The sequence below is a fragment of the Nannobrachium achirus genome (assembly GCF_963921795.1).
Source record: "Nannobrachium achirus genome assembly, chromosome: 22".
Classification (NCBI taxonomy): domain Eukaryota; kingdom Metazoa; phylum Chordata; class Actinopteri; order Myctophiformes; family Myctophidae; genus Nannobrachium; species Nannobrachium achirus.
This window is the reverse complement of record NC_137829.1, coordinates 656,726-800,904: the sequence shown is the minus strand read 5'-3', so window position 1 is coordinate 800,904 and position 144,179 is coordinate 656,726. Positions and strand designations below refer to the sequence as shown.

The 144,179-nt window shown below is 42.7% G+C and overlaps 3 protein-coding genes across 10 annotated transcripts in view; all 3 read right to left on the bottom strand.

The window, feature by feature from the left end:
• The window catches only part of myo1b (myosin IB), a 171,322-nt gene extending 113,586 nt beyond the window's left edge, over nucleotides 1-57,736 (bottom strand). Inside the window, exons 1-3 of the mRNA XM_080753508.1 lie at nucleotides 57,480-57,736; nucleotides 27,637-27,783; nucleotides 17,296-17,411 (exon numbers count right to left, since the gene is read on the bottom strand). Coding sequence (XP_080609634.1) covers nucleotides 17,296-17,411; nucleotides 27,637-27,762 — 242 coding nt within the window. The 5' untranslated portion in view covers nucleotides 27,763-27,783; nucleotides 57,480-57,736. The remainder of the gene's footprint in view (nucleotides 1-17,295; nucleotides 17,412-27,636; nucleotides 27,784-57,479) is intronic.
• Nucleotides 57,737-62,465: 4,729 nt separating this feature from the next.
• Nucleotides 62,466-93,524, bottom strand: LOC308307801 (uncharacterized protein). 8 transcript variants are annotated; one of them, XM_080753093.1, is made up of 10 exons: nucleotides 93,487-93,524; nucleotides 92,907-93,455; nucleotides 92,643-92,843; nucleotides 92,477-92,566; nucleotides 89,972-90,051; nucleotides 89,432-89,547; nucleotides 81,512-81,609; nucleotides 80,599-80,667; nucleotides 80,005-80,063; nucleotides 62,466-63,133 (listed from the first exon to the last, which is right to left on the bottom strand). In XM_080753093.1, the coding sequence occupies exons 1-10, from the start codon at nucleotides 93,505-93,507 to the stop codon at nucleotides 63,013-63,015; spliced, it is 1,404 nt and encodes a 467-aa protein (XP_080609219.1). In that variant the 5' UTR covers nucleotides 93,508-93,524; the 3' UTR covers nucleotides 62,466-63,012. The 8 variants fall into 8 exon arrangements, with proteins under 8 accessions (XP_080609219.1, XP_080609222.1, XP_080609220.1 ...); XM_080753096.1 differs by having other exon boundaries at nucleotides 92,997-93,455; XM_080753094.1 differs by having other exon boundaries at nucleotides 92,643-92,876; nucleotides 93,027-93,455.
• Nucleotides 93,525-98,073: 4,549 nt separating this feature from the next.
• sympk (symplekin) lies at nucleotides 98,074-133,493 on the bottom strand. The gene is made up of 27 exons (XM_080753071.1): nucleotides 133,355-133,493; nucleotides 130,931-131,033; nucleotides 129,440-129,505; nucleotides 129,298-129,351; nucleotides 128,147-128,220; nucleotides 127,471-127,597; nucleotides 126,511-126,760; nucleotides 124,906-125,076; nucleotides 123,901-124,140; nucleotides 123,335-123,486; nucleotides 122,077-122,227; nucleotides 120,780-120,984; nucleotides 118,191-118,341; nucleotides 113,959-114,194; nucleotides 112,482-112,563; nucleotides 111,982-112,095; nucleotides 110,744-110,891; nucleotides 109,565-109,725; nucleotides 108,894-109,002; nucleotides 108,055-108,155; nucleotides 107,554-107,644; nucleotides 106,419-106,520; nucleotides 103,838-104,025; nucleotides 102,401-102,577; nucleotides 101,044-101,277; nucleotides 100,489-100,674; nucleotides 98,074-98,413 (listed from the first exon to the last, which is right to left on the bottom strand). Exons 2-27 carry the CDS (start codon nucleotides 130,997-130,999, stop codon nucleotides 98,255-98,257), a joined length of 3,798 nt encoding a protein of 1,265 aa, XP_080609197.1. The 5' UTR covers nucleotides 131,000-131,033; nucleotides 133,355-133,493; the 3' UTR covers nucleotides 98,074-98,254.
• Between the last annotated feature and the right edge of the window lie 10,686 nt (nucleotides 133,494-144,179).

Here is a 144,179-nt window from a genome sequence, read left to right as displayed (position 1 = left end):
AATAATCTTGGGACTATCGGGCCTGGCATGCAATGAGTTAAGATAACGACTAAAATGCTCGACTTTTATTCGACTAAATGAAAACAGAATGAAATGTGATAAAAACTAACAACGCCGATTGAAGACTGACATTAAATTAAAACAATGGCTCATAAAATGAACATTAGTAAACTCCATAGGCATACAAAACAGAAAAAAAGTACAGAACTAAGGCACCACCTCTTTGAAGATGTGTTGTAAATTAGATTCTAATGTACTAACTGAACAGAGATGATGCTGCCAAGACATTTATGGGAAAATCCAAACCAGACTGTAGTAGATCATACAACACAATGGATGGAATTCTTTAATTTACCCACCGTTCATCTAGTTTCGATTTTTAAACTAATTTGCACTCTTTACACACGAGGCGTTGTGAGCAGGTAGATCTGCTATTTTCACAATTTCTGCCTCTAATATTTGACAATTTGGCCAAGTTTAATTGATCATTTTAGAGGTATTAATTAAAAAGTCCTTAAATTGTCACTTTAGAAATGTGCAGATACCCTCTATACACTTAAACTTTATGTTGGTTTGTTTACTGTTGAGTGAGAAAACAATGTGTTACATTAAGTTAATGGTCTGGGGACCCCCCGAAATAATTTGGCGACCCCCCTAGGGGTCCCGATCCACAGGTTGAGAACCACTGCCCCAATAGACCAGGAAATGTGGGGGTGAAAAAAAACAACCGATCCTTCCTGTCGGGAAAAAAACTCTAATCTCCATATTCATGTTTGAGATAAGATAACATGTCCTTTCAAAAATGAATGCCCTACTTATGTTTTAATTACTACAGTGTCACACAAAAGCATCAGACGCAGTTGTGAGCTCGAAACTTGGCAAAAAGAACATTTGTGTCAGATCCTGTGTCTAGGCGAGACATGACCTTTGACACGATCTAAAAAGGTCTCAATAGGCCAGTTGTGGGTCTGATTCCAATCTTTAGCTATTATTTACCCAAAATAACACTAGTCTCATGATTTATCTGTCGGCATCAAGTGAAAATAACGAGTCTCATTCTTTCAAGAACAAGTTATAAGCACAGAAAAAGGTCTGATCCTCAGAGTAACTAAGGGGTCAAAGGTTGCGGGGTCGGAGAAACTAAAATCAATCTTATCAACGTGCCTCCGTTTGTTTGTGCTGGTCACGTGTGCTTATGTAAGCTGCACTGCACCAGATAAAAGGTACCACACTATTGTTAGGACTATGAATGGCGACATTTCACAAGAAAGTGCTCAGTCATAGTCATATCTACAAAAGGAAACTGTACTGTATGGTGGCGCCAGCTGGTCACGGCCAATTATGTTTAATGAGCCTTTCATTTATCCACAGATACAAGCAATATATCTGGCCAACAATGGCGCTATTGGTGTCTATTCTATTGATGATAACCAATATCTTCGTCGTCAACTTCTTTTGAAGTTATTACCAGATTTATTATTTATTTATTGGGGCTGGTGCCAGCAAAAAGCACCTTTGCGATGTTATAGCAAATTATCTATTGATTATTTTCAAACTAATTCTTTATAGAATGGACGCTCATATGTGTACTCTTTACTCTAGCCACAGAGGGCAGCCTTATGCAAAGGATTAATGTGAATTGGGCCTCTCCGCTTGCCATCCATTTAGAGCATAGACATGCATTTTCTAGATCAGATCCACAGAAAACAGCCAGGAAGTGATTTGGGACTCCATTATTGCTAACGTGCGGTGGATTTTTGAGAGCAGCGTTACGGGAGATGTTTTTACTGTACACGGCGGCGCGACCCCTCATCAGCTTACAGTCATCAGACAAGGTAAAAAGAACAAGCCGTATTGGCAACGAGCTGGGTTCAAAATTGTGGCGAACAGGAACGTCCGAAGCAGTAAAAGAGTTAAGTGAAGGAACTTGTTTTACGGCCGGGTAAAGCGTGTACAATGCAGACAGCCTGAAAGTTGTACAAAAATAAATGAATCAATAAATAAAACATTATGTGGAAGTGGATTTACCACGATGCCTTGTGTTCATCGACGACAATACGAGTTGAAAATGACAGAGAGGAAGACAGACAGAGTGAAGCAGAGTTCTATATTGTAAAAAAAAAATCTATCAATTATTAAAAAGGTTACCACTGGCAAATAATGTTTTACACCAGGGTTTTTCAAAGTGGGTGCCGCGAGATAATTTGATAATATTTGGAATTTATTTGGACACTTGAAAAAATATTTTCTGTTGCACAAAACTAGTGAAAACAGTCAGCTTGTAGATCTGCTGTTTTCACTAGTTTAGTACATTTTGTAGATGATAAATACAAAACGGTTTTGGACATACACGCTTTCCACCCGACAACGACGATATGCTATAAATATAAGGTGCTGGGAGTGAAAATTATAATGTGGGGGTGCCTCGGATTAAAACAAATATTTATGGGGTGCCCTGAGACAAAAAAGTTTGGGAACCCCTGGTTTACACTTTCCATTCTTTCAGGCGAGTACAGGTGAGGTGCACACACACACACCCCCACACACACGCTTCATCCCTCTCTATATTCACCATCACACACGTGCTGGAATGGACCCTCTCCACCCACTCCGGTCAAAACCTCCACAAGAGCCCACTCTTAGCTGCCTCCATACCTCCAATACAACAACACATGAGCAGCTGTTGTACTCGCAGGCACATGAAGCCTGTCCTCCACATCAAAACACTCCATGTTTATGTAATACTGAATGCACGTGTGTCCGGGTAGCTCAGTCGGTAGAGCTCCTGCCTTTGGACCACAAGGTCAAGGGTACAATCCCGGGCACCACCAACTCAGCGTATGAGTGGCACGGCTTCGTTGTGGCAAGTCGTGCGGCAAGTACTGGGAGCTGATGGTAGGTAGGTAGACCCTTACATTGTAACGGGGACAGACTCCCATGTGTTACCGGCTGATACCAACAATAAGCCACTCCCGACCTACTGGTACTTGAATGCAGATGACACGTGGACCCTGGCCTGATACCCGACGTGCAAGTCTAGTATACATGATTATGGGTTCCCAAATTGCACTGCGAGGCGTTATGAGGAGAGTCATTGTGAGCTTGTAGATCGGCTATGTTCACAATGTTTGCCTCTTTCTTACATAATATATATGAGAAAAAAGAAAAAAAAGATCAATAATAATAACTAGTAAGACGCCTCAGGGAGAGGTCACGCCAATTCTTTGCCATCTGGCCTGTGATGTATATCGGACCAGTTACTCATATATGGAGATCAATGTACTGTATATGGAGATATGCTGTGAAAGCCCAAACATGCTTACTCAGTTATTCGTTATATGCCCATACATGGAGATCCCTGTCTGTAGAACCAGCCACACATATGGGCTGTCTTGGCCATCTGTCTTGGCCATATTATGGATTCTGTTAGTGTGGTATGTGGCCGATGTGGCCTCCATATATGGGTATTCCCATATGAAGTCCTGTTAGATATGGGCTTAATATAGATCAGGGAACTCCATATATGGGCATAATAAAAGGGATTCTGTTAGTGTGCCATCATCAGTGAAGCCAGAGGGTGAAGTCAGAGCAGCAAACCCAGAGTGGTTCCCCTGATATCACAGTGATGTCAGAGCATGAGGTCAGAGCCAGATCTACAAGCTTGTAGATCGGCTATTTTTTGGCAAAGACATTTGATAGAGAGTGAAAAAAGGCTGTATGGAAGTACGCATATTATAAGTACCTTTTAGAATTATAGCAGGTTTAAGTGGTACCGGATATGGAGCTCGGCAAATAAAAGGTGAATTGATCCCAGTGCATGACGGAGGACGATATCACGATAAAGTAAATATCCACGATATGATTATCGTGAGTGTTTTTTTATCACGATAAACGATACCATCGCTTATCGTCCCATCCCTAAAACAGAGACGTGAGGGGATGGGGGGGTGGGGGTGGAGTCGGCCTATGGCTTTTTTATGTTTACCGTTGCACCTGCCAGTAGAAGATATGCACAAAGCCTCTAATTGTTCTCCCCAACGCATCAAACATTTTACTGGATCAAATGTCAATAACATTAAACAAGAGCTATAATACTGTAAGGCACCACTATAGCGACCACATTGCCTCATTGCCTTTTGAACGTGCCGATCCAACTGCACACAAAAGACAGAATGCAAACAAAAGGCGCAGCAGGGTGCAACCAATGGGTTTAAAGTCCACAGCGGTGCCCCTGCGCGACAGAGGGCTTTGTTGCAAATCAAATAAACAACAGACGTCGTGTAAAAGGACACCGGATGAAACCGTAGCGCAGAGAGGAGCGCATCCTGCACCAGGGGCGTTAAGCCCGTATCATAGTCGGGTCCGCGGTGGAAGGCTTTACACCACGGTGTAGTCTTTTCGAGTCTTTTTGAGTCATGAAACTACAACGTTACATCATTCCTCACAGTGGAGAGCTTTCCACCGTGAGTCCCAACACATCTCTCTGTTTTTACTATCAGACAGACAGGCTCTACACCCCGTTCACTGATTGGTCAATCTAGACTAGTCAGTCACGGTGAATAGGACTCCACCGTGGCGTACTATGATGGCCTGCACTTATTTTCTGACTTGAGGTGGAAAGCTTTCCACCTCAAATTTGCGGTGGATAGCTCTCCACCGTACACTCTGATACGGGCTTTACAAGGGGGGGGGGGGACCGAGTTACCAGGACCCAAGGTGGAGGGGGGCCCAAATTATTTTATACTTTAGCTATTGAAAAATAGCTCACAGGCTCACAGCGCGGCACCGAGTGCCGTGCTGCGAGCTTGAATATATATATATATATATTTTTTTTTTAAGTGAACGTTTGTAACTCAAATTTTGCTTCTGGGTGGTCCCTGGAACTAAATATTTTGAGATGGGGGCCCGTGGCCAAATACATATCATTTTGTGGGTCCCTCACATGAAAAAGTTTGAGAACCACTGACATAGTAGTCTCTCAAGAACAGACTAACTGAGCTCCAGTTAAGTGAAAAGGACCTTTTCTTTGACAATGGCCGGCCAGATTGCTGACATAGAAACATAGGTTTTTCCAAAAACCTTAGAAGGATTCAAAAGACACTTATATAATCGGGTCAAAATTCTAATTTTCACGATTTTTCTAAAATAGAAGATCTACAAGCTCGCAGCGCGGCACTCGGTGCTGCGCTGTGAGCTTGTATATCTGCTATTTTTCAATAGTTAAAGCATAAAATAATGATAAACAATAATGTGTACACGTTCTAAACAGAGTATTTCTAGCATCGAGGACCCATCATTGTGACATCATGGTTTGCAGTAAGATGCTGCGATCTTGGCCACACACACACACACACACACACACACACACACACACACACACACACACACACACACACACACACACACACACACACACACACACACACACACACACACACACACACACACACACACACACACACACACACACACACACACACACACACACACACACACACGAGAGATCTGGCACCGTCAGGCTAAGATAAACACCCAGACTATAACAGCAAACACTGACGTACTGTAGACACACACGCAACGATGAGCTTCTCAGTCTACTGTAGGAGCATACTGTAAACCAGCATGGTAAGAATGCGGTGCTACTGTATGTATGTGTGACAGCCTTTTGTTAACAGAGGCTTTTGTTAGATCTGCTATTTTTGAAACATCTTTGTATTATATTATATTTTGTCTTCTGAATCCTTCTAAGGTTTTTGTGAAAAAGATATGTTTCTATGTTGGCGGTGGTCAAACTTTTTCATGTGAAGGACCCCCAAAATGATATGTAATTGGACATGGACCCCAATCTCAAAATATTGTATCAGGGACCCCCCCCCCATATTCAAAGATGTGCACACGATTCCCGATCCGGACGACTTTTGCCACATGTCATTCCCCATCTCTCTCCCATTTCCTGTCAGTCTACTGTCCTATCAAATAAAGGAATAAACAGTCCAAAAACAAATCTAAAAAAGAAAAGAAACAGGAACCAAATGGAACCCCCTAATTATGGGTCTGTAACTCGGAGGCTAATTTTGAACTGGTTCTGAGAGAAAATGAATGTGTTCTGAATAGGCCTGTCACAATTATTACATAATTGTCTAATCGTTTCCATGTTGAAAATGTTTAATATATTTTCAAAAATAGTGGAATTAGCAGATCTACAAGCTCACAACATGCGACGCGTTGTGAATTATTTGAGTGACAATTAATCATCATGTAAAATGTCATAATCGTGAGTCGTGACAGCCCTAGTTTCCGGGCAAGAGTGTGTGTAAAATGTGGTTCACTGACACTATCAGGGTCTTTTATTTTTCAGTTTGGATTGGGGGGGGTCCAAGGGATTTAAACAAGCTTTGCTTGTATCCTACAGTGGTGACCCACGCTCCACTCCCACACAGCGGCCTTCCACCTACAGTAAACCCACACGGTGCCCGTGGACACTTTGCGGTCTGTTTCACAGTCAGACCGGTGATGGCCAGTGCATTCACCCTCCTCACCCATGCAGCTATAAAACCCCCGCCCCACCAGACATGTCCCAGGTGCCCTAAACTCTCTGGCTTAATGAAGCGTGTTCCCCAGCAGGCCCTTCAGCCAGGCAGCGATCACACTACCCTTTGGAAGGGCAGCTGAACCCCCCACCCCTCCCCTCCCCCAAAACGTATGCCATGGTACTGCCGGTCCCCCTCACTCCACCAGCCAGCCGTGACGTTGACCTCTGAGTGGTGTGTGTGCTCAGAGTGGGGAGCGGCGCCGGCGCGGGGGCCTCACTACCTCATTACACAGGAGAGGGAAACACCATCCCCCTCTCGAGGGAGGCACGGTTGCGCACACACACACACACACACACACACACACACACACACACACACACACACACACACACACACACACACACACACACACACACACACACACACACACACACACACACACACACACACACACACACACACACACACACACACACACACACACACACACACACACACACACACACACACAGAGAGAGGTCTGGCCACTTGAGGGACAGACAGAAGTGACTCCTGGCCACCATCTGTGAGGTCTCTGTACACAGTGAAGGGCCACTGATTTGTGTCAACGCGATGGCACACATCAGAGCACTGTGGTGTGCAGCAGGGGGAGGCGGGACACACACATGCAGTGCCGTGTTCTACCTGTAATGCACGTATGCGCTGTCTGCTGTCGAAAAAAATATATATATGAATAGCGTCTGCCCTCGTGAACCTTTCAAAGTAGCGTATTTGATAGGCATTATGCACTGGCGTATGCCCTGGCCACATGAATAGCCACGGATCATATGTTATAGTATGCCCACAAAAAAAGTCTAGAACACAACACTGGACACGTGCCCACTACTGTATTTATATGCCGGGCATATAATTCATTAATAATTCTTCCAGGGTTTTTCAGTGTTTTTTACCGTAGTTTCGAGGCTCCATGAACGTACCACCGTGTCCCGATTACGACCCGGGAACGGACAATGATTCGTCCTTTCTTTCACCCCTGGTAAAGAAAAGATTATAACCGCGGCCATCCACACTGTTGTCATGGTCAATTGAGAAGGGCCTGTTATAAATAAGAACGCAATCTGCCGATGATTACGAGATACATTCACGCAGAGGTTTTCATTTCCGGATGACTACATCTACCAAAGGATTATGGGAATTTGAGTTTTTGCATCAGTGCCGGGTGCTGCATACCGCACGCTACGGTTTACAATTGGAAAAGTTATACCCCGACTCAAGTCGGGTTTAAAATCCCGACTTTAGTCAGTTACTGTGTTAATAGGAGTTAAGGGCTGTCCACACCAAGCACTGTAATCTATAGATGTCATATTATCCTACCACAGCATCACTCAAATCTATACTATAATTTTGCGAATGTCTGTCTGAGTGAGTGAGTGAGTGAGTGTCTGTCTGTCTGTATGAAACAGCGTTTCTCCTCGGTGGCTGGAGCAATTGATCTGAAATCGCATCACCATCAGCATTTGAACACACCTGACATAACTGTGAAGCCCGTTTGTCACTTTCACAAATCGTATGCTGTATAATAGCATTTTTATGGTGTATCTATATCTATTTAGCCTACAGTACCTTTTGTGACCACACATGTTAAGGGAGGGGCGCTGTTGTTCAGGCCATGCACAATCACACACAAACCCACACACACACACACACACACACACACACACACACACACACACACACGGGGGGGGGGGGGGGGGGGGGGGGGGGGAGTGTGTGTGTGTGCAGGCGGGCAGGCGGGCGGGCGGGCGGGGGGGGGGGGGGGCTTAGCCATTAAACGAAACGGGTATTTCTTACATTGATGCTCCTACATATTATCATGCAAGCACCAGTTAAAGTTACTTTCCATCCCTCATATACTGTATGCACAGTGCACATCCCATAACCCACACACTGCACATCATTTTGGAGCTCATATCTTTGAACGGGTAAGGGCTAGTGTATCAAAAGTATCAGATCTACAAGCTCCAAATGCAGCGCGAAGCCACGCGTCTTGTTTCGATTTTGATTTGAGATTTGAGTAACAGAAATGATATGCACCTTTAAAAATGGTTCTAAATCAAGTGGACAGCGGCACAGTCCACTGTAGGCTACATACACGGACGCATACAGACAGACATACATACATACCCACGGCCACGTATAGGAGCGTTGTGACCACCGCTCAAAAGAGATGACAGTTCTTATGTTGTTCCTATGTTTTTGTTCACAAAGCCAACGAGGCAAACATGTTATTTACATGTTCCAATGTTCAATGCCATAAACAACACAATTAAACTGCAAATCACACATTATGTTTGTGACAATTAATGGCCAACTAAAATGTCATGACGGTGACAGGCTATCTCTCATTAACAGGCCTTTTCCTGTCATTCAGTCAACGACCTTTAACCTTTAGCGGCAGAAATACTCACCTTATCTTTACCCAGGATGTTTAACAACTTCCCATATTCTGCATGCACCGCACACACACACACACACACACACACACACACACACACACACACACACACACACACACACACACACACACACACACACACACACACACACACACACACACACACACACACACACACACACACACACACACACACACACACACACACACACACACACACAGAGCTGTGCGCTGTTAAGAACCGAGAGGAGCAGTGATTATTGTTTAGAGGGACACTAAAGCACTGTGTTTCCAAGGTGTCCAAATTATACATAATAAAGCTGGTAGCTAATGGACAGTTTGGACACTGTGGTGTTGTGAACACTGTGTGGGGTGTGTTAGTGGTCTTTAGAGCGTGTCCAGTCATCCGTTACCCTGCTGTTCGTTCTCTGCGATGACAAAACAAGAGTACATTTCCTTCTCCACCTTCCCCTTTCTCTCAATCGTGAACAAGACCCCAAGATACTTAAACTCTTTCACCTGGGGTAAAGTCTCATACTCTCACTCCCTACTTGGACTGCACAATCCATCGGTTTCCTGCTGAGAACCATGGCCTCAGATTTAGAGATGCTGATCCTCATTCCAGCCCCCGCACACTCTACTGCGCACACTGTGTTTTCCCCCCTTTTCTCCCCAAAACATGCTCTGCAGACAGGCTCCGCCCCCCTAGCCCGTAGGAACACGGGCCAAAGCCGGATGCACCACAGTGGATTCGAACCCACAACCTCCGTGGTGGTGGGCAGGTACTTTACCTGAGCGCTTATGAAGTTGATTGATTGATTCATTCATTCATACACACAATGAGATGTTTGAGAAGTAATCATCAGTGATGTCTATTAAGTAAGACGCCCCAAGGTCGAGAAGCGACCGCCAAAAAATGAAATTAATTTAAATGATGTGTGTAAACCTGGTTGTTCATAAAAAGAGGGTGTGTGCTGTGACAGTGGTGCTGGGTAAAGTGGACTAACTGAAGCTCAATGTTACGATGACACATTTAAGCTTGTGATTTATTGTGCTATTCTGTTTAACCTCATACAAGAGATGATAGATATGATATCACCAGCAATCAAAAAGTCCAGCCCAGCAGACAAGCGGCATGGCTAATCTCATGATAAAACAATACTAATAAATGCAGCATCAAAGTGGCAAGGCTTCAAGCAAAGACAGACTGTTAGTTGAAAGAGAAGTATGCCTGGTTTTCAGGCGGGTGGTGACCCAGCTGAAGTTAGCCACACCCACAGTGTTGTTGAATGGTAAAAAGGGGAGGGGATGAACGGATGATATTGTCATGTCATTATATCAGTGTATTTCAATTTAGCCTTTTGACTCAGAGGTTTTAAGCTTTCAGGAAGTAACCAAAAATAAACGGGGAAGACACATTTGCACATTATAACCACACCTGGGGGTCTATTAGAGTAATGTTAACCCCGTAGACACATACAAAACAGAAAAAGTGCAAAACTATGTTAGCACCTCTTTAACAACAGCTTAATTACAACATGGCCAGCGTCCCTGGTGATGCCTGGGACCAACTGTCATTGATTTATTTTTTAACACAAATGTGCTCCAGGCTGCCCCCCCATGCACGTGTCTGGAACTGAAGACGACCTCCCCCCGTCTATAAACCTCCTCCCCCTGGGAAGACGACCTCCCCCGTCTATAAAGCTCCTCCCCCTGGGAAGCCCACCAGGGCTGATCATAAAGCAGCCCGAGGTGTGAGTACTTCTCCAGGGGTGGTCTCTCCCGCCTGCCAGGGCAGGGCAGGGCAGGCCCACCCCAGGCCCACCCCAGGCCCACCCCAGGCCCACCCCAGGCCCACCCCGGTCATCAAGGGCTGCTATCAGAGATCCACGCCCTCCCACGGCCCTACCGGTGGTGGGGGAAAAAAGTACTCTCGTTGTTTTACTTAAGTACAAATATCAATACTGCAACGTAGAAATATACTATGTTACACGTAAAAGTCCAGCATTCAAAATTGTAAAAGGAAATGTACAAAAATATTGGTCTCAAAATAAATGCAAGTACCAAAAACAGAAAGTACTCATTGGGCTATATTTTTGTCCATGCCTTACCCCTTATCCCTAAAATCTTGTTTATTTTGAAAAACATTTTTTTTATATTTCAAATAGCTGATCTACAAGCTCACATTGTGTCGATGTAGATCGGCTATTTGAAGTATTTTAAAAGGTTTTTAAAAATACAAAAAAAAGGGAAATATAGCCGATTGTGTGCAAAATGTTGAATTTCACAAGTTCAAAATGTGTAAAACTGACACATCACACTGATCGGTCAGAGGCAAAAGAAACCGACCGCTCATAAGATGCAATGTAAAAGTGGTTACCAGCCTCGTGTGTAAAAATGCATCCCATTAAACTTTCAGATGTTGTTTTTCTCCCAGTGTGGAGGAAGAATGCTTTGGATTTTTACTGTGATTTTTCGCTCTTGAAATATATAATCCATGGTTTCTGTTGTGTGTAAACAATAATAGCAATTCAAAGCAGTTGCCCTCAAAACCACCCCTACAGTTGCTAGTGCAACTGGAGCCCATCAAGCCTAATTTATGCTCCATCCCGCGACGGTGTCTCGCGCAGAGAACGGCTGCAGACCTCCAAGCTCACAACAGTCGCATATGCGACGCGGTTGTGAGCTTGTATGTCAGCTGTTCGGCTCGGCGCGGAATATCATTGCGGGATGAAGTATATGTCTCGCTAGGTGCGTCTCACCAGCCAACACAGAAGAGGAGGTTGAATGAACATGAAACCAGCGCTCCCCAAAACAACAGGTTTGGGGATCTGTTGGGAATTGATTATATGAAACAGTCACCTGCGCGTGCAGTCTCAATGTTGGTAAACAATAAATCTGTCTATAGGGCTGAAGTGGTTAATGCATGTTTTGTAATAATCAAAATGTACAAAGTAGCCCAACTAGTAACGTTTTCAGATATTTTTTTAGTGGAGTAAAAGAACAATATTTGCCTCAAATGCAGTGGAGTAGAAGTACATAAATTGTCATACTAAAAAGGAAAGAAAAATCTAAAGTACAGTACTTGAGTAAATGTACTCAGTTACTACACACCGTTGTGGCAGCAGGCACAAGCCCAGCTCCAAGTTGCCTCAAAGTGCCTTTCAACCAACACAGCTGTGAGTTCTCCTAACTCATGTGGTGGATATTTCTAAAAGGCTGACGAATAAGTTCCTCTTCATTAGCTTTCAGGAGCTGTGGCTTCACAAGCCGCCCTCGTCCGCTCCAAACCTCACATCCATTTAACCCATTAAGACCCAGTCTACAAACGCCTTCTAATTCAGTAGTTCTACACACTTTTCTTATGCCAAATAAAGGACCCCCCTAAAATGATAACGTAGTTTAACCCCTAATTGCTCCCTGAGTGCCGTAGAATGGCTGCGTCACTGCTCCTAGTTGTTATAGGATGGGTGAACAACATCACTGCTCCTAGTTGTTATAGGATGGGTAAACGACCTCACTGCTCCTAGTTGTTATAGGATGGGTGAACGACATCACTGCTCCTAGTTGTTATAGGATGGGTAAATGACATCACTGCTCCTAGTTGTTATAGGATGGGTAAATGACTTCACTGCTCCTAGTTGTTATAGGATGGGTAAATTACATCACCGTTTTTTTTTTACATCACAAGTTTACACTTTTCAATAACACATTGATATGCATATTTGTTTAGACTATTGGTTGTGGGCTGTGTGTGTGTGTGTGTGTGTGTGTGTGTGTGTGTGTGTGTGTGTGTGTGTCCTCCATTTTTCCTCTGCAGTACGCGTTATATTATGGGCACAACAATCGCTTAGCTTAGGAGAGCATAGATCTGGCTGAGCCAGCGTCAATGTTTGTCTTCCATTTAATCTACTTGTTTTATTGCACAAGTGACCTTTGATAGGCACAGTCTACAGGGAAACGGCAAATTCTCTTTGTTTCTAGCTTTTGAAAAGAGCTCTTCACTGCTATGTCCCCAAATGCTGCTCTTCTGATTTTACATCCCTTTTCTACTGAGTGTCTCAAAACTAATTTGGATGAATAACCCGACTGGGTTGGATTTTTGCCATGAATTGCCGTGGTAAATTGTTGTGGAGAAAATTACTTTCTCTACTCAAGCAAAAAAAGAAAATAACTTATACAAAAAAAAGTAAAACAAGAAACATAATTATTTATCCGTATTCAAAGCCAACACAAAACATATAATTGCCTTGGCTTGCAGTCAAGCTCATTTACCACTCTGAATTTGAATACCAGTAAGTTAAACATATGCAAATGGCTCTCTATCCAAATGGGCTTCCAAGCCACAAATGATTACTTCCAGCTGTACAGGAGCAGGGATGACGTGACCTTGTGCCTTGTGGAATATGTAGTGAGAGAAGCCCGTGTTTTTGAAGGCATTAAACTGGAGCCAATGTTTGACTTTAATATACATTCAAAGACACACAAATCAGAGCGTTTGGTTAAGCGGTGTCATGTGGTCTTGTATCAAGATGGTTAGAGGTTCAGTCCCCCCTGGGGTCACCAATAATAGAAGGTCTTGTATCAAGATGGTTAGAGGTTCAGTCCCCCCTGGGGTCACCAATAATAGAATCTAATAGAATCCATGAAACTCATCTTCATAGGCCCTTTAAGATGACAGGACTGAGGTGGGTTAGGGTTAGGGTTAGGGTTAGGGTTAGGGTTAACCCTAACCCTAACCCGGTGGTGCAGTCGGTAGCGCTGTCACCTCACAGCTAAAAGGTCCTGGGTTACTTAGCTGTGGGCGTGTTCTCTCCTCAACGTCATCAGCACCCTCGGTGGGGTTGGCGATAGGGCCTTTCTGTGTGGAGTTTGCATGTTCTCCCCATGTCTCCTAGGGTAGGTACCCTCACAAAAAACATGCATCAATCCTGCCTCCCCCTGGCCAGCCAGGGTGCCTGATGGAGGGGAAAGGAACTGGTTGGAATAACGTGTTCCTTCCACGGGCTACTGTACGTCAAACCGGGGAAACTCTGCCCTGTCAGGTGAAAAGAAGCGACTCGGACTGCTCATACATAGAAGGAAGCATGAGGTCAGTCTGTTGTCTCCACAGGTTGGCAAGGGAATGTAGCGCCCAGAATTACATTAGATAATTGACACAGGGTGAAAAATGGGTGGGGTAAAAATTTAAGATGAAAAAAAAAAAAGAAAAAAAAAACAGATGACAGGACTAATGGCTTTTACTGAACCAAGGGGGATCCACTTACAGACCAATGAGAGGGGATGTTCCAGATGGTCTGGCAGGAGGATCAATGAGTGTTTGGAAACAATGCGACTTTGGCCGGTGACGTCCAATTAAAGGCGGCTTAATCTCCTTTAGCTAGAGAGCCCTTGGTCTTGGTCTATTCCACAGTCTTGTCCAGATGATCCAGGCACGTGCACACAACATCAAAGGGGGCCGTCTGTAAAAAGTGCCCTCTCCAGACCATGAATGCAGTTTTTACTGTGGTGAAAGAAATTCAAATGCCCCCCCCCCCCCCTCTCCATGCCATACCTGAAGAAAGCATTCAAGAAAATTGCCTTGTCCAAACTCTCCTGAACTTGAACTTATGTTGAAAGAATTGCCCACTCTGTGTAGAAACCCATGCCGTTACGCCACATCTCCAGTATTCACTTGATTATGCTTAGTTCAGTGTGGCATCACTCACCCAAAATAGCCAACCTCCAAGCTAAACAGCGTGTCGCAGCGCAACACATTGTGAGCTTGGATGTCTGCAATTTTCTGCCATTTCTGAAAGATTGTTTCTCAAAATGTTCACCCAATGACATGATGCCCAATGGGTCGAAAGTGGTTACGTTTGTCTGTGGGTTTTACAAATATTTAACAAATGAAACATTATCAGGAGCTTTTGACTAAATAATGATTACATTGTATTCATTAGAAAACTTTCTTTTTTTTTCTTTTTTCAATTCCTGAAAAGTAACTGTTTTGACTTTTGAACATACATGTGTTAACATTGTTAAAACGCAGAGCAGAAGGGCGATCAAGAACAGGGGATGTATTTCATGATGGGGGGGATTAGTGCTTTAACAAAAGGAACGTCATGTCCATTACCCTCCCCTCACGTTCGACCCCGTCGGCCCCCGGGGTCAAAGCTGCCACGGATAACCATCTTAACCGCTCTAATTTGACAGGCATCCTGCAACTTGGCCCCAGAGGATTTAGTGAAGGGCTTAGACAGGTTGCTGACTTGTAGTCGTAACGCTACCATAGTCAGACCTGACAGACCCTAACCCTAACCCTGACAGACATGGATGAGAATTATGAGGAGCTCACATTAAATCCTATAAGACTTTGACGTTGCTGAACAGAAACATTAAGTCACTGTCAAGCCAACTGTCTAACCGGGAAAAAAAAGCTTTCTAGCACACCTGTTGCCGTCTTTTAAACGTTCCTGTGCGCGGATCGGAGCGACGCAGAATAGTCAGCGATTTTTCAAAAAGTTGGTGAAACACGCTTAGCCAAAGTATGAAATAATTAGTGGTTGCAATCACCGCAATGCTATATTAATTAACTCATTTTTGCTGGGGACCCCTGGAACCGCTGGCGGTCCCCGGACCCCACTGTGAGAACACTGTTCTAGACAGCCAGAGTACTCATTATGAAGTACTCAAGTATTCAAATGTATACAAATCATTTGAAAATAGCAGATCTACAAGCTCACAACGCGCCACATTGTGAGCTTGTAGATCGTCTATTTTCAAATGGCCAAAAACGTAAATAGGGCTGAAGTGGTTAATGTGGGTTTCAAAACGTATGTTGCCAATACCAGTGGTCCTCAATCATCTTCATGTCAAGGACCCCCAAAAGATTTTAGTTAAAAATGTTCACTCTAAATGCGGTTCTTGCCAAATGTATACACACCAGCTGGACACATCTGTCACTGTCCACACACACACACACACACACACACACACACACACACACACACACACACACACACACACACACACACACACACACACACACACACACACACACACACACACACACACACACACACACACACACACACACACACACACACACACACACACACACACACACACACACACACACACACACACACAGCAGGACTGTGCCAAGAGACTGTGCTGTAACCCGGGGTGACGGTGAGCTAATTGACGAGTAGCGGCAGCCCTTTTGTTTCGTCCTGGCACCAGAAACAACAACAACAACGGTGTCCGTCCGTCCGGCCGGCGGTGCTGGCGCCCCTGTTCAGACGGACAGATGGACGCCCTGCCGTGGAGCACAGCGGACCAGACAGGACCCCACAATTTAGGCATTTAGCTCTTAACAACTTGGGTGCCAAACTCGTTCAGTAACGAGTTAAGGCCACTAGGGGTCACCTTGCCAAAAGGAGTTGTCTCGTTCCTGAACGAGACAACGAAGGGTTAACTGTACGTGCAGCTGCCTGCCCTCTGAATGACCCGAGTCCATATGTCACCCCGTAGCAGAGAGAGAGAGAGAGAGAGAGAGAGAGAGAGAGAGAGAGAGAGAGAGAGAAAATGGCACAAGCTGGTTGCATTGATTTCCATTCTACTCTGAAACATAAAAAGGGCTTTATCTATGAATGAGGTGAAAAGAACGCCAGGGAAGCAGAGATCTGATTGTTTTCACGGCGACACTTTACCGCGATGGTCGGCCGCGGTTTGGATTTTAGTTTCGTGAGCGTTTGTCAACAAATGGATTATCTTCCTCAATCGTCAGCGGACACCCAGGTGCACACGCACAAAGCTTCCGAGGCTCTTCAAAATAAAGCGTGAGTGAACGGCGGCAGCAGCAACAGCTAGAAATGTTATAAACCTGAGCATCCCATGTGTTAATCCAGAGAGATTTACAATAAGCGAGGCAATACATTAATTCATCAACATCAAGTGCATAGAAATAGTAATCTAAGAAAAAACCTAGTTAGACCAAGCAACTGTTCAGTAAACACTATAAAGATCAAATCATACTAGAAATACAGCTTGGTAGGCTGCAAACCTGCAACCAACACACCAACATAGCCAGCACAAAACGTATGCTTATCAACAACAGATACATATCGTCTACTGCCATCGGTTAATGTCAGCGTTATGTGCTGATACCGATACTGACCGATAACGGCAAATATCATCAGATACCGATGTGTGGCCGATAAATCGGAGCATCCTTAATCTCGAATAGATGGTTCTATTAGGGATGGGCGTTGAGGGAGTTGGAGGGTGGAAATAGCAAACAGGGTCTCTGTAGTGTAGACTCACATGTGTGGACTGAGCTCATAGAAGTTCCTGTTCCGGTACTCCTCCACTTTGTCTGGCGTGAAGATGGGCAGATGTCTGTACGGGTTGATAGAGATCACCACACTGCCAATGTACGTCTGGACACAGATGAGAGAGAGAGAGATAGAGAGAGGAGGGAGAGAGAGCAACAGACACAATGAGACGGATAGGAAGAGCCAGTAGACACTGCAAGGCGTTGTAGCTTGTAGATCGGCTATTTTTGGCTAATAGGTTTGGTGTAGAGGTAAAAAAAGAAGATCAGACCAAATACAGAGTGAAAGGTCCAATTTACTAAGTATCAACGTGTTAAATGTCTGGGGAAAAAAAACATTAACATGAACATACTGATGACAGTGCTGTCAAACAAGTTGATGAAAATCTGCAACACAATTTTACACAATATATAGTGGGGGGGTCCCTGCTTTATCTCCCTCTCAGCTAAGGGGTCCTTGGCCTGAAAACGTTCAAGACCCCTGCATGTATTATACTTATACAACAACAGCAGCTATTAGCTTCAGCCTTGCCTCCTTTCCCTCCTCCCATTGGTCCATTTGGATGCTGATCGTAACCTGAGGTGAGAGACATTATGCTTCCCTCAGCTAGAACCAACAGTTCCTGATGCACTGTTCAGGCACGCCGGCCCGAGGCCTGAAGCCCGGCTGGAGCGACCCGAAAACAAAGGAAAAATGTGTGGAATCCTGGGAGCCCTCGGCACGCGGATCGACATCACAGGGGTGAAAACGAGAGTCAGGGAGGGAAGGAGGGAGGTGTGAAATGAGAGGCTCTGGCTCTGACGCTGGAGTGACAACGACGCCTCCTCACTCTTTAGGGCTCGAACGGACTGTACGATATTGCGTGGTCGGCGAGTCATCAGATCATTAAGAGTATTTCACGCTGCACAAGTGACTTTCTTGAAATCGGCTCGTTGTGGTTTTCGACAAGGGGTCACACACTGCCAGATATTTCACCAGGATGCATCCCCAATACATTTGTTTTTATTCTATTTGTGCATGAGAGCGGGCGCTAATGGTTTTCCTCTCTCACACATGGCACACAGCGCACCTGTTCCATGTTTTCATAATAACACCAGCCAGGCTGCTGTGTGGTTTTATCAACATATTGTGAGATGCTTTGGTTTTATATTGCTATGAAACAGCATCTATATTATTATGATGAAAGTCATGAAACAGAATATTATTTAACAGCAATATCACTACCCATAGGACACCTGAATTTACCCTCTGAATAAAGGTCTATATTAGCCTATTCATGATATATCCATCTATACACAGACAGACAGACAGACAGACAGACAGACAGACAGACAGACAGACAGACAGACAGACAGACAGACAGACAGACAGACAGACAGACAGACAGACAGACAGACAGTCGTTCTGTCTGTGATCACATTGTGCTCTCATTTAACACAGATCTTCTCAGGGTGTGCAACCTCTTTCATACTGGATGATGTCCAGTTTGCGACAGAGACAAATATCAATTGCTAGATATCTAGCGACAGCTAGATATCGGCGACAGCACACTCGTCTCAAAAGTAGGGCAGTGTGTTCGAGCCCTTATTGAGAGTAGAGACATCCTAATAAAATAACTCCCGATAGGATGATTAATGGCCCTGAAAGTCTGAAGACCAGCATGGCAAGAAGTATCCTGATTAGTTATTACACAGCTGCTTAATAAATACATTTATAAATTGACTCAAAAGTAACAACAAAACATAGCTCTCCTTTGCTTACGGTAATGAAAAGTATTCCACAAGTATTGCGCTGGCCGCTCGCCCGCACAACACAGTTTCCTCAGAAAACAAGTATGTGCTGAATCAAATACAATCTAATTTTGGGTTACTGCAGCATCCATTTCTCACTTTAAATGTTTAAAAAAAAAACGTTCCTGAGAGCAACGTTTAGTTGTAAATGACATTGTGTGTTTGTTATACATGGCTGTCACATTGGATACAGCATTAACATCACACAGTGCAGCCAGGTGCTCTGAACCTTTGATTAGACAGATTGATTGATTTGACAGATTGATATGAGCCAATCGGGTACTCTTGAGCCTTTGATTTGACAGATTGATATGAGCCAATCGGGTACTCTTGAGCCTTTGATTTGACAGATTGATATGAGCCAATCGGTTGCTCTGAGCCTTTGATTGGACAGATTGATATGAGCCAATCGGTTGCTCTGAGCCTTTGATTGGACAGATTGATATGAGCCAATCAGGTGCTCAGGAGTCTTTCATTGGACAGAGTGGTTATTATCCACAAATAACACACCGCTGATTTCAAGCGATTGACCAATCAGAATCAAGCATTCATAACAAGTACATGTTGATAGTTTGGCCACTTACAAGAAAACAGCCGATCAACGAGCTCGGACGCATTGAGAGCTTGTAGCTCGGCCGTTTTCGCTGCGCAACAGAAGACGCGCTGGCTTGGAATCCAAATGACCGACAGGCTTCAAACGATGCGTGATGCAACATCCACGCAGGTCGTGACTTTGCGAAGTGGAGGACAACAATAGCAGTCGTTTAAAGATAAGTGCTTCTGAAAGCACATGTTGCCACCACTGTCTTCTTCATCATCATCATCCTCCTCCTCCTCCTCACTCAACAACAGAGAACCCTGGCAGCACTTTAACCCATTTAGAACGGGTACACATTATTGTATATCATTAATTTATGCTTTAACTATTGAAAAATAGTTAAAGCTCACAGCGCAGCACCGAGTGCCGCGCTGCGAGCTTGTAGATCTGCTATTTTTGAAAAATCGTGAAAATTATAATTTTGACCCTGTCTTGAATCCTTATAAGATTTTTTGAAAAACCCTATATTTCTATGTCAGCAATCTGGCCAGCCATCGTCAAAGAAAAGGTCCTTTTCACTTAAATGGAGCTCAGTTAGTCTGTCCTTGAGAGAATATTATGTCAGAGGTTCTCAAACCTTTTCATGTGAAGGACCCCCAAACTGATATGTATTTGGCCACGGACCCCCATCTCAAAATATTTAGCTCCAGGGACCCCACAGAAGCAAAATTTGAGTTACAAACGTTAAAAATACATATATTCAAAGATTTGCACACATTTTCCGACTTTTTCAAAAATAGCAGATCTACAAGCTCGCAGTCTGCTATTTTTCAATAGTTAAAGCATTCAATAATTCTAGGCCTAAATGGGTTTTAAGCCATCAATCGAAACTGTCCTCACTCTCCCGCTCTCCCTCTCTCGTGATAATGGGTGTTGCATAACGCTCTCCAACAGGCCTCTTCCCATGGCAACGCCGCCACCGCCCACGGACCCATTGTTGAAGAGTACGCAGGGCGGCGGAACGGGACCTTTTTGAGGTGCCCAGCAGAACAGAGGTGTTTGAGCCGTGATGTAAACGCGCACGTGTTCCAGTGAAGAACAGGTGTGTGTGTGTGTGAGCAGTGATGTAAACGCGCACGTGTTCCAGTGAGGAACAGAGGTGCAGGGAATGACATTAAGGCTTGTCCATGTACATCTTACATCTTCAACCAGAAGTTCATTAAAAAGTTACTTGTCCGTTGGACAAGTGGCTCTTGGTTTCACGTTTTTTTCTGTGACGCTCCTAGCAGCTTTGTGCTGCATGCAGACTATGGACTGTGGAGTGGACAGGACTTTGTGCTGTATGCAGACTATGGACTGTGGAGTGGACAGGGGCCAAGGGGAGTCTTATGTATTGTCAAATAAAACAAACTGAAAAAAAAAAAAAAAAAAAAAAAAAAGGAAAAGTCAAATTTAAGTGACTTTTGTGCCTGGACAAGTGAATGGGAAATGTGTCCATAGGACAAGTGCCTCAAAAAGTTAATGTCAAGCCCTGCGGTGTGTGAGCCATAATGTAAACACACGTGGTGGATTGGGAGTGCCTTATAGCTCCTGACGGCGGTTAGACAATACATGCAAAAATACAAAAATAGGCACCATAAAAAAAAAAGCAACAACTCACCATGGCAACAAATGTGATGCACAAATAAAAGACCCTTCTGCCAGAATGACTCCTGTACACATTGCTGCCCAGGGTTTGGAAGGGCCTACGGTCAAGATTGTTATCTGTGTGGCGTGGCAATACGGCGATACTCAGGGCAGACATCATTGTTGTCATCAAATGAGGCAGGGGTCATTATATGGTGCTGCTATTGCATATGATCTCATCTTTATAATGGGACTGAAGTATGATGGATGATAATAAAAAAAAATATTCTGTTAAAAGGTTAAAGCACAATGTTCTGATAGTAGTAAACATTGCTATAGAGTGTTTGTTCAGTAACAGGGGTCTCCATGTCTCTCCGACTCTTCAACAAACCCAAAATACATTTTCAGGTTGGTGACAACTGTGACAATATGTCAGCCAATCAGGAGAGGGTAACCATTGAGCTTCGTTCATAGTGATCCAGTTCCATGTTGTCTGCTCACTTATTGGTGTCATCACTTCCAATTGCACTGTTGTTTAATCTGTATCCTGATTGAGTTCTCTATCCTGATTGAGTAAAATTGGTATCCCAACCTGAACAAGCATTCATTTTCTGTTTAAAGACGGACTGCAACATAAGTTCTTCACTTGCTCCACTTCCTTATGGTGACAAATTTCCTATTGAAACGGTCCAGAAAGGAGGGAAAAAGCGCTAGGGGGGATTTGATATGACGGTCAAAAAGTAGGAGGGTCGGGGCGCCCGCTGGCCTGGTGGTCAAGGCCCATACCACATACTAGGCTATGGATGCCTGCTGGCGTCGCCGGTTTGATTCCCGATCCGGACGACCTTTGCCACATGTCATTCCCCATCTCTCTCCACATTTCCTGTCAGTCTACTGTCCTATCAATAAAGGCATAAAAAGCCCAAAAACAAATCTTAAAAAAAAAAAAAAAGAAGTAGGAGGGTCATAACGCATTGAAGAAATTAATATGTAAAGACGGGCGGCGCTGACGCCGGTGAGTGTCACAGCTTTTCACATAGACTGTAACAAGGCAGCGGCTACGGAAACAACTGCGTTCACAGGACGAGACGAGACGTCGGCCACGGCTTGTGATTGGCTGAGGCCAGCGCTCCACTGTGTGGAGAGGACGGGCGGGGGAGGCGGGGGAAGGGGGAGCCATTAAACCAGCGCAGTGAACACTGGCTCGCGGGGAGTTGTTGAAGTTGATTGTCACAGGCACCTGTCAATCATTCTGTCCTCATGTATTATTAAGTGGAGTTAACGTATGTCATCACGCATTACTTTTTTGTTTGATAGGATACATTAGGGCTGTACTTTTGATATTAAAATGCAAACGCATGATTTTTTCACTTTTGTTGGCGCTGCAACGCTGGAAAAACAGTGTCGTATCGGTGCGGCAGGCGAGGCGGCAGACCCGCGCCTGCACGCGTCTGACGCCGCCAGTGTGGGTTTTAGTTCATTCAGTGTGGGTTAGTTCATTGTTCAGTGTGGGTTTTAGTTCATTGAAAATAATGGGGGCGTATGTTTTGACGCGCCACGTCCGTCGTCCGGTGTGTGTTCTCCTTAAGTCGCATCTGCCCATCAAAGATTGCGGTAAATGTTGGTAATGGGCTTGTGTCTAAAAAGACATATTTAGCCACTTGTAGCCACTTGTATGAATGACCCCAACCAATAACGATGGAAAGCAGTAAATGAAAACATTTTAACGCTCATCTTTTCTTTTCTCTAATTGCAATCTAAAATATGAACCCTTGTTGTAAAAAACAAAACCAAAAAAGCTGTCCTTTAACCATCATCATACTTTGAAAATGCCGTTAACATTGTTTGTACAGTATACAGAGGAACGAAGTGAAAAACTGATGAGTAAATTACAGAGAGAGAGAAGGGGGGGCAAATCTGCCTGCAGGAGTGTGAAATTACAAGCTAGCATGGAAAAGAAGAACAGGGACTTCCTGGTGGCTAAACTCTCCTTCCAGACATGATGCTTATGGTGGATGGCAGCAGGGGGGTCGCACCAACTTCTGGGCCCTGGGTACAAAGATTCACTGCGGGCCCCCCCCCCCCTCCACCCTGGGTACAAAGATTCACTGCGGGCCCCCCCCCTCCACCCTGGGTACAAAGATTCACTGCGGGCCCCGCATGAATGCTTTAACTATTGAAAAATAGCAGATATACAAGCTCACAGTGCCGCGCTGCGAGCTTGTAGATCTGCTATTTTTGAAAAATCTTGAAAAATGTGCGCAAGTCTTTGAATATTTCAAATCCTTCTAAGGTTTTTTGAATAACCTATGTTTCTATGTCAGTGGTGCTCAAACATTTTCATGTGACGGACCCCCAAAATGATATGTATTTGGCCACGGACCCCCATCTCAAAATATTTAGTTCCAGGGACCCCCCAGAAGCAAGATTTGAGTTACAAATGTTTGCTTAAAAAATACATATATTGAAAGATTTGCATACATTTTCACGACTTTTCAAAAATGAGCAGATCTACAAGCTCGCAGCGCGGCACTCGGTGCCGCGCTGTGAGCTTGTATATCTGCTATTTTTCAATACCAAAAGTATAAAATAATTAAGGCCCCTCCAACTTGGGCCCTAGTAACTCAGTCCCACTCCCCCCCCGCCCTTGTGACACCCCTGATGGCAGACTGGGTGGATCTGGCTTCCACACACCCAGCGCTTGAGGGGAGACGGGGAGTCAGTGAGCTCTCCGGGAACATTCAACATCGTGCCATGACAGGAACCGACATCTGATCCCACCGTATTTTCGCTGGCTCATCAAAACTAGGTGAAGTCAGACGGTAAGAAGTGGTGCAGCAGATGCCAAGGAGAGCCCAATTGTGTTTAAGTTTCCGTGGTGTTTTATTTGACAGACAATATACGCTCACTGAGTGTGGAACCCTCAGCAAAACAAAGCCATGCATCTAGTTGGGCCTGTTATATGACACACCAGGGGGCAATAAATACATCAAAAAATAAATAATCATGTGTCACTGAGGTACAAAACACTCGTGCACGCAGGGATTTATGCGTCAGATTTAGTGGATAAATATAGGCTTCTGTATTGTTATAAAAATGTTCACGTGGTCACCATTTTGAGGTTTCAGCTTGTGCCATCCAAATGCCATGTCATTATTATACGCATGGCTCGAATTATTGATTGACCGGCTTCCGTTTGCACAGTTCTACCATTCAGTAAATCAGAACAGCCAAGTGTGCATGCATATAGTGCTGATGCTGCATTACTTTAAAAGGAGTAGTTCACCCCCAACATGACTTTTTTTTCTATTGATTACTCACACCATGGAGACTTGAGTTCAATAATATTTTCGTTTTTTGTGGCATTCCTAAGACAATACTTTGAGGAGACTTTGTAGACCCACTGATTCCTGATGGAGAACCAAATGCATTTGGGTCTCCATCCGCAATCAATAGGGGTACATTTATTATAATCAAATTATAGGCTTAGGAATACGACAAAAACTAAAAAATATATATTATTTAACTCAAGTCCTCATGGGGTGAGTAATTGAGTAATTTTCATTTTGGGGGTGAACTACTCCTTTAATGGCAACATCAAACAATAAAAGGATGTCGCCCAACAAGTTAAATGTACCAAAACGGCATAATGGAAAGAGTCTGGGAACAGACCCACGCTTTAAACATGCATCATTTCCTGGATCTTTAGTTCCACAGCGTACCGGCCAAGGCAGGAGTCTGCGATGGACGCAATACAAGGGCAACTCCGAACATGTCAAAAACACTGCCACACATTCCCATTCCTCAGCAGGAAGTGGCTATACGGGCTCAGGGCAGCACACAGCGCCGCTGGCCGAGGCCAATCATAGCTCCGTGCGGTGGTGATGTCATCCACTGAGCTCCGTGGGCCAAGACGAGGACAACCAGAGCGAGAGCTGTAATCATCTGATGTCTGGTTCAGTGAGAGTGTTCCATTTGAGGCTGATGTCCAGGGACGTGCTGGCCATTGGGAAAAGCAGGACAACTCCCGAACGGCCAGTCCAGGCCGGCCATTAGGAAAAAAAAAAAAAGAAATACAATGTCGGCCTTTGTTCCATCTTGGGGGCTGGCCGGACAACAAAGTAAATCGTCACTGTCGGGCAGAAACCTTGTATCTCCAAGTTTCAAATGTGTACATTTTTTCGCAAAGCAAAGCCCTGCTTCATCATACAAGGCCGTCGCACAAAAGTAGTGAAAACAGCAGATCTACAAGCACACAACGCCTCGCGGTGCGAGGCGTTGTGTGCTTGTAGATCGGCTGTTTTCACTAGTTTAAATCATTTTTAAAATGATAAATACAAAACAAACGGTTTTGGACGTACAAGGTTTCCACCCGACAACGACAAAATATAACTCATGTAATTGGCCCGTCACTTTGTCACAAATCTTTGAGTAGCAGCAGCGCTATAGAGAGAGATCTCTCTCTCTAGCGCGCAATGAGGGCCTCTCCAACTCTTTTTCCCAGGCTGAATCAGGGGCCCAGCACGTCCCTGCTGATGGCTGTTCGGTGAGAGTGTTCCATCTGAGGCTGATGTCTATTTAGCAGAGTTAGGGATGGAACAATACGAGACTTTCATGTCACGATTATTGTGACCAAAGAAATTGTGATTTCAAATATAGATAATCCAAAATATCCCCAACATCCATTATCATGGGGCGGAACATGTGCCAAGAAATTGCAGATCTACAGGCTCACAACGTGTCGTAATGCGGCACATTGTGAGCTTGTAGATCTGCAATTTTGGCAGAGATTTGGTAGAGAGTGAAAAAAAAGACTATCAAGTACGTTATTTCAAGGTCCGTTTTACCAATTATAGAGGGTTTAAATGGTACCAAATATGCAGCTCGGCAAATAAAGGGTGAATTGATCCCAGTTCATGGCGGGGGATCATTTCGCGATAAATTCAAACCTCCACAAAACGATTATTGTGAGTGTTTTTTAACCACGATAAACGATAATAACGATTATCGTCCCATCCCTAGGGAGAGTGTTCCCTAGCCCAGAGCCAAGCGCTCTGATCCAGGGATCTCTCTGCTCAACCAGCCTGGCCCTCTTGCCCCCCCCCCCCCCCCCCCCCCCCCAGCCCCCCCAGCCCCCAGAGAGCCAGTCAGCCGCAGTGAATCTCATCATCCCTGAGCTCTGGATGTTCTGCCTCATTTGAGGACATCATCTGCATTCCTCAGCGATGTGATTTATTGACTGGTTGGGTGACTGCGGTGGAGGGTGGGGGTGGACGCTACATTTGGGCCACTGTATTCTATGGACCGGGTCTTGAATGAACGGAGGAACAATAGAGCTATATGTAAAGTGTCTGCACGCACCGCTCCGCGGGGACGTTGTCATCTCTCTTGACAACATGGGAATAAACAAAAGCAGGGCGGGGGAAGGACAGTGATGACAGGCTCAGTCAAGAGAACTACAGAAGTCAGCGGAGCATTTTTAACTGGGTCGGCAGAGAGAGGGTAGCCTCGCAACAGCCAGACTCTCCCAGGGGAGAGTCTGGGAGTTCTCCATAGACAACGCATTACGCGATGACGTAGTTACTCACTTTGACTGACAGGTCCTGTCAGTAGTCATCAGCGCATCAAAACATCGTCTGGAGAACATCAAATACGTCTTTTCCATACAGAAATTCCAAAGGTGCAAACTGTTGTTCGTTTTTATGAGATGCCGTTGATTCCAGATAAAACTTCGCTTAATGCAGCTTTTATTTGCGATTTGTGAACTCACGTCGGACATGGTTTGTTTACAAAATGCGAGAGCTGTAGCAGCCGCTCGACCAATCAGGAGCGGTGTGAGGCGGGTTCCGAGAAAGGAAGCACATTGGTGATGACGTAGCTTGGGTTGGCTTGCGAGGCTAGAGAGAGGGTGGCTCAGGTCCTGGGTTCCAATCCATTGTTAGGAGCCCAGTGCCACTGTTAGGGACCTGTAGATCAACTGCTCCCAATACTTTATTATAAATGCAATGAGGAAAACATTTCCCCTAGTAAAAAAAATAATTAATTAATAAAAAAAAAGTGTTTACCTCAAATATAGTCACACAGAACACGGTTTCCCAACAAACAGTGTGTCAGGACCCATGTTTGTGTCACGGCAGAAGTATTTCATAAATAAATGCAAAGAATTATAATAAAAGAAAAAAGTTTAAGAAGTAAATCTAAATAGAAGATCCTCAAGGTCTCAGTGAGCTTGTAGATCTGCCATTTTAACTAGCTTGGGTCTTGTCTCTGCAGATGACTCAGATTTCTCTTTTGGGTCCTGAGCTAAAAAAAAACAAAAAAACACATACTTTTGGATATGCCAACCTAACAGAGCAGAGTCTATAGCAGGACTTACGTAGATCTCGTTGTGGTCGAAGCGGTTCCGCAGGTTCTCGATGAAGGAGTCTTCAGACAGGGGCTCCAAGAGCACCATGTCCCCCACACCGATCATGTTGTCCAGAAGGGACGTTTTCACCTCCATCTCGGCTGCTACCGTCCACCCCTGGACAAGAACATCACAAATATCAGACATAATGTCCACCCCTGGACAAGAGGAACATCACAAATATCAGACATAGGGCTCTATTATGATCCAGGTCTTATGCCTTATGCCTTAACTTATTTGCCTTTTTTTTACTATATAGACATATTTATTTTAATATTTCAAATAGCTGATCTGCAAGCTCACAACGTGCAGATGTAGATCAGCATTTGAAGTATTTAAAAATGTTTTTCAAAATATAAAAAAAGGCAAAGAAGTTAAGGCATAAGGCATAAGACCTGGATCATAATAGAGCCCATAATGTCCACCCCTGGACAAGAACAACATCACAAACATTGCATATTTATGTGTCATATCTGCCATGTGCAACTTCAAAGCCTAGAAGCCAAACAGAAATGCAATTGTCAACAACAATTAATCACAATTATTTGAGTGACAATTAATCGCCATGTAAGATGTCATAATCGTGACAGCCCTACACACACATCAGACATACTGTCCAACTCTGGACAAGAAGCACATCACACACATCAGACATACGGTCGAACATTGACGGATTAAAGAAAAAAATACAAATAAAATCCCATGACTGAAAGTTTAAGGTATCGTTCTAAACCCATGTTGCTGCTATTCCACAGCTCAGCTTCGGCCTACAGACATATTGATGACCCCTACCCCTACGCAACTCCATGTACATTTCTTGTTTTTTTGTTGTTGTTGTTTTTTTAAGATATGTCTACACATTATAATGTTATTTTATGTTATTTTGATCATATAAGACCCAATTACTGAACGTCAAGTTCCACCACAAGGCCCAGCAGTCGAAGAAATCCCATATTTGAAGCGAAACACCTTTGCTTTTATTACATTTCTCTGCAATGCACGTTCATGGAAGAAGCTTCCAAACGTGCACTATATTGCGAATAACCGGAAATAGACGGTCTACAGATCTACAAGCTTGTGAGCTTGTAGATCTTAAGCTTGTGAGCTTGTAGATCTGCTATGGCTGGCTTCTATCCAAATGACTGAAATCAGTCGACTGAGAATCCATGTACTATTGATGCATGGGGGGTAGCTTTTTTTTTTGGCCTGGAGGAATGTGGGGTAAAGTAAATAAATAAATCACAAGTGCCCCTCATTGTGTACTTTTACCCCTTATTAATTGTGACGGGGACAAATTCTCTAGAGACCGTCCTCTGATCAGCCAATAACAAACAGAGCTAAACTTAGCCGACGCTAAAACAAACTGCGGGGAGGAACCATGTTTGTTCAGCAGCGGTTTGAGTCCCTGCCGGGGGAGAAGAAGAGAAGAGTTATTTGGGACCGTCTGATTGGCTCTCTCTCTACTCTGCCTCGCTCAGCTGTGGTGGGCCTTGCAGAATCCTCTGGGGCATTACATAAGAGGGGGGGGGGGGGGGGGACTTTGCACTTGACCTCTGGATGTCCACTCTGCTCGAGGGGATCGAAGAAACACCCGGAACACCCTTGGATTCCCGGTTGCTTCAATGTGTAGTCAGTGTGATATCGTTTGCGTTTGGCAGAAACGTATGCCCCCTTTTCGTCATACAGGAGTGTCGCGCAAAAGAAAGATCTAAAAACACACTATACGTTTGTGGATCTGCTACTTTTGTTACTTTTTTCAAGACTATCTATCACACAAAGATTTGGGGTCTGCTCCATAGTAAGAACGTGACACTAAATAAGTGCGTATAGGAGCGGTATGGATCTGGGTCAGGGGGCAGAGGGCACACGGACAAAGACCCTGCTGGGGGCGGCAGTTTTGCGTCCAGTCGGTGTTCTCTGCCGTCTCCTGTGGGTGTGGCTGGGTAATCCTGGAGCCATAGTGCTGCAGATAAAAGAGAGGCCCGGAGCACATTGAGCGGCTTGATACCGGGGGCTTTGCTGTACCACAAACCCTGCTCCGCTGTTCAAACAAGAGGGGCCGCAGCTCAGCCACCATGCGCTCATCCACCATTATTCACCTCTCTCTCTCTCTGTGTGTCTGTCTCTCTCTCTCTCTCTCTCTCTCTCTCTCTCGCTCTCTGTGTGTCTGTCTCTCTCTCTCTCTCTCTCTCTCTGTGTCTGTCTCTCTCCCCCTCTCTGTACTGACCTGCCGGTTTTAGCTCAGCAAAAAAATTAAGAAAAAAATGCCACTTGCACAGAGTAAAAAAATAAATAAAGGCTGCAGTAAAGGCTTTGGATATGGATTTCAATAAACACAAGTTGTGACTCTGTCATCTTATATACAAGTTGCAATAAGATGACAGAGCAGAGCGGTAGACGAATCACACACAAGCATTATGTCTGATCACTTTGCAAGTGCCAGCTGCAAATGAATGCCAGTTGAATTAAATCATAACCCTATAGGGCCTATAATAATAAAAAAATATACAGAGAGAGAGTGTGTGTGTGTGTGTGTGTGTGTGTGTGTGTGTGTGTGTGTGTGTGTGTGTGTGTGTGTGTGTGTTTGAGTGAGTGAGTGAGTGAAGTGTATCATGTTTGTGACACACACACACACACACACAAATCCCACCCCTAGCTGCTCCCGATGAGCAGGTTGGTGCCTTGCATGGCTTTCACCACCATCAGTATGTGATTTGGTGAATGCACAATCTACAGTGTGTGAAGTGCCTTGGATAAATCCTAAATGTGTTCACATTTGAAACCGTCTCTGGAACCATACACACCATCACCATATCCACTTGGACATGCACAACATCATCTCTATTTTACTGTTCCCCAAAGAATGTCTTCTGGACGCAAGTCATTCCACTACAAAGCTCCATCTGACTGGAACAATCTCCCTCTTTCACTCAGATGTGTTACCTCTCTTGGCCGCTTCAGGACTTCCCAGCATGTATTCAAGCTTGTATGAAGTAGGGGTGCCTCGGATTAAAACAATATGTATGGGGTGACCTGAGACAAAAATGTTTGGGAACCCCTGGACTACATGTGCCGTTTAAAAAAAAGAAAAGAAAAGCTTGAAAGAACTACCGGCTTAGAAGGCATTTGTGGAATCAGCCTCAGCTCTGGAAGAGCACTGATGTCTCTGATGCCTCTGAAGAGCACTGATGTCTCTGATGTCTCTGAAGAGCACTGATGTCTCTGATGTCTCTGAAGAGCACTGATGTCTCTGATGCCAATGGAGACCTGAATCTACCTGGTAGATTACCTACATTACATGGTAGATCTGGTAGAAGAGCACTGATGTCTCTGATGCCAATGGAGACCAAGCCTCGCAAGCCATCCCGAGCTACGTCATCACCAATGTGCTTCCTTTCTCAGTCTGGTGGTCCTCCCATCGAGTGTCTTTATTAGACTTTGGTTCTCAATTTCCAATAAAAAGGCTGCATTTCGAGCGAACCCGCATCACATCGCTCCTGATTGGTCGAGCGGCTGCTACAGCTCTCGCATTTTGTAAACAAAGATGGCGGACCCCATGTCCGACGCGAGTTCACAAATCGCAAATAAAAGCTGCATTAAGCGAAGTTTTATCTGAAATCAACGGCATCTCATAACTTAAAAACTAACAACAGTTTGCACCTTTGGAATTTCTGTATGGAAAATACGTATTTGATGTTCTCCAGACGATGTTTTGATGCGCTGATGACTACTGACAGGACCTGTCAGTCAAAGTGAGTAACTACGTCATCGCGTAATGCGTTGTCTATGGAGAACTCCCAGACTGACTCTCCCCTGGGAGAGTCTGGCTGTTGCGAGGCTAATGGAGACCCACCTGAAACCTGTGAATAGGGTTGCTCTGAAGACAGATGGATCAGCCTACACGTCTGTCCATAAAATGGATGCAGAGAAAGAGGAGGGCCTTTCCAGAGCCCCTCGGTAATCAGTTCGCTCAAAGCCTGGCTTTTTTATGAGGTGCTGTTGGCACAGTCGGGGCAGAGCTTCTCCAAGTTGGGAGCTTGGAATGTTTAAAAGCAACGAGAGGGCTTGATTCATTGTGATAGCCATCTATGAAGTAACGAGAAACAACTGGCATCAACGTTATAGCACTGGGGAGTGGGGAGGAAAAAAGTAAAAAAAAAACATTTTGTTCCCAACTGCTCATGGCCCAGGATGGCAGTTCTAGTGTGGTTTAATTCTCTGCTATGGCTCTCGTCTCCCTCATGGAGCAGCGTTTCAGTCTGTCCTTTCCCAGTCTCCATGCTCCCGCGGGGCACAACGTTACAGGCCCCCGAAATGAAGTCGTCCCGCGCTTATCGGTGGGAGGCAAGACTCAAGTTCCACTTTACTCTGACATTCAGCATAAAGGAATATTTCCCTTTCACATGTATTTATTTTTTTGCCTGAGTTTGTCTACTAAGGCTTTGGGGAAAACTTGAGTTGCTTGATTCAGTATTTATTTGATATTCATTTCATCAGACACTCCCCTCTTACCATATAAACCCACTAACTTAAAAAAAAAAAAAAATCAAACCTTGGTTCGAAGTGAAGCGGTAAATCTTTATTCTATGTGTTCTAGAGCTATGAAATCTGTGTTCTAGATCTATACTTTCTGTGTTCTAGATCTATACTTTCTATGTGCTTTAGTTCTATGCTTTTAGATTCTATTCTATGTGTTCTGAATGAATGAATGATTTTGTCTGGAGAGCCAAATTGTCATGTGAAGCTTGACCAATCATCAATTCTTAATTCTGGACTGGACTTGCACGGGACACGGGACAGACAAAGCTATACCTTGGAAGCAGTTTTCACGGCTTCAATAAATGAAAAAAAGTTAACGAAAAACACGGCCTGTTCAAGTATTAGGAAGGCAGTATGAGTCACCAGAATAAAAGAATGGGTGTTTTAATTGAATTCATCATGGTTAATATGGAGTTTGAAGTTACAATGACCCGTTTGTATAGGAAGGGGGCGTGTCTGATCAAGAGACCGAGTACCCACCGACAAAAGTTACATTTAGATGTTAAAAGAAAACAAACTTGACTTAAAGTGTAGATGGCTGCAATAAAACCACTGTACTAAGGCTACACTGCCTGGGGGAGAAAAATAAAATAATAAAATAAAATAAACAGGAAGTTGACCAGCATGCAATGAGAACACGTCGTGATGTGATTGTTTACTTAGTGTGTTCACAGTGGATGGAAAGCCCACAGTCAGAGTACAGGACTGTGCTGAAGCCAGGTGCTGAGGGAGGATGCAGTAACCAAGGGCAGGAAACCGGGATAACAGGAAATGCTTTTAACTGGCGGCCCTCGCACCTGGCGAGGGCCACGGATGCCCTCCAGCAGAATGGACTGGACCCGGAGGCTAGACTAGCAGTAGATGTTCCACACAAACATGGGTTTCTTCTACCTGACACACCTCAGGGGTTGAGATCCAGAACCGGATCCGACGTCGGAGGAACCGGAATCTGTTCCGTCACATTCGGAACCATTTTCTGCTACTGAGTGGCTTCCCACAGATTACACACACCCAAAGTGAAAACATGACAAAAAACTACTACTATAAAACTTACTGGGAGAAATACAACAATGTGCGAACACAGCAGCAAGATTTGTGGACGATAAAGGAAGGCTAGAGAATGGAATACCAGCACCCTTAAAGGCCTCTCCATACTTCGACCGAAACCGCCGTTTTCGGTCAAAAGGTCCTTTTCTACCATAAAATTATATCCCTCGGGACTTCTGAAAAGCATTGGACCGAACGAGAGTTCGGAAATTTGCACGTCGGAAAACACAACTCACCGAACATTTCGGTCGAAGTATGGAGACTTGGAGAGGCCTTTAGTCTACAAACGATTTTTTTTTTGCGACTGTCAGTCACGTTGCATCACACTTTTCCCCTATACTCATATCTCTGCCACCGTTGCCCCGATCCATGCCAAACTTTGCACACTCATTGGCTGCCAAACCACAACCCCCACCCCTCATTTCTCACATGGCCCTCTTCTAGCGCCACCATGAGGCCCATTTTTGCAAGACACATTTTTTTTCACGCAAAGCGGTACACATTACAGACCTGCCAACCCTGGCAAATTTTTTTGAGTACTCATGCGCGGCGCCCGCGTTGCAATTTTTGTTGTTTTCCCGCACAAAACAGCGTATATTTTGGGGGGTTCCATGCACCTTTTTGGGTGGGACCTTTACAGTTATGTTAACAAAATTTCACACCAGAAATGTAGCACATTGCATGTCTTGACTTACACTAATAGGAGGAGGCAAGATGTTAGAACAACCTTTTAAATAAAAATGCCATTTGGTCAGGAGAAAAAGTAGGCTAGTATTACCAGGCAATACAGTAATGTTGCTTTGGCAATATTGTTGACAAATCTTTAATAAAATATACTAACTGCACTTGCTCAGAGTTAGTTAACAATAGACTAGCAAAACAGTCTCACCAGTGACTTAATGAATGAACATACATCAACATAATCATGTTATTCAAATAGCAAAATAGCTTTACATTGTCAGGTAGGCTATTTACCTTTAAATATTTACCTGTGTCTTTGTTAAACATTGTTCATTGAGCAGCCTAAATAAAACCACCTTTCTGTGCATGATTTGCATTAAGTTGAAAGTATTCAACTCATGTAGGTTTCTATTCCATCCATTAATTGATATATAGGCCTACATTGTGTATAGATCACATACAGCCTAGTCTGTATATTCATTCATATAGGCTGTAGGCTACTCATTGTTGATACTGATAGACCATTAATGTCATTCATATATTCACAGGTGATAAATGTGTTCACTGTTAATGTTTTTGACAATACACATAGGCCTAATTCATTCATTCATTCATACTCGATGGGTCACACGTTTTGACATTTTCCGACTGGTTGCTCGCTGCAAAACCGTCGTATGACGAAGTATAACTCCAGGCGGACCGGAGCAGCTCGTTGTTTCGTTTCACCAGCGTCGCCAGATAGGGTTAGGTTAGGCATAGTACAAGATTTCACCAATTCTCACCATCGTGGCTGCTATGACATGTGAATTCACCTCAGAGGAGGGTTTTAAAAGTTTATTACCTGTTAGACTCGTTGGCAGCACTACAGGGCGAACAGTCGCTGTGCATCGACTCGCGCAACACCACGGCCCTTCTCCGTATCATCTTCTTTATACATTAATCTGATTAATATCGCCGTTATGTATCCGATCGATAACTCGTCTGCGTCGCTGTGAGATGCGTGCATGCTGAACTAAACCAAAACCTTCTTCTATAACTCTATTACCAAAACAAACAGTCCGCCAATCATTCTTCTTCTGTCGATAAAACGAGCATCGCTTCCGTTCTAGTGCTCCCCAGCGCCATGCGCCCCATTCACACACCATTCATGTGGTGCCTGGGAGGAACTACACGGCATGGAGCAAAAATGTTTGCCTCACTTTACCATCACCCGATAATGCGTAGCCGTTAGAGGAGTTTGCGTACCTGCGTACAGAGACTAAAAATGCGTGCTTACTACGCAAAATGCGTATGGGTTGGCAGGTCTGACATTATCTCTAAAGTCATGTCATCAAAATTAATCTGTCCCATCTAGCGCCACCATCTGTACGATTTTGGAAAAACACATTTTTGGACACTGCTCCAACAGATTTTGCTCTAAAATCACGCAAAGTGATACACAGTATCTCTAAAGTCATGTCATCAACATCGATCTGTCCCATTTCCCATATTCCCTCCTGATTGCCTACCATTGCCTTTTAAAGTTTGTGTATGCGACCTGACGGTCGCTTACCTCCCGATTAGTCCAGTCATTTTAGGCCAAAATTAGGCTAAACCTAAAACAAATTGCAATAGTAGCAAACTCAACTGATTTTGTATCCTCAATATGTCCTTAGTGAGAGAAAAAAAGTCCCAAGGAATCCCATCAGGGGAAAGTTTTGAAAACGACCTACCTACCTTCAATTACTATACACTACACTATAAAGGAAAAAAATACTCCCAAAAAATCTGCTTTAAGTGGGATGTGAGGGGTCAAACTAGGGGTTTTTAATTATTCTGAAACCATTGCAAGCATTTGTTTTGCACGAAAAACATTCCTTGGGCAAGAAATGGCCCCTCAAAACGATGGTTTAGTGATGAGTCATCAATTTTCACAGTCTTTTAGGGTCCGTTTTTAGCCCAAGGAATGTTTTTCATGCAAAACAAATGCTTGCAATGGATTCAGAATAATTAAAAACCCCTAGTTTGACCCCTCACATCCAACATAAAGCAGATTTTTTGGGAGTCATTTTTTCCTTTATAGTGTAGTGTATAGTAAGCGAAGGTAGGTAGGTCGTTTTCAAAACTTTCCCCTGATGGGATTCCTTGGGACTTTTTTTCTCTCACTAAGGACATATTGAGGATACAAAATCAGTTGAGTTTGCTACTATTGCAATTTGTTTCAGGTTTTTTCATATAATGACTGGACTGTCTTACTGGTATATTTAATTCATACTGCAAAAAAGAAATGCTGCCATTTGTTCCAAAGCACCTGCAAAACAAGATTGCTGCTATGTTATTAAGTGTCCGAAAGCAGAAACGGACATCAACTGCTACCATCTGGGCTGGTTTAGGAGGAAGAGTCTCTATGCACATTATAATGTGTTATGCTACCACCGCATCCATCTATCCTGACCAAGCACTTCATGGGTGCGGCACACTGGCACTGCCCACAGCTCTCCTGTTGCTTCTCAGCTGATGATAACCCACTACCCCAGATATCTGGAGAGGGATGCCAGCCGGCCGGTGATGCAATGCCATTAGATAGAGAGTACCGAGAGCGAGAGAGAGAGAAGGGAAAATGAGAGAGATGGAGCTGACCACAATGATTAAACTTATAGGATTACACTGTCTGGCAGAGAGCCCAGGTTTAGTTAAAGAGAGGAAGTACTACGCAGTACAGTTAGTGTGCTTTAGAGTTCAATGCATTGCCCTGAACTGTGATCCATTATGGATCACAGCAGTGGTGCAAAAAAAAAGTACTCAAGTACTTAAACAGTAAAAGTATCAATGCTGCAAGGTAGTAAAAAGTCAGGAATAAAAAAGATTACTTGAGTAAAAGTAACAAAGTATTGGTATCAAAAGTAGAATGTAGTCATTATACAGAATGTCCCGTTTCTCAGGTTGTATAACATATTTGGAAATAGCTGCTCACAATGGGCTATTTTCAAATGGCCAAAATGTATACAGAGCTGATCTTAGTTTAATGTATGTTTTGTAATAATAAATAATAATAATCAAAACCTACAAAGTAACTAGTCACTAAAGTTTTCAAATAATTGCAGTGGAGTAAAACTATGATATTTGTCTCCACCAGCCGAAGGCATGGGAGAGAGTATGTTTTCGCCCCTGTCCGTCCGTCCGCGTGTCCGTCCGTCCGTACGTCCGTGCGTCCTCCAGTTTGTTACCAGCTAATCTCCGGCGTCGTTGGCCCGGTTGCTGCCAAAGTGAGCACACACACTCCTTGGCTGGCATACCACAACCTCCACCCCTCATTTCTCACATGCCCCTCTTCATCATCAGGCCGATTTTTGCAAAACACATTTTTGGACACTACTCCAACAGATTTTGCCCTGAAATCACGCAAAGCAGTACACAGTATCTCTAAAGTCATGTCATCAACATGGGTCTGTATCATTTCCCATATTCCCTCCTGATTGGCTACGATTGCCTTCTAAAGTTTGTGTATGTGGCGTTACGGTCGCTTATCTCCCGATTAGGGAAATAGCAGATCTACAAGCTCCACTATGTGTCCCTTCGTGGCGATAAGAGGCTACTTTCGCCGTGCAACGTGCTTCCACACAGAAGACATGCTGGCTCCTACTGAACCCATGACGACTGAAACCAAACCGTGGAGACTGACAACTTTATAATCCATAACGTGCTCCAGGATTACAGTGTGTGTCACCTACAAATAATATTAGTACACGCTTTGCTTTCCTGCCTTTGACACTGACCCAGATTCTTTGGCCTCGGCTGCAGAAAGAAGGAAATAAATAAATACATTATATATAATTTACACCCAGGCCCAGGACGCAGAGCCATGCATGCTTTTCCTTCCCCGGTCTCATCTAAAGTGTGAAAGACATCCGTCTCTCTCTCTCTCCACACACCCTGAGGGAGACCAAACAGTGCGCGCACACAGGGGCACACACTCAAGCAAAGTAGCGTGCGAGAGGAAGTAAAGTCTACAGTACATCTGTTACTTATTAGGACGACGGTTGAATTTTAATTTCAACAGAGTCAACATTGAACGAGTCAACGTTTGTCACAAATGAGCGACGATTCAATCTATGCGATCTAAAAAATAGGTAGAGGAAAGAAATGAACATTAATTGCGTGAATTATTAGGTAATATGAATAAAAGCAATTCCGTTACAAGTGGTATAAACCCCACTCATTCTCTATTTGATACTGGGTCGTACAACACTCCAAATATCCCGTCTACAGGTTCACAACACTTGGCGTTGCAAGCTTGCAGATCTTATGTTTTCAACAACAAAAAATGCCGTCAAGTGTTTTGTACTGTAATAGATGACATGGCAGGTTTTGAAAGTGTTTAACACACAGGACATGGACAAAACGTTAATTCTACCTCAAGAGGAGTGCCGGTGGGAGAAGAGAACATCACCGCTTCTCTTCCGGCAGTCAAGCCAGACAAATGATATTAAAGTCCATTATGTAGCGTAATAGACTGTAAATCCCCCAGAGGAAGGGGGGGGGGGGGGGGGGGGGGGGGTCTGGCCTGTGGTCCCGGGCAGAGCAGTCACAACAGCACAGCTTGTTGGCAATCACACAGATTAAATCTGGAGCAGCAGCGTAGCCCCCCTCCTCCCCCCCTCCCCCCCCCGTTGGCCCGGGCCAACGGGGGCTTTGTCAAAGCACTGGCCTGGATCCTGGATGGTTGGTTAGAGTTAGAGAGCAGTGGTTCTATAAACAGTGTCACCTTATAGGAGTAGTTCATAGAGTTAGAGAGCAGTGGTTCTATAAACAGTGTCACCTTATAGGAGTAGTTCATAGAGTTAGAGAGCAGTGGTTCCATAAACAATGTCACCTTATAGGAGTAGTTCATAGAGTTAGAGAGCAGTGGTTCTATAAACAATGTCACCTTATAGGAGTAGTTCATAGAGTTAGAGAGCAGTGGTTCCATAAACAATGTCACCTTATAGGAGTAGTTCATAGAGTTAGAGAGCAGTGGTTCTATAAACAGTGTCACCTTATAGGAGTAGTTCATAGAGTTAGAGAGCAGTGGTTCCATAAACAATGTCACCTTATAGGAGTAGTTCATAGAGTTAGAGAGCAGTGGTTCTATAAACAATGTCACCTTATAGGAGTAGTTCATAGAGTTAGAGAGCAGTGGTTCCATAAACAATGTCACCTTATAGGAGTAGTTCATAGAGTTAGAGAGCAGTGGTTCTATAAACAGTGTCACCTTATAGGAGTAGTTCATAGAGTTAGAGAGCAGTGGTTCTATAAACAGTGTCACCTTATAGGAGTAGTTCATAGAGTTAGAGAGCAGTGGTTCTATAAACAGTGTCACCTTATAGGAGTAGTTCATAGAGTTAGAGAGCAGTGGTTCTATAAACAGTGTCACCTTATAGGAGTAGTTCATAGAGTTAGAGAGCAGTGGTTCTATAAACAGTGTCACCTTATAGGAGTAGTTCATAGAGTTAGAGAGCAGTGGTTCCATAAACAGTGTCACCTTATAGGAGTAGTTCATAGAGTTAGAGAGCAGTGGTTCCATAAACAGTGTCACCTTATAGGAGTAGTTCATAGAGTTAGAGAGCAGTGGTTCTATAAACAGTGTCACCTTATAGGAGTAGTTCATAGAGTTAGAGTTAGAGAGCAGTGGTTCCATAAACAGTGTCACCTTATAGGAGTAGTTCATAGAGTTAGAGAGCAGTGGTTCTATAAACAGTGTCACCTTATAGGAGTAGTTCATAGAGTTAGAGAGCAGTGGTTCTATAAACAGTGTCACCTTATAGGAGTAGTTCATAGAGTTAGAGAGCAGTGGTTCCATAAACAGTGTCACCTTATAGGAGTAGTTCATAGAGTTAGAGAGCAGTGGTTCTATAAACAGTGTCACCTTATAGGAGTAGTTCATAGAGTTAGAGAGCAGTGGTTCCATAAACAGTGTCACCTTATAGGAGTAGTTCATAGAGTTAGAGAGCAGTGGTTCTATAAACAGTGTCACCTTATAGGAGTAGTTCATAGAGTTAGAGAGCAGTGGTTCTATAAACAGTGTCACCTTATAGGAGTAGTTCATAGAGTTAGAGAGCAGTGGTTCCATAAACAGTGTCACCTTATAGGAGTAGTTCATAGAGTTAGAGAGCAGTGGTTCTATAAACAGTGTCACCTTATAGGAGTAGTTCATAGAGTTAGAGAGCAGTGGTTCCATAAACAGTGTCACCTTATAGGAGTAGTTCATAGAGTTAGAGAGCAGTGGTTCCATAAACAGTGTCACCTTATAGGAGTAGTTCATAGAGTTAGAGAGCAGTGGTTCCATAAACAGTGTCACCTTATAGGAGTAGTTCATAGAGTTAGAGAGCAGTGGTTCCATAAACAGTGTCACCTTATAGGAGTAGTTCATAGGAGTTAGAGAGCAGTGGTTCCATAAACAGTGTCACCTTATAGGAGTAGTTCATAGAGTTAGAGAGCAGTGGTTCCATAAACAGTGTCACCTTATAGGAGTAGTTCATAGAGTTAGAGAGCGGTGGTTCCATAAACAGTGTCACCTTATAGGAGTAGTTCATAGGAGTTAGAGAGCAGTGGTTCCATAAACAGTGTCACCTTATAGGTTAGAGTTAGAGAGCAGTGGTTCCATAAACAGTGTCACCTTATAGGAGTAGTTCATAGGAGTTAGAGTTAGAGAGCAGTGGTTCCATAAACAGTGTCACCTTATAGGAGTAGTTCATAGGAGTTAGAGTTAGAGAGCAGTGGTTCCATAAACAGTGTCACCTTATAGGAGTAGTTCATAGAGTTAGAGAGCAGTGGTTCCATAAACAGTGTCACCTTATAGGAGTAGTTCATAGGAGTTAGAGTTAGAGAGCAGTGGTTCCATAAACAGTGTCACCTTATAGGAGTAGTTCATAGGAGTTAGAGTTAGAGAGCAGTGGTTCCATAAACAGTGTCACCTTATAGGAGTAGTTCATAGAGTTAGAGAGCAGTGGTTCCATAAACAGTGTCACCTTATAGGAGTAGTTCATAGGAGTTAGAGTTAGAGAGCAGTGGTTCCATAAACAGTGTCACCTTATAGGAGTAGTTCATAGGAGTTAGAGTTAGAGAGCAGTGGTTCCATAAACAGTGTCACCTTATAGGAGTAGTTCATAGAGTTAGAGAGCAGTGGTTCCATAAACAGTGTCACCTTATAGGAGTAGTTCATAGGAGTTAGAGTTAGAGAGCAGTGGTTCCATAAACAGTGTCACCTTATAGGAGTAGTTCATAGGAGTTAGAGTTAGAGAGCAGTGGTTCCATAAACAGTGTCACCTTATAGGAGTAGTTCATAGAGTTAGAGAGCAGTGGTTCCATAAACAGTGTCACCTTATAGGAGTAGTTCATAGGAGTTAGAGTTAGAGAGCAGTGGTTCCATAAACAGTGTCACCTTATAGGAGTAGTTCATAGGAGTTAGAGTTAGAGAGCAGTGGTTCCATAAACAGTGTCACCTTATAGGAGTAGTTCATAGAGTTAGAGAGCAGTGGTTCCATAAACAGTGTCACCTTATAGGAGTAGTTCATAGGAGTTAGAGTTAGAGAGCAGTGGTTCCATAAACAGTGTCACCTTATAGGAGTAGTTCATAGGAGTTAGAGTTAGAGAGCAGTGGTTCCATAAACAGTGTCACCTTATAGGAGTAGTTCATAGGAGTTAGAGTTAGAGAGCAGTGGTTCCATAAACAGTGTCACCTTATAGGAGTAGTTCATAGGCCTGCCACAATTAGTACATAGTCGTCTAATCGCAATTATTTGACATAATCGCAATTATTTTGTCAAAATCGTCATAATCTTTCCATGTTAAAAAAAAATCATATACTTTCAAACATTTTCAAAAATAGGGGAAAAATGCAAGATCTACAAGCTCACAACGTGTCGTGATGCGATGCGTTGTAAGCTTGTAGATCGCCCATTTCCACTATCAATGTTCTGTATTTAGTATAAAGTTGTCAAATATTGTCAGTCATTTCTTGGTAAATTTAGGTCATGTGTCATATCTGTCATGTGCAACTTCAAAGCCTACAAGCCAAACAGAAATGTAATTGTCAACGACAAAAACACAATTAAATCGTTAATCGCAAATTGAGTGACAATTAATTGTTGTGTAAAAATGTCATAATCGTGACAGCCCCGGTAGTTCAATTAAAACATAAAGAAATTACTTATTTTCTATCAATTACACATTTAGTTTTTGTCGCATTCCTAAGCGTCTCCTAGCGGCTAATGCATCCGGTAGGACACACAAAGTAGACTCTTTATCAAATTACTGGCAAAAAAATTAAATAAAAGAATCTACATGAAATCATGGCTTCATGAGATGTGCAATTGATGGGGGGAAAAAAAGTAATTTTTGGGGCGAACTCCTCCTTTAAGGACCCCCACCGTTTAGTTAAGCATAGGAGTTGCATGTTCTACAAAAAGATTGTATGGAGTCTGAATACTTTATTCATATTTGTTTGAAGGTGTCTTTATTGTGAGGTTATTATTTCCCCCCCCTATATCTGTAACTTATACAGCTGTGCTGTCTCTGGCACCGGCACTTCCCCCGCAGGATCAATACAAGGGACCGACCGACCGCCCGTCCGTCGGTTTCTCAAGGTGGCCGCAGCATATTTTGATAATATTTGGAATGTATGAATGTCACTTCAGTTTAACCACTTAAACCCTCTAGTAGGCTATGCTTAGTAAAACACACCTGAGCTGCACTGTACTTGAAGAGTTCTTTTGCCATCGACCTGGCCAACTCTCATCACCAAAAAGAGCAGATCTACAAGCTTCAGAATAGGGATGCTGGTATTTAGTTAGTACTAGTAAGACACCTCAGGGTGACATGCGACCCCGCCCTAAAGGGCGAGGTCGCGCCAATTCTTGACTATCTGGCCAACCACAGTGTTTCTCTGACGATTCTAGTTGTTATCATTCTGGGGGGAGTTTGTTCATGTTTTTGTGAGGGTATCAACCCTAGGAGACACGGGGAGAACATGCAAACTCCACACAGAAAGGCCCTATCGCCAACCCCACCTAGGGTGTGAGCGATGGGGCCTAAACATGGAAATGTGGAGAACACTATATATGGAGATAGTCCAGTCCATCATGTCATAATGGGACTACCGTCATAGACAGTAGCCATTGATAGGCCGGAGTCAATGGCTGTGTCTATGACGGTAGTTCCATATGACATATTGGACTAGACTATCTCCATATATAGTGTTATCCACATCTCCATGTTAGGACTCATATATGGGCATAAAAAGTATGTCATGTGACATCACTTCCTGTACAGACAGTCAGCCATTGACTCCGGATTAACAATGGCTACTGTCTATGACGGTAGTCCCATATGACATATTGGACTAGACTATCTCCATATATAGTGTTATCCACATATCCATGTTTAGACAGCCAATGACTCCGGCCTAACAATGGCTACTTTCTATGACGGTAGTCCCATATGACATGATGGACTGGACTATCTCCATATATAGTGTTATCCACATTTCGTGTAGCCGCCCTGTACAGGAAGTGATGTCACAACTCGCTGACATCACACTGACATCACAGAGGATACGGAAGGACGGTCACGAGGATACGGAAGGAAGGAAGGAAGGAAGGAAGGACACTCAAGCGACACGATTCTTCAGAGTATATGCGACCTTCAGTCTCAACCAGGCATCTGGTCTAGATGACCTGGAATTCAGTCTCTGCCCAGAGTGACACTCGCATGTCTGAAAGTACCATTTTGTTAGACCAACTTCACTTAAATAAACAAAAAGGTTAACAGTATGAACACAACCAGCCCGGTACACGTGTGATCTGACCATAGAGTACCGGTATGTCTACATTCATGAGCATTCTGATTCTGGTAAGGTGTTTCCCCATATTTCTCCATGACTCACTCAGTCTGCAGTTAAACAGTTTATCATAGGTTGGGTTATTGATATCAGAAGCGAGCTCACAGTGCGGCACCAAGTGTCGCGCAGTGAAAAATCGTGAACATTTGTGCAAGTCTGAATATTTTTTACCTGACAATTTTTTTACCCGATTCTATAAATGTCTTCTAAATCCTTCTAAGGTTTTTGAAAAATGCATGTTTCTACGTCGGTGGTTCTCAAACGTTTTCATATCAAGGACCCCCTAGAATAATATGTATTTGGCCGCCGACCCCCCCCATCTAGAAATATTTTGTATCAGGGACCCCCAGAAGCAAATATTTGAGCTACAAATGTTCGCTTTAAAAAAAGTTATATTCAAAGATTTGCAAAAAAATGTCATGCTTTTTCAAAAATAGCAGATATACAAGCTCGCATATCTGCTATTTTTCATTAGCTTAAGTATAAAATAATTCCAGGTTAATGGGTTAAACTCAACTGGGAAATGTGTTTTACAATGTCTGCCAGAAGGTGGACTGACACACAATGCGTCCGTAGATAAAAAAAAATGATAACAAAAGCTGGCTTGGTGCCAACAACAACTGCCATGGGTTTTTATTTTCTGTTGTGCCGAAACAAGGAAATAACAGAGCGATGCATCATCGAGCTCTTTTTTACACCACACAAACTGCATCCCGAAGGCCATTGTCACCCCCCCCCCCCCCCCCCCCCGTGTTGGCTTACATTCTATAAACTACAACTCTATGCCACTCCATTATGAATACACCATATACCACAAAAACAACAACAAGCTGTAGATCTGTTTCTTTTTTTTATTATCTTGAAAATGTGTGCAAATCTTTTAATATACTGTAGGCCTATGTGTTTTTAAAGCGAGCATTTGTAACTCAAATTCTTCTTCTGGGACTGGCGGTCCCTGGAAATAAATATTTTGAGATGGGGGCCAAATAAATATCAGTCGCCCAGAGGCGGCACAGCAGTTAAGGTTACAAAGTTACAGGTAAAAAGTTTGAAATAGAAAAAAAGTACTGTTTTGTACAACGAAAAAAACTAGACAAACAAAGCAAAAAACAAGAATCATCAACAAAACAGAGCAATGGTAAGGTAGGTAGGAAGTAAAAACGTCTCAGTGTGGTGCCAAACACAACGTGTCCACTGGTTCAGTGCAAAAAGCAGGAGAAGTGACACGTGCCCACAGCACATCTACACCATGAGAGTAAAGCCAACACTGAGGGTGTTGCTGTGTACTCAGTACCGCTGACCTTTCTGCTCCAGGTCTTTCTGCTCCAGGTCTTTCTGCTCCAGGTCTTTCTGCTCCAGGTCTTTCTGCTCCAGGACCAGGACCAGGAGGCATCATGTCAGGAGCCTTTCATCATGATTTATGGTCACCTTCTGACAAGCTTGGAACAACATGGTCGTAAAAACAAAACACTTTCTAGGAAAAAAGGAAAGACGCCACAGGCACATAATCACTAGCCTGGTTCCAGCCCACAGGCCCGCCCACTCTCAGAGTTGACTGTTTCTCTGGTCTGGTGTTGAGTAAATGAATCGGCAGACAGTTTACCGTCCAAAATGTCAGCTCCTCCAATGAGCGCAGGGGGTGGGGGTGGGTCTAACGAATATCCAATCCGCGCAGCAGTTGAAACGATTACATTTCAGGAAGTTCACACACCAGGCAGGCGGGCCTGGGGTTAAAACATCCAAAAATATGAATTAACTAGAGGTTCGCGGAGTCCACGCCCGCTTCTTTACTAAAAAACTTTTTTTTTCAAAAAAAAAAAGTTTTTTGAAAAAGAAAAAGTTTAAAAAATAAAATAAAATAAAAAAAAAGTTAAAAAACAAACAAAAAAAATTAAAAAAAATAAAATAAATAAATAAATAAAAAATTGGGGGGGGGGGGGGGGGAACTATTGTGGCGCAGCGCACGTTTCCGGTCGGACATATTTGACCGCCGGACGCACTTCCGGTTAAGAACTCCGTGTGCCACGTGATCAGTCCTAGCCAAGTGGTGTATACGGATGTTACTGCCATTGAGGTGAAAGAGAAAAGTGGAAAGTTGTGAGCTAACTATTAGCTATTTTTGTGTGTGTGTGTGTGTGTGTGTGTGTGTGTGTGTGTGTGTGTGTGTGTGTGTGTGTGTGTGTTCTGGCTACGCCCCCCTCGGTTGAAATTGGATCCGCCGGTCCCATAGCTGGGAATACGAGCCAATGGACGGCGGTCACCATGGCAACGGGGGGCCAATGATAGAGTTATGGGCGGTATTCCTTACGTTCTAGCACCTACCTATGAGTTGAAGTCGATGTAAAGGGGGCGTGAATGGGCTTGGAAGTGGGATGCGGCTCTTAGAGGAATGTATATTTAAGATAATACAAAATCAATCCCTTAGTGAACCCTCTATACTTAGTAAAACTGGCCCAAGTTGTAACTGTACTTGGGATGCTCTTTTTTTCCCCCTCTACACCCAATCTCTTCAACACAAATAGCAGATCTACAGCAAAAGCTCGCAAAGCATCGCAAATGCACCGCTTTGAGTGCTTGTAGATCTGCTCATTTTGGTTAAAGTTACCCCCCAGGACAGGGACGGTAGGGTCCAAGTGGTCTGGTCAAGGCAAACTGTATCAGTCCATAGCAGACAAGAGTGTAAACTTAGGCCAACGTGAAGACAAAACAACCACCGGGAATCTCTTTCCTGACATCTATAAATAGGCTACAAGACTTCTGTGAAACTACTGTGTGTATACATTACACAGCCCGACTGGTGGCAGTATTATTTTCACCTCTCCTTCCTGTGTGCACAATTCCTCTGCTTTGATCTGACAGTCTAGCCTATATTAATGTCACAAACCCACTCCTTTTCCTCCATGGTCCTCATGTTTCATGCTTCTTTCACCAAAAGGCCTGAACGACTCTAAAAACGTGGGCCATGCATGGTGGTAGAGCCATGGGTTACATCCACATACAATCATCACTGTAACATCAGTGTGTAAAGGTCTTTGCACACTGCTGCCTTTTTTCGGGACGAATATCGGAGTGAATTTCGGAGTGCGTGAATAAAAAAATCAACCTCACGTTATGTCAATCACGTTTGCACACTGCCGCCCGTTTCGTATTTATTTCGGACCAGGGTTGATTTTTCCCGATTTTCGCAGCTGTCGCACTGAGTCCCTTGCTCTCTCTCTCTTTCCTCTCTCTCTCCCTGGCCTACGGCTTTCGGATTTCAAAAACGCAATGAAAACACGCAGTGCAGTGTACTGTGCAACCACCTTAACTCTTACAGCAAGGGGTGCCCACACTTTTTTTGACTTGAGAACTACTTTTAACCGAGTGCAAACTGCGAGCTTGTAGATCTGCTATTTTTTTTTTAAATAGCTAAAGTATAAAATAATGTTAATGGTGTGGTGTTACGTATAAGACAAACACGCTTGGAATGGGACATCAGGTAGATTTTTGCCACCCCTGTCTTACAGTTTTCAGAAGAAGGCTGATGCACACCTCAGAAGGTTGGTGACAGGACAACGGTGCTAGGGAAGCACACTGTCTATGAACCTGCAATAATGTTGCTCTTTATCTTTAGGCTCGCTAGACCTTCATCATGGTCTGTCCGGATGAAGGTCCAGATAAAGAGTCACCATTTCTGTCCAGACAGTGTGTGGGACCTCTCTTTATTTATTTTTACCAGAAATCCCCTTTTTTAAACTCTTACGGTTTACAATTGTTCTATAAAACCTACTTGTCGTTTATGAGAATGCCAGGTTGAAACATACTGTAAATACGGTCTGAATTCCCAGAATTTAAAATGATGTTGCCGGGCCTTTTAACACTGTGTGTGTGTGTCTTGTCACTGCGCACGCACGCACTTACTTTCCAGTAGCCGTAGATATCTCACACACACACACACACACACACACACACACACACACACACACACACACACACACACACACACACACACACACACACACACACACACACACACACACACACACACACACACACACACACACACACACACACACACACACACACACACACACACACACACACACACACACACACAGAGAACAGAGCTGTAATGGACTGAATCAAATTGCAGTTACACTGTTACACCAGCATGGAAGGAGGGGGAGGGGAGGGAGACATGGGGTTCAAGAGCTGAACATTAGAAAGAAAATCAAACCTCGGTTCGAAGTGGAGCGGTGAATCTGAGCAGCTATACCCTGTGTGTGTGTGTGTGTGTGTGTGTGTGTGTGTGTGTGTGTGTGTGTGTGTGTCTAGTCTGCACAATAGTGCCCTTCTCAATTATGTTCCTGTCTGTCAGAACAGTACAGTACTGACCTTACTGTACTGTACCGTACAGTAACTGTACCTTACTGTACTGTACCTTACTGTGCTGTACCATACTGTACCGTACTGTGCTGTACCATACTGTACCGTACCTTACTGTACTGTACAAGTCCATTGTCAAATTATGATTATTTTGGTGTGTGTGTGTGTGTGGGGGGGGGGGGGGGGCTAACAGCATCACTCTGATCAGAGAGAGCAGAGTAACAGCATCACAGTCTGTTTGATCAGAGAGCAGAGTAAAGGTCGTTGCTGTGTTTTTTTGGGTGAATTTCGGAGCACGTAAATAAAAATAAAAAAATAAAAATAAAAAGAATCAACCTCACATTAGATTTTCGCAACTGTCACCACTGGGTCCCTTGCTCGCTCTCCCTCTCCTTCTTTCCTTGGCCTGAAATTTTTTTTTTTTTTTTTTTTTTTTTCAGTTTCCAAAACGCAACAAAAAAACGCAGCAGTGTGCGACTGCCCTGCCGAGACGCTATTGGCCAACGGGAGGAAGTACAGCGCTGCATAGTTGGTGAAAACCAGAACAACCACCGGAGAAAAAAAATCCCATGGGCATTTTTTTCTGATGAGTTATAGAAGCGTTTCTGGAGTCAGTCATGGAAAAATAGCACAAATAACTTAAAGTACATAAATAGGAGGAAGAATACAAATACGTTTCTTGTTATCCAATCAAGAGAACACGAACAAAAGTATGTTTATACGTTTTCTTTTTTTTCATGATACACTACATCAGTGGTTCTCAACCTTTTCAGGCCACAACCCCCAAAATAATCATATTTAACTTTTTATCTAAACAAAAAAACGGCCGAAAACTCAGGAAACTCAGGCGTGGCGGCGTCAAACAACGGGAATAACTTGGGAAACTCGTGATAGAGCAGACAGTTAAATTGTCACTTTAGAAATGCGCAGATACCCTCTCACCCCTGGGGGGTCCCTACCCACAGGTTGAGAACCACTGTACTACATAATACCCACTGTGTACTAGGGCTGTCTTCGACACAGGATTTATGAAGTCGATTCAAGTCGCGGGGGTTAATCCGACGCGTCGACGAATCGTTTTATAGTCTACTTTGTGTAAAAAAAAAAGAAAAAAAAAGTGTTGCTTTAAACCACGTCAACATAATAGAATAATACATTAAGAGATGAATTGAATACACAGTGTTTTCGGTGATATCGGTGCGCGAGCACAAATGTTATCTGCATAGCAGTGTACAACCATAGAGTTATAACACACCGTTAAAACAAATAAAACATCTCCGCTGTTTCAACTCTGCCCCGTCTCTCTGCACTGTCTGCAGCGTGCAGTAGAGATGAGACATTCGCGAACGATTCCGCTCTCTTGAACGGCTCTTTTAAATGAACGATGGGATCCAGTCCGCAGTCGCGGGACACAGAGCACTGACAGAGTAATGAGTCAGTGTCGAGAACGGATTCATTTCAGGAACTGATCATAAAAAGGTGGAGGCACAGCTCCCGCTTGAGCCAGGAGTGTGGACATGTCATGGACGCAAACACAGCGAAACACAATCATTCATCATGGATTACAACACTGGAACAATTCAGAAGCACTTTAATTAGAAAATGTAACTTGTAGCCTACACTTGTGTATGTTAATTTGACTTTAGAAGATTGTTTACTACTTCGTGGACGCGCGTTTGTGCTGTGGCAGGTTATTTAATATGGGATTTTGACAGCGTGCTTCCTCCTCTTAACGGAACACTGTCCCGGTCCGGCTCTGAATGTTTTAACGAAGCGGCGGTTCTGAACCGTTCTGGCCGTTCCGTCTCACTTTCAACCCGACGCTGGTGCGAGACAATAAATAACTGTTCGCCAATTGCTACTTCTCATTGGAAGTACATGACACCACACCAGTCCAGCAGTGCACCGCAGTACTGGCAGTAGTAGGCTATAACTGGTGATATAAAAAAATATATATTTTCGCTTCGACTCAAACAATTGGCGTCGATTCCCGGGGCTTAAAACGACGCGTCGATTCGTCGATTTTTAGAAGACACCCCTACTGTGTACACGGTAAGCATAATTACAGCAGTGCCGTTCTCTCCACATTCCAAATCAAATAGCCTATAGGAAGATGTTGCATCATGTCAACAACAGAATGAGGGCAAACGCAACGAGGACAGTCCTGTGTTTAGACTGAATCAACAGTCTGCAAGCCTTGAGTCGCCTCTACTGGAAACCAGTGGTTCTCAACCAGGGGCACGGGGACCACCAGTGGTCCCACAATTAGAGAATTGTTATTTTTCTTTTCAAAACTTTTTTTTTAAAATTGAAATACAGTGTCACATTGAGGAAGGTATACATAGTGATGACACCCCAAATCCCATTCCCATCACAGTAATTATTGGCACAGAATAGCATGAGATCTGAGGCTATCATAGAACATAGAAGTCTAGTATAGAAAGAAATAAACCTGCCCATAAAAGGTAATAAAAGAAAATACATTTTCTCCCCTCCATATTCCCAATGTTGTGTTAAGCCATTTCCCCAGCCCTAATACTCTACGCTAGATCCATGCCCTAATACTCTACGCTAGATCCATGCCCTAATACTCTACGCTAGACCCATGCCCTAATACTCTACGCTAGATCCATGCCCTAATACTCTACGCTAGACCCATGCCCTAATACTCTACGCTAGACCCATGCCCTAATACTCTACGCTAGATCCATGCCCTAATACTCTACGCTAGACCCATGCCCTAATACTCTACGCTAGATCCATGCCCTAATACTCTACGCTAGACCCATGCCCTAATACTCTACGCTAGACCCATGCCCTAATACTCTACGCTAGATCCATGCCCTAATACTCTACGCTAGACCCATGCCCTAATACTCTACGCTAGACCCATGCCCTAATACTCTACGCTAGACCCATGCCCTAATACTCTACGCTAGATTCATGCCCTAATACTCTACGCTAGACCCATGCCCTAATACTCTACGCTAGATCCATGCCCTAATACTCTACGCTAGATCCAAGCCCTAATACTCTACGCTAGATCCATGCCCTAATACTCTACGCTAGATCCATGCCCTAATACTCTACGCTAGATCCAAGCCCTAATACTCTACGCTAGATCCATGCCCTAATACTCTACGCTAGATCCAAGCCCTAATACTCTACGCTAGATCCATCCCTGCTGGAGAATTGTTATTTTTGATCAACGTTTGCCCGTTATCTGTCCTTTGATACCACATCAATACATCATGTACATTAACACATCTGCCGCCTTACACGTTTATAAACGTTCTATTTTGCCCAGCTATCTACCGCCTTACACGTTACTGTACGTTCTACCGTTTTTGGCCACTGGGGGGCACTGTTCACTAATATATGAGACAGCAATGTGTTCACAGCTCTTTGGGCAGCCTGTGATGCTGATAAAAAATTATAAAAATGTTATTCATGTAATCAGCTTTCTGCACACCTTCTTCAAGATGGCTGCCAAAATGGCCACCATCCACATGCTGTAATTGTTTGTGTGTGTTAATCTAAAAATAGATTTTTCTTGGGGTTGATTATATTTTTCTGCCAACTGCAAGGGGGCAATGGACATCTTCTGAGAGCTTATTTTTTTTCAAAAAATGTTTAATTTTTTATTTATTTTCATTTTAATTTTTTGTAAAAAGCCGGGCAGTACTAAGATAGATTTTTTTTTAACCCTTGGCAGGCATTGTGTTAATTGTGGACAAAATCGTATCCAACGAATATTCTACGTTTTGGGTCTGAGAGGCTGAATGCCATCAAATGGTGGTCCGTGGCCAAATGCCAAATAAATGATGGACCTTGACATGAAAAAGCTTGAAACCCACGGCTATAAGTTATTGGTTTACCATTTAATAATGGTGGTCGGCGACTCAAATGCTGAAAAAAAAGAATGGACCTTGATATGAAACTTGACAGTTCAGTTTGTCTTGTTTTTCCCCTGTCACTTTCTCCCTCATCTTCGGTTCAAAAGTCTACATCATTGGGTCTTCAACAGGGGGTCCGGGACCCTTAGGGGGTCCTCGGGGTTACTGCAGCGGGGCCAAATCTTTGTGTGATTGGAACTCTTTTTTTTCCTTCCTTTTTTTTACATTAACGACCCTAGAATCCCTAGTCTCAGCTGAAAATAGGCAATCTACTGTACATAGCTCACAACAACGCTTGCAGATCGGCTATTTTCGGCAAAGAGGTTTACATCTCCCTTCAGAAACATTGCTATTCAGAAGATTGACTTCCATTATTCTAAATGGAGGTGTCACCAAAAACTAACCCTAACCTCAGTAAAACTAACGCTGGTGAATGCTAACCTGGTGAAATGCTAACCTGCCGACACTGGTGAATGCTAACCTGCCGACACTGGTGAATGCTAACCTAGAGGAGAGGAAATAGGAGCAGACCAAGTGCAAGTTTTCAAAGTATTGAGGGTTCAAGTGGTTAAACCATCTGAAAATACACGTGAACATGAATCCACGCTAATAATGAACTAGAGTGATTATACTGAAAATGAATTGGTTCAGTAACCCTAAAAGTTGTTTGGAATTGAAAAAAAAAGAAAAAAGAAAATGTCCGCCTGCCGGTTCTGTGAAAGCACCATGGTTTCAAGATTCTAGAACGACACCAGTTCTAGAACCAAAGTTATTTTAGTGAGAAAGGGGCCTTTAATCTGCAACACACTTTCATACAATAAGCAGTGGGGGTCCCTGCTTCATCTCTCATCTATACAATATGCAGTGGGGGTCCCTGCTTCATCTCTCATCTATACAATATGCAGTGGGGGTCCCTGCTTCATCTCTCTCTCAGCTAAGGTGGTCCTTGGTTTGAAAACCATTGAAGACCCCTGGTCTTCTACATTCAAACTGAACGGGTTGCAAAGTGCAGGGTTTCCCAAAGTGGGTGCCGTGCTGCAGTCCAGGGGTTCCGCAGAATAATGTGATAATATCACTTCACTATGCTTAGTAAAACAGACCTGATTTGCACCGAGTTATTTTTCCATCTATGGCTAACTCTCTTCAACAAAAATAGTTGTGACGCGTTGTGAGCTTGTAGATCGGCTATTTATTATGGTGAATGTTCCCCCCCACAATATGGATGCTGGTGTTCAAGTGGTTAATCGTCAAGTATAAAGCAATTTTCAGTCAGTTCTGATGGAAACGGATATTTCTCCGTGACATAGCCTACCGTATATCAGGTGGAAAGATGTGCATATTTACGTAGCGTAATATCACACAAGATTCCACAAAGTTTAAGTTATTTAGGGTTGCCCCGAGTCAAAAGTTTGAAAACCCCTGGCAAAGTAGTAGGCTTAAAGGAGTAGTTCACCCCCAAAATGATATTTCTTCTATCGATTACTCATGCCTTGGAGACTTGTGTTCAATAATATCTTTCGTTTTTTTGTTGCATTCCTAAGACAAAAATGTTGATTCCGGATGGGAACCCAAATGCATTTGGGTCCCAATCCGGAATCAATGGGGGTATATTTACTATAATCAATTTTTTTGTCTTAGGAATGCAACAAATACTATATATATATATATATGGTTAGTTTGGGTAAGACTGTGGTAAGAGCGCTTGTTTTGTCGTTCACCACACACCAATCACCACCAGATGGCGACGACAGCCATTCACTAGTGAAGGCGCTGACGTCACTCGTTTGCGACTCTCTTTCTTTATTTACTAGCCTAGCCTAGCCTAGCCTAGCCTAAATATAACGATTGCATTCACCACGGCTTCGTAACTCGCGCGGCCGGCGCCCTGGCCCGCTCTTCGCGGCCACTCGCGCCTGCGGCGCTCTGGGGCGAAGAGCAGGACCAAGGTCCGCTGGCCTTCGCGCCGCTTGCAATGTCGTGGACAATCGAGCGGCTCCGCCTGGAGGACGTTGTTGTGGCGACCGCTTGTTCCGCCCCGTGCCGCACGGCGAGCGCACCGTTTCTCTATCTAACCGTTTCTCTATCTAACCGTGTAATATATATATATATATATATATATCTATACTATAATTTTGCGAATGTCTGTCTGAGTGAGTGTCTGTCTGTCTGTCTGAGTGTCTGTCTGTCACAGCGTTTCTCCTCAGTGGCTGGAGCAATTGATCTGAAATCGCATCACCATTAGCATATGAACACACCTGACATAACTGTGAAGCCCGTTTGTCACTTTCACAAATCATATGCTGTATATTAGCATTTTTATGGTGTAACTACTATCTATTCTGCATCTAGCATGAGGCATATCTATTCTGCATCTAGCATGGGGCAACATGTTTAACCAGCTCTGTGTGTGTGTGTGTGTGTGTGTGTGTGTGTGTGTGTGTGTGTGTGTGTGTGTGTGTGTGTGTGCGTGGGTGCGTGTGTGGGTGGGTGTTGGCTGGCCCTCTTTCAGATGTTGTCATGTAGATCGTTACACAGTATCTCTGTAGCCTTTAAACGAAACGGGTCTTTCTTACATTGATGCTCCTACATATTATCATGCAAGCACCAGAAAGTTACTTTCCATCCCTCATATACTGTGTGCACAGTGCACACCCCATAACACACACACTGCACATCATTTTGGAGCTCATATCTTTGAACGGGTAAGAGCTAGTATATAATACTATATATAATTGAACTTAAGTCTCCATGGCTTGAGTAATCAATATAAAATATTATTTTGGGGGTGAACTACTCCTTTAACCCATTCAGGCCGGGTACACATTTTAGTGTATGGGAGGGGCTTACAGTACATGTACAGTATGTATCAACATATTTGTTTTTGTAGGCTAATTTCTGATTTGGGCCTAACTATAGGTTAGGCCTAAATGGGTTAAGAAACGAAAACAGCTGGTGTGTGTGTGTGTGTGTGTGTGTGTGTGTGTGTGTGTTTTATTTTTAGCTGATTGTTAACGTTTGCAGTTGGATGTGGGAGCCTATGTTATCATTGCAGTGGGTCTGTCAACGCTATAATGGCCTCAGACACACAGGAGACAACTTTCTCAGGGACTGACTACATTCTGGGTACATCTGCTCTGCAACCACCAGAGTGGTCCTCAAAGCGGGGTCCGGGGACCCCCAGAGGTCCTTGAGGAGGTTACATAGTAGGTCCCCACTAGGCAAAATTGGTTTAAAAGAGCAATCTTTAACCCTATGCACATAAGCCATGTGGAAAAATAGCCGGCCTACGGAATACAAGCTCACAACGCGTCCATTAAAAAATAACTAAATCTTTAGAAAAATGTTAACAAATATTAACAGCACATATCTTGCAGCATATCATTGGGGGTCCCTGGTACAAAATCCTCTCTTTTTTTTCAGATGGGGGACCACGGTCAAATACATGTCAATGTAGGGGTCCTGCTAGCCTCAAATTACAACTTTTTGTATGTTGGAGCTAGAGTTGCAACACCAACCATTCAATAATTTCTGTGTTGGAGTTTGGAAGAGCTCGTTAGAAATTAATCAAGGCCCTGCGGCCTGCGTGCGTACTAACTGTTTCTAAGGGTGCGTTTGGAAAAACAGCACTGAGCGCAGTCGCAAATAGTGCACTCCGAACGAACCCATAAATGTCACATAATGCAGGAGGCAGTGGGACGTTGCGTTAATGAAAACGAGCTCTTCCAAACTCCAACACTTGGAAAAATAATCACCTGCATGGAATTTCTTGACAGAAAGTAGTTCATAAGATGTCTACGGTGGATCCAAACAAACACTTTGCAGATAGAAAAATACCTTTCCGACCGTACAGCTGCAATGTTTAACATTGTTTAATTCACATGGCATTGGTTCTACCCCCGTTGGTCCGACCACCTAAACCTAACCTAAAACTACTGTATGCCTAAACCTAACCTCAGTAAACTATGCCTAAACCTAACCCTAAGTGGGATGCAGGGGTAGTCCCCGCGCGGTTGAAGAAGGCCTAATAGCCCAGTCACCCAAATTGTGAGATGACCTGTGATTTCATGCCGTACTTTTTATTTCTGTTTTATCTATTAGTTTGGTCATTAAGGTCCACAGAATGAGAGGTCTGCTCTGCCGGGAAAAACGTCCCCACAAAACTGTGAAAAGTGAGTCATCACTTTTTTTGGATGAGTCATCACTTTTCACCGTTTTGCGGGGCCGTTTTTATTCCAAGGAATGTTTTCCATGCAAAACAAATGCTTGCAATGGATTCAGAAGAACCCCTAGTTTGACCCCTCACATGCTACTTAAAGCAGATTTTCTCTTTTTTTATATATATATTTTTCTTTTCCTGTATTGTGAAGTTGACGGGACAGTGAATATACACATGGCCATAAGATTTTTTTCTCGATGTTTCCTGCAGAGCAGACCTCTCATTCTGTGGACCTTAATGACCAAACTAAAAGTCAACATGAAACAGAAATAAAAGGTATGGCATGACATCACAGGTTCAACCCTATTCCTTGAGCTTTTGGGCCTGTGGCTCCCTCCCTGACTATAACTACATTGGCTACATCTATCTATAGTGGCTACATATGTTGTGTCCATCTGCTACACTTTCTGCCCTGTAGTTTGAAGTTTCAATGGGTCGGATGTGTGCGTGTGCGCGTGTTTCTGTGCAGTTTGAGCGCACACATGTTGACAATTAGCCGACGCATTCTTGATTAACTATGTTAAATCACCCTTGATTTGGAGGGAAGGGGTGTGGGAAAAATACAGTTGGCGAAGAAAAAGAAAAGTAGACCTACACCAAAAAAACTAACTGCAAACTACTTGCTATTCAAGGTCTGTGTGTACGCGCGTGCGTGTGTGCATGTGTCGTGTCAGTCCTGCACAATGTGGACACGAAATGAATGAGAGCTTTTTCTTTTTGTTGAGTTACCAACTTTAGCCTTGGTTTTCCAGCACGCGTCTCTCTATCTACGAGCAAGAAGACACAGTGTAACCAAATGTAACCGTGCAGTCTCAACACACACACACACACACACACACACACACACACACACACACACACACACACACACACACACACACACACACACACACACACACACACACACACACACACACACACACAGGCAAGAAAGAAAGAACTTTCAGCAAGATAACATGTGTCCGCTTGGTTACTTTAAAACAGCACAGCATGTGCTTTAACAATGAAACAACTGCAACCCCAACACAGTGTGAGTACAGTGTGAGTGCTGCTCCAAATTGACCCTCACAGCTTTGTAACTCTCTCTGACAGTGTAACAAAAATGGAACCAAATGGACCCGAACAATGTCATCATGCTTTTCAGTCTGACAGAAGCACTGGTTTTGCATTGAGAGAGAGAGAGTTCTGTATAAAATAACTCCACTTTACTTGCCTCTTTCAGTGTGCAGTGTTGTCTCTCCTCCTCCAACTATAATCCACTGTGTGGAAACACCACGCTATGGAAACTATCCTCTTCTCTTCTCCTTCCAGACACAGAGAGGGTCTCCTTCCTTTTAGACCCCGAAGCCCTTCCTCCAGTTCCACCAAGTCTTTTATTGTGCTTTTATTAAATGTTATTTTAGTTTTAATAACTTATATAAATATATCTATGTATCCGCTGCAGGCTGCCTGGAAGAAGAATCGTGTGTGGACGCGTCTCCCATCCGCTCTGTGGAACACTTTGAATGGATTGGAGAGACTGATGTGTAATTGTGGGACGGGCTGGGAGGGGGAGGGAGTGGCGTCCCCCTCCTAATCACCTCCTGGCTGCTATAGTAGGGCGGATTATGTGAAAAAATCGTTAACACAGCGGATAAAAGCATGACATTTGATACAGAAGTCCCTTAAGGGGTGCCCACAAAAATCTTAAACAGGAAGTGAGTTATGGACACAATTCAAAATGGCCACCTAAACAGTTGACAGTTCACTCAAAAGACACCAAAATAATCTCCAAAAAGCATACAATTTGGCACACATGTCCCTTGGGTCATGTGTGCCCAAAAATCTTAGACAGGAAGTAAAGTATTGACTCAAAAAACTCAAAAAGCCTATAGAATCTCGTAGAAGCATATAACTCCACCATGTTCGAAACAGTGAAGCAAGTATATGCGATTAAAGGTAGACTTGTGCTTTCATCAGGTTTCTAGCATACGTATAATAAGGAGCACTCAATGTACATACAGTACCACACTATATGCTTTTATGACGTCCCTTTATGTTTTCCTTCGTGTCAACTGCTATTTTAAATTTAGCCAAAAACTCACTTCCTGGTTAAAAACTATTTTGGCACCCCTTGTAGCATGCATGAAGATGACCCAAGGACCTTGTAGCATGCATGAAGATGACCCAAGGAGCATGCATGAAGATGACCCAAGGACCTTGTAGCATGCATGAAGATGACCCAAGGGACATTTGTACCACGTCATGCTTTTATGAGGTTATCTGAGTGTCTTTTGCATCAGCTGTCAATACTGTTACCATCAATGTCGTCAATAACTTACTTCCTGTTTCAGATTCCTTTTGGCAGCCCTAGGATGTCTTAGGATGACCCAAGGGGCATACATTATGTGCCAAAATGTATGCTTCTATGAGATTCTATAGGCTTTTTGAGTCAATCGCCAACACTGTAGGCGACTAGGCGTCCATTTTCAATAGTCATTAATTCACTTCTTGTTTAAGATTTTTTGGGGCAACCCTTCTAAGATGTCTTAGGATGACCCAACGGACATGTGTGACACATGTTATTCTTTTTGGATATTCCTTTGTTGTCTTTTGAGTCAACGGTCAACCGTTTATGCGGCCATTTTGAATTTTAGCCATAACTCACTTCCTGTATACGATTTTATAGGGGCATCCCATCTAGGATGTTTTAGGATGACCCAAGGTACAATTGTACCAAATGTCATACTTTTATCCGCCACTTAACAATTTTTCCACATAATCCCCCCTACTATAGCAGAGGAGGGAGGATTAAACTTCTCCATTGAAGCTCACACGCACATACAGTGTACACACACACACACACACACACACACACTGAAGTGAACAGCAGCAGCAGCCCAGACAGACAGTGCAACACCCCCCTCCTGTGGTGTGTTGGGAGAATTGCAACAAACAGCTGGGCAGTGGGCACGCTTTGATCGTTACCATGATTTTTCTTTATTAACAAATAGGATTAGGTTGTATATCAAAATAAAAGGCAGGGCATAACAGAACAAAACGTAGGACAAGGACAGTACAAATACATTAAAATAAAATACAATAACCTATAGAAAAGACACTGTTATCCAGGTCAATTGATTGATTGAATACTTTATAAGCAGTTTGCATAGGAAAAACACATATAGTACATTTAAGATACAAGGGGGGCCTTTTTTGTCCATGCTAAACCCTAATCCCCTAAGCTTCTTGCCTTTTTTACCATTGAAAAACATTTTTAAAATACTTCAAAAAGCCAATCTGCCAGGGGGCACGGTGGCGTAGTTACTGTAGAAGTTCCTGGGTTCGATTCCCGCTGTGGGCGCTAAGGGCGTGTTCCCTCCTCCGCCTCATCAGCACCCACATCTTAGGTGGTGTTGGCAAAAGGGCCTTTCTGTGTGGAGTTTGCATGTTCTTCCCATGTCTCCTAGGGTAGATACCCTCACAAAAACATGCAGTAATCCTGGTCTCTATACTGCCTCCCCCTGGCCAGCCAGGGCGCCTGATGGTAGGGGAAAGGAACTGGTTGGAATAACGTGTTCCTTCCACGCGCTACGTCCAAACCGGGGAAATCCCCACTGTCAGGTGAAAAGAAGCAACTTGGACTCCTCATGCATAGAAGGAAGCATGAGGTCAGTCTGTTGTCTCCCCAGGCGTGGCAGAGGGAGAGCAGAGCCCAGGATTACATAGGCAATTAGCCCTTCGCTATGCCCCTCCTAAACCCGTGCTTGCCCAATGCCACGTTTAGCGACAGGTTACTAAGGCGGGTGCCTTGGCAAGCTGCCATGGCGGCGTGCAGCAATAGCACCCAGCTGCAGACTAAGTAACCTGCCTCAAACGCACGTCTAGGAAGAAAACAATAGCCTATACTAAAGTCAGATTAACATACAGTACACAAGTGTTACCAGTTATATTTTCTCATGAAGTGCTCCTAAATTATTCCAGTGGGTTTGTGTAGGTCAGTGCAATCCGTTCTGTTTTTGTTTCAGTGTTTGTGACACGGAAGCGAGTGGGTGGGACGTTCGCGAACGAATCGAGTCTTTTGAACGGCTCTTTGAAATGAACGATATAATTCGGTTCACAGTAGGGAGCCGTTCCTTTCTAATGAACAGTGTTGGGAAAAGTACTAAATATATTTACTTAGGTAAACATATCAATACTGCAATCAAGTTTGGAATGTTATTAATGTACTTAATATTTTGTGTTTTATTAATGAGTAAAAGTAAAATAGTATTGGTATCAAAATGTACTTAAATTAGCCTACCAATATTAGAACGTAGCCTACTCATTATGCAGAATGTCCTGTTTCACAGGTTTTCCAATGAGTAAAATGTAGAAAAATCATTTGCAAATAGCTGATCTACAAGCTCACAATGCATTGCAACGTGACACATTGTGAGCTTGTAGATCACCTATTTTCAAATGCCAGAAATGTATCCAATGGCAAAAATGTATAGGCCTATTTGGGTGGAAGTGATTTACAATCATAATCAAAATCTACAAAGTAACCAGTAACTAAAATGAGGCAGTCTTTTGAACGGCTCTTTGAAAGGAACGGATCTCAGAGATCCGGTTCACTTCAGAGAACCATAAATCCCATCTCTATCTAGCAGCCAGACTCGCGGTACAGCGATGCGCGCCGCCATGGCAGCTTGCCAAGTCAGCTGCGTTAGTAACCTGTTGCTAACTTGGCATTGGACAAGGACGGCTTTAGGAGGGGCATAGCGAAGGGCTAATTGGCACTGGGTGAAAAATGTTACCAAATCGTGGGACAGAAATGTAAAAAAAAAGAAATAGCAGATCTACATTGTGAGCTATTAAGCTACATTTTAAACTATTTAAAAATGTTTTTCAAAATAGTAAAAAAAAGGAAGTTTAGGGGTTTAGCTTGGCGAAAATAGGGCCCATAACATGTGTTGTGTTGTGCAGTCATTAAAGAAGTACCCGTCATTAATGAAGCTCCCGACGCATTGCATTGTGACAAGCATGTTACAAGTTTGTAGATCTGCTATTAGCCTAAATATAGTCTAATTTAGGGATTATTTGGTTATGTAGGCTGATGTATGATTTGTAAGACACACACACACACACACACACACACACACACACACACACACACACACACACACACACACACACACACAGTTGAGTTAAGCTTGATTGATTGTTTGGTTTCGTTTAATCAAAGTATAATCAACAGTCTAAAATTTCACGAGCATAACACAATAAAGTGCACACTGCGACATGTTGTGAGCTTGTAGATCTGCTATTTTGGTGAAGACCAAGAACAGAGCCAAGGCCAAGTTTACCATGTGTTGAGGGTTGAAAAAGAAAAATTGCACACAAACAAATGAATCCAACATAATTTATAGAAAAGATCAAACCAAACCATTTTCACAACACTGATGACTGCTGTCAAACAAGCTAGCTATCTATGAAGTCTATGAAAAAGTTTAATCTGCAACACAATTTGATGTAATTGTAGCGGTCCCTGCTTCATCTCTCTCTCAGCAAAAGGATCCGTAGCCTTATAAATAACTAAAGGCAGATGATTTGCTGTGGCGACCCCTGAAGGGAACAGCCAAAAGGAATTAAGAAGAAGTATGTCACCTCATACATGGTGTAGACCTGAGGACCCCTTCCTCAGGTCTACACCATGTATGAGGTGACATCTCCAAGAAGAAGAGGGGTCGTCAGGTCTACACCATGTATGAGGTGACATTAAGAAGAAGAGGGGTCCTCAGGTCTACACCATGTATGAGGTGACATCTCCAAGAAGAAGAGGGGTCCTCAGGTCTACAGCATGTATGAGGTGACATTAAGAAGAAGAGGGGTCCTCAGGTCTACACCATGTATGAGGTGACATTAAAGGACCTACACCATGAATTTTCACTCTTTCTATTTTAAAACCTTTTTTTGGGGTCCCACTGGCACCTTCTATCCTCACAAAGTCCTATTTCTGACCGTTGTGTCTTTCTCTGGTTTTGGGCAGACAGAGATGAAAAGCTTTCCACGGGTTCTCAGAACAGTGCTGTTCTGAGAGTTGACGAGAGTGACGTCACTCTCGGATTCCCGTTTTTTTTTTCAGTCAAAAAAAAAAAAAAAAAAATCAAAAAAATTTTTTTTTTCAAAACTTTTTTTTTTCAAAAAGATGCAATGCAGTCATAAAAAAAATCAAAAAAATAATTTTTTAATTTTTTTTTTTCAAAACTTGAAAAAAAATTTTTTTCAAAATAAATTTCAAAAAACTTTTTTTCAAAAAACTTTTTTTTCAAAAAAAAACTTTTTTTTCAAAAAACTTTTTTTTCAAAAACTTTTTCAAAAAAATTTTTTTTTTCAAAAAATTTTTTTTTTCAAAAACTTTTTTTTTTCAAAAACTTTTTTTTTTTCAAAAAACTTCTTTTTTTTCTGGAAAAACCCCACTAGATGCGCCCCTGAGCAAACAGAGGCCGTTTTGGTATTGCTGCTGGAGAGCCTCATTATAGTAGAGCTAGAACAAACAAAAAGAATGGTCAGAGTGTTTTTTGAGGGTTAAAACCTAGACTCAATTTTGAGCATATATTTATACAAAAAATATAGTTTTAAAAGCATGGTGTAGGTCCTTTAAGAAGAAGAGGGGTCCTCAGGTCTACACCATGTATGAGGTGACATCTCCAAGAAGAAGAGGGGTCCTCAGGTCTACACCATGTATGAGGTGACATCTCCAAGAAGAAGAGGGGTCCTCAGGTCTACACCATGTATGAGGTGACATCTCCAAGCGTTCCTCTGAAGAACAGGTCACACTCAACGTAGGATGCCAGGTTGCCCACGTCGAAACGCCCACTGATCTCTTGAACGTAAACCGGTTGCCTGGAATCAAACAAACAACAACACTCACTTAAAAGGCATGGAAGGTATTTTTTTTCCTTTCTTTTGTTAAAACAAAGTGTTTTTGAGTGCCTAAGACGTCCCCAGGTGTCTTAACGCTGAGAGCCACGGCCACGTTTAGACGCGCAGAGACTTCTTACCTGGAAACAGGTGCTGCGGCGGCCGCTAGTGAGCGAAAAAAACAAACAAACTCATATCCCATGATGCATCTCGAAAGCCGCTGCTGCCCGACTTCCTCATTCACATCCATTCTATCTGGGTTCCTCATTCACATCCATTCTATCTGGGTTCCTCATTCACATCCATTCTATCTGGCTGCAGTAAAATGTATTTTTCTCTGTTTGTTTTCCTACATCGCTTGTTTGGTCCAAACGTCCTGTTTTCTATGGACCATAAATTACACACGGATCCTCACGGTTGTTGTTTTTTTCTTCTCCGCGTGAAAGAAGACACGTGGAGCGGCCACGAACCGAGCAGCCGCTCGCACAATGGGCACGCGCAGCATGCACAGAGCCCCCGGAAATCTGGTAAATATAATAGGAAAAAGCCTTGGCAGTAATTGTGGGCTCGCCTATAAGGCGAGCACACTTTAGATATTGTCATTGTGGGCTCGCCTATAAGGCGAGCACACTTTAGATATTGTCATTATTTATCTATCAGGCAGGCATACTATATCAAGTTCTCCTCAAAACTTCGGTTCCTTTCTACTCCTACATACTTAGTGAGAAAATGAAAATAAAAACATCAATGTGTTCAGCTTACTGTGGCGAAGTGTGCTATTACTTTTTACAGCAATCGGCCAAATGGTGGCACTGTAGGAAGCCTTCGAAAGTGCGATCTTTGAACAGGTATAGCTCATGCTGTGTTATACATACAGCCATGAAACCTGTATACACTTACGCGTCTCCTCATGCCGAACAACTTTTACCCTCTAACTTTTGACCTCTGACCTTTAGGTCTCCCACAATTCGGAATTATATGAAAAACAGTAAAAATCTATCTCCTCCTGGGATTTTTGCAATACGCACATGAACATTTTTTCACATGAACTTTGAACCTATATCTACACAGGCTATGTGGTGAGAAGTTTGTACGTTAAATAATGATTTTTTAATAATTCAATATATATTGCGGTTTTATGCAAATTATTCTTCGGCCTCTAAATCATACATGCAAAGTTACACGTTCATGGCATTTGGCAAAGATGTGGAGGGTTAGTCAAAGTATCACTGAAACCAATTTTATTCCAATCAGCCAAAGGGGGGCGCTATACGAAGCGTTTGAAAATCCAAACTTCAAACGGGCATAAGTCATGACTCGTTTCGTTTGAAGACATGCAACTTGTTACACGCGTGCTTTGACTCGAGCGGAAGACATCTGTGTCGTTGTTAAGTAAGCTCCGCCCTTCGATTTTCCGCCATTTTGAGCAGTTTGTAAAACGCGTAAACCCGCTTTTATTCTGGAATTTTCGCTCCACGTGCACAAAACTTTTTTTACGTGAACTTTGGACCGATATCTAAAGATCTGTCAGATCGGATTTCTTTAAAATTGAAACATGCTTTTTTAAATAAATTCAATGAATATTGCAGTTTTATGCAAATTATTATTCTGCCTCTAAATCATACATGCAAAGTAACATGTTCATGGCATTTGGCAAAGATGTAGAGTGTTAGTCCAAATATCACTAAAACCAATCTTACCCCAATTGGCCAAAGGGGGGGCGCTATATCATTTTGAGCAGTTTGTGAAACGCTTAAACCCGTTAGGATTTTTTTTTTGCAATTTGCATGAAACATTCTACACACAATCTAAGGACCTTTATCTAATATGCCTATGAAGTGCACACACACAAAAAAAATAATAATAATGAATATAGCTGCAAGCAGTGATAAAGTGGCCAAAGCCAAAAACACCTCAAATCATGAACACAGCCTGCAATGTGCGTGAAATCTTGCAAGCACATTCCCAATAGGTCAAGGAACAGATACCACCCTTCTTACATTGGCCTGTTATAGCGCCACCAGCGGGTCAACTTTTGCACAACACATTTTTGGAACAAAATGGAACAATCTTTGACGTCAGTAACGTCAAAGAGAGCACTGCCTGCGATCTTGACGTTATGTACTTTTATAGCAATTGTTTTCTGGCTTGAAGCGAGCCCACAATTGTTTCGAAGGAACAATATTTTTCTAGTTGTGGGCTCGCCTATAAGGCGAGCACACTTTAGATATTGTCATTGTGGGCTCGCCTATAAGGCGAGCACACTTTAGATATTGTCATTATTTATTTGTTTATTTATCTATCAGTAGACGGGATCTTCGGTTCCTTTCTACTCCTACATACTTAGTGAGAAAATGAAAATAAAAACATCAATGTGTTCAGTTTACAGTGGCGAAGTGTGCTATTATTGTGGGCTCGCCTATAAGGCGAGCACACTTTAGATATTGTCATTATTTCTATACTAGGCAGGCATATCAAGTATCAAAAAACTTCGGTTCCTTTCTACTCCTACATACTTAGTGAGAAAATGAAAATAAAAACATCAATGTGTTCAGCTTACTGTGGCGAAGTATGCTATTACTTTTTACAGCAATCGGCCAAATGGTGGCGCTGTAGGAAGCCTTCGAAAGTGCGATCTTTGAACAGGTATAGCTCATGCTGTGTTATAAATACAGCCATGAAACCTGTATACACTTATGCGTCTCCTCATGCCGAACAACTTTTACCCTCTAACTTTTGACCTCTGACCTTTAGGTCTCCCACAATTCGGAATTATATGAAAAACAGTAAAAATCTATCTCCTCCTGGGATTTTCGCGTCAAGTGCACAAAACTTTTTTCACATGAACTTTGGACCAATACGGTCAAACTGTCTGGTCGGATTTCTTTTAAAGTGAAATATAATTTTTTAATAATTCAATCAATATTGCGGTTTTATGCAAATTATTCTTTTGCCTCTAAATCATACATGCAAAGTTACGCGTTCATGGCATTTGGCAAAGATGTAGAGGGTTAGTCAAAATATCACTGAAACCAATCTTATTCCAATTGGCCAAAGGGTGGCGCTATACGAAGCGTTTGAAAATTCAAACTTCAAACGGGCATAAGTCATGACTCGTTTCGTTTGAAGACATGCAACTTGTTACACGCGTGCTTTGACTCGAGCAGAAGACATCTGTGTCGTTGTTAAGTAAGCTCCGCCCTTCGATTTTCCGCCATTTTGAGCACTTTGTAAAACGCGTAAAACCGCTTTTATTCTGGAATTTTCGCTCCACGTGCACAAAACTTTTTTTACGTGAACTTTGGACCGATATCTAAAGATCTGTCAGATCGGATTTCTTTAAAATTGAAACATGCTTTTTTAAATAAATTCCATGAATATTGCAGTTTTATGCAAATTATTCTTCTGCCTCTAAATCATACATGCAAAGTAACATGTTCATGGCATTTGGCAAAGATGTAGAGTGTTAGTCCAAATATCACTAAAACCAATCTTACCCCAATTGGCCAAAGGGGGGCGCTATATCATTTTGAGCAGTTTGTGAAACGCTTAAACCCGTTTGGATTTTTTTTTTTTGCAATTTGCATGAAACATTCTACACACAATCTAAGGACCTTTATCTAATATGCCTATGAAGTGCACACACACAAAAAAAATAATAATAATGAATATAGCTGCAAGCAGCGATAAAGTGGCCAAAGCCAAAAACACCTCAAATCATGAACACAGCCTGCAATGTGCGTGAAATCTTGCAAGCACATTCCCAATAGGTCAAGGAGCAGATACCACCCTTCTTACATTGGCCTGTTATAGCGCCACCAGCGGGTCAACTTTTGCACAACACATTTTTGGAACAAAATGGACCAATCTTTGACGTCAGTAACGTCAAAGAGAGCACTGCCTGCGATCTTGACATTTTGTACTTTTATAGCCATTGTTTTCTGGCTTGAAGCGAGCCCACAATTGTTTCGAAGGAACAATATTTTTCTAGTGACAATATCTAACCGTCATATCAAGTTCTCCTCAAAACTTCGGTTCCTTTCTACTCCTACATACTTAGTGAGAAAATGAAAATAAAAACATCAATGTGTTCAGCTTACTGTGGCGACGTGTGCTATTACTTTTTACAGCAATCGGCCAAATGGTGGCGCTGTAGGAAGCCTTCGAAAGTGCGAACTTTGAACAGGTATAGCTCATGCTCTGTTATACGTACAGCCATGAAACCTGTATACACGTATGCGTCTCCTCATGCCGAACAATTTTTACGCTCTGACTTTTGACCTCTGATCTTTAGATCCCTCAGAATTTGGAATTATATGAAAAACAGTAAAAATCTATCTCCTCCTGGGATCTTTGCGATACGCGCATGAAACTTTTTTCACATGAACTTTGGACCAATACGGTCAAACTAGTCTCGGCGGATTTCTTTTAAAGTGAAATATATTTTTTTAATAATTCAATCAATCTTGCGGTTTTATGCAAATTATTCTTCGGCCTCTAAATCATACATGCAAAGTTACACGTTCATGGCATTTGGCAAAGATGTGGAGGGTTAGTCAAAGTATCACTGAAACCAATTTTATTCCAATCGGCCAAAGGGGGGCGCTATACGAAGCGTTTGAAAATTCAAACTTCAAACGGGCATAAGTCATGACTCGTTTCATTTGAAGACATGCAACTTGTTACACGCGTGCTTTGACTCAAGCGGAAGACATCTGTGTCGTTGTTAAGTAAGCTCCGCCCTTTGATTTTCCGCCATTTTGAGCAGTTTGTAAAACACGTAAACCCGCTTTTATTCTGGAATTTTCGCTCCACGTGCACAAAACTTTTTTTACGTGAACTTTGGACCGATATCTAAAGATCTGTCAGATCGGATTTCTTTAAAATTGAAACATGCTTTTTAAAATAAATTCAATGAATATTGCAGTTTTATGCAAATTATTCTTCTGCCTCTAAATCATACATGCAAAGTAACATGTTCATGGCATTTGGCAAAGATGTAGAGTGTTAGTCCAAATATCACTAAAACCAATCTTACCCCAATTGGCCAAAGGGGGGCGCTATATCATTTTGAGCAGTTTGTGAAACACTTAAACCCGTTAGGATTTTTTTTTTTGCAATTTGCATGAAACATTCTACACACAATCTAAGGACCTTTATCTAATATGCCTATGAAGTGCACACACACACAAAAAATAATAATAATGAATATAGCTGCAAGCAGCGATAAAGTGGCCAAAGCCAAAAACACCTCAAATCATGAACACAGCCTGCAATGTGCGTGAAATCTTGCAAGCACATTCCCAATAGGTCAAGGAACAGATACCACCCTTCTTACATTGGCCTGTTATAGCGCCACCAGCGGGTCAACTTTTGCACAACACATTTTTGGAACAAAATGGACCAATCTTTGACGTCAGTAAAGTCAAAGAGAGCACTGCCTGCGATCTTGACATTTTGTACTTTTATAGCCATTGTTTTCTGGCTTGAAGCGAGCCCACAATTGTTTCGAAGGAACAATATTTTTCTAGTTTATTATAGCAATCGGCCAAATGGTGGCGCTGTAGGAAGCCTTCGAAAGTGCGATCTTTGAACAGGTATAGCTCATGCTGTGTTTTAGGTACAGCCATGAAACCTGTATACACTTATGCGTCTCCTCATGCCGAACAACTTTTACCCTCTAACTTTTGACCTCTGACCTTTAGGTCTCCCACAATTCGGAATTATATGAAAAACAGTAAAAATCTATCTCCTCCTGGGATTTTCGCATCAAGTGCACAAAACTTTTTTCACATGAACTTTGAACCTATATCTACACAGGCTATGTGGTGAGAAGTTTGTACGTTAAATAATGATTTTTTAATAATTCCATCAATATTGCGGTTTTATGCAAATTATTCTTCGGCCTCTAAATCATACATGCAAAGTTACATGTTCATGGCATTTGGCAAAGATGTGGAGGGTTAGTCAAAGTATCACTGAAACCAATTTTATTCCAATCGGCCAAAGGGGGGCGCTATACGAAGCGTTTGAAAATTCAAACTTCAAACGGGCATAAGTCATGACTCGTTTCGTTTGAAGACATGCAACTTGTTACACGCGTGCTTTGACTCAAGCGGAAGACATCTGTGTCATTGTTAAGTAAGCTCCGCCCTTCGATTTTCCGCCATTATGAGCAGTTTGTAAAACGCGTAAACCCGCTTTTATTCTGGAATGTTCGCGTCACGTGCACAAAACTTTTTTTATGTGAACTTTGGACCGATATCTAAAGATCTGTCAGATCGGATTTTTTTTAAATTGAAACATGCTTTTTTAAATAAATTCAATGAATATTGCAGTTTTATGCAAATTATTCTTCTGCCTCTAAATCATACATGCAAAGTAACATGTTCATGGCATTTGGCAAAGATGTAGAGTGTTAGTCCAAATATCACTAAAACCAATCTTACCCCAATTGGCCAAAGGGGGGCGCTATATCATTTTGAGCAGTTTTTGAAACGCTTAAACCCGTTAGGATTTCTTTTTGCAATTTGCATGAAACATTCTACACACAATCTAAGGACCTTTATCTAATATGCCTATGAAGTGGACACACACACAAAAAAAAAAAAAATGAATATAGCTGCAAGCAGCGATAAAGTGTCCAAAGCCAAAAACACCTCAAATCATGAACACAGCCTGGGATGTGCGTGAAATCTTGCAAGCACATTCCCAATAGGTCAAGGAACAGATACCAACCTTCTCACATTGGCCTGTTATAGCGCCACCAGCGGGTCAACTTTTGCACAACACATTTTTGGAACAAAATGGACCAATCTTTGACGTCAGTAACGTCAAAGAGAGCACTGCCTGCGATCTTGACATTTTGTGCTTTTATAGCCATTGTTTTCAGGCTTGAAGCGAGCCCACAATTGTTTCGAAGGAACAATATTTTTCTAGTTATTTATCTATCAGTCAGTCAACAGTAGACGGGAACTTCGGTTCCTTTCTACTCCTACATACTTAGTGAGAAAATGAAAATAAAAACATCAATGTGTTCAGCCTACAGTGGCGACGTGTGCTATTATTTTATACAGCAATCGGCCAAATGGTGGCGCTGTAGGAAGCCTTCGAAAGTGCGATCTTTGAACAGGTATAGCTCATGCTGTGTTATACATACAGCCATGAAACCTGTATACACTTATGCGTCTCCTCATGCCGAACAACTTTTACCCTCTAACTTTTGACCTCTGACCTTTAGGTCTCCCACAATTCGGAATTATATGAAAAACAGTAAAAATCTATCTCCTCCTGGGATTTTCGCGTCAAGTGCACACAACTTTTTTCACATGAACTTTGAACCTATATCTACACAGGCTATGTGGTGAGAAGTTTGTACGTTAAATAATGATTTTTTAATAATTCAATATATATTGCGGTTTTATGCAAATTATTCTTCGGCCTCTAAATCATACATGCAAAGTTACACGTTCATGGCATTTGGCAAAGATGTGGAGGGTTAGTCAAAGTATCACTGAAACCAATTTTATTCCAATCGGCCAAAGGGGGGCGCTATACGAAGCGTCTGAAAATTCAAATTTCAAACGGGCATAAGTCATGACTTGTTTCGTTTGAAGACATGCAACTTGTTACACGCGTGCTTTGACTCAAGCGGAAGACATCTGTGTCGTTGTTAAGTAAGCTCCGCCCTTTGATTTTCCGCCATTTTGAGCAGTTTGTAAAACGCGTAAACCCGCTTTTATTCTGGAATTTTCGCGTCACGTGCACAAAACTTTTTTTACGTGAACTTTGGACCGATATCTAAAGATCTGTCAGATCGGATTTCTTTAACATTGAAACATGCTTTTTTAAATAATTCAAACAATATTGCATTTTTATGCAAATTATTCTTCTGCCTCTAAAACATACATGCAAAGTCACACTTTCATGACAAAATAGTGTAGAGGGTTAGTTCAAATATCACTGAAACCAATCTTACCCCAAATGGCCAAAGGGGGGCGCTATATAATTTTGAGCAGTTTGTAAAACGCTTAAACCCGTTTTTATTCTAGGACTTTTTTTGCAATTTGCATGAAACATTCTACACGCAATCTAAGGACCTTTATCTAACATGCCTATGAAGTGCACACAAAAACATTATAAAATAATAATAATAAATATAGCTGCAAGCAGCGATAAAGTGTCCAAAGCCAAAAACACCTCAAATCATGAACACAGCCTGGGATGTGCGTGAAATCTTGCAAGCACATTCCCAATAGGTCAAGGAACAGATACCAACCTTCTCACATTGGCCTGTTATAGCGCCACCAGCGGGTCAACTTTTGCACAACACATTTTTGGAACAAAATGGACCAATCTTTGACGTCAGTAACGTCAAAGAGAGCACTGCCTGCGATCTTGACATTTTGTGCTTTTATAGCCATTGTTTTCTGGCTTGAAGCGAGCCCACAATTGTTTCGAAGGAACAATATTTTTCTAGTTGTGGGCTCGCCTATAAGGCGAGCACACTTTAGATATTGTCATTATTTCTATACTAGGCAGGTAGTCAGTGCAAGTATCAAAAAACTTCGGTTCCTTTCTACTCCTACATACTTAGTGAGAAAATGAAAATAAAAACATCAATGTGTTCAGTTTACAGTGGCGAAGTGTGCTATTATTTTCTATAGCAATCGGCCAAATGGTGGCGCTGTAGGAAGCCTTCGAAAGTGCGAACTTTGAACAGGTAGAGCTCATGCTGTGTTTTAGGTACAGCCATGAAACCTGTATACACTTATGCGTCTCCTCATGCCGAACAACTTTTACCCTCTAACTTTTGACCTCTGACCTTTAGGTCTCCCACAATTCGGAATTATATGAAAAACAGTAAAAATCTATCTCCTCCTGGGATTTTCGCGTCAAGTGCACAAAACTTTTTTCACATGAACTTTGAACCTATATCTACACAGGCTATGTGGTGAGAAGTTTGTACGTTAAATAATGATTTTTTAATAATTCAATATATATTGCGGTTTTATGCAAATTATTCTTCGGCCTCTAAATCATACATGCAAAGTTACACGTTCATGGCATTTGGCAAAGATGTGGAGGGTTAGTCAAAGTATCACTGAAACCAATTTTATTCCAATCGGCCAAAGGGGGGCGCTATACGAAGCGTCTGAAAATTCAAACTTCAAACGGGCTTAAGTCATGACTCGTTTCGTTTGAAGACATGCAACTTGTTACACGTGTGCTTTGACTCAAGCGGAAGACATCTGTGTCGTTGTTAAGTAAGCTCCGCCCTTCGATTTTCCGCAATTTTGAGCAGTTTGTAAAACGCGTAAACCCGCTTTTATTCTGGAATCTTCGCGTCACGTGCACACAACCTTTTTTACGTGAACTTTGGACCGATATCTAAAGATCTGTCAGATCGGATTTCTTTAACATTGAAACATGCTTTTTTAAATAATTCAAACAATATTGCATTTTTATGCAAATTATTCTTCTGCCTCTAAAACATACATGCAAAGTCACATTTTCATGACAAAATAGTGTAGAGGGTTAGTTCAAATATCACTGAAACCAATCTTACCCCAAATGGCCAAAGGCGGGCGCTATATAATTTTGAGCAGTTTGTAAAACGCTTAAACCCGTTTTTATTCTAGGATTTTTTTTGCAATTTGCATGAAACATTCTACACGCAATCTAAGGACCTTTATCTAACATGCCTATGAAGTGCACACAAAAAAATTATAAAATAATAATAATAAATATAGCTGCAAGCAGCGATAAAGTGTCCAAAGCCAAAAACACCTCAAATCATGAACACAGCCTGGGATGTGCGTGAAATCTTGCAAGCACATTCCCAATAGGTCAAGGAACAGATACCAACCTTCTCACATTGGCCTGTTATAGCACCACCAGCGGGTCAACTTTTGCACAACACATTTTTGGAACAAAATGGACCAATCTTTGACGTCAGTAACGTCAAAGAGAGCACTGCCTGCGATCTTGACATTTTGTGCTTTTATAGCCATTGTTTTCTGGCTTGAAGCGAGCCCACAATTGTTTCGAAGGAACAATATTTTTCTAGTGACAATATCTAACCGTCATATCAAGTTCTCCTCAAAACTTCGGTTCCTTTCTACTCCTACATACTTAGACAGAAAATGAAAATAAAAACATCAATGTGTTCAACTTACAGTGGCGAAGTGTGCTATTATTTTTTACAGCAATCGGCCAAATGGTGGCGCTGTAGGAAGCCTTCGAAAGTGCGAACTTTGAACAGGTATAGCTCATGCTCTGATATACGTACAGCCATGAAACCTGTATACACGTATGCGTCTCCTCATGCCGAACAACTTTTACGCTCTGACTTTTGACCTTTGACCTTTAGATCTCCCACAATTTGGAATTATATGAAAAACAGTAAAAATCTATCTCCTCCTGGGATTTTCGCGTTACGCTCACAAAAGTTTATTCACATGAACTTTGGACCAATACGGTCAAACTAGTCTCGGCGGATTTCTTTTAAAGTGAAATATATTTTTTTAATAATTCAATCCATATTGCGGTTTTATGCAAATTATTCTTCGACCTCTAAATCATACATGCAAAGTTACACATTCATGGCATTTGGCAAAGATGTAGAGGGTTAGTCAAAGTATCACTGAAACCAATTTTATTCCAATCGGCCAAAGGGGGGCGCTATACAAAGCGTTTGAAAATTCAAACTTTAGACATCTGTGTCTTTTTTAAGTAAGCTCCGCCCTTAGATTTTCCGCCATATTGAGCAGTTTGTAAAACGCTTAAACCCGCTTTTAATCTGGAATTTTCGCGTCACGTCCACAAAACCTTTTTTTACATGAACTTTGGACCAATATCTAAAGATCTGTCAGATCGGATTTAAAAGAAAAATTGAAACATGCTTTTTTTAATAATTCAATGAATATTGCAGTTTTATGCAAATTATTCTTCTGCCTCTAAATCATACATGCAAAGTAACATGTTCATGGCATTTGGCAAAGATGTAGAGTGTTAGTCCAAATATCACTAAAACCAATCTTACCCCAATTGGCCAAAGGGGGGCGCTATATCATTTTGAGCAGTTTGTGAAACGCTTAAACCCATTAGGATTTTTTCGCAATTTGCATGAAACATTCTACACACAATCTAAGGACCTTTATCTAATATGCCTATGAAGTGCACACACACAAAAAATATAATAATAATTATAAATATAGCTGCAAGCAGCGATAAAGTGGCCAAGGCCAAAAACACCTCAAATCATGAACACAGCCTGCAATGTGCGTGAAATCTTGCAAGCACATTCCCAATAGGTCAAGGAACAGATACCACCCTTCTCACATTGGCCTGTTATAGCGCCACCAAAGGGTCAACTTTTGCACAACACATTTTTGGAACAAAATGGACCAATCTTTGACGTCAGTAACGTCAAAGAGAGCACTGCCTGCGATCTTGACGGTTTGTACTTTTATAGCCATTGTTTTCTGGCTTGAAGCGAGCCCACAATTGTTTCGAAGGAACAATATTTTTCTAGTTTATCTATCAGGCAGGCAGTCAGTCATACTATATCAAGTTCTCCTCAAAACTTCGGTTCCTTTCTACTCCTACATACTTAGTGAGAAAATGAAAATAAAAACATCAATGTGTTCAGTTTACAGTGGCGAAGTGTGCTATTATTTTTTATAGCAATCGGCCAAATGGTGGCGCTGTAGGAAGCCTTCGAAAGTGCGATCTTTGAACAGGTATAGCTCATGCTGTGTTATACATACAGCCATGAAACCTGTATACACTTATGCGTCTCCTCATGCCGAACAACTTTTACCCTCTAACTTTTGACCTCTGACCTTTAGGTCTCCCACAATTCGGAATTATATGAAAAACAGTAAAAATCTATCTCCTCCTGGGATTTTCGCGTCAAGTGCACAAAACTTTTTTCACATGAACTTTGGACCAATACCTATACAGTCTATGTGGTGAGAAGTTTGTACGTTAAACCATTAATTTTTAATAATTCAATTCATATTGCGGTTTTATGCAAAGTATTATTCTGCCTCTAAATCAAACATGCAAAGTGTTACGTTCATGGCATTTGGCAAACATGTAGAGGTTTAGTCCAAATATCACTGAAACCAATCTTATTCCAATTGGCCAAAGGGGGGCGCTATACAAAGCATTTGAAAATTCAAACTTCAAACGGGCATAAGTCTTGACTCGTTTCGTTTGAAGACATGCAACTTGTTACACACGTGCTTTGACTCAAGCGGAAGACATCTGTGTCGTTGTTAAGTAAGCTCCGCCCTTAGATTTTCCGCCAATTTGAGCAGTTTGTAAAACGCGTAAACCCGCTTTTATTCTGAAATTTTCGCGTCACGTGCACAATTTTTTTCTTACGTGAACTTTGGACCGATATCTAAAGATCTGTCAGATCGGATTTCTTTAAAATTGAAACATGCTTTTTTAAATAATTCAAAGAATATTGCATTTTTATGCAAATTATTCTTCTGCCTCTAAATCATACATACAAAGTAGCATGTTCATGGCATTTGGCAAAGATGTAGAGTGTTATTCCAAATATCACTAAAACCAATCATACCCCAATTGGCCAAAGGGGGGCGCTATATAATTTTTAGCAGTTTGTGAAACGCTTAAAACCGTTTTTATTCTAGGATTTCTTTTTAGCAATTTGCATGAAACATTCTACACGCAATCTAAGGACCTTTATCTAACATGCCTATGAAGTGCATACAATAAAATAATAAAATAATAATAATAAATATAGCTGCAAGCAGCGATAAAGTGGCCAAAGCCAAAAACACCTCAAATCATGAACACAGCCTGGGATGTGCGTGAAATCTTGCAAGCACATTCCCAATAGGTCAAGGAACAGATACCACCCTTCTATCATTGGCCTGTTATAGCGCCACCAGCGGGTCAACTTTTGCATAACATTTTTGGAAAAAATGGACCAATCTTTGACGTCAGTAACGTCAAAGAGAGCACTGCCTGCGATCTTGACATTTTGTACTTTTATAGCCATTGTTTTCCGGCTAGAAGCGAGCCCACAATTGTTTCGAAGGAACAATATTTTTCTAGTTGTGGGCTCGCCTATAAGGCGAGCACACTTTAGATATTGTCATTATTTCTTTATTTATATACTAGTGCAAGTATCAAAAACTTCGGTTCCTTTCTACTCCTAACATACTTAGTGAGAAAATGAAAATAAAAACATCAATGTGTTCAGTTTACAGTGGCGAAGTGTGCTATTATTTTTTATAGCAATCGGCCAAATGGTGGCGCTGTAGGAAGCCTTCGAAAGTGCGATCTTTGAACAGGTATAGCTCATGCTGTGTTTGAGGTCCAGCCATGAAACCTGTATACACGTATGCGTCTCCTCATGCCGAACAACTTTTACCCTCTAACTTTTGACCTCTGACCTTTAGGTCTCCCACAATTCGGAATTAAATGAAAAACAGTAAAAATCTATCTCCTCCTGGGATTTTCGCGATACGCGCATGAAACTTTTTTCACATGAACTTTGGACCAATACGGTCAAACTAATCTCGGCGGATTTCTTTTAAAGTGAAATAGAATTTTTTAATAATTCAATCAATATTGCGGTTTTATGCAAATTATTCTTCAGCCTCTAAATCATACATGCAAAGTTACACATTCATGGCATTTGGCAAAGATGTGGAGGGTTAGTCAAAGTATCACTGAAACCAATTTTATTCCAAACGGCCAAAGGGGGGCGCTATACGAAGCGTTTGAAAATCCAAACTTCAAACGGGCAAAAGTCATGACTCGTTTCGTTTGAAGACATGCAACTTGTTACACGCGTGCTTTGACTCAAGCGGAAGACATCTGTGTCGTTGTTAAGTAAGCTCCGCCCTTCGATTTTCCGCCATTTTGAGCAGTTTGTAAAACGCGTAAACCCGCTTTTATTCTGGAATTTTCGCTCCACGTGCACAAAACTTTTTTTACGTGAACTTTGGACCGATATCTAAAGATCTGTCAGATCGGATTTCTTTAAAATCGAAACATGCTTTTTTAAATAAATTCAATGAATATTGCAATTTTATGCAAATTATTCTTCTGCCTCTAAATCATACATGCAAAGTAACATGTTCATGGCATTTGGCAAAGATGTAGAGTGTTAGTCCAAATATCACTAAAACCAATCTTACCCCAATTGGCCAAAGGGGGGCGCTATATCATTTTGAGCAGTTTGTGAAACGCTTAAACCCGTTAGGATTTTTTTTTGCAATTTGCATGAAACATTCTACACACAATCTAAGGACCTTTATCTAATATGCCTATGAAGTGCACACACACAAAAATAATAATAATAATGAATATAGCTGCGATAAAGTGGCCAAAGCCAAAAACACCTCAAATCATGAACACAGCCTGCAATGTGCGTGAAATCTTGCAAGCACATTCCCAATAGGTCAAGGAACAGATACCACCCTTCTTACATTGGCCTGTTATAGCGTCAACTTTTGCACAACACATTTTTGGAACAAAATGGACCAATCTTTGACGTCAGTAACGTCAAAGAGAGCACTGCCTGCGATCTTGACATTTTGTACTTTTATAGCCATTGTTTTCTGGCTTGAAGCGAGCCCACTATTGTTTCGAAGGAACAATATTTTTCTAGTTATTTCTATACTAGGCAGGCAGGCAGTCAGTGCAAGTATCAAAAAACTTCGGTTCCTTTCTACTCCTACATACTTAGTGAGAAAATGAAAATAAAAACATCAATGTGTTCAGCTTACTGTGGCGACGTGTGCTATTACTTTTTACAGCAATCGGCCAAATGGTGGCGCTGTAGGAAGCCTTCGAAAGTGCGAACTTTGAACAGGTATAGCTCATGCTGTGTTTGAGGTCCAGCCATGAAACCTGTATACACGTATGCGTCTCCTCATGCCGAACAACTTTTACCCTCTAACTTTTGACCTCTGACCTTTAGGTCTCCCACAATTCGGAATTATATGAAAAACAGTAAAAATCTATCTCCTCCTGGGATTTTCGTGCACAAAACTTTTTTCACATGAACTTTGAACCTATATCTACACAGGCTATGTGGTGAGAAGTTTGTACGTTAAATAATGATTTTTTAATAATTCAATATATATTGCGGTTTTATGCAAATTATTCTTCGGCCTCTAAATCATACATGCAAAGTTACACGTTCATGGCATTTGGCAAAGATGTGGAGGGTTAGTCAAAGTATCACTGAAACCAATTTTATTCCAATCGGCCAAAGGGGGGCGCTATACGAAGCGTCTGAAAATTCAAACTTCAAACGGGCATAAGTCATGACTCGTTTCGTTTGAAGACATGCAACTTGTTACACGCGTGCTTTGACTCAAGCGGAAGACATCTGTGTCGTTGTTAAGTAAGCTCCGCCCTTTGATTTTCCGCCATTTTGAGCAGTTTGTAAAACGCGTAAACCCGCTTTTATTCTGGAATTTTCACGTCACGTGCACAAAACTTTTTTTACGTGAACTTTGGACCGATATCTAAAGATCTGTCAGATCGGATTTCTTTAACATTGAAACATGCTTTTTTAAATAATTCAAACAATATTGCATTTTTATGCAAATTATTCTTCTGCCTCTAAAACATACATGCAAAGTCACATTTTCATGACAAAATAGTGTAGAGGGTTAGTTCAAATATCACTGAAACCAATCTTACCCCAAATGGCCAAAGGGGGGCGCTATATAATTTTGAGCAGTTTGTAAAACGCTTAAACCCGTTTTTATTCTAGGATTTTTTTTGCAATTTGCATGAAACATTCTACACGCAATCTAAGGACCTTTATCTAACATGCCTATGAAGTGCACACAAAAAAATTATAAAATAATAATAATAAATATAGCTGCAAGCAGCGATAAAGTGTCCAAAGCCAAAAACACCTCAAATCATGAACACAGCCTGGGATGTGCGTGAAATCTTGCAAGCACATTCCCAATAGGTCAAGGAACAGATACCAACCTTCTCATATTGGCCTGTTATAGCGCCACCAGCGGGTCAACTTTTGCATAACACATTTTTGGAACAAAATGGACCAATCTTTGACGTCAGTAACGTCAAAGAGAGCACTGCCTGCGATCTTGACATTTTGTGCTTTTATAGCCATTGTTTTCTGGCTTGAAGCGAGCCCACAATTGTTTCGAAGGAACAATATTTTTCTAGTCTACATTAGTTATTGCTCTATATTCAGTAATCTACATTAGTTATTGCTCTATATTCAGTAATCTACATTAGTTATTGCTCTATATTCAGTAATCTACATTAGTTATTGCTCTATATTCAGTAATCTACATTAGTTATTGCTCTATAATCAGTATTCTACATAGTTATTGCTCTATATTCAGTAATCTACATTAGTTATTGCGCTATATTCGGATAGTAATTGTTGCTCTATTAACACTCACCCAGGATGCCAGCGGTTTCCATAAATAATGTCGGTTAACTGCCATAATCAAATCCTATGTTATTTACCAGATTTTTGATCGCTCTGTGCACGCTGCACCAAAAAGCCATTTTACTACAGCCACATCGGCCCAATTCCAATGTCCTCCCTAAGCCCTGTTGAATGTTGACTCACAGACTTAAGTGACGTCAACATGGTAAGCGCTTGAGGGTGCTTCCCCCTAGTGGTGAGCAAATCAACTTCTGGGGACTCAGCAGCATGTACCCAAAATGGTATAAAAGGAATTACAGTAATTGCTTTAAAGGCTGTGATTGTTGATTATTAGAGAGAGAGAGAGAGAGAGAGAGAGAGAGAGAGAGAGAGAGAGAGAATGATTCCAGAACTGTAGATGTAGATAAAGTTATCTCACCTTGGAATGAGCCAAGATACAAAGTTTCCTGGAGCATCTTTCTGTTCTATAGGAGATTCCTATGAGAGGAAAACAAAACATAATTATTTAAATCATGTGAAAATGAAATAAAATAATCTATATTTATTAATTTTTTAACCAGTGGGATACAAGTTAAACAAGCAGTGACTAATGAATTCAATGAGTAGTTCACCCCCAAAATGACTTTTTTCTATCAATTACTCACCCCATGGGAGAGTGTTTTCTGCTGGTGTTTCAGTCCGAGTGTATCAAAGGGTGCGTTCGGAAATGCACCGGGTGTGTGCTCAGTGTAGTGAGTGCCTAAACCTAACCCTAACCCTAACCTCAGTAAAATTATGCCTAAACCCAACCCTAACCCTAACCCTAACCTCAGTAAAACTATGCCTAAAACTAACCATAACCCTAACTAACCCTAACCAAAACCGGTGCGCATTTCCAAACGCACCCTTTGACAGGGTGGATGGAGACACGAATGCATTCGTCTCCATCCGGAAGCAATGAGGCACTACTTTACCCTCTTTTCTTCTAGAAAGGTGTCTAGCTGCAGAAGCAATGAGGCACTACAGTACTTACCCTCTTTTCTTCTAGAAAGGTGTCTAGCTGCAGAAGGCTGGTCTTGGACAACACATAGAAACAGGGACACTGTTGGGAAAGACAGAAATCACAGAAATGATCAGGGAGACTTTCTTGGCTCTTTCCCAGACTGTTCATCCAGACATGCAAATTATGATGATTGATTCCCATTAGAAAAGCTGACTGATGAGCAGCTCTCAAAAACAATGTGAAACTCCACTCGGTCAGGTGTCACTGGTTAGCTTCATGTGCCTCTGTTGCCACTAGAGTGGACGCAGCGTCGGGCTGGTACAACTGCTATCTTACTACTACTGCGCTTAGAGCTGTCACGATTACACATTTAAATTGCAGATGAATTAATTGTCAGTTGTCACACAAATAATGACGATTAACCATTTCATGGTGTTTTTGGCAGTGAAGACTGGAACATATGAATACAAGCTTAATTTCTGTTTGCCATTTAGGCTTCATAATCACAAACTGCACATGGCAGATTACTGACATATAATTTAATCATTTTATACTTAGAAGAAAATAGCAGGAATAGCAGATCTACAAGCTTACAACGTGTCACAACACCTTGTAAGCTTGTAGATCTGCTATTTCTGCTATTTTTCACATTTTTCAACATGGAAACGATTATGAAAATTATGCAAAATAATTGCGATTATCTCAAAAGTTCGCGATTAGACGATTATGTAATAATTGTGACTGGCCCTACTGCGATCGGGCAATGGTGATGTACCTGACCCACCACCACCATGGAGGTTGTGGATTCGAATCCACCACGGTGCAACCAGCTTTCCTTTTTTTCCCCCTTTTTTTTCCAAAAATCTTCAAAAATATCAGAGTGAAAATGGTTGATCTAAACTGTGAGCTTGTAGATCTGTTGTTAGAAGAGTAGAAGGCTTACTGCTCTCCTAGACGTGGTGTCTGTAGGGAGCGGTTTCTCCTTCATGCAGATCACCCTCATGTCTTCATCCACTTCCAGTATCCCATATTTATGAGTCTCTGTGTGGGGAGAGACAAGACATGATGCTACAGTAAAACATGTGGGGAGAGACAAGACATGATGTTACTGTAAAACATGTGGGGAGAGACAAGACATGATGCTACTGTAAAACATGTGGGGAGAGACAAGACATGATGCTACTGTAAAACATGTGGGGAGAGACAAGACATGATGCTACTATAAAACATGTGGGGAGAGACAAGACATGATGTTACTGTAAAACATGTGGGGAGAGACAAGACATGATGCTACTGTAAAACATGTGGGGAGAGACAAGACATGATGCTACTGTAAAACATGTGGGGAGAGACAAGACATGATGCTACTGTAAAACATGTGGGGAGAGACAAGACATGATGTTACTGTAAAACATGTGGGGAGAGACAAGACATGATGCTACTGTAAAACATGTGGGGAGAGACAAGACATGATGCTACTGTAAAACATGTGGGGAGAGACAAGACATGATGCTACTGTAAAACATGTGGGGAGAGACAAGACATGATGCTACTGTAAAACATGTGGGGAGAGACAAGACATGATGTTACTGTAAAACATGTGGGGAGAGACAAGATATGATGTTACTGTAAAACATGTGGGGAGAGACAAGACATGATGCTACTGTAAAACATGTGGGGAGAGACAAGACAAGATGTTACTGTAAAACATGTGGGGAGAGACAAGACATGATGTTACTGTAAAACATGTGGGGAGAGACAAGACATGATGTTACTGTAAAACATGTGGGGAGAGACAAGACATGATGCTACTGTAAAACATGTGGGGAGAGACAAGACATGATGCTACTGTAAAACATGTGGGGAGAGACAAGACATGATGCTACTGTAAAACATGTGGGGAGAGACAAGACATGATGTTACTGTAAAACATGTGGGGAGAGACAAGACATGATGTTACTGTAAAACATGTGGGGAGAGACAAGACATGATGCTACTGTAAAACATGTGGGGAGAGACAAGACATGATGCTACTGTAAAACATGTGGGGAGAGACAAGACATGATGCTACTGTAAAACATGTGGGGAGAGACAAGACATGATGCTACTGTAAAACATGTGGGGAGAGACAAGACATGATGTTACTGTAAAACATGTGGGGAGAGACAAGACATGATGCTACTGTAAAACATGTGGGGAGAGACAAGACATGATGTTACTGTAAAACATGTGGGGAGAGACAAGACATGATGCTACTGTAAAACATGTGGGGAGAGACAAGACATGATGCTACTGTAAAACATGTGGGGAGAGACAAGACATGATGCTACTGTAAAACATGTGGGGAGAGACAAGACATGATGCTACTGTAAAACATGTGGGGAGAGACAAGACATGATGTTACTGTAAAACATGTGGGGAGAGACAAGACATGATGCTACTGTAAAACATGTGGGGAGAGACAAGACATGATGTTACTGTAAAACATGTGGGGAGAGACAAGACATGATGCTACTGTAAAACATGTGGGGAGAGACAAGACATGATGCTACTGTAAAACATGTGGGGAGAGACAAGACATGATGTTACTGTAAAACATGTGGGGAGAGACAAGACATGATGCTACTGTAAAACATGTGGGGAGAGACAAGACAAGATGTTACTGTAAAACATGTGGGGAGAGACAAGACATGATGCTACTGTAAAACATGTGGGGAGAGACAAGACATGATGCTACTGTAAAACATGTGGGGAGAGACAAGACATGATGCTACTGTAAAACATGTGGGGAGAGACAAGACATGATGTTACTGTAAAACATGTGGGGAGAGACAAGACATGATGCTACTGTAAAACATGTGGGGAGAGACAAGACAAGATGTTACTGTAAAACATGTGGGGAGAGACAAGACATGATGTTACTGTAAAACATGTGGGGAGAGACAAGACATGATGTTACTGTAAAACATGTGGGGAGAGACAAGACATGATGCTACTGTAAAACATGTGGGGAGAGACAAGACATGATGCTACTGTAAAACATGTGGGGAGAGACAAGACATGATGCTAATGTAAAACATGTGGGGAGAGACAAGACATGATGCTACTGTAAAACATGTGGGGAGAGACAAGACATGATGCTACTGTAAAACATGTGGGGAGAGACAAGACATGATGCTAATGTAAAACATGTGGGGAGAGACAAGACATGATGTTACTGTAAAACATGTGGGGAGAGACAAGACATGATGCTACTGTAAAACATGTGGGGAGAGACAAGACATGATGTTACTGTAAAACATGTGGGGAGAGACAAGACATGATGTTACTGTAAAACATGTGGGGAGAGACAAGACATGATGCTACTGTAAAACATGTGGGGAGAGACAAGACATGATGTTACTGTAAAACATGTGGGGAGAGACAAGACATGATGCTACTGTAAAACATGTGGGGAGAGACAAGACATGATGCTACTGTAAAACATGTGGGGAGAGACAAGACATGATGCTAATGTAAAACATGTGGGGAGAGACAAGACATGATGCTACTGTAAAACATGTGGGGAGAGACAAGACATGATGCTAATGTAAAACATGTGGGGAGAGACAAGACATGATGCTACTGTAAAACATGTGGGGAGAGACAAGACATGATGCTACTGTAAAACATGTGGGGAGAGACAAGACATGATGCTACTGTAAAACATGTGGGGAGAGACAAGACATGTTGCTACTGTAAAACATGTGGGGAGAGACAAGACATGATGTTACTGTAAAACATGTGGGGAGAGACAAGACATGATGTTACTGTAAAACATGTGGGGAGAGACAAGACATGATGCTACTGTAAAACATGTGGGGAGAGACAAGACATGATGCTACTGTAAAACATGTGGGGAGAGACAAGACATGATGCTAATGTAAAACATGTGGGGAGAGACAAGACATGATGCTACTGTAAAACATGTGGGGAGAGACAAGACATGATGCTACTGTAAAACATGTGGGGAGAGACAAGGCATGATGTTACTGTAAAACATGTGGGGAGAGACAAGACATGATGCTACTGTAAAACATGTGGGGAGAGACAAGACATGATGCTACTGTAAAACATGTGGGGAGAGACAAGACATGATGCTAATGTAAAACATGTGGGGAGAGACAAGACATGATGCTACTGTAAAACATGTGGGGAGAGACAAGACATGATGCTAATGTAAAACATGTGGGGAGAGACAAGACATGATGCTACTGTAAAACATGTGGGGAGAGACAAGACATGATGCTACTGTAAAACATGTGGGGAGAGACAAGACATGATGCTACTGTAAAACATGTGGGGAGAGACAAGACATGATGCTACTGTAAAACATGTGGGGAGAGACAAGACATGATGCTACTGTAAAACATGTGGGGAGAGACAAGACATGATGCTACTGTAAAACATGTGGGGAGAGACAAGACATGATGCTACTGTAAAACATGTGGGGAGAGACAATACATGATGCTACTGTAAAACATGTGGGGAGAGACAAGACATGATGCTACTGTAAAACATGTGGGGAGAGACAAGACATGATGCTACTGTAAAACATGTGGGGAGAGACAAGACATGATGCTACTGTAAAACATGTGGGGAGAGACAAGACATGATGCTAATGTAAAACATGTGGGGAGAGACAAGACATGATGCTACTGTAAAACATGTGGGGAGAGACAAGACATGATGCTACTGTAAAACATGTGGGGAGAGACAAGACATGATGCTACTGTAAAACATGTGGGGAGAGACAAGACATGATGCTACTGTAAAACATGTGGGGAGAGACAAGACATGATGCTAATGTAAAACATGTGGGGAGAGACAAGACATGATGTTACTGTAAAACATGTGGGGAGAGACAAGACATGATGCTACTGTAAAACATGTGGGGAGAGACAAGACATGATGCTAATGTAAAACATGTGGGGAGAGACAAGACATGATGCTACTGTAAAACATGTGGGGAGAGACAAGACATGATGCTACTGTAAAACATGTGGGGAGAGACAAGACATGATGCTACTGTAAAACATGTGGGGAGAGACAAGACATGATGCTACTGTAAAACATGTGGGGAGAGACAAGACATGATGCTACTGTAAAACATGTGGGGAGAGACAAGACATGATGCTACTGTAAAACATGTGGGGAGAGACAAGACATGATGTTACTGTAAAACATGTGGGGAGAGACAAGACATGATGTTACTGTAAAACATGTGGGGAGAGACAAGACATGATGCTACTGTAAAACATGTGGGGAGAGACAAGACATGATGCTAATGTAAAACATGTGGGGAGAGACAAGACATGATGCTAATGTAAAACATGTGGGGAGAGACAAGACATGATGCTACTGTAAAACATGTGGGGAGAGACAAGACATGATGCTAATGTAAAACATGTGGGGAGAGACAAGACATGATGCTACAGTAAAACATGTGGGGAGAGACAAGACATGATGCTACTGTAAAACATGTGGGGAGAGACAAGACATGATGCTACTGTAAAACATGTGGGGAGAGACAAGACATGATGCTACTGTAAAACATGTGGGGAGAGACAAGACATGATGTTACTGTAAAACATGTGGGGAGAGACAAGACATGATGCTACTGTAAAACATGTGGGGAGAGACAAGACATGATGCTACTATAAAACATGTGGGGAGAGACAAGACATGATGCTACTGTAAAACATGTGGGGAGAGACAAGACATGATGCTACTGTAAAACATGTGGGGAGAGACAAGACATGATGCTAATGTAAAACATGTGGGGAGAGACAAGACATGATGCTAATGTAAAACATGTGGGGAGAGACAAGACATGATGCTACTGTAAAACATGTGGGGAGAGACAAGACATGATGCTACTGTAAAACATGTGGGGAGAGACAAGACATGATGCTAATGTAAAACATGTGGGGAGAGACAAGACATGATGCTAATGTAAAACATGTGGGGAGAGACAAGACATGATGCTAATGTAAAACATGTGGGGAGAGACAAGACATGATGCTACTGTAAAACATGTGGGGAGAGACAAGACATGATGCTAATGTAAAACATGTGGGGAGAGACAAGACATGATGCTACTGTAAAACATGTGGGGAGAGACAAGACATGATGCTACTGTAAAACATGTGGGGAGAGACAAGACATGATGCTACTGTAAAACATGTGGGGAGAGACAAGACATGATGCTAATGTAAAACATGTGGGGAGAGACAAGACATGATGCTACTGTAAAACATGTGGGGAGAGACAAGACATGATGCTACTGTAAAACATGTGGGGAGAGACAAGGCATGATGTTACTGTAAAACATGTGGGGAGAGACAAGACATGATGCTACTGTAAAACATGTGGGGAGAGACAAGACATGATGCTACTGTAAAACATGTGGGGAGAGACAAGACATGATGCTAATGTAAAACATGTGGGGAGAGACAAGACATGATGCTACTGTAAAACATGTGGGGAGAGACAAGACATGATGCTAATGTAAAACATGTGGGGAGAGACAAGACATGATGCTACTGTAAAACATGTGGGGAGAGACAAGACATGATGCTACTGTAAAACATGTGGGGAGAGACAAGACATGATGCTACTGTAAAACATGTGGGGAGAGACAAGACATGATGCTACTGTAAAACATGTGGGGAGAGACAAGACATGATGCTACTGTAAAACATGTGGGGAGAGACAAGACATGATGCTACTGTAAAACATGTGGGGAGAGACAAGACATGATGCTACTGTAAAACATGTGGGGAGAGACAATACATGATGCTACTGTAAAACATGTGGGGAGAGACAAGACATGATGCTACTGTAAAACATGTGGGGAGAGACAAGACATGATGCTACTGTAAAACATGTGGGGAGAGACAAGACATGATGCTACTGTAAAACATGTGGGGAGAGACAAGACATGATGCTAATGTAAAACATGTGGGGAGAGACAAGACATGATGCTACTGTAAAACATGTGGGGAGAGACAAGACATGATGCTACTGTAAAACATGTGGGGAGAGACAAGACATGATGCTACTGTAAAACATGTGGGGAGAGACAAGACATGATGCTACTGTAAAACATGTGGGGAGAGACAAGACATGATGCTAATGTAAAACATGTGGGGAGAGACAAGACATGATGTTACTGTAAAACATGTGGGGAGAGACAAGACATGATGCTACTGTAAAACATGTGGGGAGAGACAAGACATGATGCTAATGTAAAACATGTGGGGAGAGACAAGACATGATGCTACTGTAAAACATGTGGGGAGAGACAAGACATGATGCTACTGTAAAACATGTGGGGAGAGACAAGACATGATGCTACTGTAAAACATGTGGGGAGAGACAAGACATGATGCTACTGTAAAACATGTGGGGAGAGACAAGACATGATGCTACTGTAAAACATGTGGGGAGAGACAAGACATGATGCTACTGTAAAACATGTGGGGAGAGACAAGACATGATGTTACTGTAAAACATGTGGGGAGAGACAAGACATGATGTTACTGTAAAACATGTGGGGAGAGACAAGACATGATGCTACTGTAAAACATGTGGGGAGAGACAAGACATGATGCTAATGTAAAACATGTGGGGAGAGACAAGACATGATGCTAATGTAAAACATGTGGGGAGAGACAAGACATGATGCTACTGTAAAACATGTGGGGAGAGACAAGACATGATGCTAATGTAAAACATGTGGGGAGAGACAAGACATGATGCTACAGTAAAACATGTGGGGAGAGACAAGACATGATGCTACTGTAAAACATGTGGGGAGAGACAAGACATGATGCTACTGTAAAACATGTGGGGAGAGACAAGACATGATGCTACTGTAAAACATGTGGGGAGAGACAAGACATGATGTTACTGTAAAACATGTGGGGAGAGACAAGACATGATGCTACTGTAAAACATGTGGGGAGAGACAAGACATGATGCTACTATAAAACATGTGGGGAGAGACAAGACATGATGCTACTGTAAAACATGTGGGGAGAGACAAGACATGATGCTACTGTAAAACATGTGGGGAGAGACAAGACATGATGCTAATGTAAAACATGTGGGGAGAGACAAGACATGATGCTAATGTAAAACATGTGGGGAGAGACAAGACATGATGCTACTGTAAAACATGTGGGGAGAGACAAGACATGATGCTACTGTAAAACATGTGGGGAGAGACAAGACATGATGCTAATGTAAAACATGTGGGGAGAGACAAGACATGATGCTAATGTAAAACATGTGGGGAGAGACAAGACATGATGCTAATGTAAAACATGTGGGGAGAGACAAGACATGATGCTACTGTAAAACATGTGGGGAGAGACAAGACATGATGCTAATGTAAAACATGTGGGGAGAGACAAGACATGATGCTACTGTAAAACATGTGGGGAGAGACAAGACATGATGCTACTGTAAAACATGTGGGGAGAGACAAGACATGATGCTACTGTAAAACATGTGGGGAGAGACAAGACATGATGTTACTGTAAAACATGTGGGGAGAGACAAGACATGATGCTAATGTAAAACATGTGGGGAGAGACAAGACATGATGCTACTGTAATGGGTAACTAAAATTTTGCTTCTGGGGGGGTCCCTCCCTGGAACTAAATATTTTGAGATGGGGGTCACGTGGCCAAATACATATCATTTTGGGGTTCCTTCACATGAAAAGGTTTGAGCACCACTGACATAGAAGCAGTGAATTCTTGTACCCAGTGCCCAGAATTTGGTGCAACACCCCTTGGGAAAGACAGAGCTTTACCGTCATCTTTACACTGGTAGGACAGAAGCAGACAGTTGTCTCGGCTCAGAGACTGCAGCTCACAGAACCTCTCCTTCACCCGACCCAGGCTGAAGTCTTCTCTGAAGAGCGTGTCCCTTTTTTATATATATACAGAGAAAACACCTTTAATCACATCATCAGAGAAGACGATGTTATATGAGCTACATAGAGGTTTCCTATGCAAACAAGTGGAAAGGCATTATTGGATCACCTTTTAGTTGACCTTGTACCAGTGAACTGTACTGTCATGAACCTGTATCTATTACTATGCAAACTTCTAAGTGCAAAATCAATAAATCAAGCTTCTGATTTTACGCTACAATCATCTTTATTGATACCCGTGGGGGAAATGTGGTCACTACACACACACACACACACACACACACACACACACACACACACACACACACACACACACACACACACACACACACACACACACACACACACACACACACACGTGCGCGCGCCAAAGTTGTCATTAGGTGTTATGATTTAGGAAAATGCAGTAAAACATACCCTCCAATGACGATGACATCATCTTCTATCTCAAAGTGCTTCAGCGCCAGCTGCAAGCAGGCCACGGCTCCAAGACGCTCCTGAGGTGGTAAGAAATAAATGCTGTGTTAATAATAACTACGTTATTACTTATAACCTTCTAAATCCTAACAGTTTTCTGAAACACTTATGTCTGGAAAGTTCCTATGTCTGACCAAACGTGAGCGTTCTTCTGTGTGTCGCGTTGTTGTTGCTGTGTGTTTTTTTTTCTTTCTTTGTTTGTTTCGTTTTTTTTCTCCACTTTCCTCATAAGTAAAATTGCTGACGCTTTTCCAATTGATTAGAACAGGGGTCTTCAACAGGGGGTCCGGGACCCCTAGGGGGTCCTCAGAGTTACTACAGGGGGTCCTCCAAATCTTTGTGTGATAGAAACCTTTTTTTAATTTTGATATATTAACCACTTGAACCCTAGCGTCAATATTCTGAGAACTTTAGCCAACAATAGCCGATCTACAAGCTCACAACGCCTCGTGCTGCGAGGCGTTGGGAGCTTGTAGATCGGCTATTTTCGGCTAAGAGGTTTGGTGTAGGGGAAAAAGAGCAGACTAAGTACAGAGTGAAAGGTCAAGTTTATTAACACATCGACTGCCCACTAGGAGGCGCCAGTCATCCCCTCTGAGTGCCCCCATAGCACTTCCATAGAAGAATACGAGGCCCTGTTGCGTCAATGCATGCGTGATGACGTCACTTGGTAACATGAGCGCAGACAGGATGTTATTGTGTAACTTACTGTATGGGCTAGTGTTGATCATAGCTGTTCACTGCCGATCAAAATTTGGACATTTTGCCGCACGCGGCCACAGTTTTAGCCATAAAACAAACATCGGAGATAAAGGGCTTTAAAGATGGGGAAATGCATTGGAGTATACGGAGAAAAACGGCCGCGCGATGCTCTCAGCGTTGACTCGAAGCGACTAGCGGCTAATGGGCTACATCCAGGCGTAGCCCCGACCTAACGGTGAGATATAAAGTTATACTGTAATTACAGTAAACGCGTCCAACGCGTCATGGGCCTCCAGCGACATCAAAGAAATTGTCACGTAGACACCTCGTGGGCACCCGCTGTGTTAAGTATTGACAGTTCAAGAGGTTAAATATCTGAAAACACACATTAACATGAATCCAAAATACACTGATGATTGTGCTGTCAAACAATGAAACTCAGTGTTTCCCCTACATGCATTAAGCAGCGGCGGGCCGCCGCTGCTTCAAATCTGGCCACCACTGTATGATTTTCACTTTTTTTTTTTTTTTGTTTGTTTTTTTTTCCCACAACAATGTAGCGCTCATGTGAAGCATAACGTTCTAACTTCTCTCGCTTACATACGGTCAGGCAGCTGCCTCGTCGCGCTGAGCACCTCTGATTCTGAGCTGACTACGTCTTTGCCCCTCGTTAGCATATTTGCAACTGGTGTGTACAATTAGAAGATTTGGGCTGTGGATAAAAGCAGTGCCCCACGGGTTTGAATCATGTAGTTTACCGCTGTTGGGCAATAGTAGGCTTACTTGTCTCATGCTAATGAGAGCTAAGTGCTAACACGGTTGTCATTCTCTCACTGGTTAGATGTGGAATAGAAACGAGGGATGCATCAACACCACTGTCATTAGGCAACAAACATTTTTGACTAGAAAATAAACTTTGCTACATGCACACACAGAGTGTGTGTAGCAGTGGTGTAAAGTAACTAGTAGTCTACATTTACTTTACAAGTACTGTACTTAAGTACTTCTACTCCACTACATTTATGACATGATGGCTATATGCAAATAGCCGATCTACAAGCTCACAAAGTGACGTGTTGTGAGCTTGTAGAGCTTGTAGATCTGCTATTTTTGTGTTGTGAGCTTGTAGAGCTTGTAGATCTGCTATTTTTATAGGATTTTAAAAAATATATACATTTGGAAACTGTTATTATGATTACTGAGAACTTTTATTTATTTATTGTTTATTTTGACACCAATACTTTTGTACCTTTACTTATTCCACTACATATTTTATTCCAGACATCTTGTAACACAGCATGTCTACATTAGAATGTTGATACTGTAGGCTACTCTTTCCACCACTGGTGAGTAGGATTGGTACTCAAAGTGGGGTCCGGGGACCCCGAGGGGTCCTTGAGGGAGTTCCAGGGGGTCCCCAGGCCCCAGCCAAATGATAAATAGTTATGAACCAAATAGACTGTAGCGCAGAAGCAAATGGCCCCGTTCACCCCCCCCCCCCGCTCTCCGCAATTCTCCCCCACTCCTTCAGCTTCTGGCTAGGGGAAACACTGGTTAAACTATATTGAATCTATGAACAGATTGTGGGGGTCCCTGCTTCATATCTCTCTCAACTAAGGGGTCCTTGGCCTGAAAACGTTGAAGACCCCTGGATTAGAAAATGTAGCCTTTGACAAATCGAGGAGGACTCTCCAAAATCTGAACCAAAGTAACGAAAAGTAAATACGTTTAAACGGTTCTTACATCATTACACCTGGTCTGATCGTTGAGGACGCGGACCATGGAGAACCCAGACGCCCACTCTTTGAAAGCATCATAGTAGAGACTGTTGGTCTGCAATGAAAACATACACGGATTAACAGAAACCACACACTGTATAATAAGAGCTTGTTGTGGAACTTTAACTTACGACAACGTAGATGTGCTCCACGCAGGCGGACGCGGTCAGCGCGTTTACCCAGTGTGATATGAGCGCGCAGGGCCCCACGGGCAGCAGGGGCTTGGCCCTGCCGGACAGGTGGCTGAACTGACCGCTGGAGTCCCGCTCCACGTCCCTCTGCAGCCTGGTGCCGTAGCCTGCTGCCAGGATCACAGCTCTCATTGGAAACACCTGTAGGATCACAGCAGCTCTCATTGAAAACACCTGTAGGATCACAGCTCTCATTGAAAACACCTGTAGGATCACAACTCTCATTGAAAACACCTGTAGGATCACAACTCTCATTGAAAACACCTGTAGGATCACAACTCTCATTGAAAACACCTGTAGGATAACAGCTCTCATTGAAAACACCTGTAGGATCACAACTCTCATTGAAAACACCTGTAGGATCACAGCAGCTCTCATTGAAAACACCTGTAGGATCACAGCTCTCATTGAAAACACCTGTAGGATCACATCTCTCATTGAAAACACCTGTAGGATAACAGCTCTCATTGAAAACACCTGTAGGATCACAACTCTCATTGAAAACACCTGTAGGATCACAGCAGCTCTCATTGAAAACACCTGTAGGATCACAGCTCTCATTGAAAACACCTGTAGGATAACAGCTCTCATTGAAAACACCTGTAGGATCACAGCTCTCATTGAAAACACCTGTAGGATAACAGCTCTCATTGAAAACACCTGTAGGATCACATCTCTCATTGAAAACACCTGTAGGATCACAGCTCTCATTGAAAACACCTGTAGGATCACAGCAGCTCTCATTGAAAACACCTGTAGGATCACAGCAGCTCATTGAAAACACCTGTAGGATCACATCTCTCATTGAAAACACCTGTAGGATAACAGCTCTTGTTGGAACACCTATAGGATCAATCAGACCCATAGAGAGAGTTCTGACACTTACGTCGACTCCCATTGTAAGCGTAGAAAGCGGACGTGACGTCACCATTTAACGTCCTGGAGTCTGGTGATATTCCTGCTGCTCTTCAGCCTCGTCCTCCTCCATCGTAACCGAGGCTTTTTCACTCGCTGGTAAGTAGACTAAATCACGTCTTTTCCCCCTTTTAACACATTCAAAGGCCTCTCCAAGTTAATTTAAGTAAATTTTAAAGTCAATAAAGTCAATAATTTGAAATTCAATTCAGTCAATTTTCTTACATTAAACATTAACAAGAGTCGATTACGTGAAATAATAATCTTGCATAACTTGGAGAGGCCTGTGAATGTGTTAAAAGGGGGAAAAATATGTGATTTAGTCTACTTACCAGTGAGTGAAAATGCCTCAGTTACAATGGAGGTGGACGGGGCAGAAGAGCAGCAGACATTTGTTAGGAATGTCACCAGGCTCCAGCGACGAGATCAATGTGTGACACTACTCTCCTCTTGAACTACTCTGGGATCAATGTGTCACAAGGGGCACTCCAGGGCAAAAATCCACTCGTCCGAGACAGTTTGCCCTCCTGGCCCCCAAGTTGTGGAATAAACTCCCTGTCGCACTTAGAACAACGGACTCACTCGCTAGCTTTCGCCGTGGACTGAAGACTCACCTCTTCAGACTCCAAATAAACCCTTAGCACTACAGAAAATCAATGACCATACATGAAGATAGTTAGCATTTGTTTTTAGGTTTTTTTAGAACTTTGATTTTATTGTGTTTTTTTTCTAGATAGATATCCATTTGCACTTGTTATATTGCTGTTGATGTACTGACATATTATCTTGTGATGTTTTGTATCTGCTTATTGTAAGTCGCTTTGGATTAAAAGCGTCTGCTAAATGCCTAAACTGTAAACTGTAAACTGGGATTGGGACTGAGTTACTAGGGCCCAAGGTGTGGGGGCCTTAAAGGAGTAATTCAGCCCCAACATGACTTATTTTCTATTGATTAGTCACGCCATGGAGACTCGAGTTCAATAATATTTTTTGGTTTTTGTCGCATTCCTAAGACAAAAATGTGATAACAATAAATTGACCCCCATTCGTTCCGGATGAGGACCCAAATCGATTCGGGTCCCCATTCGGAATCAATGGGGGTAAATTTACTTGAATACATTTTTTGTCTTCGGAATGCGACAAAAAATATATATATTATTGAACTCTAGTCTCCATGGCGTGACTAATCAATGGGAAAAAAGTCATTTTGTGGGTGAACTACTTTTTAAAACCTCCTCCGCCCCATATGAAGAACATTCATTGTGGGCCCACAGTGAATCCTTGTACCACTACCCAGGGCCCAGAATTTGGTGTGACACCCCTGTGTAGGATCACAGCTCTCACTGAAAACACCTATCAATTTGTTTTATAGAACAGTGTTTCTCAAAACTTTTAAAATGTCAAGGTCTCCCCTTGGCAGTGAATACAAATGGAACCAAATGGACCCCCTAGAAAGTTTGAGGAACACTGGAATAGAATATATTATAATCAGACGGAGTCATCATTATAGCTTTCAGCTTATTAAACTTTTCTTAATTTACTTTTGTCTATGTTCTCTAGTGTTGGGAACGGATACTTTACTTATTAGGTGCTACAGCACCATCTTGCGTTTCTGCCTCTAAACAGCGTATCTATAATAGTGGCTACTAGGGCACTGTCTTCAACTATCATGCCTCGAGAAATAAAATACAATTTTAAATAAAATACATTGTATAGGCCTAGGTCAATATATGAATTTGACACACAATAACTAGGCCTATTTTTGTGAATCAAGACTATCATAGATTATTTTATTTGTTTTATCGATGTTGACATTTGCATACAGTATCATAGAAAGAAAGTGCATCTATGATGGTCTTTAATCCAAGGCTATGATCTCAGCTGTACTGTACACACTTTGCTGTAGGACCAAAGCTTTCACTGTAACATTCAGATCAAGAGTTATTAGAAGAACTGCTATACCTATCAGTGGACCAGACCAGAAGAACCACGGTATCCTGGATGATGTTACACTGAAGCGATTCCCTGAATTAATGGTGTTAAGACAAATATTCGCACTATGTTGTAGCCGTTAAAATTAATGCAAAAACCCACAGTTGGACTTCAGTCTCTCAGTGTGTGGCAGACAGTCGGGGTGTTACATCGGAATGGGTGACCTATTGAATCCGGTTGCCGTGACATCCCAATTCAATTAAAACATTTATACTTCTTTACTAGGAAACATTATTAAAAAATAACTTCAGAGGACTTTGTAGCAGGGTTTTAATGCAATGCGTTCATTTAATGAAAATAATAATACATATAAAGATAAATTAAAAAACCTCAGGAACCTCAGGGTCACAATATTCTACAGGTTACCAGTGTCAGTGTAACACGCCGTTTTGTTTCCGCAAAGTGAGTAAACCACGCCCCGCTGGCACGATGAGAGCGCTGATTGGTCAGCTTGGCCCAGGACTCACAGACACGCTACACAATAACCGTTTTATTTTCCAAATAAAAGACAAATCCCTCATTTAACAGGCATTGATTAATTGAACACTTTATAAACAGTTAGCAAATAGTAGACCTACTGTGGTATGATTATAAAATATGGTGCTAAAACACAAAAAGCCCCGAGGAGGCTCATTGTTTCACTTAAAGCACGAAGGCAAGGACCCACTTAGCTGAGAGATGAAGCAGGGACCCCTTTAGCTGAGACTATTATTAATAATTCGACACAATATTATCATGCTTCACGTGAAAATATCTCCTTATTACCAGTAAGATGCCCTAAGGCCGAGAACGCTTCATGTGATATCACAATATATCCAGGGCATGGCCACGTCATAGGCTACCTTTAATCAGTGGTGCAATAAAAATCAAACGTTTTGTAAAATTGTAATGCCTATAATACATATCCGATACTCTATGGATATGCCTATTAAGGAAGAATGATGAAATGGCTATGTTCTAGGGTCGTCCTTATATGGTGATAAGTAATGATCTCTTTATAAAGTTGAGCTACCTGTAGATCATTCAGTTCAATACTAGCGACGGATACTATTGCTACTAAAGGAGACTATATACACTCCATTAAACAAAGATATCAGAGAAATGAACGACAAATGCTCGATTGACTTCCCTAGAAAAAAATAATTTATACTTTTCTGCGGATTCAATATGGGATTTGACGAGGGCATTACTGACATTTTTGCCAGACCCATGAAATGGGTAGGCCTACATAAGCAAATGTCGGTCCGGGTTTTCTATATAAAGGGTATATATGATGATGACATGCCTACAAAAGGCATGATGTCATAAATGATGATGACAGACAGGGGGTCTGGCACAACCAGGTTGACCTGGTCTAGTTTATATGGAACTCCTCTATGTATCCATCCTACTATTATCATTTTAACCTAGACTTGGCCAACATTCTTTATTTCTGATTTCACCATACCACAGGTCACAGTTACAATCAAAACCTCCACCGGATGTCCATCACGTCACACTTTTGTCTCTACTCTTATCTCCAGCACCGTTGCCCCTATCCATGCCAAACTTTGCACACACTCCTTGGCTGGCAAACCACAACCTCTGCCCCTGATTTCTCACAGGCCCCTCTTCTAGGGAGTTAGGGAGTCTTACTGGTGATACAAATAGTTATAATAGGGTCTTATGGTTTTTGTATGACACTTATTTACTATGACATTATGTATGGCACATTAGGAGTCCACTAGGACAGTGGTTCTCAAACGTTTTATTTGCAAGGACCACCACCATACATTCTCAGAGTTACAGACCTGCTATGGTCATTCAGGGCCACCATACATTCTCAGAGTTACAGACCTGCTATGGTCATTCAGGGCCAGCTCTTTGTGTGTTTCTGGTAATATCATTGTCCGCTCATTTTGTATGTTTAAATCAGACTGTAAAAAAAACTATGGATGACGCGAAGCCATTGGTTTCTATGCGGCGAAAATGACGCTTTTTTTGTCCCTTGTATGAGTGTCACCATCATTGTTTGAATGGTACCCCAGGAAACATAAGGAATGCTATTGGCTGCCAACGGTCACGTGCAACCGCAGGGATACATGGGAGAATGTGGTCGGAGCCTCCCGAAATACAGCACACGAAGAACACAGCCGGCTGGTATCAGTTTAGTTGGCGACGCCCCCCGCAACTTTATCATCAATTTTAACATAAATGGGACCATATTTGCACAATACGCATATCATGGTAATTGAAAGGCAGTTTTTCACTAGCGACATGAACCATAAAGTGTTATAAAATCAAAGAGGAAAATGAATGGGGTCCAGTGGAGAACAAATCTTTTTGGTACCTCGCGGGGGGAAAACAGTGCAACTAGCGGCCAATCATGGGATCTTTCTCTTCCGGGAAAGCTTCATGAATAATCCAGCCAAACAACACCCCTGGTTTAAATAGATCGCGATGACCCCTGAACGAGACAACACAGTTGATGTTTAATTATTTATTCTCCAACTTAAATGGAATGCTTTCACGCACAAATTTACCTCATACGTTTGACAAATAGAAAAATGAAAACAAAAAGAAAAAAGCGAAGCAGACTGCCAGTTTTCTCATGATCAGGAGTTGTGTAAGTGGTTGCTGTAGCGTCATCTTCTGTTGCGTCATCTTTAGTCCGCCTCCTCAGCTGTGGGCTGGGCGTCGGCCTCGGTGACGCGCTCCTGTGTGACATCACTTCCTGCTTCTGGGGAGAGCGAGGCGCCAGGGTGAGACGTCTCCATCGGTTCCTCGGCTTTCTGCTCTTGTGGCGACGGCGTCTGTTGTTCCACCTGCGCACATGCACGCAGGCACACGCACACACACACACACACACACACACACACACAGACACTTAAAGGCCTAGAATTATTGAATGCTTTAACCAGTGAAAAATAGCAGATATACAAGCTCACAGCACGGCCGCGCTGCAAGCTTGTAGATCTGCTATTTTTGAAAAATGTGTGAAAATGTGTGCAAATCTTTGAATATATGTATTTCAAAGCGAACGTTTGTAACTCAAATTTTGCTTCTGGGTGGTCCCTGGAACTAGATATTTTGAGATGGGGGTCCGTGGCCAAATAAATATCAGTTTGGGGGTCCTTCACATGAAAAAGTATGAGAACCACTGACATAGTAGTCTCTCAAGAACAGACTAACTGAGCTCCATTTAAGTGAAAAGGACCTTTTCTTTGACGATGGCTGGCCAGATTGCTGACATAGAAACATAGGTTTTTCAAAAAATCTTAGAAGGATCCAAAAGACACTTATAGAATCGGGTCAAAATTCAAATTTTGACGATTTTTCAAAAATAGCAGATCCACAAGCTCACAGCGCGGCACTCGGTGCCGCGCTGTGACCTTGTATATCTGCTATTTTTCAATAGTGAAAGCATAAAATAATGATACACAATAATGTGTACCCGTTCTAAATTATGTCTTTATTTGAGTCCACATTTATAAAATACATTACAAGGGGGCACAAATATTTTTCAGTTGTTTCTGATGTCCCACATGCTTGAAACAACTTGTGACTCAGTGCTTGAATAAAAAATCCAAATAGATAAAACTGTCTATATAAGAAGGGAATATCTTCAGAAATAGTGTCTCATCCTGGAATAAATTCCTTACCAAAACATTTCTTGTAAAGGTGTCTAGTAAGACAAAGACTGAAATTCAGTTTCCCTAGGAGAATCAGTTACAGCTGATGAAAGTTGGAGTCCCATTAAATTAACTATACAGTATAAAACACACCAAAATAAATACACTTTAAGTAGCATGTGAGGGGTCAAACTAGGGTTTTTTAATGATTCTGAATCCATTGCAAGCAATTGTTTTGCGGGTAAAGGCGGCTCCCACAAAACTTTGAAAAATGATGACTCATCACTAAACAATAATTGTATGGGGGCTGTTTCTACTCCAAGGAATGTTTTTTGTGCAAAACAAATGCTTGCAATGGATTCAGAATCATTAAAAACCCATAGTTTGACCCCTCACATGCTACTTAAAGCATATTTATTTTGGTGTGTTTTATCCTGTATAGTTAATTTAATGAGACTCCAACTTTCATCAGCTGTAACTGATTCTCCTAGGGAAACTGAATTTCAGTCTTTGTGGGATGTGTTACTAGACACTATTCCCTTCTTAATAATGGCTGCTTTGCCTTACATTTGGACAGCCCCAAAATTCTCAGGCCCCTGACCACTAGGCTGTGGACCACTAGCCTGTGCACATGGCCCAATTAAGCTGCCAAACATCAAAACAATGAGCTGAAACGTATAGCCTAGCCATAGATGTATAATGGCTTGTGCTACTGCTAATGGTTGGTATTGAACTTGTTTAGTAAGGAAAGCTGGTCTTCTCAATCACAATGATGTCTGGTGTATTTGCTGTTATATTGCAAATACATGGGGGTCATTGCATTGAAACATTTCTTGTTTCAAACAAGATTTTTTGTAAAACACAACCGAGGAATCAAACATGGATGACACATCTTTTGTTATACAATTCTGTCATGCCTGGCTATGTACAGTCCTTTGTAAACATTAGAGCCAAAAGCAAAAATAGCAGATCTACAGGCTCAAAACGTTTTGAGCCTGTAGATCGTCTATTTTAGCTTCTTTTGGAATCCTGGATTATCTTTTGTTATGTTTTAATTGGAATCCTGAAATGTAACATTTTGATTTAATTTCAAACGCATTTAGTTATATACTCATGTTAACTTTATGAACCTAAATACAAATACAATGGACATAAAAAAATACATGTGGCCCCCGGGCCGCCTGTTGCCCATATATGGTTTAATTCAACCAAATGAACACTTGCAGTACTTGCAGTACCCCTGAGGCCCACAAGGGCGAGACACGCACCTGTGTTCCGGCGTGACCGGGGGCGTCCTCCTGACCGGCGTCCTCTGGGTCCCCCTGCTCCATGGGTTCTGGCTCCTCCTGGGTGCTGATTGGCTCAGGCTGGAGCGCAGGCTCCTCCTTCACGACCACCTCCACGACCGCCGGGGCTGCTGGGAGAGCCGCCGGCACACTGGGCGGAGCCACGACCTGTCATATGTAGGGGTGGAAAATAAAACCCATTCATAGATTAATCGTGATGCGGACATGGACGATTATTAGGGGTGTAACGATATAGTAACTGAATCGAAAATGTTCACAATTTTTCAAAAAGAGCAGATCTACAAGCTCGCAGCGCGGCACTCCGTGCCGCACTGTGAGCTTGTATATCTGATATTTTTCAATAGTTAAAGTATAAAATAATTCCAGGTCTTGATGGGTTAAGAGGGCATCGTTGAGAAACCAGAATAGTTAAAATCCTAAAGGATCCACAACCTAATGTTCAGGTATTCAAAGTTTAAGTGTGCGGCTGCGAACTTTGCGAGTGTTTTATTCCATTTATGTTGGGTTCATAAATACCGTTGGGACGGGACGAGGCGTGGGAGCAGGAACAGGAGCAGGTTTCTGATGTCTCAGATGTTCCGTGGCGTGTTGTATTTGTTGCTGTAGTTGTTGTTGTTGTTGCTGCTGCTGCTGCTGCTGCTGCACCACCAGCTCTAGTCTCTCCACAGCGACGGCCGGGCTGGGTTCAGGTTCCTGGGCCTTCCGGTCAGCCTCCAGCACTGACATGATGGAGGTGGGGATGTGGGCTTGCTGTTCAACACACACACACACACATACACCTCATTTACAATCCCAAAAGGCCCATCCGCGCTGCATGCAATGCCCGGTACTCCGGTTTACTTCCCGTATCTGGGTGAGGTGGCCAGGTGGGTTGACGCTAGGGCATTAACGAAAAAGTCGACAAGTCGACTGAGTCGACTTCATTAGACAAGTCGACTCCCACCAGAGAAAGTCGAAAGTCGAAGTTGAAAAAAAAGAAATCCTTTGTATTTTTTTCTATCATTATTTTTGCTCCATGTGTGCGTCTGTACAGCATTCAAACAGTAGGAATGCTTATTGTCAAGGACGGAATGATCCAATATTACAGTGCTACATTACATTTGGTATAACATGGTTCTATTGTGAAAATAGCAGATCTACATGCTCACAAACGATAAAGTCGACTTCAACTCAACTTTTTACTGAGTCGAGTCGACTTGCAAAAATCACAAGTCGTTAATGCCCTAGGGTTGACGCCTCTTTAGGAGACGGGAAGCATGTTGGAGTCTATTAACACCTAGAGTGCCTTTTTCTTCTCTGCGTGAAAAGAGGTTGGTCGACCGTGCACGGGAACCGCGTCACACAATGGACATATGCTGTGCACACGGAGCCCCCGAAAGTCAGGTAAATACAATAGGAAAAGGCCGTGGCAGTAATCTACATTAGTTATGGCAAAACTATGGCTGTCAACGTGTTAAGCTAATTATCTGGGAACCCCACAAAATAATTTGGGGACCCCACTTTTTTTTCCTCACTCAATTTTAAACAAACCAACACACAGTATAAGTGTATACAGGGTATCTGCACATTTATAAAGTGACACTTTAAGGACTTTCAAGACCGTTTTAATACAAAACTGGCCAAACTGTCAAATAATTATAAGTAAGCAAGAGGCGAGCATTGTGAAAATAGCCGATCTACATGCTCACAACGCCTCGCAGCGGTTATTTTCACAATATTTATCTGTGGAACTGAGTCACATTAAATGTATACAAGTGCTTGTCAGGGTGGGGGTCCCCAGTTCAAATATGTTTATTTTGGGGGTCAAGGCCTAAAAAAAGGTTTGAGAACTCCTGATTTAGTTCCATGGTCAGTGAACCAGACTGGCTCCTACCTGGTGAGGGGTGAAGGAGTGCACGTGTTGTAACAGAGGCTCCCTCATCTCAGGACAGCGCTCAAACACGCTGGTCAGCTGGGCCGGCGGCAGCTGCAGCAGGACGCTGTACGACTGAGGCTTGGTGCGCTGGCAGCACTTGACGAAACCCTCCCACACCTTGGGATACTTCCACACCTGCAATTCATTCAAAACACCACCAGGGGTCATCCATGTGTCCGTACACGGTGCATAAAGTTTAGACTTTCAGTTTTTTCACACCTTTATAATTGGCTTATTCTTTTTTTTTTATCATAATACCACATTACTGAATGTCCAGTCCCCAGGTTTTCTTCAGATTATGTATGACATTGATTTACTAGGACACTATGGCACATTAATGCCTCATTCACACTACAGATATATAGTTGAACGTTTTGCTTGGTAATTCAATGTAATCTCAATGGAAACCAGCTTTAAAGGCTGGGCATGTCGGCTGTCCTTGGAATCCAGCCTTTAAAGCTGGTTTCCATTGAGATTACATTGAATTACCAAGCAAAACGTTCAACAATATATCTGTAGTGTGAATGAGGCATAAGAGTCCAACTAGTACTAGTGGTAGTGGTTCTCAAACGTATTTTCAAGAACCTCTATAACTTTAAAATATGCTATGCTAGGGCTGTCACAATTATTACATAATCGTCTAATCGCAATTATTTGACATAATCGCAATTATGTGATATTGTTGATTTTTTTATATATATGTTCAAACATTAAAAAATTACAAAATCGAACCTCTGTTCGAAGTGGAGCTGTGTGTGTGTGTGTGTGTGTGTGTGTGTGTGTGTGTGTGTGTGTGTGTGTGTCTGGCCTGAACAACAGCGCAGACAGACAGACAGACAGACACGCAGACAGACCCACACACACGGCCACGTATAGGGAGCTTGTGTTCCACACAGCTCCAAAAATAGTGGAAATAGCAGATCTACAAGCTCACAACGCGTCGCGATGTCAATATTCTTTTTAAATTGTAAAGTTGTCAAATATGTCCTTAATTTCTTTGTATATGTAGGTTACGTGTCATATCTGCCATGTGCCACTTCAAAGCCTACAAGCCAAACAGAAATGTCATTTGTCAACGACAAAAACACAAATATTTGCGAGCTTGTAGATCTGCTTCAGATATCCACATAGAACGGGTACACATTATTGTGTATCATTATTTTATGCTTTAACTATTGAAAAATAGCAGATATACAAGCTCACAGCGCGGCACCTGCGAGCTTGTAGATCTGCTATTTTCGAAAAATCGTGAAAATTAGAATTTTGACAGTGTCTTTTGAATCCATCTAAGGTCTTTTGAAAAACCTATGTATGTTTCTATGTCAGCAATCTGGCCAGCCATAGTTAAGTGACAATGAATCGTCATGTAAAATGTCACGATGGCGCCGGCCCCACCTGCTTGAGGATGAGTCTGGACAGGATGTTCATGACGAAGCCCCCCAGGCGGGGGTACATGGTGAGGGACTGGATGACCGTCCTCATCAGCAGCATGGGCAGGGGGCTCTGCTCCATCAGCTGCTGCATCACCACCGCCAGGACCTCAGACGTGTACACGTTCTTCTCCCCGAAGCACAGGTTGGTGGCTGCACGGGGGACAGTACAACCTTCATCATACACAGGTAGTTCCACCGAAGCAATCTGATTGTAGGGGTGGGCGATATGGTGATAAATATCGTGCCTTTTCAAAGATATCGTATCCACAACTTTCCAAAATCCCATCGTGCATTGCGCAGAAGGCGAGCGGCATTTCCGGCGTCGCAGCCGAGTGTGATCTACAAGCTCACAACGGTTGCATTTGCGACGCGACGTGCGCTTGTATGTCTGCTGTTAACCGGAAGTGTCCCGCAGATAATACTACAGTAAAGTCTTGCGGAAACAGGTGGATATATCTTGATACAATTTAGGCATTTAGCAATAGCTTTTAATCCAAAGCGACTTACAATAAGCAGGTAATACATTAATATAATAAGAAAGATAATATGTCAGTACATTAACAACAATATAACAAGACAATAACATAGGTAGACCACGCACCTAATCAGTAAAAACCTTTTCTAAAACCTAAAAATGCTATCTAGCTTCATGTATGGTCATTGAGGGAAGTTACAGTAGTGCTATGGGTTTAGGTACAGTAAGGAGTGTTACAGTAGTGCTATGGGTTTAGGTACAGTAAGGAGTGTTACAGTAGTGCTATGGGTTTAGGTACAGTAAGGAGTGTTACAGTAGTGCTATGGGTTTAGGTACAGTAAGGAGTGTTACAGTAGTGCTATGGGTTTAGGTACAGTAAGGAGTGTTACAGTAGTGCTATGGGTTTAGGTACAGTAAGGAGTGTTACAGTAGTGCTATGGGTTTAGGTACAGTAAGGAGTGTTACAGTAGTGCTATGGGTTTAGGTACAGTAAGGAGTGTTACAGTAGTGCTATGGGTTTAGGTACAGTAAGGAGTGTTACAGTAGTGCTATGGGTTTAGGTACAGTAAGGAGTGTTACAGTAGTGCTATGGGTTTAGGTACAGTAAGGAGTGTTACAGTAGTGCTATGGGTTTAGGTACAGTAAGGAGTGTTACAGTAGTGCTATGGGTTTAGGTACAGTAAGGAGTGTTACAGTAGTGCTATGGGTTTAGGTACAGTAAGGAGTGTTACAGTAGTGCTATGGGTTTAGGTACAGTAAGGAGTGTTACAGTAGTGCTATGGGTTTAGGTACAGTAAGGAGTGTTACAGTAGTGCTATGGGTTTAGGTACAGTAAGGAGTGTTACAGTAGTGCTATGGGTTTAGGTACAGTAAGGAGTGTTACAGTAGTGCTATGGGTTTAGGTACAGTAAGGAGTGTTACAGTAGTGCTATGGGTTTAGGTACAGTAAGGAGTGTTACAGTAGTGCTATGGGTTTAGGTACAGTAAGGAGTGTTACAGTAGTGCTATGGGTTTAGGTACAGTAAGGAGTGTTACAGTAGTGCTATGGGTTTAGGTACAGTAAGGAGTGTTACAGTAGTGCTATGGGTTTAGGTACAGTAAGGAGTGTTACAGTAGTGCTATGGGTTTAGGTACAGTAAGGAGTGTTACAGTAGTGCTATGGGTTTAGGTACAGTAAGGAGTGTTACAGTAGTGCTATGGGTTTAGGTACAGTAAGGAGTGTTACAGTAGTGCTATGGGTTTAGGTACAGTAAGGAGTGTTACAGTAGTGCTATGGGTTTAGGTACAGTAAGGAGTGTTACAGTAGTGCTATGGGTTTAGGTACAGTAAGGAGTGTTACAGTAGTGCTATGGGTTTAGGTACAGTAAGGAGTGTTACAGTAGTGCTATGGGTTTAGGTACAGTAAGGAGTGTTACAGTAGTGCTATGGGTTTAGGTACAGTAAGGAGTGTTACAGTAGTGCTATGGGTTTAGGTACAGTAAGGAGTGTTACAGTAGTGCTATGGGTTTAGGTACAGTAAGGAGTGTTACAGTAGTGCTAAGGGTTTAGGTGGAGTCTGAAGAGGTGAGTCTTCAGTCCACGGCGAAAGCTAGGGAGTGAGTCTGTAGTTCTAAGTGCGACAGGGAGTTTATTCCACAGTTGGGGGCCAGGAGGGCAAATTGTCAACACAATTGAGGGAGCCTTATAAAAAATCCTGTTGAATTCTTAATACAGAGATTCATTGCAGAATTTAATCTAAAGCTGCATTGGTCTAAATTAGTAGTTCTCAAACTTTAAAATGTCAAGGTCTCCCCTTAACTCTGACAGTATACAAATGAAACCAAATGGACCAATGTCAGAGTTACATACTTGTAAGGGTCAAGTTAGACCTCCCAAAGGGAACCCAGAGAGTCACTGGACCCCACTTTGAGGACCACTGGTCTAAATGGTCTGTTACAAATGTTTCCTTTAGTTTTTGTTACCTTATAGGTGGTTGTACTGTTAAGTAACTTGAAAAATAACCATAAAAACCAACATGAAAAATAATCATGATAAGACACACACACCATATTATTGTAGTGTGACTGACCTTTGATGATGGACTTCATGTCACATTTGGTGGAGTCGATGTTGTGCAGAGCGATGAGCAGCTCTCCTGGGGTGAGAGGAGACATGGACGAACTGCCCTCACCTGAGAGAGACACACACACACCGCACGCACACACACACACACATTATTGAACGCTTTAACCAGTGAAAAATAGCAGATCTACAAGCTCACAGCGCGGCACCGAGTGCCGCGCTGCGAGCTTGTAGATCTGCTATTTTTGAAAAAGTCATGAAAATGTGTGCAAATCTTTGAATATATGTATTTTCAAAGCGAATGTTTGTAACTCAAATTTTGCTTCTGGGGGGTCCCTGGAACTAAATATTTTGAGATGGGGGTCCGTGGCCAAATACATATCATTTTGGGGGTCCTTCACATGAAAAAGTCTGAGAACCACTGACACAGTAGTCTCTCAAGAACATAGAAACATGGGTTTTTCAAAAAATCTTAGAAGGATTCAAAAGACACTTATAGAATCGGGTCAAAATTCCAATTTTCACGATTTTTCAAAAATAGCAGATCTACAAGATATCTGCTATTTTTCAATAGTTAAAGCATAAAATAATAATACACTGTCTATAATGTGTACCCGTTCTAAATGGGTTAAGGGAATCAGCCACTGCATGTGATTAACCACTTGAACCCAAATGTTAGCCCCTATTCTGGGGCTAACATTTGGCGAGCTTGCAGAGATTCTAGATTGGCCTTTTGGGAATCAGATCAACTAGGGTTTAGACCTGATGACCCGATTCTACAAAATTTGTCTACTTCTAAAAATCCCAACAGTTTTATGAAAAACCTATGTTTCTATATCAGTGGTTCTCAAATTGTCTAAAATCGGACCCACATCCCCAAATATTTTGTTCCAGGGACCCCCATCTCAAAATATGTTGTTCCAGGGACCCCACCAGAAGCGAAGATGTGAGTTAAAAATGTTCGCTTAAAATGTTTTAATACAAATCTTGTGCCTAGCTTATCTAGGTTTGAAGGGCTGGGGGAACAAAGAAAAGAAGAAAACAAAGAAGGAAATAAAGATTTAAAGAGAGGAAAAAATGAAGGACAGAAATAGAAAATGAAAGAGCTAAAACACGAGACATGTGGGTGATTTTAGTCTTACTGTGTTGAGTTCCTAGCAGACGGTTGAAGACCTCTTTCACTACGATGGGGTTGAGTTTGATCAGTTTAGGAAGAGCCAGAATCACCTCTTTCTGTATGAAACAAAGCACAGCAAACATCAACAAGAACAGTGTTGCGATGCGACGCGTTGCGAGCTTGTAGATCAGGTATTTCCACTATTTTCTACTTTGAAATACACATATGAAAATTTTTCAACATGGAAAAGATGATGACGATTATGAAAAATAATCGTGATTATGTCAAATAATCGCGATTATGTCCAAAAATCGCAATTATGTCAAATAATCGCGATAAGACGATTATGTAATAATTGTGACAGCCCTACCTCTGAATAAGAATGGAATGGCCAGGTACGTAGCGGTTCCTGTCCCTAGTGATGACCTTCCTTATTGAAAGCGTCTCTGGATAAATGCCTGCATGGTACATTGTAAGGTCATGGTACATTGTAAGGTCATGTGTTATAATATCAACTGCACTTTACCTTCTCCAGGCCGTTGATGACTGGGATCAGGAAGCGAACGTCGGGCACACGTTTGTGGTACAGATCTCTGACCCTCTCCACCAGCTCAGGAGACGGAGGCACTGGACCAACACAGGAAAGAAAAGTAAAAATGACTCTTTACTCTACCTTTCCCTCGGGCTGGATCCCATTCACAGGGTTCCCACACATTTTTACCAATTAATTTCTAAAACTTTTCCAGAATATTTAACCCAATTTCCAGGACTATATAACAATAATTCAGCTCAATAACGAGTCGCTTACCCCTATGCGCAATCCCCAAAGACAGGTAGTGTATGGCAGTGGTTCTCAACCTTTTCAGGCCGTGACCCCTGAAATAATCATATATGAACTGGGGACCCCTGACAAGCACTAAGAGTTGAGGAATTTTGTATAACACGGTTTTATTGTGAAAATAGCAGATCTACATGCTCACAACACCTCGCGTTGTGAGCATGTAGATCTGCTATTTTCACAATTTCTGCCTCTAATATTTGACAATTTGGCCAATGTTTAATTTGTCATTTCAGAGGTATTAACAAAATCAATAACCAAAGACAATGCATAGCTATTTTTTCCAGGACCTTCCAGGACCCTTGATCAATTCCAAAACTTTTCCAGTACTGGAAAAATATTTTTCTAATTTCAAAATATTTCCAGGAATTTCATGACCGTGGGAACCCTCCATTCAGGAAATAGAATAGAACATCAAAGTAACTTGTTATTGGCGCTCAGGTGGCGCAGCGGTAAAGAGCCTGTCCCACCACATGTGCTGTTGTAACCTTTATGGGTGAGGATTTGGAGACACCGTGTTATTGTACCTTTATCGGTGAGGATGTGCAGACATCGAGTGACCAGCGTCTCTGCTCCTTTGGGACAGTTCTCCACCAGCAGGAGGAGGTCAGGAGAGTTCATCCCCATCCCACGGATCTGCAACACAGCAGGGACACAACCAGGGTTCACTATAGTATGACAGCTAATTCACATTTAGTCATAGTCATATCATAGTCTTCTACTGAAATGCTTTAGTTCTAGTCTAGTTTTAGTTGAACAATTTGTATTTTGGCAGGCATTGATGGTGCCGTATGGATGGCTGATTTTACACTTGGTTGCATGCTGAAAATAGACAATCTACGGCCCTCTTCTAGCGCCACCATGAGGCCGATTCTTGCACAACACATTTTTGGACACTGCTTCTACAAATGTTGCCCTAAAATCACACAAATCGGCACACAGTATGTCTACACTCATCTCATCAACATGGATCTGTCCCATATAACGCCACCATCAGGCCAATTCTTCCAAACACATTTTTGGACACTGCTCCTAAACATTTTTCCCTGACGGTCGCTTATCTCCCGATTAGGGAGTCTTACTGGTTTAGTCTTACTCATCATAGCTTAGTTTCTATTTAGTTTTGGCAGTGGAAGAAAAGGTAGTCGATGGACATTTTTCGTCCCCCAAAATCAACCCTGTGTGTGAGTGAGCTTACAGGATGCTCGATGACGCGCAGCACGCTGCGCTTGATGTCCGCGATGGCCTCGGTGTAGACGGAGGCCAGCTCATGGACCAGCCGGTGGTTCAGGGGCAGCAGGGACAAGTAGAGGAAGAGACACTGTCTCACCGTGTCCTCTGTCCACGGGGCGGCCACCTCTGTGTCACCATACACACACACACACACGCACGCACGCACGCACGCACACGCACACGCACACGCACACGCACACACACACACACACACACACACACACACACACACACACACACACACACACACACACACACACACGCACGCACACAGAAAGAAAGAAAATTGTTAGAAACAGAAAATACATAAGCAATTTAGACCCAGGGTTCCCACGGTCATGAAATTCCTGGAAATATTTTGAAATTACTGGAAAAGTTTTGGAATTGATCAAGGGTCCTGGAAGGTCCTGGAAAAAATAGTTATGCATTGTCTTTGGTTATTGATTTTGTTAATACCTCTGAAATGACAAATTAAAATTGTCAAATATTAGAGGCAGAAATGTGAAAATAGCAGATCTAAACATGTAGATCGGCTATTTTCAATAGAACCGTGTTATACAAAATTCCTCAACTCTCAGTGTTCGTCAGGGGGGGGGGGGGGGTCCCCAGTTAAAACATGATTATTTCGGGGGTCACAGCCTGAAAAGGTTGAGAACCACTGGCATACACTACCTGTCTTTGGGCATTGCGCATAGGAGTAAGCCACCTGTTATTGAGCTGAATTGTTATATAGTCCTGGAAATCGGGTTAAATATTCTGGAAAAGCTTTGGAAAAGTTTTGGAAATTAATTGGTAAAAATGTGTGGGAAACCTGTAGACCGGTTCAATATAGAAACATCAACTTTCACAATTTATTTCATACGTTTTTTTTTCAGAAATCTGTTTCGTGTCTGCTATTTTTGCGATTATGTTAGATTGTTTGCCAAGGCTATAGAGGATGCCAGGTTGAAAGTGGTTAAAAGATGACTGACTTCTGCATACACAGAAGTCCTTGTAGCTCAGCTATTGTTTGAATTTTGAAAAGTAACAGTTTTGGAACATAACATAAGGCTTCCACACGACAGCAGTGACATTTAAAGTGTATTAACTTTGAGGACATTCTAATGGGGTCCTCCTCCAGACAGGGGAAACATCTCATCCACACCTGTGTCTTTGTCGGCTCCAAACAGCAGAGAAGGAGGGTTGGGATGGACCAGGAGCTGCATGTAGTTCAGAGCAAACTTCTCGATGTAGTCTCTCAGCTGCTCCTTCTCATACATGCGCTTGATGAAGGCCAGGGCTGTGGTGCGCACCTTCACAGAAAAACACGCACGCACACGCACGCACACGCACACACACACACACACACACACACACACACACACACACACACACACACACACACACACACAGGGTAACCGTAATGCTCAACTTAATCTTTTTCCCCCGCTGACCTCACGCCGGCCACTCGGTGGGTCCGTTCTGGTATTCTTGTATTTGTTTTACTGAAGATAAGGTCAGGAATAACTTTAGGGCTATTCATAGTTTTTACTGGGGTTAAGATTAGGAAGAGGGTTAGGTTTTGGCACCGTTTCACTGAGGTTAACACTTTTGCTGCCCCTTACTTTGAAGGGATGCTTGGTGCCTTGGTGCGGCGCCACTAACTCCGTAGGCCGCTGCTATTATTTTGAAGGGCCGGGCAGGGTTGTTTTTGCGCAGATGGATTATCACTTGACTTCAACGTTTACGTCATCTAGTCACATGACAGTGTGGGCCTAGTTTTAGTTGAAAAATTTGTATTTTGGCAGGCATTGATGGTGCCGTATGGATGGCTGATTGTACACTTGGTTGCATGCTGAAAATAGAAAAGGAAAGTAACATGGCCGCGCCCAGCCGAGTGCAGTTTGTACTATAAACATGCCAGCCTTGGGATCAAAATGTATTTTTTTTTAGTAAATTAAGTCTCTTTTTGGGTCTCTCAATGGATTTACTATGGAGGAGCTTCACTTCGCGTGCACGCCCAACATGCGCTGTAAACAAATCGCTGGCATTACCGATGTGGGCTGCACCGGAGCGGCGTATAGTAAGTCATAATACTTTTACTGTAAATACAGTAAGATTGACGGAGAGCGCTGTCAACAGCACCATGATATTAACCATTTAAATGACAGTGAGGAATGTCAACGTTAGCATAAGTGTTACAGTTAGGAATAAGGGTAGGTTTAACCGTTTAGGCATAGTTTACCAAGGTTATGTTTAGGAATACCAGGCAGAGACCATTCTACCTCTCAGGGCCTCAGCACGCAGAGACATCAGGAATAACTCAGGGAAACTCGGGCCTTGGCAATCAATAAGTTAAGTGCTTTGGGAGGCATCATGGACACCGGTATATGAACATCTCACCTTCTCCTTGTCATGAGAGCTGAGGTCCAGGAGAACATGAAGGTACTGGAACTGTTTAGACGGCCGCTTGACGATCAGCTCCTTCAGAGTCGTCATGCCCAGGTAAACCCGCGACTGAAACAAACGCACGTAAGGCCAGTAAAAAAAGAGTTAGGAGAGAATACAGCTGTAGTGTTAATACAAGTTGGTATAATATGGTAGTACTGGTAGCGGTAATAATTGATTGATTGCTTGCTTTTATTTGGTGAAAAGAGCACAGAGCACTTTCCAATGTGAGTCAATGCATCACCGAGGATAGAAAGACTGACGGCTTATTTCCCTTGCTGTCCTCAACAAAGAAACATGTGACAAACAACATCAAAACATGGCTATACAAAACATCCCATCTCTAAACAATAAAAGTGTGCATATTATGTCTGCACTGCCCAATATACAATTATCTGTTCTAGTAGCAGTATTCAAAGTAATACTGGTAGTGGTTAAATGAAGAACTTTCATACCTCGTCCTCGCAGTATCTCCGGATCACCTCCAGAGCAGACTCTGTGATGATGGGAGCCTCCAGCACCAACTTAGTGAACAGCCTAGAAGAACACATGTTACGTGTTATTTCACATGGGTTTTTAAACAGCCTAGAAGAACACATGTTACGTGTTATTTCACATGGGTTTTTAAACAGCCTAGAAGAACACATGTTACGTGTTATTTCACATGGGTTTTTAAACAGCCTAGAAGAACACATGTTACGTGTTATTTCACATGGGTTTTTAAACAGCCTAGGACAGCAGTTCTCAACCTTTTCAGGTCGCGACCTCCAGAATAATCATATCTTAACACTTCTACTGCCTCTTGCTTTGAAGGGATCCTTGGTGCCGCGCTGTTTCCTCCGTAGGCCGCCGCTATTATTTTGAAGGGTCGGGCGGGGTTGTTTTTGCGCAGATGGATTATCACTTGACTTCAACGTTTACGTCATCTAGTCACATGACAGTGTGGGCCCAGAAAAGTGTCATGGCCGTGCCCAGCCGAGTGCAGTTTGTACTGTAAACATGCCAGCCTTGGGATCAAAATATCTCTTTTTAACCCTTTAAATGAGGACTGTCAAAGGCAGCAGAAGTGTTAACTGGGGACCCCTCACCCGCACCCTGATGAGCACTAAGAGTTGAGGCATTACATTTTGTACAAAAACAGTTCTATTGTGAAAATAGCAGATCTACATGCTCACATGCATTTGGGTCTTCATCCGTAATCAATGGTGGTACAGTACATTTATTGTAATCAAATTATTGTCTTAGGAATGCGACAAAACACAAACATTTTTGGGGGTGAACTACTACTAGGGTTCCCACACATTTTTACCAATTAATTTCCAAAACTTTTCCAGAATATTTAACCCAATTTCCAGGACTATATAACAATAATTCAGCTCAATAACAAGTCGCTTACCCCTATGCACAATGCCCAACGACAGGTAGTGTATGCCAGTGGTTCTAAACCTTTTCAGGCTGTGACCCCCAAAATAATCATATTTTAACTGGGGACCCTGACCCTGACGAGCACTAAGAGTTGAGGAATTTTGTACACATTTCTATTGTGAAAATAGCAGATCTACATGCTCACAACGCCTCGCAACGCGAGGCGTTGTGAGCATGTAGATCGGCTATTTTCACAATTTCTGCCTCTAATATTTGACAATTTGGCCCATGTTTAATTTGTCATTTCAGAGGCATTAACAAAATCAATAACCAAAAACAATGCATAGCTATTTTTTCCAGGACCCTTGATCAATTCCAAAACTTTTCCAGTACTGGATTTTATTTTTTTTCTTTCTAATTTCAAAATATTTCCAGGGATTTCATAAACTACTCCTTTTATTTTTCCAGTCCCATTGAGAGAACACTCTCTCTCTCTCTCTCTCTCTCTCTCTCTCTCTCTCTGTCTCTCTCTCTGTCTCTCTCTCTCTCTCCGTCTCTCCGTCTCACCCGTCCTTCTGCTCGGGTTTCTCCTGCAGGCCAGACAGCAGGGTGTAGAGGCAGTGGTCGTAGCTGTCCAGCAGGCCGTGGGGCATCATGCTCAGGTAGCTGCTGTACTCGTGGTAGAGCAGGGAGAAGGCCAGCTCGCTGCGCCCACGGATGTCCTCCAGCACGTAGCCCAGCACGTCCTCCTTCATCAGACCCTGGAACTGAGTGACCAGCCTGGACAGCAGCTTCACGCGCACCTGGAGAGGAGGGAGGGATGGGACCATAAGCCATGTTATCGTTTATCGTGATAAAAATAATAAAACACTCACGTTTTTTACACTATTAGTTCTATTTATAGTGGCTCATAGGAATAGACTATGTGACAACCAGGAATAGTTTGGTGACCACCGGAGACTCGGTTGACGGCCGGAATTTAGACGGCACCCGGGAGCAGGTTGGGTTAGCGCCCCAGCCTGTGTCTTCCGTGAGGAAGAAGCCCAACAAATCCACGGTGAGGCCTTTAGGAGGGCCATTCAACTGCAGCAGCTGAATGGAATGTTTGGATTGGGGTCTGGTGCAACGCACAGGTTCTGAACCTGGTGAGAGCAGGAGAGGACCTGGTAAGACGTAGGAGGAGCCCGGCCAGGAGTCAACCCATAGAGCCTAGTTCTTCCACGCGCCAGAATGGCTCCCCAATCCTGGCAGAGTAGTTCCGGTGCTGCACATTGAGTGACCCTGTCTTTCCCTAATAGGACTGATCGTGGATAGCTACTGGGACGTAAGTCGGGACTTGATCAACCCCGGCTGGGTCACCTGGGCGAGGGTGTATGATGTTGCGAGACCCGAAACACCCGTCGACCCCAGGCTACATCACTGATGATACGTCCCAGCTGCATCCTTGTGATGTTTTTTACACTATTAGTTCTATTTATAGTGGCTCATAGGAATAGACTATGTGACAACCAGGAATAGTTTGGTGACCACCGGAGACTCGGTTGACGGCCGGAATTTAGACGGCACCCGGGAGCAGGTTGGGTTAGCGCCCCAGCCTGTGTCTTCCGTGAGGAAGAAGCCCAACAAATCCACGGTGAGGCCTTTAGGAGGGCCATTCAACTGCAGCAGCTGAATGGAATGTTTGGATTGGGGTCTGGTGCAACGCACAGGTTCTGAACCTGGTGAGAGCAGGAGAGGACCTGGTAAGACGTAGGAGGAGCCCGGCCAGGAGTCAACCCATAGAGCCTAGTTCTTCCACGCGCCAGAATGGCTCCCCAATCCTGGCAGAGTAGTTCCGGTGCTGCACATTGAGTGACCCTGTCTTTCCCTAATAGGACTGATCGTGGATAGCTACTGGGACGTAAGTCGGGACTTGATCAACCCCGGCTGGGTCACCTGGGCGAGGGTGTATGATGTTGCGAGACCCGAAACACCCGTCGACCCCAGGCTACATCACTGATGATACGTCCCAGCTGCATCCTTGTGATGTTTTTTACACTATTAGTTCTATTTATAGTGGCTCATAGGAATAGACTATGTGACAACCAGGAATAGTTTGGTGACCACCGGAGACTCGGTTGACGGCCGGAATTTAGACGGCACCCGGGAGCAGGTTGGGTTAGCGCCCCAGCCTGTGTCTTCCGTGAGGAAGAAGCCCAACAAATCCACGGTGAGGCCTTTAGGAGGGCCATTCAACTGCAGCAGCTGAATGGAATGTTTGGATTGGGGTCTGGTGCAACGCACAGGTTCTGAACCTGGTGAGAGCAGGAGAGGACCTGGTAAGACGTAGGAGGAGCCCGGCCAGGAGTCAACCCATAGAGCCTAGTTCTTCCACGCGCCAGAATGGCTCCCCAATCCTGGCAGAGTAGTTCCGGTGCTGCACATTGAGTGACCCTGTCTTTCCCTAATAGGACTGATCGTGGATAGCTACTGGGACGTAAGTCGGGACTTGATCAACCCCGGCTGGGTCACCTGGGCGAGGGTGTATGATGTTGCGAGACCCGAAACACCCGTCGACCCCAGGCTACATCACTGATGATACGTCCCAGCTGCATCCTTGTGATGTTTTTTACACTACCCTATCGTGGAGATTTAATTCTCAGGGTTCCCACACATTTTTACCAATTAATTTCCAAAACGTTTCCAGAATATTTAACCCGATTTCTAGGACTATATAACAATAATTCAGCTCAATAACAAGTTGCTTACTCCTATGAGCAATGCCCAAAGACACTGGTTCTCAAACTTTTCAGGCCGTGACCCCCGAAATAATCATATTTTAACTGGGGACCCGGGCACCCTGACGAGCACTGAGTTGAGGAATTTTGTTTAACACGGTTTCATGGTGAAAATAGCCGATCTACATGCATGTAGATCTGCTATTTTCACAATTTCTGCCTCTAATATTTGACAATTTGGCCAATGTTTCATTTGTCATTTCAGAGGTATTAACAAAATCAATAACCAAAGACAATGCACAGCTAATTTTTCCAGGATCTTCCAGGACCCTTGATCAATTCCAAAACTTTTCCAGTACTGGAAAAATATTTTTCTAATTTCAAAATATTTCCAGGAATTTCATGACAGTGGGAACCCTGAATTATCCACAATACGATTCATCGTGATATCGTCCTCCTCTGCCTGTTTCAGAGGATTAAACTAATTAAAACATGTATTTTCGGGGGAAAACCCCCGTTTTGCAATGTAACTACTGTACTTTTTTGTTCCTTTTTTATTAATATCGCGTAGATGTTTTTCTTTTGGTACTTTAAATAGCAATAATGAGGCTATGAAAAATCTTATCTCCCCATTCACTTCCATTATAAAAATAGTCTGCCCTGGTTTTTCTGTCCCACTGGGATTAAACTAATTAAAACATGTATTTTTGGGGGAAACCCCCTGTTTTGCAATGTAACTACTGTACTTTTTTGTTCCTTTTTTATTAATATCACGTAGACGTTTTTCTTTTGGAACTTTAAATAGCAATAATGAGGCTATGAAAAAAAAATTCCCCCCATTCACTTCCATTATAAAAAAACAATCTGCCCTGGCTTTTTTGTCCCACCTAGTAACAGAGCAAAATGGGGCGGGATTTGACAAAGAGTGGATTCACCTTTTATTTGCCGAGCGGCATATCCAGTACCACTTAAACCCTCTATAATTGGTAAAAGGTACTTATAATATACATACTTGATACAGTCTACCAAATCTCTGCCAAAAAAAAGCTCACGACGCGTCGTGTTGTGAGCATGTTGCGACGTTTTTGGGGGGTAAATAAAAAACCCTGCAAAAGCGTGAAACCCACCTTCCAGATTGGAAATCTTCGAAAACGCTCTGCCTCACGTCTCAAAGTGAACGGGGGGAAAAACGGGCGATCTCATGGCTAGGGATGGAGCTTGTTAATTCTGTATTGATAATCAGTAATAGCTAAAGTATAAAATAATCCCAGGTCTTAAAGGGAGTTAACCATATTTTATACGTTGGCTATTAACCCATTTAGGCCTAACCTATAGTTAGGCCCAAATCAGAAATTAGCATACAAAAACAAATATGTTGATACATACTGTACATGTACTGTAAGCCCCTCCCATACACTAAAATGTGTACCCGGCCTGAATGGGTTAACTCATTTAGGCCTAGAATTATTGAATGCTTTAACCAGTGAAAAATAGCAGATATACAAGCTCACAGCACGGCACCGAGTGCCGCGCTGCGAGCTTGTAGATCTGCTATTTTTGAAAAAGTTGTGAAAATGTGTGCAAATCTTTGAATATATGTATTTTCAAAGCTAACGTGTGTAACTCAAATTTTGCTTCTGGGTGGTCCCTGGAACTAAATATTTTGAGATGGGGGTCCGTGGCCAAATAAATATCATTTTGGGGTCCTTCACATGAAAAGGTTTGAGAACCACTGGCATAGTAGTCTCTCAAGAACAGACTAACTGAGCTCCATTTAAAAGTGAAAAGGACCTTTTCTTTGACGATGGCTGGCCAGATTGCTGACATAGAAACATAGATTTTTCAAAAAACCTTAGAAGGATTCAAAAGACACTTATGGAATCGGGTCAAAATTCTAATGTTCACAATTTTTTCAAAAATAGATCTACAAGCTCGCAGCGCGGCACTCGGTGCCGCGCTGTGAGCTTGTATATCTGCTATTTTTCAATAGTTAAAAAGCATAAAATAATGATACACAATAATGTGTACCCGTTCTAAATGGCTATTAAAATATACAGGCTCGCTGCAAGCGTGGGGCCTTACGTGCGACATGCCGCTCTGTGCGATGCTCTTCTCGGAGTGCAGGATGCGTTGCACCGCCATGGAGGTCAGCCTCTCCAGCTGGCTGTCAGTCAGGGCCTGCACCACGTCAGACAGACGGAACACCTTCTTCTTGCCACCGGCGCCGGCCATTCTGCACAGAGATGTTTATTATTGTTATTACAGGGTTCCCACACATTTTTACCAATTCATTTCCAAAACTTTTCCAAAACTTTTTCCAGAATATTTAACCTACAAGCCCACAAAGTGTTGCGCTTGCTATGCGTTGTGAGCTTGTAGGTCTGCTGTTTTCAGACATATTTGTGACGTCAGTCGCAAGCGCCGGAAAATAAGAAATACACATAAAAGAAAGATAGAACTTTCACTAAAAATAGAAAAGAATAGGAATCCAGGAGGTGATGAGGTAGTATGTTTCTTGCAGCTTTATTCAAAGAAGCATCAAAAACAAAGTCCAGGATAACGGCATAGAATCAAGTAGAAAAGGACACAGGGTCCTAAAAGCACTGACCTCGCCTCACGGCGGCCAGGCTCAACTGAGTCCCAACATCAAGAATAAAGTGACCTTAAATGCAGTATGAATACACAAAGTCATGGTCTAACCAGACAGACAGTTTGGTCACACAGGAGGCAAGACGTTAATCAAAGGACAGGGTGACAACAATAGATCAAGTGAAGTTTACATCAAAGTAGCCTACTGATTGATCAGCATTTATGTAGTCTAAGTGTGATCTCCTCCACAGTCACAGCAGGTTGCAATCAACATAGGACAGACAGACATGACACCTCAATTGGGAAACAGTGCCAGTTGTTCTGTTGTAAGCTAGTTCAAATATTAACAAACTATAGTTTTACAGTTCAGATCTTACCGTGTGTAGCATATTAATATTAAACAAAATACATACATTTGTTTAAACAGAAACCTATTTATCAGCGAGCACAAAAGGAAGAGCGAGTGGATCTTTAACCCACACCGGCACCATGACAAGCACTAAGAGTTGAGGAATTTTGTATAACACGGTTCTATTATGAAAATAGCAGATCTACATGCTCACAACGCCTCGCAAACGTTTCCAAAACTTTTCCAGAATATTTAACCCAATTTCCAGGACTATAGAACGATAATTCAGCTCAATAACAGGTCGCTTACTCCTATGCGCAATGCCCAAAGACAGGTAGTGTATGCCAGTGGTTCTCAACCTTTTCAGGCCGTGACCCCCGAAATAATCATGTTTTAACTGGGGACCCCGGTACCCTGACGAGCACTAAGAGTTGAGGAATTTTGTATAACACAGTGAAAATAGCCGATCTACATGCTCACAACGGCTCGAGGCGTTGTGAGCATGTAGATCTGCTATTTTCACAATTTCAGCCTCTATATATTTGACAATTTGGCCCATGTTTAATTTGTCATTTCAGAGGTATTAACAAAATCAATAACCAAAGACAATGCATAGCTATTTTTTCCAGGACCTTCCAGGACCCTTGATAAATTCCAAAACTTTTCCAGTACTGGAAAAATATTTTTCTAATTTCAAAACATTTCCAGGAATTTCATGACCGTGGGAACCTTGTTATTATTATTATTATATTATTACCGGCATTACGGACAAACATGGGCCGTGGGGGCAAGAGTTTTATGAAAAGATTGATTGATTGAATACTTTATTAGCAGTTTGCAAAGACGAACACAGGAAAGTACAATATGCGTTGTCCATGTGTTATTGTGGTGACCTGAACACAAATGCTACCGAGTACTGAGACGCCCATAGCCTAGGGGGACGGTCCCATAGCCTGGCGGGCTATAACCATGGCGGCAGCTGTGTCACCATGAAATGAAAACGCTAATAAAAACCTTGGAATTGGGGAAAATTTGAAACAGGCTTGGCAGTTGGGTCAGGTTTGTTCACATTCAGATCAATTGCTAAACGACTGAGGTGAACCAGGCATGGATCAGACATCTGGGTGACACCCAGACCCAGAGCTACCCCAGCGGGAATCGAACCCAGGACCTTTGAGTAGGGGTGGGCGATATGGAAAAATACAATATCACAATATTTTCCCAAGTTGTATCACGATACACAATTTTATCACGATTCTTTTTCACGTTGGTTTTTATGGTTATTTTTCAAATTACTTGACAAAAACAATACTCTCTGGGTTCCTTTTGGGAGGTCTAAACTGAACTTTACAAGTATGTAACTCTGACAGTATACAAATGAAACCAAATGGACCCTTACGGGTCCATTTGGTTTCATTTGTATACTGACAGAGTTAAGTGGAGACCTTGACATTTGAAAGTTTGAGAACTGATCATTTTGACCAAAATGCAGGTTTAAATTGAATTCTGCAATGAATCTCTGTATTAACGATTAAACAGGATTTTTTACAAGGCTCCCTCAATTGTATCACGATATATACGATACATCGTGGAGACATTGTATCATCTCAACAATAATGATCACCATATCACCCACCCCTACCTTTGAGGCGACAGCGCCACCGTGCCCCTGATTGCCTACATAGTAAATTGTAAATACAGAATGGAGTTGTTTATTTTGTTGCTCCTCTTACTTGGTCTGTGCCGAGGGCAGGATGGGTTCAGGGACCCTCTTGAGCGGAGCGGCTTGGGGCTTGTCCGAGTAGCCCCCCACCACGGAGATGGCCTGGCCCGTCAGCACGGGCACCTTGCGCTTGATCAGCGCCTCCTTGATGGCAGAGTCCTCCTCCATCGCCTCCTTCCCAGCGTCCTCATCTCGCGCTCTGCACTGCTCCAGGCCTGCAGGGGGCGCAGGAGGGGTTGACAGCGTTAACTCACTGCCATATGACGAGTTTGACCAGTTATTAAGGTCTGTCCAAAGTGCAAGTGACGAGTTTGACAAGTTCATATTTTTATACCAGTAAGACTCCCTAATCGGGAGATAAGCGACCGTCAGGTCGCATGTACAGTATGCACAATTGGCAAGCAACCTCACGGTGGCGCTAGAAGAGGGGCATGTGAGAAATCAGGGGCGGAGGTTGTGGTTTGCCAGCCAAGGAGTGTGTGTAAAAAGTTTGGCATGGATAGAGGCAACGGTGCCGGAGATAAGAGTAGGGCCAAAAGTGTGACGTGACGGAGGGGACAGACAGCCGGTGGAGGTTTTCATAGTAACTTGCGACCTAACGGACACAATCATTGAACCCATTTAGGACGGGAACGCATCCGTGTCACTCTAGATTTAACTAATATCTGATGCTTTAACTTGTATTACCCAAATGCATTTGGGTCCCCAATCCGTTAATCAGTTAAAGTCCCAGGCCTACTTAACTCTTACTGTGCCAATCCCGAACTAGTTCGGCATTATTTGTCCTTATCAGGGTGCCGATCCCGAACTAGTTCGGCTTTTAAAAAAAGAAGCCGGCCGCCATCTGTTTACACGGCCCGCGAGAGCGTCGCGCCGCCGATATTTACCATCCACTCCAATGCAATCCAGGATCTTTAGAGCTCATTTTCTCTGTTCCATGCATATCCATGAGGTGTGCAAGGTTTAATCATGGCTAAATCGCCGAAAATAGGGCTTCTAAAATGCTTGGTAGTCAATAGCTAACTTCAAGCTAACTTCATCCTGTTCCTGTACATGAACAAAGGAAAGTGTTCAGGCGAGTCATGGCTGCACAAGGCTTGTGCATATACCAGCACTTGTCTATGTAGCATTCTATGGCCATTGGGCGCCCTCTAGTGGTGAAAAGGTGGCACAGAATGAGTTAAAACCAATTACCTTCACCAGCCCAAACAGATGTGAATTCATTCAACATGGAACGTGGACACACAAGCCCATCACGCAGATCAAACCCGATATATGCTTTTGTCTCAGCATGGGTGAAAACAGACCTGGTCCGATCCCTGCGGCGGTCATCTGCGAGGCCATGAGCCTGGCCAGGTGTCTGATCTGAGCGTCCGTTCCTGCAGACTCCACCGGCGTGTAGGTGGCCTGGAAGGAGGCTGGCATGGCGTCTGGCAAGTAGACCATGCTGATCAATACCTGGTAACAGACAGTTAGACCATGCTGATCAATACCTGGAAACAGACAGTTAGACCATGCTGATCAATACCTGGAAACAGACAGTTAGACCATACTGATCAATACCTGGTAACAGACAGTTAGACCATACTGATCAATACCTGGTAACAGACAGTTAGACCATACTGATCAGGACCTGGTAACAGACAGTTAGACCATACTGATCAGGACCTGGTAACAGACAGTTAGACCATACTGATCAATACCTGGTAACAGTTAGACCATGCTGATCAATACCTGGTAACAGACAGTTAGACCATGCTGATCAATACCTGGTAACAGACAGTTAGACCATGCTGATCAGTACCTGGTAACCGACAGTTAGACCATGCTGTTGGATAAGTATTGAGAAGCCTTTATGTCAGGGGTCTTCAACAGGGGGTCCTCAGAGTTACTACAGGGGGTCCTCCAAATCTTTGAGTGATATAAACTTTTTTTATATTAACCCCTTGAACCCTAGCATCCATATTCGGAGAACATTAGCCAAAAAATAGCAGATCTACAAGCTCACGAGGCGTTGTGAGCTTGTAGATCGGCTATTTTCGGCAAAGAGCTTTGGTGTAGAGGGGAAAAGGAGCAGACTAAGTAGAGAGTGAAAATTCAAGTTTTTGTTGGTTCAAGTGGTTAAATATCTGAAAACACAAATTGACATCATTCCAGTCAAACACTGATGATTGTGCTGTCAAATGATGAAACTATATGGAAACAGGTTGTGGGGGTCCCTGCTTCATCTCTCTCTCAACTAAGGGGTCCCTGGCCTGAAAAGCTTGAAGACCCCTGCTTTATGTTACAAGTCCTGATTTTTTACTAAAAGGACTCTTTTCCATTATGAATAAAAGATAATGGATGTAGGCTAAATTAATCTGTATCCATTATGGATCATTAGAAAGCACTTTGTTTATTAGTCAGACAGTGAAGGGGAAAAGAATCCTGCATTGGAATCAAAATGCATCGTGATGGATCGGCAATCGATTTATAATCGAACCGCAGCCCTCTGAATCGGAATCGAATCGTCGGGTTCCTAGCAATTTCCGTCCCCAGTGCCTTCATCTCTGCGGTGGGACTCACCAGGTTGGCGACGTTCTCGGGCGAGAGCAGCGGGCGGAGGAAGTCTGAGGTGAGGTCGATGGCGGACTGGGGCGGCGGGGCGGCGGAGGGCTTGGACTCCGAGGAGGGCGCCGCTTCCTCTTTGTCCTCGTCGTCCTCCATCAGCGCGGGTTCTGAGCAACACAAAGGAACAGGACAGCGTCATCGTTTCCCCTTCCTCTATCTGCAGGGTTTCCTGGGCGTCCAGGGGTGCCGCAGAATACCTAGCTAAGATTCGTCAATATCACTTCAGTTCAACCAGACCCTAGTCTAGACTTATTAAAACAGGCCGAAGTTGCAACTATATTTTGCCTGTTGCCTAACACCTACATTACAGGAGTTAACAGGTCAGACACTGGTCTATTGATATGTACACAGGCTTGTTCCTTTGTAAAAACACTGTGGTGTGACACTACAGTGTAAACGTCGTCGAGGTGTGAACTTAAAGGATGGTTCACATCGATGCATGTCCGTGCGCGTGAGACGGCATGTAGTGTACACATGTGACCGGACCAAAGCGACCCTGCGCCGCCCCTTCCAACACTCACCCAGCTTGAGCTTCTTGCCCTCGGTGTAGGGCTCGTTGCGGGGCCTCTTGCGGGGCTCACGCGGGGCCGGGGTGGAGCGCGTGATCTCGCTCTGGGCCATGCCCAGGTCCAGCAGCAGCGTGCCGATCTGGGCCGTGAAGTCCTGGCTGCACGGGTGCTTCAGCACCGCCAGCAGGTGGAGCTTCAGGTTCTTCCTCACGCTGCTCACCTGCGACTTGGCCAGAGTGGGGGGAAGGTTGGCTGGAAGGCACGACAACAACAGGGGTGTTTTAGTCGGCTAGAAATTGCGCCGAAAAATGTTTGTCGACTACCCTTTTTCACTGACAAAGACTTAATAAAAGCGAAACTATTAGAGATGTGCCGATTGATCGGAGAGTGATCACGATCGGCCGATAAAGGCTCTATCGGCTTTGATCGGTATCGGCTTTGCCTCTATCGGCTTTGCCGATCTACAAGCTAGATCAGCTACTTTCACAACATTTATCTGTGGGACTGTAATGTAACCTCAGCTTCATCTCCTACAAGTTGAATCGGAGGACCTCAGCCTGCAATCTTCTAATGTTTATACTTAATATACAAGGTTTTGTAAGAAGAATCATTACATATATAAATGCTGCTACAGTAACACAATAAATAGAAGAATTTATGGATTTGACGCTGAGACCGGGAATATCGGTATCGGCAGATACTGGTTCCAGTCGCAATCGGAGCATCTCTACTAAGCTATGATGACTAAACTAAAATGTTATGTTGGAGAAGAAATCCTGTAGAACTAAAAGACAAGTCATTGTATGTTCATTGGCGCTCTGAAAATAGCCGATCTACAATCTCACAACAATCTGTATGGCCAAGTCGTACGGTGTGATTTGTGAAACGGCGTGAAAGGAGCCTCCCACCCACACTAGCGCGGTTTCCTAAACAACAAACACATGTAATAGCGGGTAATCAATACATTTGATATGGTGTTTGTAGCGGGCCCTTGTTTCCAGCTCCATCCCCACTCACCGTGCAGCGTCTCGTAGGCCTGCACCACCTCGGACATGAACATGGGCCTCTGGCGAGCGATGGTGGCCAGGGAGCCCAGGGCCGTGGTCAGGTTGATGCTGGAGATGGCCGGGTGCACCATGAACCTCAGCAGCTGCTCCAGAGCAGACTTCCCTTCTTCACACAGGACCTCTGGAGAGGCACAAGGGTCAGGGTCAGGGACTTCCATATATTGTAGCGACCACAAATCTTTGAAAATATCTTTTTAAAAGCGAACATTTGTAACTAAAAATATTTGCTTCTTGGGGGGGTTCCCTGGAACAACATATTTCGAGATGTGGGTCGGTGGCCAAATAGATATAATTCTAAGGGTCCTTGACATGAAAAAGTTTTGAGAACCACTGACATAGAAACATGCGTTTTTCAAAAACCTTAGAACGATTTAGAAGACATTTATAGAATCGGGTCAGAATCTTCAAAGATTTCACAACTTTTCAAAAATAGCAGATCTAAAAGCTCGCAGCGCGGCACTCGGGGGTCGGAGCTACCATGTTTTGGGACGAGCATTCATATATATTCGCTGAGGTAACCGGAACTTATTTTTTTTTATTATCATTAGGGCTTTGATACAAATTCTAAGCATGGAGGCATCAGTTGTGGTAAAGGACAGCGCATTTTGCACTCTCATCTCATCTCAACTGCGCAGCAAAAAAACTAAAGGGAGAAAGTTGATCACACATCGATAAATGGGCTCGACGCGTCGACTTGCTAGTGAAGTGAACTCGCGTTCACTTCCCTAGACTTTATGTATGAGTCTGCCTTTATGAGTGAGTAGTTCTTTATGTACGAGTTGTCTTCATGTATGAGTCTGCCTTTATGAGTGAGTAGTTCTTTATGTACGAGTTGTCTTCATGTATGAGTCTGTCTTTATGTGTGATTGGTTCATTATGTGTGAGTGGTTCTTTATGTGTGAATGGTTCTTTATGTGTGAGTGGTTCTTTATGTGTGAGTGGTTCTTTATGTGTGAGTGGTTCTTTATGTGTGAGTGGTTCTTTATGTACGAGTGGTTCTTTATGTGTGAATGGTTCTTTATGTGTGAGTGGTTCTTTATGTGTGAGTGGTTCTTTTTGTGTGAGTGGTTCTTTATGTGTGAGTGGTTCTTTATGTGTGAGTGGTTCTTTATGTGTGAGTGGTTCTTTATGTGTGAGTGGTTCTTTATGTGTGAGTGGTTCTTTATGTGTGAATGGTTCTTTATGTGTGAGTGGTTCTTTATGTGTGAGTGGTTCTTTTTGTGTGAGTGGTTCTTTATGTGTGAGTGGTTCCTTTATGTGTGAGTGGTTCTTTACGTATGTACGAGTGGTTCTTTATGTACGAGTGGTTCTTCAATGTGTGAGAGGTTCTTCTCACCAGAGCGGATGTACGAGTGGTTCTTTATGTACGAGTGGTTCTTTATGTACGAGTGGTTCTTCAATGTGTGAGAGGTTCTTCTCACCAGAGCGGATGTACGAGTGGTTCTTTATGTACGAGTGGTTCTTCCATGTGTGAGAGGTTCTTCTCACCAGAGCGGATGTACGAGTGGTTCTTTATGTACGAGTGGTTCTTCAATGTGTGAGAGGTTCTTCTCACCAGAGCGGATGTACGAGTGGTCCTTGGGGATCTTGTCCAGGCTGATGTCGCCCTCCTGCTTCTTGGGGACGTCTGAGTCGGAGGTGCGTGGAGACAGCGTGATGATGAGCGACTCGGTGAACTTGATGGCGTGCGTCCGGACGCCGTCGTTCTCCGAGTCCAGCTGGGCCAGCACGTCCCCTTTCATCTGGGTCACCATGTCCCAGCACGCCTCCTGCATCTCTGGCACCGTCTTGGACCGAACCAACCACTGTACAGCACGCACACGCACAGACACACACACACACACACACACACACACACACACACACACACACACAATGAAGACAAAAATCTGAGTTTAACAAACCATTAAAACTCTCGCACACGTGTTAACCATTGGGAAAGAAAGATTGTGTTCTCTTTTGATTGATAAAGACAGGTCCCAAAACCGCTGGGATACGTGACGGACAGACGTGACGGACAGACTGATAGACAGCCAGTGGAGATTTTCACAGGGTTCCCACACATCTTTACCAATTCATTTCCAAAACTTTTCCAGAATATTTAACCAGATTTCCAGGAATATATAACAATAATTCAGCTCAATAACAAGTTGCTTACTCCTATGCGCAATGCCAAAAGACAGGTAGTGTATGGCAGTGGTTCTCAGCCTTTTCTGGCCGTGACCCACGAAATAATCATATTTGAACTGGGGACCCCGGCACCCTGATGAGCACTAAGAGTAGAGGAATTTTGAATAACATGGATTTATTGTGAAAATTTGCCATTTCAGAGGTATTAACAAAATCAATAACCAAAGACAATGCATAGCTATTTTTTTCCAGGACCTTCCAGGACCCTTGATCAATTCCAAAACTTTTCCAGTACTGGAAAAATATTTTTCTAATTTCAAAATATTTCCAGGAATTTCATGACCGTGGGAACCCTGTAAGTCGGACAAAGTTCCATGTTGTGCACCTGTAGGGCCACTCTGTAGAGCTGGGTCAGGGTGAGAATAGCTTTCTTCACCACGTTGACGCTCTCGTCTCTCAGCAGCATGTTCAGGTTAGCGATCAGTCTCAGCAGCAGCTCGTTGTCTCTTTTGCTGCACGGCGACACACAAGAAAGAAAGAACTTGAAAAAATATTTAGTATAATTTTAAACTTTAAGTACAAAGTTATTTTCAGTCAGTTCTAACCAAAATGGCTATTATCTCAACGTTTTCCTCGCAACATAATCACTAAAATATCGTCACTGTCGGGTAGAAACCTCGTAACTCCAAGTTTCAAATGTGTGGGTCTTTTGCTAAAGCAAAGCCCTGCTTCATCATACAAGACTGTCGCACACAACTAGTGAAACAGCCGATCTACAAGCACACTAGATCTGCTGTTTTCACTAGTTTTATAGATGATAAATACAAAACGAACGGTTTTGGACATACAAGGTTTCCACCCGACAACGACGATATTCTATAAACATTCTATAACTATAAGGTACCGGGATTATAATGTAGGGGTGGCTTGGATTAAAAAAAATATTTATGGGATGCCCCGAGACAAAAAAGGTTGGGAACCCCTGATATACAGACATGTACTTCTAAGTTGTTGGACAGATACAAACACTGCGAAAAGCGTAAAATAGTGTGAACACCCACCACGCCTCTTCGATGAAGCCGATGACAAACTTCCTCACTTCTATAGATTTGTCGGTCTGAAAGGCGATCATCTCCTGCACAAGACAAGTTTCAAATAAACATAGTCAAGAAAAAATGAAGTACTTTCACACGCAGGTCACTTGGTACAAACTACCCTCACGCCTAAAAGGTTGAAGGTTTGAGTCCGCACTGAGTGGACGATAGGTTACAGGCAGGTCAATGTAAATCTTTAGGCGCATCCGTGGCTACTGTGCATGTATTGTGCAAAAACAAAGCAAACAAAACAGGCCTATAATCCCATTGACCAAATGGACATGGATTTTTGATGATGTACCTCAGACTCAGTTGAATGAATGAATGCATGAATAATGAATGAATGAATGAATGAATGTTTTATGTTGTTGCTTCAGCATAACGAATAGATAATACAGTTTAGTTCATAAATACAGAGGTGGCTCCTAAAAGGTGTAGGATGAAGCTATTAAGCTAATGTTTACTTTGCATACTCCGTTTGAAAAGTAACTTTGTTTCAAAACAAAACACTGTTTCAGAACTTGAAAATAATGCAATCGTTATTTACGTCAGCATAGTTTAGCATGAAACAATCAAATCATGAATGAAGAAATGTGCAATCATATATACACAAAAAGCAATCTATGGTATACATAGTGGCTCAGGGGTAGAGTACTAGAGGTGCCGAACACGGAGGGTTTCCAAAGGGTTCCCAGTTTGATCCTGGGCTCCCCCAGAGTTACTATCGAAGTGTCCTTGAGAGTCTTGACTCTGAACCCCTAATTGCTCCTGATGAGCAGGCTGTGCCTTGGATGGTTTCCTCTGCCATCAGTGTATGAATGAATGAGTGTGTGTGTGACTGTGTGTGTGTGTGTGTGTGTGTGTGTGTGTGTGTGTGTGTGTGCGTGTCTGTCTGTCTGTGAATGTAATGCACAATCTATGTGAAGCGCCTTGGATAAAGGCGCTATAAAGGTGCTATATAAATGTGCCATTTACAATTTACATATCAAACGTAATACTGTAAAGCAATGGCTCTATATTTACACACATATACGTAATTGCATACCGACTCATATATACACATATACATACACCACACATGTGGGCATATATTATAGGTATTAAGTTGATTTACTTACATCTAAGAAGTTGTCCAAAAGTGAGGGATCCTTGTTTATGATGAGCTCTTGGACCTGAAACAAGGTACAAATGGTTAGAACATCTCCAAATGTTAACAATTACTAATTTATTTAGAACCAAATGGTAGTTGAGGAGACTGACCTGTCTAAGGGTGGTGAGCTTCTCATCTGTAGAAATCAGAGCCGCCTGATTCAACAGATCTACCACCTGGGGAGAGGATCAAACAAAACACAAGATAAAATGTCTGTTTTTTTTTTGTTTTTTGATTTTTTTTATACCAGCCTAATTTAACGAATCCCGTTTTAAAACAACTTTTTGACTCTGGTGATGTCAGATGTAGGCCTATCCGTGTCTCACTGGGAAATATACCGATATTATATCGCTACTTTCGCTAGTATCGTGACATGAGAAAGAGACTCGCTGTTGTGTGGGATTTTAGAAAAATACGGAATACAGCAGTGGTGTGATATGGATTCTAGAAGTGTGATATGGTGTGATATGGTGATATGTGATATGGTGTGATATGGTGATATGTGATATGGTGTGATATGGTGATATGTGATATGGTGTGATATGATATGGTGATATGGATGTGGTGTGATATGGTGATATGGATGTGGTGTGATATGGTGATATGGTGTGATATGGATTTTAGAAGTGTGGGTCCTCTAAATTCATGACGTCATGCACGCATGCTGTTTTTATTGTTAATTAGTGTTTTTATTGTTAATTAGTGTGTGCATATGAGGCGCGCGTGCGTGCAGCAAAATAAGTGTGGGCTCGCCAAGCCCACGCGAGCCCATGGCATCTCACCCCTGGAATACAGTGTGCACACACACACACACACACACACACACACACACACACACACACAGGTTCACTGCAAGATATTGAAGTGGTCGGGAAGTATCAAATCGTTAAAGTATTTCACACTACACAAGTGTTTTCTTGAAATCATTGTGTACGAGCCCTTATGGTTTGTACGAAACATGCATGGAGAAGTACAGGCTTGAGAGGCGGATGTCGCGCTGACCCTTCGGGGAAAGTAACCAACATATGCAAATGTCAGACTTGATAGACGGTCACAATCTATGACCGTCTTGATCCAAGGCTAGTAATGCAATATACTCATTGACAGGAACAACAGAGGGACATTTACACTTCACTGATATGAGTCTAGGTCAAATGAGTGGGGAATGGGATAGCATTGGACACTACAAAGATACATCCTCAAAGTGAATCTACCCATTTGTACCAGTGACAAGGTTTTTGTCACTCTGGTGAGAGCAGGAGAGGACCTGGTGAGACGTAGGAGGAGCCCGGCCAGGAGTCAACCCATAGAGCCTAGTTCTTCCATGCGCCAGAGTGGCGCTGCCCCCAATCCCGGCAGAGTAGTTCCGGTGCAGCACATTGAGTGACCCTGTCTTTCCCTAATAGGACTGATCGTGGATAGCTACTCGGGACTTGATCAACCCCGGCTGGGTCACCTGGGCGAGGGTGTATGATGTTGCGAGACCCGAAACACCCGTCGACCCCAGGCTACATCACTGATGATACGTCCCACGGTCCCAGTTGCATCCTCGTGATGTTTTTTTCATTATTGTATTATTTAAAGATAAAAAAAATATATACCTTTTCACTGGTGGTCATGTCTACATGAGGGGTGTCTCCTCCCTGCTGGGAGTCCATTGCTACTTCCATCTCTTCAACAAGATGCCTTCATACCATCACAATCCTGCAACGAAAACATTACTTCATACCATCACAATCCTGCAACCAAAACATTACTTCTTATCATCACAATCCTGCAACCAAAACATTACTTCTTATCATCACAATCCTGCAACGAAAACATTACTTCTTATCATCACAATCCTGCAACGAAAACATTACTTCTTATCATCACAATCCTGCAACGAAAACATTACTTCTTATCATCACAATCCTGCAACGAAAACATTACTTCTTATCATCACGATCCTGCAACGAAAACATTACTTCTTATCATCACGATCCTGCAACGAAAACATTACTTCTTATCATCACGATCCTGCAACGAAAACATTACTTCTTATCATCACAATCCTGCAACGAAAACATTACTTCTTATCATCACAATCCTGCAACGAAAACAACATTATTTCTTACTGATAGGTATTTTGTTATGGTTCATATCATATTTTTATCAATACATATTGTTGACCCCCTGACCCTAAGACACAGTGACTGTGTCCTGTCATATAATGTCATGTACAGTACCCACAAGGTCTCCGTCTGGTAGAAATCAGGCCTTATCAACTGCCTGGAGCCTGTACCTAAACAATGAGAATTGTTTTGGTATTCTAAGGCTCGGCCTGGGACATTTGGTGTCATCCAGACACCAGCAAGGACACCTCCCCCCAGGAACCCTGTATATGGACTCTTGGTCTTGTCATTTGTGGACAAGAAACATATCCTATGAACTGTTGAAACGTCATCCATTGACTGATGAAATGACCATACTTATACTCATGTCAAAACATAATTTGTGAGAGAGAGCACGAACCATTGATTATTCTGTTGTACCTTTGTCTTGAATACTCTCTCTCCATAGTAAAACATTCCATTCTCACTCTGATCACTCTCCTGTCTTATTTCTTTGTGATGGATTATTGTATCTCATATGGGAATAAGAAGGTGTTGTTGTTTACAAATAATATTTCCATCACAAACTGCTATGAAAACAACATTACTTCATAGACCCCCAATGGACACTCTCAGAGTTATGGCCGGGGGTCCTCGCAAATAAAACATTTGAGAACCACTAGTAGGCCTACTAGTGGACTTAGCCGCAAATTGCAACACTAGATTTTTTCTCGGATGAATCTAGGGTTGCAATACCTCCCATAGGGATCCAATGCATGAAAACAGTTTTTTGCTATCTGATTGATTGATTGATTGAAGGCTTTATTAGAAGTTTGCATAGGAAAATGTACAGATTCATGACGGTACAGTTCACTGGTACAAGGTCTACTAAAAGGAGATCCATGAAAAGACTAAGCTTATTTCAACAGGAAACCATTAAAGTATCTCATATAACATTGAATGACAGACAAATAGAACACAGTACTATGCAGTAGATATGTAAAGAAAAAAAGAGATTGTATTAAACAACTTCAAACTCACCAATATTGTGGCTCTATGGAAAGCTTGGAATTTACTCTTGCTATCTGCAAAGTGTTTGTTTCTGAAAAATCCACCGTGGAATTGTTATGATTTTATTTTCTGTCAAGAAATTCAGTTCGGGTGATTATTTTTTCTAAGTGCTGGAGTTTGGAAGCGCTCGTGGGAAGTCACTCAGCAGTCCTGTGTACCAGCTGGTTCTGTCACATAGCCTAATGCAGGAGGCAGCGGGACGTGGTGTTATAGAAGACGAGCGCTTCCTAAGTTCAAGACTTAGAAAAAAAACATGGCTGCTCGGATTTTATTGACAGAAAATAAATCATAACAATTCCACGGTGGAATTTTCAGAAACAAACACTTTGCAGATAGCAAGAGTAAATTCCGAGCTTTCCATAGAGCCACAATATTGGTGAGTTTGAAGTCGTTTAATACAATCAGATAGCAAAAAACTGTTTTCATGCATTGGATCCCTATGGGAGGTATTGCAACCCTAGATTCATCAGAGTATAAAAAAATCTAGTGTTGCAATTTGCGGCTATAGTGGACTCATAATGTGCATTTGAGAACCACTAGTAGGCCTACTAGTGGACTCATAATGTGCCACAGTGTCGTAGTAAATCAGGATCATACATATTCTTAAGAAACCCTGGAGACTAATTGGGTCATATATTAAACCCATATGATGTGTAAAACAGGTTTCGGGTTTACATGGCTCAAATGCAGTATAAATAATGGACCTTCATATGGAACAGGTTGAAAACCACTGATATATAACATGTATTATTATTAATATTTATAACAACAATACTATTAATTAGCTCCTGCGTTAGCTGAAAGCTAACAGATTCATTCAGTGACAGTCTAACGTTCATAAGAGTGATTTCAAATAAATACCTGTACACATAAAGTATTTCTTGATCCGCCCCAAAAAGGAAAATCTCGAGTTATAAGAGCCTAATAGCAAAACTATGAGTTAATTAATAATACTAAACTATCAGTTAGTCTTGTGAACACAGCTGCATGGAGGCAGCCATGTTGGATTACACAGAGCGGTGTTCCGTTTGCGTGACGTTCGCGAACGAATCGAGTCTTCTGAACGGCTCTTTGAAATGAACGGTGGGATCCGGTTCGCACCAGGGAGCCGTTCCTTTCAAATGCATGGGGAAAATACATTCTCAAATTATTTACTTGAAAGGTAAGAAAACGGAAAATAGCTGTCAGGGAACGTATAAGTCGAAAAATAATGTTAGCAGAGGACTTTAAAGGTCCTTTGTAGCCTGCCTACTCAACATACAATAGACTACTATTCAACAGCAACATAACATGTAGCATTATAGCATATGTATATACATTGTAAAGTATATAGAGTTAATGCAAAGCCTATATAACAACCAATAGATAGACAGCAGGGACAGACTTTATATGAGATGAGATACTTAAAGTGTGGTTCCTGTGGAAATAAGCCTCGGCTTTCTAGGATCTCCTTTTAGTTGACCTTGTACCAGTGATTTGTACTGTCATGAAACTGTACTTTTTTTCTATTGCAAACTTCTAATAAATTATTCAATCAATCAATCAATCAATCAGGGATAATAAAGTGAGCAGTGATACTAAAGTGAGATGTAATGTCACAGAATAACCAGGAGATGGCACTGTGGTAGCGGCTCTGTGGGTACCTGAGGACATTGAACCATGAATTCCATGGAAATAAAATAGGCCCGCCTATAATATAGTTCTACATCCAAACCTTGATGACTAAAAACTAAAACTGTTATTTTTCAGGATTCAGAAATAGTCAAATTAGCAGATCGGCCAGCTCAACACTTCCATCCATCCGTCTTCTTCAACCGCTTATCCAGAATCGTGTCGCGGGGGGTAACAGTTCCAACTGAGATTTCCAGATGTCCTTATCCCGAGCAACTTCCTCCACTCCCTCAGGGATTATACCGGTGTTCCCAAGCCATTTTGGAGATATAATACTTCCATCTGGTCTTTGGCCTGCCACGGGGTCTCTTCCCAGTGGGACGTGCATCGAGGACCTTCCAAGGAAGGCGCTCGGGGGCATCCGAACTAGATGCCCGAACAACCTAAGGTTCGGGCATCTACCTAAGGCCACCTAAGGCTTAGGTGCTTAGGTGGTAGGAGTCTCCTAAGCTGACTCCTTTCCAAGTGTAAGAGCAGCGGTTCTACTTAAGTCTCTCTCGGGTGACTGAACTCCTCACACTTTCCAGACACACACGCTTGTAGATCTGCTACTTTTGATGCTTTCGTGTGCTGGTGTGCAGCAGTGGCGGCTCCAGGGGGGGGGGGGGGGGGGGGGAATTGGAGCTGGAAACTACCAATGATCTGATCTGTTCAGTTATCCATAACCTAGGAGCGAGTGAATCACGTTTGTCATATTTGTACTATTCATTATTGTTTGTTGTCTAAATTCATTAGCCCCTGCTCTAAAAAAAAAAAGCCAGCTCCCCTTCTCTAAACAAATGTTCATCCATTTCCTCTCTCCTCTTCTGTTTCCTCAGTGGGAGGGACTAACATACAAGAAAAGGATGCAAGTGTAGGACCTGTGACGCAGCCATAGCCAGATGTAGGAGTGGTCATCAATGCTCTGAAATCACACCCATGCTGCGGCGTGCTCGCTTCACACTAGAAAGTACTGTTCCTGAAGAAATTGTGGGGTAGCACTGTAAGTACAGTATGATGTTGATGTAGGCCTATAGGCCCACATGATGTAGGCCAGTGTTTCTCAAATAGGGGTACGTGTACCCCTAGGGGTACGCAGAGGTACTGCAGGGGGTACTCAAGAAAATGCCCCCAAAAATACATATTATTCATAGTTAAATAATTTAAAAAACATTGAATTAGGAGGGGAAAAAACATGTACTGTTATGTTTAATGATGACACATGGAGAAATTGGTGTGAGCCTTATAGTTCCGCAAATTACATAGTACCAGGCACCTGGGATGTGCTTGAAAGTTTTATAGTTATTGGCATGAAAACCGGACTGAAAAGTTTTGGCCACGGTGTTGAAATCTGCTCAGTGCTCAGGAGGCAACGTTTGAAACTCTTTCACACTTATCTGTGATTTTATATTCTTGAAATGGGGCGTTTATCATATAGGCCTACCACTATTTATGGTGCAGTTTCAAGGGAAAAATGTTGTTGTCGGGTAAAGTGGGTACTTGGATTCAGAAATCAGGGAAAGGGGGTACTACGATGTAGCTATGTCACAGTCACAAGGAGCATATTGTCCAATTAGAAAAGGGACATAGTCTACAGATAGGGATGTACATTATACACGTACATAACACACACTATGAGTGACCTGGAATTATATTATAGCCTACTTTAGCTATTGAAAAATAGCAGATCTACAAGCTCACAGCTCACAAAGCAACAATTATATGTGGGGGTCACTTTGTCTCTTCTTCATCACCTAATGCAGCTAGAGGTCTTCAACGTTGTTTAGGCCAAGGACCCCTTAGCTGAGAGAGAGTCAAATCTACTTAGTTACATTACACCACATGAGCACCGTTAATGTTTTCTCCTCGGGTTAGGGTTAGGGTTAGGGTTAGGGTTAGGGTTAGGGTTAGGGTTAGAGTTAGGGTTAGGGTTAGGGTTAGGGTTAGGGTTAGACTTGTGATGACTCTTGTGAGAAGAACACCCGCGGTAAGCTCAGATGAAGAGCTGCAGCAGGAGGCTTATTATTGGTACGGAGATAGGTGAATTATAAACCAAATATGCTGAGCCCTATTTCACAGCCCATCAACGTATGCGTCTGTCTGTCCAGCTGGAGAGAAACCAACTTTGGTTTAATAACTGCACCACCCACCCTCCCCCCACAGTCTCAATGTTCCCACCAACCTGGCCAGAACAGCATGAACACAGTCTAATTGGCCATTAGAAACTAACCTAACCCTAACCCTAACCCTAACCCTAACCCTAACCCTAACTAACCATGTCCATAAGTTCCATTAGAAACTAACCATGTCCATAAGTTCCCTATCAGCAGCATGAATACAGTCTAATTGGCCATGGGTTAGGGTTAGGGTTAGGGTTAAACTAACCATGTCCATAAGTTCCCTATCAGCAGCATGAATACAGTCTAATTGGCCATGGGTTAGGGTTAGGGTTAGGGTTAAACTAACCATGTCCATAAGTTCCCTATCAGCAGCATGAATACAGTCTAATTGGCCATGGGTTAGGGTTAGGGTTAGGGTTAAACTAACCATGTCCATAAGTTCCCTATCAGCAGCATGAATACAGTCTAATTGGCCATGGGTTAGGGTTAGGGTTAGGGTTAAACTAACCATGTCCATAAGTTCCCTATCAGCGGTGCCCCGTTTTCATCCAGTCATACAAGGACAGTGGTCCAAAAAGTACTCACAAGTAAAAGGTAGAATAAAAACACCTGACTTTTATTCTACCTATGAGGGCAGATTCTTTGGCAGAAAAGTACAAAGGTATTGGCATCAAAATGTACTTAAAGTACCAAAAGCAAAAGTACTTATTATGCAGAATGTCCCATTTCAGGTTTTCAACTGTATAACATTCTTTTGAAAATAGCAGATCTAGTATGTGTTGTGATATGACTCATTGTGAGCAATTTTCAAATGGTTGAATGTATATAGGGCCGAAGTGGTTAATGCAAATTACTAGTAACTAAAGTTTTCAAATAATAGTAGTGGAGTAAAAGTAGGCTACAATATTTGTCTCTGAGATGTAGTGGAGTGGAAGTAAAAAGTAGTGGACATTGGAAATAACTCAAAATTGCACTTAAGTACATTACTTAAAGGACCGCTGACACGCCCCGAAATGACGTGGTCTCTCTGAAAACGGTCTGATATAGTCTGAAACTCATGTCAGTGTAATCTGCCCCTTGCTCCCCAACAACAGCTGACCAGTACAGTAAGTAGTCTAAGTATACAGTCAATTAATTTGATTGGCTTATAATTGCGCATTCCCACAATGACATCATAAAAATATTAACTCGTATTTTAAGATGAACTTTTAAAGTGACAGTACCCCTTTAGGTAACAGTACGCCTTTAAGTAAATGTACTGTACTTAGTTACTTTACACCACTGCTATTTAGCCATTAGAAACTAACCACGTCCAAAAGTTCTCGTGGCTGGCTTCCATCCAGTCATACAAGGACAGATTGTGGTGGCCCCCAGTAGAGAGGGTTAGGGTTAGGGTTAGGGTTAGGGTTAGGGTGGCTGGCTTCCATCCAGTCATACAAGGACAGATTGTGGTGGCCCCCAGTAGAGAGGGTTAGGGTTAGGGTGGCTGGCTTCCATCCAGTCATACAAGGACAGATTGTGGTGGCCCCCAGTAGAGAGGGTTAGGGTTAGGGTGGCTGGCTTCCATCCAGTCATACAAGGACAGATTGTGGTGGCCCCCAGTAGAGAGGGTTAGGGTTAGGGTTAGGGTTAGGGTTAGGGTTAGGGTTAGGGTTAGGGTGGCTGGCTTCCATCCAGTCATACAAGGACAGATTGTGGTGGCCCCCAGTAGAGAGGGTTAGGGTTAGGGTTAGGGTGGCTGGCTTCCATCCAGTCATACAAGGACAGATTGTGGTGGCCCCCAGTAGAGAGGGTTAGGGTTAGGGTTAGGGTGGCTGGCTTCCATCCAGTCATACAAGGACAGATTGTGGTGGCCCCCAGTAGAGAGGGTTAGGGTTAGGGTTAGGGTGGCTGGCTTCCATCCAGTCATACAAGGACAGATTGTGGTGGCCCCCAGTAGAGAGCTTCCATCCAGTCATACAAGGACAGATTGTGGTGGCCCCCAGTAGAGAGGGTTAGGGTTAGGGTTAGGGTGGCTGGCTTCCATCCAGTCATACAAGGACAGATTGTGGTGGCCCCCAGTAGAGAGCCAGCCTATATGTCAAACTATGTTGTTCCAGGGACCCCCAGAAGTAGAGATAAATATTCAGATTCACGATGTTTCAAAAATAGCAGCTGTACAAGCTCACAGCAGGGCACTCCACACGGTGCCGTGCTAATAGCTAAAGTATAACATAATTCCAGGTTATTTAGATCAAGGTGAGATTAATTTTGGCTTCCCTGTAGTGTCTTGTGTTTAATAATTGCCTAAATCAAATACAATGACACAGTGAGGGATATATTATTTTACATAACCTTATAAGCAAAAAAAACAAAAAAAAAACAATGTTTGATATCACTCAAAATGTATCGGTCAGGGGCACGGTGGTGCAGTGGTTAGCACTTCGCCTCACAGCTAGAAGGTCCTGGGTTCGATTCCCGCCAGGGGAAGCTGTGGGCGCTGGACCCACGTCATCAGCGCCCACACCCTAGGTGGGGTAGGCGATAGGGCCTTTCTGTGGTGAGTTTGCATGTTCTCCCAGTGTCTCCTTGGGCATAGGCCCTCACACAAAAACATGCAGTGGTCCTGGTTTCTATACTACCTCCCCCTAGCCAGCCGGGTGCTCCCCAATGTCCCCTGGCGCGGCAGGGGGAGAGCGGAAACCAGGACTACAGGTTAGGTAGTCACCGGGTGAGAAAAATGGGTTGCAAAAAAACGTGGGATAAAAAACATTTAAAGAAAAAAAAATGTATCGGTCCACCAATGCTGGAGGGGACGTTTCAATAGAGCAGGAGATTTCACAAGCCGGATCAGTGTACACAGTACACACACACACACACACACACACACACACACACACACAACGTGGGAACAAAGGGGTTGTATAAGCAGCGGTGACAGGGACAGGACAGGTAGTGGCCCTCTGCCACACAATGTAATTTATCTCTGTCACCACGCTGGCACCTTAATATTATCGTGTCAGTGGTTGGGGCCACCATTTCCTCTCTTACAAAAAGGCCAGGAGGTGGAGGTACAGCTATAGAGGCTACATGGTCTTGTTTTGTACTTGAAGAGGTGGTGCCATAGTTTTGTACTTTTTTCTGTTTTGTGTGTGTGTATGGAGTTAACATTTCTCTAATAGTAATAGACCCCCAGCCCCCAGGTGTGATTATAATATGCAAATATTTCTTCCCTGTGCCTGGTGTTCATTCACAACAGGCCGTTTGTTTTCCGCCCAGCGCGGAAACCACTAGAAGAAGCGGCGTCGCTCTGATTTGGTTCCCTCCGTTTGTTTCCCCAATCCATATTAAAATGCTCGAGTAGCCTAGTGTAGTCTTTCCAGTCACTATGAGATGGACTAAAAGATGCATATACCAAACAAATTTTTCAAAAGCAACACTCCTTGATACTCCGCATCAAGGAGTTTATTAGGTAGGCCCTAAAAGTATGTCCTTGAGCGCAGGGGAATTATTTTGGGTTAAAACTGTTTCCGGTGGATAGTTCCGGCCAAATTGTAGTCCTTTGAGTACTACAACATGACGTTTTGTGGTTTCCGCTCCAGACCGGTTACAAGCCCGAAAAGTGAAGTGATCCCAGACTACCACCCAAGCGAAAACCAGGCATATTTAATGAACAGGTGGGTGTGGCCACATAAAAACATCATTTTAACACTTTACGTTCACTTTTTATTAAGACATCATCACTCCCTTCCGCGAGGCCTCCTCCCTCAATTAATCACTTAGCCTACTAACCTGATAGTCTCTTGTCGGGTGGAAACCTCGGGGAAATCTCACTCTTTCGATGGGTCATTCTTTCGACAAACAGCGTCGGCAGGTTAGCTACTCACCCGTGTCACGGTTACTGAGGTTAGGGTTAGGTTTAGGCATAGAGGTTTAAGCCCGTATCACCGCGGTGTAGTGCTGTGTAGTCTTTTTGAGTCATAAAACTACAACGTTAACGCTCAAAACTCTGATACGGGCTTAACACTCACCAGCGTCGGCAGGTTAGCTTTTCACCAGGTTAACGTTCACCCGTCGAAAGAATGGACAGTCCAACAGATGCTATGTTGCAATATCTACACACACTACACTCTACACACTACACACACTACACGCTCCTGGAAACCTTGTAGGTCCAGAAACTGTTCTCTTTGAGGATTAAAAAAATAATAATACAACATTGCAAAAAAGGTGCTTGTATATCTGTAAAATTTTGATAATGCTTTTGTGTGGCGCCGTAGCATGACCAATATTGTCATTGTCAGGCAACTGTTTTTTTTTTTCCTTAGATTTATTTTTGGGCTTTTTGTGCCTTTATTGATACTAGCCCTTACCCGTTCAAAGATATGAGCTCCGAAATGATGTGCAGTGTGTGGGTTATGGGATGTGCACTGTGCACACAGTATATGAGGGATGGAAAGTAACTTTAACTGGTGCTTGCATGATAATAATTATGTAGGAGCATCAATGTGAACCCGGACAAGACGGAGCTACTCTTCTTCCCAGCTAAGTCTTGCCCCATGCAAGATCTCACTATTTCCATAGATAATGCATTGGTGACTTCAGTTCCGACTGCTAGAAACCTTGGTGTGGTCCTGGACACCCAGCTATCATTTAAGGCACATATTGCATCAGTCACCCGGTCCTGTAGGTTTACACTCTATAACATCCGTAAAATCAGACCGTTCCTCACCCAGGAGGCAGCGCAGCTCCTCATTCAGACATCTGTCATATCAAAACTCGACTATTGTAACTCTCTCCTCACTGGTCTCCCGGCATGTGCACTCAAACCTCTCCAACTGATCCAAAATGCCGCGGCACGACTGGTCTTCAACCAGCCTAAGTTCTCACATGTCTCTCCCCTTCTCCGCAGCCTCCACTGGCTCCCGGTTGCGACCCGCATGGAATACAAAACACTGATGCTGACCTTCAAAGCAGCCAAAGGTATGGCTCCTCCATACCTCCAAAAGCTGATCAACCCCTACACCCCCACTCGTTCACTTAGATCAGCCAACACAGGGATGCTGACCGAACCCTCGCTAAAAACTCCAGGGCAAAAATCCACTCGTCCGAGACAGTTTGCCCTCTTGGCTCCCAAGTTGTGGAATAGACTCCCTGTCGCACTTAGAACAACGGACTCACTCGCTACCTTTCGCCGTGGACTGAAGACTCACCTTTTCAGACTCCACCTAAACCCTTAGCACTACAGTAAAATCAATGACCATACATGAAGCTAGTTAACATTTGTTTGTTAGGTTTCTTTAGAACTTGATTATATTGTGTTTTTCTCTAGATAGATATCCATTTACATTGTTATATTGCTGTTAATGTACTGACCTATTATCTTGTTTATTATTGCGATGTTGTATCTGCTTATTGTAAGTCGCTTTGGATTAAAAGCGTCTGCTAAATGCCTAAACTGTAAACTGTAATGTAAGAAATACCCGTTTGGTTTAATGGCTATAGAGATACTGTGTACCGAATCTACCGATCTGCATGATTTTTGGACAACATCTGTAACAGGGCCAGACAACCACCCCCCCCCCCCCCCCCCCCCCGCCTGCCCACCCGCCTGCACACACACACACACACACACACACACACACACACACACACACACACACACACACAGCTGGTTAAACATGTTGCCTCATGCTAGATGGAGAATAGATATGCCTCATGCTAGATGCAGAATAGATATGCCTCATGCTAGATGCAGAATAGATATAGATACACCATAAACATGCTAATATACAGCATATGATTTGTGAAAGTGACAAACGGGCTTCACAGTTATGTCAGGTGTGTTCATATGCTAATGGTGATGCGATTTCAGATCAATTGCTCCAGCCACTGAGGAGAAACGCTGTGACAGACAGACAGACATTCGGAAAATTATATGTTTGATGACAGTAGACTGACAGGAAATGGGGAGATCGATTATGGCGAGTGACATGCAACAAAAAGTAATCTGGAACGGAATTTGAACCCACGACGTGCCGTCAGGCTGGCCCACCACGCCGGCGGCCCGGGCCAAACTTTATTGAATAAATCAGTGCTATAAAGACCCTTTGCGTCTGCGTGTGGGTTTTACAAATATTGAACCAATAAAAAGTATTTAAAAGCACTTCTGACTAAACCGCATCGAACCCCATTGGATCTTCAAACTGTAGGTCAAACCGAACCCCAACTCAGGATGTATTTTCTCCCCCGTCTGACTTTGTCAAATGAAATGACAAACAAAGAAGACAACCATCTCCAAATACCTGTAATTTTGGGGGTCCTTGAAATGAAAAAGTTTGAGAACCACTGATTTAGAGGAAGGATTTAGAAGTCGTGTCAAAGATCGGGTCAAAGATATTCAAAGACTTTAACACATTTTCCTGTTTTTTTTTCTTCAAAAATAGCAGATCTACAAGCTCCTTGTACATCTGCTATTTTTCTATGGTTAAAGCATAAAATAATGGTTAAAGTGGTTCAAATCTAACGCGACTGTTGGTTTCTGCAGGCGCATCTCTCTTATTGTGTGTGGTGCTTCAAGTGGCTAAAGTCCCCATCACGGTAGTTGCTGGCAAAGTAAACGCGGTCCATGAGATAACCAGCTAACCAGTCACATTGTGAACCCCCCCCCCCCCCCAGCCCCAGCCTATGGCATGTACAGTAGACCATTTCCAGTCATTCAGTAAATAGGATCCTTACATCCTCAGGTTTTAATACATACGAGACGGAGGCAGGTGGTTTTAGGTTTTCCTTTGCGGTAAATTGTTCCAAACTTGTGAGGGATTTAAAGAGGTTGGACGGAGGTTAATGTAGCACACTAATGGCCCCATAAAATGTGAATTGAGATGATAGGGAGGGTGCTTGTGACTAGTAGAACATGATATTTGACAGGTTTGCAAAATTGGCAAAAAGAATTCCTATCTACATTGCCTTGTTGATTGCTAATGATTGGTGTCAGGTGGTGAAACTTTTGATAAAACATTTTAACGGTAATACTTGTAACAGACCTGTAGAATGTCTTGACTCAATTAAGTGCTGTAAAAAGTGTTAACAAAAAAATAGCCTAACTATTTCTAGGTAAAAACCTTCTATCTGCATGTTGTCGACTGCAGGAGGTTTTTACCAAGAAATAGTAGGAATAGTAGATAGGAGGTTTTGCGTAACTTTTTACACACATTTTCTTTTTCATTTTCCCAACAAAGTGACATTTTCAGGTTTTGCGTTTTGGCCATCGATATGCTTAGATGATTTTGATTCATATTAGGATAAATGTGCGTGACTGTAAAGACGAAACGGAAGTGAAGACGAGGCTTTACATCCACTTTATCGCCTACTCGTGATCAGAGCTTCCGTTGCTCCAGACCAGGGGTTCCCAAACCTTTTTGTCTCAGGGAACCCCATGAATATTTCTTTAATCCGAGGCATCCCTACATTATAATTTTCACTCCCAACACCTTATATTTACAGCATATCGTCGTTGTCGGGTGGAAACCTTGTATGTCCAAAACCGTTTGTTTTGTATTCTATCTATAAAATGCACTGAACTAGTTTTCACTAGTTTTGTGCGACAGTCTCGTATGATGAAGCAGGGCTTTGCGTAACCAAAAGACTTACACATTTGAAACAAGGAGATACAAGGTTTCTGCCCGACAGTGACGATATTTTAGTGATTATGTTGCGAGGAAAACGTTGAGATAATAGCCATTTTGGTTAGAACTGACTGAAAATAACTTTGTACTTCAAGTTTAAAATGATACTAAATATTTTTTGTTAAGTGTCCAAATAAATTCCAGATATTATCAAATTATCTCGCGGCACCCCTGGACTGCCATCACGGCACCCCAGGGTGCCCCGTCACCACTGGACTGCCATCACGGCACCCCAGGGTGCCCCGTCAC

Excerpts from the sequence above, each read along its gene's own strand:
- sympk (XM_080753071.1), bottom strand. The coding sequence starts at position 130,999 with ATGGAAGTAGCAATGGACTCCCAGCAGGGAGGAGACACCCCTCATGTA. Across the intron at positions 126,761-127,470 it reads TCTACAGAGTGGCCCTACAG|TGGTTGGTTCGGTCCAAGAC; the intron begins GTGCACAACATG and ends CGTGCTGTACAG. Across the intron at positions 112,564-113,958 it reads AAACCCGAGCAGAAGGACGG|GCTGTTCACTAAGTTGGTGC; the intron begins GTGAGACGGAGA and ends GTGTTCTTCTAG.
- LOC308307801 (XM_080753090.1), bottom strand. The coding sequence starts at position 93,507 with ATGAGAGATGTGATCCTACAG. Across the intron at positions 93,456-93,486 it reads TGAGAGATGTGATCCTACAG|GTGTTTTCAATGAGAGCTGC; the intron begins GTGTTTTCAATG and ends GTGATCCTACAG. Across the intron at positions 90,052-92,476 it reads ATCAGACCAGGTGTAATGAT|GAGCGTCTTGGAGCCGTGGC; the intron begins GTAAGAACCGTT and ends TTACCACCTCAG.